The following is a 107888-nucleotide window of genomic DNA, read 5'->3' as shown; positions in this document are numbered from 1 at the left end:
AACAACGTAGTGAACCGAGATCCGATCTTCGGTCTCACCAACAAACGATAAACAGGAAGAAATATAAACTAGAAGAAGAATTAAAGCATTCCAAACAAACCACAAGATAAGATATACGTGGAAAAACCCCAATAAGGGTAAAAAACCACGGATGCAAACTTCCACTATGAAGAAAAACAAAGATTACAAGACAATATACTAACCTCTCCCTTGGAAGTACATAGAAAACCCTTTGCCCACACCTTAGAATTATTTCCCATACCCTAGAAAAGCCTTAGAGACACCTATTTATAGTTTAAACAACTTCCCTTTCGCACATCTGTGAAAACCGACTCAAAAATCCGCAGTTCGCATCAAATCCGGAAACGAATCTGCGTAACCTCGACTGGTCGAGCAGGCTGCTCGACCGGTCGAGCGGACCCCTCGACTAGTCGAGCATGGGCCACGACCGGTTGAGCACCTCGGAACCTAAAAACTGATGCTCGCTGAACTTTCAGTCGAACCAGTCCACAACTGGTCGAGTGGGCCACTCGACCGGTCGAGCAAGGTACTCGACTTGTCGAGCGGCCCCCAGATGTGGCTCCACATCTCAACAATTATTGGACAGTCAACCAATTCTTTGTTGCTTCACTCAGGTAAGTATACCTGAGCCTAAGCTATGTAACAATCCAAAGCCCATACACAACTTGTCCCTTGTGCTGTGGCCCACCGGAGTTTTTGTTTGAGTAACAGGAGGTGATGCATCTGGTGAACGGGTCAGATGTTGTGAATACACCACCTGGGCCCCACTTCTGTCTGGTACTGCTGTAGCTCACCGTGCTATCAGTGCCACTGGAGCACACCTCGTTATACAAATGTGATGTGTTGGTGAGAAAGAAATTAAGTCCTGAAAGTTTACATACAGGCTCTGCATGTGATAATTTTTCTTCCAAATCACAGAGCCTACCATTTTAGGATTACACTGACGAAATAAAGAGGCAAACATTCCCCATTTCTGCACTTAAGCAAGCAAATTAACTCACCAACAAATTCCATTTTATTCGGAATAACATGATAAATTCATCCAGCTTGTAAATTCCCACAACAAAGTCTGTATTATTTTTTTAATTTAATGTTCCAAATACATAGTTGATATTAATAATTAGATGACCTACAAGATGGAAAGGAAATTGAAAGTGCCATTTTCCCTGTAAACTAAGAATCACAAGAACTGCCCAATGAGGGATCTGTTCTGACCAACCGATTATTTGAAACTCTCTCAGCTCATTAATATTGATGTATAAGTTGCTTGTATCCATCCTTATTCTTTGAATAGTAGTCAATCTCTGCCTGCAATTCAATGGAAAATCACAATGTGAATATATCCACCTATTTTAAGTATTAATGCAATCCATGTCACATAATATATGTATGGAGTGGCCGCATCAGAGAAATGTTCGAGTGTTATATGAGCGTAACCCGAGGATACACGCACTACACTTGGGTTGTTTGTACAAGTAGGGTCCATGGTTCAGTGATCTCTCTGTCTTTTGGGCCCCACCAGAAATTGGACCAGCCCCAAAAATCTCCTTGATAAGTTACTACTAACCTTTGATTTTCTTTTTGCTAGCAAATAGAAGGCCAAGAACAAAAGTAAATCACAGTTCACATTCAACTGAAAAAGAAGGCCCAGGACCAGTAGCTAGGATCTCCAAATCTGGGAGATTTTTGGGGGCGTGGGTAAGGATTGTATAATTTCCCCGGACCACACAGATAATCTTAGATTAAGTTCTATGCCTCTTGCAATATCAAACATCAATTCACATTGAACCTGTTTAGACTAGATGATTCCTAGTTGACTTTGGATATCAATAATCCATACTTTAGTTCCAAAGACTGAGTGGTCCTAAATGTTTTCATAATAAAATTAGAAATGGCTAGCAAGCAAACTTAAAGGGCTGATTGAATGTGAAACAACCTATCACATACATTCCTTTCACTGTAGAAGTTGAGAGTGGCACGTCTGCACTATTATGACCTATCACATACATTCCTTTCACTGTAGAAGTTGAGAGTGGCACGTCTGCACTATTATGACAAGTGCTGCTTGCAATTCTTATCCCTAAGGGCCTGTTTGGAGTCGGGAGGAGTTGTGTTGCGACTAGCAATTCATGGCATGCTGTCAGGGCTAGTTGGCCGTGGACATGCTATTATGGACTAGTTGTTCTATCCCTTCTATGTCAAACACCCCAGAACATGAACAGGATAGATCATGGCACATGTGGGAAATTTTAAGATTAGCTGGTGGCACATTTCCACGTGCTTGTGCACATTTAACATGTCTGCACACTGACACATGCCACTTTTTAGTGCTTGAAGATTGATGGAAGCACATGCACGTGGGGATGCTTGAACTTGGACAGTTGCACATGGCACATTGGAACTGTCGCGCATGACACATGCATGTAGAAGTATTATCCTCATGTGCACCGAAACCGTGAAGTGTCATTGACAAGTAGTTCCACCTCTTTACCAAAGACACAATCCATTGTCTAAGTGTCATATATTCATGAATGCTTGTCCAAACATGCATTGATTTCTGTGCAGAATGGGGTTGACAAACCATCAACATGTGCGATTGCTTTGACTGTTTGTCACAGCACAACTTTGCCCAAATCCAAACACCCCCTAAAAGAAACACTATCGTTATAGCCTGCAATTTATACAGATATGTAACTGAAAGAAATTAATTTAGCATTGAGAAGATATGATGGTTGTGCATTTCAAACATATATTATCGACAAGCAGAAACCGTGAACACATTTTTCTGAGTTCATCAGAGATGCGACATGTTTGAAAGACAGATTTTGAAAGCACAATCACAATGTAGCTTACCTTACGAACACCTATTATAGCTGTCACAAGCTTTTGACCAATAAGATCTTTCATAAACTTGTCATTATCAAGAGCTTCTACAGATTCATGGAGTTCTTTTGGCAACCTTTGAAGCGGTGCACCATGACTAGAAGGATTTGTTTCTGTTTCATCAAGTAAACATATTAACATATTAGACTACACGAATACTTATTTTAACATGCTCTTCGCTAGTGAAATAAAAATTGAAGTTTTGACAGAAAAGCCTGTGAGAACTTCTCAAGGCCCAGATGATAATTATCGACAGAGGGTCTCATTTGAGACACAAGGCAATGGTTCTCTTGGTTTAGTTTCCTTTTTTCTTCTTTCTCCCTTTCTTTCTTTCTTTCTTTCGTTTTTTGGATAGGCAAGCTGGGCTCATACCTAAGAGGCTGAAACCTCAATGTTGAAACATGCCCTGATGGGCCTGAATGCAGCATGAAAAGCTTGGTCAGACCCTCATATATCCAATAAAAAATAAAAAATGAAAGAATGAAAATCTTCATTTCTCGGTGTGACCACATTGGTTAATTGATGCAATCGTAATCAGAGTAGAAAGTTACCATTCACCTTTACAGTTGAGAAAAAAATAATAATAACAAAATGGTGGGTGAAGAAAGGTTCCAATGTGTTTGTGTTGATGATAGGAAACACTCACATCCATGTATTAAACAAAGGCTGATTTGCAAACACAGAAAATGCTGGTAGGGGAACTAGTGTCATGTTAGGAAACACATTTCCCAAGAACAAGTGGAAAACGAATACTGTTTGGTTAGCCCTAAAAAACTAAACAACTCATTTTGCTCATGCATTTGACAACCGTAGAAGGGGGAACAGTTCCCTAGTACGAAATACATTTCATGGGAAACACAAACAAAATTACCATTTGGTTAGCACTAGTAAACATGTACAATATCTGCAAGCATTAGAACATGGTGGTAGAGTAACAATCATTGAAGTAGGAAAATGGAAAACGTGTTCTGTTTGAGACCCACAAGGAAACATGAGATTCGCAGTTCATGATTGTTAGGAAATATTTCATTCATTTTCCCTCCCTCCCTCCCTCTCTGTAGAATAATGGAAATTACATTAAACTAAAAGGAGAAAACAGCATTTGCAAACAGCAAGAAAGGGCGGGAAACCCCAGCCACAGCTAAGGAGCATATAAGATCATTGGCCCCCGAAAATTACATTAGTGAATGGCCCTTGGCACAAAACCAAACCCCTTGGCCCCATTCAGAAATACTGGATTATCTCTTACTATTCTTAAAGAGAGATAGGAAGTGGCAGTTGGCAATCTTTAGAGTTTCCCTCAAGAGCTGCCTGCCTGAGTTAAGCATATGGCCTGGGTCGGGCCCGAGAAGGCCACCAAAGGACTGGCCCTGGGGATCCAAGAGCAGGCCACTGATCCCAGCTTGACAAGTCACCCTGTTCCAATGGCTGCCAACTCTAAGCACCCACTTGGTGCCTTGAGATGTGGGCTTCATTTGCCTAATACTATATAGTAGCTGGTGCAAGAAAGGAAATAGCACAGAGGACACAAATTTGTACGGTTATTGGAATTTATAACATCATCAAGTATATTGACCATGTTAACAATCATGAACATCTTAGAGTGTCAAAAGGTTATAACTATCGTTATCATTAGAGTAACATTGGTTCCTTCAAATACATGCTGTGGAAGGGTTTTATGAACTAAATGTGCAATGCCACTTATTGAAAAGAGCTGGATAGCAGAAACCGTTATTAATCAAGGGAGCTTAAATATCAAATTCAACTAAGTGTAGAAGTGAGGATTTAAGACAATGCAATCTACGAAAACAGGATATAATTGATTTTCATCATTAGAAGAATTAAAAATCGTACCGACAGGTTCAGGCAACATTAGCTTTCTCCGGAGGCCATCGATCCCAGCAGCCATGATTGAAGCCAGACCTAGGTGTGGATTTGCACAACCATCAAAAGATTTAATTTCAAAGTTGCTCACGAGTTCAGCAGATATCCCAGGCGGGCATGCGGTCCGCAAAGGAGCTTCTCTGTTTTCTCTTCCCCAACAAAGGAAGGCTCCACTCCATGTATTTGGTTGAATCCGATCATAACTGCACTTCCATATATTAGTGTCATACAGATAGATGAGACAACTTCTGCAATGCCATCCTTCAATGGAAAATAAAATCAATCCAGAAGCATATTATACACAAGTTTTATTGGTCTAGTTGAATCTGAACAACTTCTGCGTACTTCACTTTCACCATCTCAAGGAATTCTAAAAAATAATCAACTAAGTGTCCAAGTACAAAAAGTTTTAATTACATTCTAGTCCATAAGTTTGGAAGAGAATGTGAGATGCTGCAGATGGAGATGTTGCTTACAGAGAGGGTAGACATACGGGAAGAAGAAACCAATCACCAAAAAAAAAAAACTCTGAGAACCATATTATAGCTTCAAGGGGCAAACACAAATAACTGCTGAAGTGATAGACAACTACAAAAGAAATGTGGTTTGCTCGAAAATGAATCTTGAGCATAAGAGGTTCTCTTTCATCTTTACTACGAAAGAGAGCTCATTTGAGTAAGAGAGTAAAAGGATGAGATTTAAGGTTTCAGTGGAGGAATAATTTTTTAGCAAATAAGATTTGTATAGAAAGGGCTTGTCAGGATTTAGATTCTGTGTATTATAGGGTTTAAGGGAAAAAATGAGATCTGGAAGGAAAAAATGATTCACAAAGATGAAACTCATGGTTTTCAACTTTCAAGTTCAGAAATAGTTCATGGAACAATGACATCAATTGTGCACAATGACGAGAATTCTTTCAAGAGATAGGTTTTGTTCCACTTCAATACCCATATCAATTTCTAAGAACCCCAAAAGCAAAATTTTGTATCCTCACTAAATCCTATTGTGTGCTGCATTGTTTACACTCATTGGAATGTCAAAGGACCAAACTGTCTTATTACATAATCAACACAAGAAAACAACTAAAAGGACTATTCCTGTAAAAAGGTCAACATAAGCTTGAAGTTAAATGAATATCCTTGAAACGATATCTTAATAACTTCCATAAGAACTGCGTTTTACATCAGACCTGCAAGCTTTTCTTTCAAAATGTATATACTGTTGGAGATATGACTAAAACGTGAGCATTCGACCTGAAATAACTTCCATAAGAACTGCGTTTTACATCAGACCTGCAAGGTTTTCTTTCAAAATGTATATACTGTTGGAGATACGACTAAAACGTTAGCCTTCGACCTGAATATAGTAGTTATTCCATCGGTGATGGATTATCAAGAGCAGAAGTAGTTGTAGAGGTTATGCTAGTTAGAGTATCATTGCTAGAGTAGTGAATAGTCTCAAGTTTCTGAAGCTAAAGCATGAGGATTGCCTAAAAAGTCAATATATCAACCACAGAGAATCCAGCGAGCCTGAAAAACTACAAACAAAAACCAGCAAACAGGAAAGGAAAATGAAGTTGTTAATCCACACACAGAAACCACTAGATCTTCTCAAAGAATATTTCAAATAGCTCAGTTCTTTCTTGGTCCTACAATTGATGAAAACATATATAGAAGAGAAAATCATATTTCTCCATTTAATACTGAAACAAGAGAGAATTGACTTGCATACAGGCTGGAAATATAAGGATGACATTGTAATGGCCACTACTAACTTTAGCATATAGAAACAGCATAATAACAAAATCAACCAGGAGAAAAGAACTAAAAGATCATTAATAAGCTAGATCAACAAAACATTGCCATTATACTCAGTTTTCCTCTAACTCATTTGCAAGACAGAAATATCGATGAAGCGACTGTCTGTTAAGTGTTTTCAGAATACCATTTTTTTTAAAAAAAATTATGGAAAACTAGTTACCTATTTGGAAGTGGAGCTGTAAATGCCATGATTGAAGAAAGGTGACATAGAACTCCTGCCATGAACTCCTCTCCAATTGTTGACATGCCATATTGAGTATCCAGTCCATCGGATGCCATAAAAACATTCTTTCCATTCTCCCATAAACTTAAATGCACATGAGATCCAGAGCCAATATCATCCAAAGAGTACCTGAGGTATGCAGCAGCAAAATTTGATACAACATAGTTAGGACTTAATTAGAATCATTTTTTTGTATCGTTATCATGTAATGTATCGCACCCTTGGGATACGGATACATATCGGTTATCGCATGGGATATATCAGTTGTATAATGTAATATTAGTGTTTCGAATAGCGTCCGCAGCATAGAGTAGCTACAATACTAAGTAGCATTAGAAAATAGTGTAAATCCCTTGTAACGTAAGCTACAGGGGTAGTAGTGTATGTGTAGCATTAGCGTACCCGTAACATATTTAGCGTTATAGTGTTTGCTACGTTTTTTTTTTTTTTTTTTTTAAATGATAATTGTATTTTGTATTTTGTACTTTCAACCTGTGGGATTTTACTTTTATTTTATTTTTCATATTGTGACTTGTGGTTTCAATTAGACACTATTAATTAAAGTAATTTACTTAGAAAGTTATTGATGTGATAATGATTTGATTTGGTGTATATATGCGGATTGGCTTTTGATAAATGATAATTAATAAGTTATTTGAACATGCTTATACTTGAAAAATAAATCATCTTTTAGGCACACACACAAATACATAATATATATATATATATATATATATATATATATATATATATATATATATATATATATATATATATATATATATATATATATTTACTTACTAATTACCATAATTTTCCCATTTTTAAATTAAAAAATATACGTATCGTGTAGCTTACACTACTTAGGTTACATGCTATAGAGGGTTGAACATTACGTGACAGGTTACTGCTATTTATAGCACTACATAATATATTGTTGTTGTTGGGAAACATGGGGAAACATGGGGAAATTGGTTGAATTTTTCAATGAAACTTCAGGGATTGTTAGAAAAGACATCAATGCACACTTAGAAATCAAAACATTACAAGAAACAAGTGCACATGCTAGGTTTCCTTTGTATAGGGTCCTAATCTATGCGTTGTCTGATTGAATTGACACAAGTATATTCAAAGTCAATTCTTGTAATTTACAAATGTAAGAAGAAATGTATGGAAATACAAACAATATATTCAAAAGAAAAAGAAGTAGAAAACTAGAAATATACCTGTGAATAATGTGTGTAGTTGTGGCTTAGACCCACATAGAGTTGTACATACATTAGGAGTGGAATTTTGGAAAAAAAAAAAAAAACAAAACAAAAACAAAACAAAACTCTGATATAGGGGCTAATTGACCGTTGATGGAAGTGGAATTTTGAAAAAGAATTATATATATATATATATATATATATATATATATATATATATATAAAACTAAAAACTCATTTTTTTTCTAAAAAAATCCCCAAATTACCAAGAATCACTAGATTAGGCTACATACATGTTTGATTTCGTATTTGGACACTAAGATTACATTCGATTTGGAGAATTTTGGGAAAACTCAAAATTTTCCCCAATTTTTTGCAAATCAGTCAATATTCCCCAAAATTCCAAAAATTAGAGCATATATGATGATGATGATTTCATTAAACAGTCCTAAATACTCTAAAATGGGGGCCAATTGACTGCTAATCAAAGTGGAATTTTGAAAAAAAATTCCAAAAAATTCCAAAATTACCAATAATCACTATATCGGGTTATATACATGCTTCATTTCATGTTTGGACAGTAAGATTGCAACCAATTTGGAATAATTTAGGAAAATTCTTTTTTTTCAATTTCTCAAATTGTCCTATCTTTTTCAAATCTCAAAATCAAAGCTCCAAATCCATAATTTTTCATGCATAACATGAAGAACGATGGATTTCTAATGTGATTTTATAGAAAATGATTGAAACTTGAAAATGCTCAATGGATCGAAAGCATCTCCAAATCGGCTTGAATATTGATTCCAACTCAAAATTTGTGTTTTTCTTCGAAGGGATTAAACGTAGATCTAATTAGAAGTGAAGAGGAATCAAAAAAAGGAGATTTAGAATGGTTTTATCTAATTTTCCAAAGAAAGCCCTGGACTTCCCATGTTTTTGTGTGATATTGGTCGATATCGACCGCTATCATCGATATCGAGAATTTTATAGAAGGGATTGGTCGTGATATCTTGCAATGTGATATTATGCGATACGAAGAATTTCAAATACTACCTTGGGATTTCGTATTGCCCAGGTCAGATGCATGATATATCATGGGATATATTAGCCAATATCATCAATACTGAAAACATTGATTAGAACTTGATATACTTCAATGTTTTGTCTTAGAGGGAAACTTTAGAAGCTAATGTTGAGCTATATGAAATTGTTAAACATAAGTTACAACTTACAAGTTGAGCACAAAGCAAGATAGTAGGATTTAAATAAGGCTTTAGTTGACACGGTCAAATCATATATGACCCAAAGTGTGGGTTTTCTTTTTCTTTTTTCCCCTTTTTTTGTTCCTTGGCCCAGGGTGTGGGCCCCCTCTTGTAGTTTTTGGTGCATGCCCTTTTAGAGGAAATAAAGAGTTCTAACCTTTAAAAAAAATCTAACTAAACCTAACAATTTTGCTGTAAAGAAAATACACTACAAGTCCACATAGTTCAAGTTTCCTAAACAAAGAGATCTTAAGAATAATTACAAATCTCAGAAATAAAGAAATTACTAAAACAAAGAAAATTGCAAACCAAGATGGAACATGGAGCCCATGATTGCAAGGCCCATCTCCTAATGGGTCATGATTAGGGATGACAGCTGGCCATTTTAGAAGATCACACATGATTGAGGGTCCATTGTATGTATGGCCAACGCCTATATGGCTGGTAGACCACAGTCCACCAAGAAGAAAGATGTTGAATATCCACTTAAGATCACATATGAAACACGGCCTGTGAGTGACTTGATCACAGGCCAATAAGTGATCAAAGGAGCAAAAATTTTATCCACTCGCATCTGAAATAAAACTAGTGGTGTACTGATGACTACATGACATGTTATGTATTCATGATTATCATTTCAACGATCGTATCACCCTCATCAGGTTCATTTTTGTATGTTGGATCCACGTCGATTTTAGGTCCTCGTCAAAGATTGAGCCTTTGTCGATATATAGAATTTTAGCGCGATCATCGAACGCATCTTCTTCATAGATCAGATCTCCATCAAGGTCTAGGTACCTAATGGATTCGTCTTAGTCGAAGATTTGTTGTTTATCAAGGTCTTGCTTCGCCATAGATCAATTCATTCTCATATTTGTGGTAAGCATTTTCTAGTTCTGAAACTTCTAGGCACATGATACATTGAGTCAACGAGTCAAGTTGTCTTCTCATAAGCTTCATCTCAATGCATTTTGCCAAAGACCTTGGTTATAGGTAGTGTTCGAAGTATTGGAATCGCTACAAGTTTCTCTGGCGGGAATACGGAAACAATATCGATATCGTTGATAATATCACTAATAATCAGAAATGTGAGGAAACATGGTGAAAACGGTGGAATTTTTAAGTTAAACTTCAAGAGACGCTAAAACACACATATTTACATATTTAGGAATAAAAAAAATTGCAAAATGAATGCATACATAATAAGTTTCCATTTAATGGGGTCCTAAAAGCATTTATTGTAAGAAATCAGTCCAACTATCCCATCAATCCCATCCAACCATCTAACCTCCCATCCAAACATCCATCGATATTTTAAAATATCGACAACACACGATATTTCCCTGAAAAATTGTCGACAACTGGAAAGGAAACAAAAGACCGTGGTCTTGATATCGCCCATGTCGCGATAACAATAATATCATGATATTATTGATATTATCATCGACAATTTAAACACTGCATACAACCATGAGCCCATAAAAAAATCAAAATAGATTTTTTTAATAAACATATTTTTTTTTTGTGATTCAATACATTGGTGATATTTTTGAAATATTTCCGATACATTGACGATACAAACGACACCTGGAATTTACACAGTCGAAACTATTGGTGATACTTACCAATACATCGTCGATACCTAGAATTTCCGATACAACCAGTGTTATCAGTATCGTTACCAGAATTATCGGTATCGGCGAGCTGGAGATAAATATAATATTGAGGATATTTTGATAATATCGGGGATAATCTGAACAATGGTTATAGGATCCTTCTAACTAGGTGCTCACTTTGAATCATGCTCCAAACTCATGCTCCCCCTCGCGCTTCCTAGCCATTTACGCTTGCTAACATTTTGAAACAAATGCTTCTTTGCATCAACAATTGCCAGACACATTGTGCAACTATTATCAAAGACTCAACTTATTGGAGTGCTTTGATTTCCTTGTTTCAATTGAAGGCAATTTGCTTGGTATACAATGCTTTCAGCGTAATCTCGTCCATGGCATCAACCACATGGGGTTATGAAGGTGTATGGATGATTGGGCGGTGATGGTCAGATTTTCAAAGAATGTCATTTGAGGAATTCGATTTCCTTGTTTTGATTGAAGGCGATTTGCTAGGTATACATAGCACTTTCAGCATCTCATCCATGGCCCTAAGAACGTGGGGCTATGAAGGTGTATGGATGATTGGGTGGTGATGGTCCAATGTTCAAAGGACCATTATAGATAGCTCATGGTTGGAGATCGGGTGAAGATGGGTTGAAGGTGTGAGGATTGAATGCAGATATTTTGGGTGCTTAGATGCTGAAACAAAACTTGGACGATGAGGAAGGTATAAGAGCTGATTATATGGACAGTAAAAATGAGAAATCTAGAATGTTTTATAGTTGAGAAAAAAGAAGCATATTAGGCTGGAAATCTGGATGGCCTATAGACTGGATGAGATTAAACTTTTTTTCTTTTCTTTTCTTTTTTCTTTTTCAGACAGTTCAGTTGGATGGAGTTGTGAGGGGTAGGTAGGCGGTTTTGACAATTTGATAGGCTTCAAGAGTGTTTTACAAACTCCCAAGTTTTGACAATTATTAACGAAGGGGTTGGGTGATTGTGCTGCTGGTAATTTTGGCTTGAGGAGGCTGGTGAAGGGCTGATACAATCTGACCATTTTGGGGTGCTGGATATAGTGGAGATCTAATGGGGATAACTGGAAAACAGAACCCAGGAGGGGGTGGAGTGATGAGATTGAAACGCAGAAAGGTTGGAGAAAAGAGTCATTCGTGGGAAAGGAGAGGAAAAAAGGAAGGTGGGGGAAACGGTTCTTGGAGCGATCACGTGGGGCATGATGTAGCTCTGATACCCACTAACGCAGTTCTGTTAGCGATGAATCCATGATGCACACAATTGGTATACACGGATATGAAAACGGCATTGTGAAGGGGATACACGTCCTTGTTTACTTGTGACTTGTGAGCAACTCCATGGTAGGCAGGCAAGGCTTGGTTATGGGTGTACTTGCGAGCTGAGCTTGGCAATGATCTACACAGTCACACATCCCATATACAACAGTTTGCAAGTAACTCAGTGAGAATCCATTGGATTCTTTCAGCACAACCACTGGAAAGGAGATGAAACTCACATTTGTAAAAACAAACACAAATAAAATCAACTATTCTCATTAAGGTCCAAAGAGTACATATTTATACATTTGAGAGGGGGAGAGAATACAAGGAACTAAATCTATCATAAACCTAACAATTCTACAAAAAGAGACTATCCACATATAGCTAAAGTTTCCTAGCCAAAGGGATCAAGGGTAACTCCAAATCTTCCAAAGAAAGAAATTGCTAAAACAAAGAACTTGCAAACTAAGCTGGAACGCGGGGCCCATTATTGCAGGGCCCACCTCTCAATGTGTCACAATGAGGGATAGCAGAGGCTGGTTTAGATGATCACACACAATTATGGGGTCCATTGTACAAAAGGCCGACATTTGTATGGGTGTTAGAGTGGGCCATGGGCCACCTAGATCAAAGATGGTGAAGATCCACTCATGATCACACATGAATCACAGCCATTGAGCACCTTGATCTTGGGCCAATCAATAATCAAAGGAGCAGAAAGTTCTGTCTCAGATTCTGCCTGCATCATGTATGCTCTTAATAATTTCCGACAATTAAAATAGAACTACAAGGTGTGCCATAGTCCAAGAATTGGAACATATCAAATGTAAGAAAATGCAATAAAAAATAGTCTCGTTTATCAAGCAATGCACCTGAAGAGATTAGTTTCGAAGGAAGAAGAAATGGAATTTCCTACCAACATTATGGTGGAAGCATGAGATGTGTGGTGCAATGCAGCCATTTCATTAACTTACTTGGGCACGAAAGTTGCCAATAAGCCATGCTTTCTAGCAACAGACCTAATAACCTCACGGGCAAAAATCAAGTTATCAGCAGCACGAGTACAAACTGTATACCCAAGTGCTATTTCATATTGGCCTTTCCCCGATTCTGCATGTAGCTGGAACAATCAGAAAATTATCAATAAAATCTTAAAAAATAACGGACCAATTTATTTGCATGTACCTTAAACTAGTAAAATCTTTTTTTTGTTGTGGGGGGGGGGGAGAATGAATTGGAGAAAAAGAAAAGAAAAGAAAGAGGAATAGATCTAGTAAACAATTACCACAGTACAAAATGGGAGTTGTAGACAACAAGCTACATGAAGAAGCTGCAGCTATAATTTATATAGAAAAATGATCTTTAAGATAGAACGTGTTCATTTGTTGTGCTTATAAAAAGTTGCCAACACTCTGTGAAGTCAGACATTGATGATATGTTTACTGACAAATGACAATACATAAGTGGTATAGCAATACACCACAAACTAATGAATCTCTTACCTACTTTAACAAATTTATAGCCATTATGGATAAAAGGGAACTTGCAAAGGCATATAACAACATCTGCAATAAGGATTCACAATACATTTGTATGATACTCATTTTAGAGAGCCAATATAGAAGATAGCCAAGTCATTGGTATAGGTGACATAGAGAGCATAATTAATAGATGTTTAGATATTACCTGAGCTTACTGTAAGAAATGTTCTTTTCTTTACGCTATTTGCAATAATAATGTTTTTATGTCATATACATTTCTGTATTACTAATTTAATTATAATAAATGATGTTCTTTTTGTCTTTAATAATTTACATTCTCTTGGAGTGATCAAAGCCCTTCTTTTGGCTTTTCTCTATCTTTGCATTCGATACCACTACAAAAACTAACCATGATGGTTGTTACAAAAACAATAATTATGTCAGGGGACTATGGTAGCTTGTGACCAATAAGCACACTTAGACAAAAACATAAATTCTCAACGATTGATAATTTATTTTCTAGTAAAGATTTGAATAAATAAAAGTCACCAACTATACAAGTTCTCCTAGCCTGTAAAAAACAACCTTCTTATCGGTAATGATCATGATGAGAAACAACATATAAGTACTAAAAATGTATGGAGTCTGGACTAATAGATTTCAGCTATTGCAGATTGCCAGCAGACAAAAAATGTGAATAATAAATTGGCAAAAGTCATTGGAACTAACAGGTATCCAACAGATTGTGCACCAAAGATCACCTACCATCCATTGACTATAAGAGCATGTCCTATTCACCTTTCCCACACAGATTTGAAAAATTCAGTGGGAATCAAAATTGATGGAAAACGGATCTTGTCCACCACTAATGAATACTAGGATATCTTGGCACATTCTTACTCATGTCAATTAGAAAGTATAGGCATGCTCATACTAAATGCATTCTTGTTGGAAGAGATTTATCTACCTGGTCTACAGAAATATCCATTGATTCTAGAGCAGCATTTACTTCCTGTAGAATTGAAGACGCAGCATCAAATCCTGAAGTAGAGCAGTAGGGGGTTGAGTCAAATGGAATCCACTCATCTCTCCCATCTCTGCATACATTCACTGTAGTAAGCATCATAATGCAAAAAACAAAACAGATTACAATATGAAATAACATTAAGGAACCATATTAAATAATACCTTAATACATTCTTTAAAAGATAAAATTCATTTTCAAAGCCTGCTTTCATTTCCTGCATGAAAAAAGGACTTGTAAATCTGCTAACAAAAGGAAGGCCTAAAGAGGAAAATGGATTTAATCCTCTAAATCTGTACCAAATTAAATTCATCCTTCAAGAATTTTGAAATCCTTCTCAGGGCTTCTCTTGGACAATATTCCCAAGCTTCACCAGGCTTTAGCTGCATGTCAGCCAAAACCATTTCCTCTCGGCATGCCCTATAAAGAAAAAGGTTCAGATAGTAGTTATCAACATCATTTACTATCACTCAAAAAGTTTATATAAACATGTGTATAGAATGATTTCAATGACCTATATAACGATGAATACGACTTATAGAAAAATTTATAGTGAGATTTGAATCAAGTATGAACCGTAAATTCTTTCTATTTTCGAATTGCATCCGCATGTAGGGGCAGATGAGGATGCAAGGCTTACTGATGCGGACATCAGTGGTGCACCCTTTAAAGTGTACCAGAGGAGGAGGCGTCGTCAACAGAGTATCGGAGCGGAGGAACTGATGGGGACATCATGCACACGCCCCCTCTACGCACGTATTCGAGGAGGAGGCAGGCCCCACTTTTGATTTGGATCGACGACGACATCTTTAGAGGGCCTCATAATTAGGGGGCTGCATTATGGAGTTTTGGAGTGGACCCGATCATCACATAGATTCTACCATCGGATCTCATGATTGTGGCCCACTACTTTAGATGATCTAGGATTTTGAATTTTGATTACTTTTGTTATTAGAAACTTCATGAACGGCTTTGATTGCTTAGATTAGTATTTATTTGCTTTAAGATTTGGTATTAGTGTGCACACATGGCGCAAGGGTAATTTTGTCTTTTTTTTTGTGTTACGATTTTCTTATAAATATAGTTATCCCATGTAGATATTGTAATGATGTTTATGAATAAAAATTCATGTGTTTTCTTCTTCTCTCTTTCTTTGGGTTGAAGAATCGAATTGGGTGCGAAGCCCTCCCTTCCTCGAAGGGCTAACTACCGTGGTGCGAAGCCACATCCGCTCCAAACCACCTCCATCTTCTTACGCACAAATTCCATCACCCTCAACACCGCTCCCATCATCAGATTCACCTCTGTTTGCATCCAAGTTTTCTCTTACAGCAGTGCACAAGCAGATTTCATATTCTGGCCCATTTGAGGGGCTGAAACTTCGGCGGAGTACTACGCACAAACCGTGCATCGGATCGACACGAAACTTGGTATGGAACATGTCCATCTCTGGATGATCCCAACCTAGGAGGCATTTCTCAATTTTGTGGGCCCCACGCGTGTGCGGACGATCCATCACGCATGTGCGTCTAGGTCCCCTGGCTGTCCAGTGTGCGCAACCTTCCCAGGTGGTCTCTTCCCTTCTATTTCCTTCTCTTTTGACTTTAAAAACTCCTCAATCCAAATCCCTAACCCTAAAAAGTTCCAAATCCCAATTATCCCCAATTTGCAAAGCCTAGATTTTTCCCCCAAATTGAAATTTAGTGAATCTCTTGAGTTGAGAACAATCCTTTGCAAGAATGGATGGTTCTTACACTCCTTTGGGCTTGTTTGGCTTATAATTTTATTTGATCCAGCCCTAAAGTTGTGTAGGCTTGGACCCCAATAGATTCCCCTTTTTGAATGTTTAATAGTATGTAGGATGTGGAATTTTGTGATTATTTAAAATTGGTATAATCTCAAGCTTGATCTCTTGCATTCCACATTTAATTTCATGTCCTACATCAAGAATTGATGTGGATAGACACTGGGTCCATCGAACACACTTTTTGATGCGCTACAAGTGTAGAAGCGGCATAACCACACCCTGACCACAGATCCATGGGTCGGATTTCACACCCTACCACACAGATGTTTTAGTTTTAGATATTTTTTGTTCTTTTTTCTTGTTTCAGGGACTTTATTGCACTTTCTTTATTTTTTTCATCTTTTTGTTATGTTTCTTGTTTCAAGGGCTTTTGTGCACTTTTGCTTTTTGCATGGCTTATATATACATTGTGAGAAACCCTATTTTAATTATTATTGAATGAATAGAAATTCATATCTTTTGTTCCTCTTTTATCAAAAGATTAGGTTTTCAGGATTGACCCTTGGGTGTTAAGGATTTCACCCGATTTCAGGTTTCCTTCTTTCTAGATCTTCAAGGTGCAGGAAAAGGTAAGAATCACCCACTTTCTTTTCTTTTAATTACAAAGGACCTATACTTTCTTCATCTCGAACCCTTCATTCTTCACCCCTTCCGTTCCTCTCTGGATATCCTCCTTTTTGTTTGAACGGAAAAGAGGAATGGTTAGTCAGTAGAATCAGATTCAAACTTGACCGTGGACTTTCTTATGATAAATCTGGGATATCCACATATCCTTAAGTTCTCCCTTTTTACTGTTTACGTGATTTTATGCTAAGGGGCATGATCCTGACAGAATAACCTCATCTTTGTGTTAAGATTTACCCAATCCCTGTAATTGGAAATGGTTAGTTGATTAATGTATTTATTTGAATATTCTTTAACCTAATTATACATGCATCTAGGATTAGGTCATCACATGTCTCTGCATCACTTACAGTCCATACTACCATATCATGAATGAAGAAAAAAAAAAACCTCGAAATTATTATATAAAAAAAAACTTCTATAATGTTAATATAAAATGATGGGAGAAGGTCAAAAACGAAAGAGAATAAGGCGGAGAGGTAAAAAAGTATCTATTGTATTGATTGCAGTCATACAACCAATGTACAAAAGAAGAAGAAAATGTGACGACCCTTGTTCCTTGAAGAAACCAACTACAAAAAAACAATTTGACTCATTCTTAAATTAATTACTGGTATTCCTAGTGATAAGCATCCTATATCACTTAAGAGTCCTCAGGTTGCATATCTTTGAAGAGGTGATTGGAAGTTCCTTAGCAGCCAGTTAAATTGGTCATTATGTCGTGGTTTGTTGAATATGTTAACAAATTGAGATTTACTGGGAAAAAACAACTGATTAACATCTTCTCACAGGAAAAAAAAAAAAAACAAAAAAACAAAAGAAAGAAAGAAAGAAGACTGTCAATCTCTATGCATTTTATTCAAGAATGAAACAATGGGCTGGCTACCATATATGTTGCATTGATACTGAGAAAAAAGCCAATAGAGGAAAGAAAGATGCACTTTGTTTCGATGTCATAGTGCGAGAGATCAGCTACTTGGTACACACCGAGACAAGATTGCACCTAAGAAACTCACAAGAACTCTTACAGGACCATGATAATCATAATTACCAGCCCAATCAACATCTCTATAGGAAATAATTCCAGACGAGGCTATGGAGAATGAGAGAGCTGAGATCTAGTGAGCCTTTGACATGCAATAAGTTGCTTAAAATAGTGGGCACATACATTAACTGAAAAATTAGTAAATTGCATAGAATGGGCCCATAGGGTAAGATATTGCAGACCTTCAAGAGCACTTGTGGCATGATGGATTATCAAATCCAGGCCATCAAAGTGAGATAACGTTTCAAGGTTCCATTTGGCTGAAGCTGGTGTGAATGACTAGGCCAAGTCATGTGTGGTGCTTTTCTATTAGAAATTATGATTAACGATTACTGTGATACACATATGATATCCAAGGATCGTGATAATAACCATATCATGTTCAAGGAGTATGCGGAGTCCACAATCAATTAGGTCATCCCATCAAAGTTGAATCTCATGATCTTGTGTTGCAGTCATGATAATAGATAATGTTTCCACCTTAGTTGCAGAAAGCATGAGGAGAAGGCGGCGGATATTTGGATGTGGGAGCCAGGAGGTGACGGTTTCAAAATGTTAGCATTAGCAAATGCTTAGGAAGTAGGAGAGGGAGTTTGAAGCTGTGAACTGAAACTAGAGTGGGCAAATCACCTAGGCGAGAAGGTTCTAGTGAGTGGGATTTACAAATAGCAGTAAAGAAAAGGAAATTAACTGATGCAAGACATGAAAATTAAATATGATATTCGAGATTTCAAGCTTAAGATCACGTTAGTTCAAAAACAATTACACAAATTCCATATCCCACATGTAAGTCCAAACATTCAATTAAGGGGAATCTATGCGGGTCCAGGCCTACACATGATAGGGCTGGATCAATAAAAATTATGAACCAAACGATACTCAAAGATAAGAAATAATCATCCACACATGCATAATAATCAGTCCCTAATCCAAGGGATTCAAAAATTCCAATTCGGAGAACCCTAGGGTAAGAAAAGGGGCATAAAATTGGAGATTTGAGTAATTTAAGGTTATGTTTAGGGATTTTGGGTGAAAGCGGAGTGAAAGAGAGAAGAGAGACGAACCAGAGAAGTACCACACGCGTGGACAACAACAATGGCCTAGACATACGTGCGTGTGATCCCGACCGCACGTGTGTGGGGCCCACTATTCAGAAAAAGGTCACCTTGGCCCTAGTCGGCTAGGAATGGACTCCAAAACTCCCAAATCTCAGCTCGATCTGATATACGGTTTGTGCGTATTGCTTCGCCGAAGTTTCAGCCCTCCTGTAGGGCCAGATTCTAAAATTCTGTTGTGGGGATGAGAATTGCTGCAATAGATGATTAATTAGAAGTGTAGATGATGGGGGTGAGATGAGAAGAAGGAATGGTAGAAGATGGGTAGTAGAGATGGCGATGGATGGGGACGACGACTCGGGATAGATGTGGCTTCGCACCACGGTAGTTAACCCTTCGTGGAAGGGAAGGCTTCACACCTAATTAGGCTTCACAACTCGGAGAGTAAGAAAACGCAGAATTTTTATTAATATTCAATGAATTAAAAATACAAGGTGCCCATTTATAAGAAAACCCTATACCCCAAAACTCGCACCATGTGCATACGTGAAGTAAACTAAAATAAAACTAAACAAAGAAATCCAAAGCATTCACAATGTTCTAAATAATAACAATAAGCAAAACCTAAAATATGACATCAATCAGAGTGGGCCACGATCATGTGATCCCATGATGATCTTTTCTTAACTATTAGGCCCACCCTTTGAACTAAAACTTCGTCTATCAGAGGCCCTCCGGACGTCTCATCAAACCGGATCGATGGTGGGGCCCTCCATCTCCTTGCGTACGGGGGGCGGCATGCGTGCACATGATGTCCTCATTAACTCTCCTGGGTTGAGAAGACTCCTGAACCACTCCAGGATGTCCGGATCAAGTCTCTAAAGCTCCTCCTCGGTGAGCCACATGCGGAGTGACTTCCATTTAACTAGGTACTTTGAAACCCGCCATCCGACGAAACTATCTCATGGTCCAGGATATTCTCTATTTCCTCTGGGTGTGTGAAGGCTAGGTATGAAAGACTGGGATGAAAGGTCGGGAAGAGGCCATAGATCAAGAGATAAATGTGGGAATCAGGATAGGTGGGCGAAGGGCCGACAAAGTATCAGTGGTCCCTGAAAAGCAACTAGATCCTCCACATTGAATGTGGAACTAATTCCCATGGAAGGTGGAAGATCTACCTCATATGCATTGAGACTGTTTCACTTTATAATTTTGAAGGGCCCAGCGCTATGCGCGTGTAACTTACGAATCGGCCCTGGAGGGTACCGCTCGGGCCTGATGCGGACCATCACAGAGTCCCGAATATTGAACTCTTTGAAATGTCTATATTGGTCTGTAGAAAATTTGTAATGTTCATTACTGGTAGTGATCTTTCGCCTGATTTCTTAATACAATGAATGTACGTGATACGCAAAAGACTCTGCAGACTCTGATGGCCTATGGGACAATGACATGGGGATAAGATCAATCGGCTTCCTAGGCTTGTAACCAGTAACGACTTCAAAAGGACTTAGACCTGTGAACCTATTGACAAAACTATTGTATGAAATCTCGGCTATGGGTAGTACGGCGTCCCGTGTCCTAGTATGCTCCCCCACTAAACATCAAAGTAAACTCCCTAGGCTCCTATTAACCACCTCAGTCTGGCCATCGGTCCAGAAGAAAATTGGAGCCTAGTATTCATCATGTGTCATAGTGTCTTCCAAAAGTAACTCATGAATCTCGCGTCACGGTCAGACACTATGGTTTTTGGTAACTCATGCAGTTTGACGACCTCACTAAAGAACAGCTTGGTAACATGAGATGCATCGAAGGTCTTAGAACAAGGAATGAAGTGGGTCATTTTAGAGAAACGGTCCACGATAACAAATATGGAATCATGCTTCCGAATAGTCTTGGGAAGTCCAAGCACGAAGTCCATACTGATGTCCTACCAAGGGATGAATGGGACTGGTAAATGTGTATATAATCCTGTATTCTGTTTCCTTTGCTTTGCTAGTTGACAAGTATGACATTGCCCTATAATTTTGGCCACGTTCCGCTTGAGGCTTGGCCAATGAAATCTATCCTCCACTAGGGCAATGGTCTTGTCACGACCGAAATGACCTGTGATTCCTCCTGAATGTAACTTCCAGACAAGAAAATCTCGAAGGGAGGTGCGTGGTATGCACAAGCAGTCACTTCTAAACAAATATCCGTCCAAAATCAAATACTCACTGTTAGCTCCTGACGAACTCTCTAATAAAGACGCATACACAACCTCAAAATCCGGACACTCAAAATACTCTTCTTTGACACGCTCAAGGCCCATAATTTCAACGCTCATGGAGTTGAGTAATGCGACTCGACGACTCAACGTGTCGGCAGGCTTATTCTCTACACTGGCATTGTGCTTAAGCACAAAAGTGTACTCTTGAAGGAATTGAACCCACTTGGCGTGCCTGGGGCTTAATTTCTTCTGAGAGTTCAAGTATCTCAAAGCCTCATGATCTGAGAACAAGACGAATTCCTGCGGTGACGATAATGTCGCTAATGGCGTAGTGATTGCACTACCGCGTAGAATTCCTTGTCATAGGTGGAATATCTTTGTTTCGCCTCATTCAGTTTCTCACTAAAAAAAGTGACAAGGTGCCCTTCCTGGCTAAGTACTCCTCCTATGCAGACTCCTGACGTGTCACATGTGACTTCAAAAGCTTTTGAAAAATCTGGAAGTCGCGTGACTGGAGCTTCGGTCATCTTGACCTTTATCTTCTTGAAGGCCTTCGAGGCAGTCTTTGTCCATTGAAACTCTCTTTTTCTTATGCAGTCCGTGATGGGAGCCATAATGGAACTGAAGCCTCGAATGAACCGCCTATAAAAGGTGGCTAAGCCATGAAAGCTGCGCACCTCATGAATATTGTGGGGTTCAAGCCAATCGACGATGGCCTTGACCTTCTCGGGATCTGCCGATACGCCCTCAGCTGACACAATAAAACCTAAGAAGATCACACTACTAGACAAGAATGCGCACTTCTTTAGGTTGGCGTACAACTTCTCGGCCCTAAGGATCTCACAAACTTGCCTCAAATGGTTGAGATGTTGCTCCTTGGTCATGCTATAAATCAAGATATCATCAAAGTATATGACCAGGAACTTTCCCATGAAAGGCCTCAACACTTGGGTTATCACACGCATGAAAGTGCTTGGGGCGTTAGTTAACCCAAAAGGCATAACTAGCCACTCATATAGCCCATCCTTCATCTTGAAGGCCATCTTCCACTCATCACCAAGGCGTATACGGATTTGGTGATACCCACTTTTGAGGTCAATTTTTGAGAAGATAGTAGCATTGGCCATCATATTTAGCATGTCATCAAGACACGGTATGGGAAACCGATACTTGATTGTAATTTTGTTGATGGCCCTACTATCAACACACATCCTCCATGTGTCATCCTTCTTAGGTGTAAGAAGGGCGGGTACAGCACACGGACTTATGCTCTCTCGAATGAAACCCTTCTCTAGGAGTTCATCAATCTACCTCTTCAACTTAGCGTGCTCCTTTGGGTTCATTCTGTAATGCGGGAGGTTTGTCACCCCAGGGATTAAATCAATGGCATGCTATATATCCCTCATAGGAGGAAGCTGATTCGGTAGATCATCAGGCATGAAACTCATGTACTACCTAAATAGCCTCAGTGGGTAACTCTACGCTAGTCTCTAGTACACACTCCCTAGCCACAAGGGCGTACACCATCGAGTCCGCCTCCGCTTCTTGCTCAAAATCTTTGGCATTCAAAATATTGAGCGGTTTGGACTTGGACTTTGACTCCTTCACTTCTTTTGGGCCGCTCACACCACTATGTGTGGTGGACTCCTTTCCAGTCGTATTCTTGGGTGGCAGAGGATTTAGCTTGACCTTCTTACCCTCAAACCAAAATGTACACACATTTGAGCGACCAAATATGGTAACATCCCTGTCATAGAGTCACGGCCTACCCAGAATGATATGGCCCACATTCATAGGAACAATATCACACCAAATTGTGTCTTTATATGATTCAAACTGAATAGGGACAAGACTTCGGTGTGAGACTGGAAGGGATATTTCATCGACCCAGGAGACTCTATAGGGCTGAGGATGGGCTTCCAGCTTCAAGCCCAAGCGACTCACAGTGCTAGTCGATGCTACATTGGCACAACTACCACTATCCACGATCATCTTACAGCTCTTTTCCCCACATTTTGCATAAGTGTAGAAGATCGTGTTGCGGTGCCAGTCATCAATGTTTTTAGCTTGAGCCAGAGCGCAACGCACAATTGCAAGGGTCACAGACTCTTGTGCTCCCTCTTCCTCATCACTAGGGGTTTCGACTGGCTCATATTCCTCCTCACTATCACTCTCTGGAGGCACTACTTCTACTTGCCCATCAATAAGGAGTACTTTGGTGCCCTCTCTCGTGCCGCACTGGTGAGCAAAATGACCAAACCCCTGACACCTAAAACACCTAGTGGCCCCGCTTCCTCGTGAACTAGATCCGACAATCTCTTTACCCTTATCATCCTTGGGTCTGGGCTGAACATTATGGGAAGGTTTGTTTTGGAATCCCGTGTTAGGTCTAGCCCCAGAAGGGTTAGCCTTAGCATTGGATTCGCGAAAGTCAAACCGTCTTCCCACAGATGCTTTAAGGTATTGCTCGACATCTAACACTACTAGGTACAATTGTTCAAAGTGTCTATATCTTTGGCGAGCAATTCTCTCCTGATATCAGGACGGAGGCCCGTTTTGAAACGAGCAAGGGTAAGTACTGGGTCCTCATCAACCTCACAGCGGGTCAAGTACTCTTCAAACTTCTTGATAAAGTCCACAACACTCATGGAACTCTGTCGAAGAGACTGCCACTCCTCAATCAATCGTAAGCAATAAGAGAAAGGGAGGTACTTTTCTTTAAGCGTTTCTTTCATCTCTACCCAATGGACTATTGAGAGTTCCCTCGCTCTTTCGTTCTTTTGCTCAATCGTCACCCAAAACCTCTTTGCTTGACCCACAAGCTTCATTTTGGCGAATCAGACTCGTCGAGCATCCGATATATCATACCACTCAAAACAGTGGTCCATATCCGCCAACCAATCTAGAAAGGCTTTAGGGTCTAAGTGGCCATCAAATGTAGGGCCATCTACCCTAACTCCGTTGAAGAGTTGAGCATCTGGGTCATATTGATCATGAGGTCCCTCACAGGGTGGGTGCACAGGTGCGCACCCATGACCAGCTCTTTAGCCGCCTCCATTTCTCCGTCTAACCTCTTGACCAACTGCCTGAGATTAGGCATCCTCCCTAGTGGTGGGGTTTGCCCTGAAGGAGGCCTTTATTTGTTCAAGGCGTCTATCTATGCATTGTTCCAAGTGTTTATTCAAGGACTTAACCTGCTGGGCTAACTTGGCCACTGTTTCTTGCAATTGTTCCATGTTTAGTGTGGGGTGCAAATCGAAACCACGACCCATACGTGTGGGCATACACTGACTTGCTCAACCTAAGGACCTGCTACGACAACTATATGCGTCTAAAAGAACTAAATGAACCTATGAGACTCTATATGAGGGAAACTACACAATGTTACTAAAATCCAGCAATACAATTGTCGAAATAAAGGACTAATAGAAAGTTACAGTAATGTGATTTGCTAACTCCCTGCTAACAGAAACTTCAACAACTAATATTAGGGACTACGACCTTCTAAACAGTTATATGTGATGAACTGGATGCATGAAGGACTTAAACAAACTAAACCCTAAATATGTGATGAATTCCCCTACAAGAACCCTAGTCTCTGATACCAAATTTAATGCAGGACATGAAAATTAAATATGATATGCGAGATTTCAGGCTTAAGATCACGTTAGTTCAAAAACAATTACATAAATTCCATATCCCACATGAAAGTCCAAACATTCAATTAAGGGGAATCTATGCAGGTCCAGGCCTACACATGATAGGGTTGGATCAATAAAACTTATGAACCAAACGATACTCAAAGATAAGAAATAATCATCCACACAGGCATAGTAATTAGTCCCTAATCCAAGGGATTCAAAAATTCCAATTCGGGGAACCCTAGGGTAAGAAAATGGGCATAAAATTGGAGATTTGAGTAATTTATGGTTATGTTTAGGGATTTTGGGTGAAAGCGGACTGAACGAGAGGAGAGAGACGATCCAGAGAAGTACCGCACGCGTGGACAACAACAATGGCCCAGACGCACGTGCATGTGATCCCGACCGCATGTGTGTGGGGCCCACTATTCAGAAAAAGGCCACCTTGGCCCTGGTCGGCCAGGGATGGAATCCAAAACCCCCAAATCTCAGCTCGATCCGATGTACAGTTTGTGCGTGGTGCTCCGCTAAAGTTTCAACCCTCCTGTAGGGCCAGATTCTGAAATTCTGCTGTGGGGAGGAGAATTGCTGCAATAGATGATTGATTCGAAGTGTAGATGATAGGGTGAGATGAGAAGGGATGGTAGAAGATGGGTAGTAGAGATGGCGATGGATGAGGGCGAATCGGAATAGATGTGGCTTCGCACCACGGTAATTAACCCTTCGATGAAGGGAGGGCTTCGCACCCAATTAGGCTTCACAACTCAGAGAGTAGGAAAACACAGAATTTTTATTAATCTTCAATGAATTAAAAGAACTACAAGGGGTGCCTATTTTTAAGAAAACCATATACCCCAAAACTCGCACTATGTGCGCAACCTATTACTTGGCGGTGAAGTAAACTAAAATAAAAATCAAACAAAGAAATTCAAAGTATTCACAATGTTCTAAATAATAAAAATAAGCAAAAACTAAAATATGACATCAATCCGACGAGTGGGCCACGATTATGAGATCCCATGATGGGCTTTTCTTGACTATCGGACCCACCCTTTTGAACTAAAACTTCGTCTTCTAGCTAGGAGGCCCTCCCTGGACGTCGTCATCGAACCAGATCGATGGTGGGGCCCTCCTGCGTACATACGTGCGTATGGGGGGTGGCGTGCGGCCGTATGTGCGCATGATGTCCTCATCATTAACAAGTAAAATATAAATGTTTAATACAAAGAACCCATATCTATCTATCAAGAAATTAACAAGGATTCAAGAACAAAGAACTCAACTCAGCTAAGTTGAGCTACTATTTAAAAAGAGCAAAGTTATTTGTACCATGGAAGCCTCCACTTGGTTGACAAATCAGGTTTTAGCCTAATCTCACCCACGGCAGTAAGATTAGTCCCTTCTGCTGGCCCATCACAAGTTGAACTCATTCCCATTGATGCAAAAGTCAATCCTACACCGTTATTCTTTACAACTTCATAGAAGCGCTTAGCTGGAACTACCTGAACAATAACAAAATAATTAAAAAGGCCCAAAATGCCACTATATTTCATGATTATCAACATAAACAGGTGTGGTAGAGAATGATATGTAGAATAAAATTTATATAAAAATAAGATTTCGGATGTTTATTACTTTTTAAAATCCATCCATTTATTCATTTTTGCGGCCTTGGACTACCTTCAAATGTGTCACACTTCAAAACCAATTTACAAAAAGATGATTATAGCCATAATAGAAACATTAGAAACTGAAACAATCATATTATAAATGGAGAGCAAAACTCACCCGACATCGGTGTTGCCCAGAAGCATCAACCCAAAGGATGCGAACAAAGACAACATCATTTGGTGGAGTAGTGCTTTTCAGTATCAATTCCATGTTGCAAGATAGAGATTCTTTTGTATCAGAACCAACAACGCGGTTCATCTTATAAAGACGATGTGCATTTTCTTTAAAGATATCTTCTATTGCCTCCACAGCTTCAGGAATTGTAAGGTCATCATCATCACATGCATCACATAGAACAGATAGGACAATTTCACGTGCTCTCTTTGCACCTATAGAATAATGAGAGCAGCACAACATTATATATGGTGAGCATGACCAACCAAAAGAGAACATGGCATATGTGCATAGATAAAGCAAATAAATAGAATGATAAAATAGGTAATATATGTGAGTGAAGTTTGGGCAAGAACTAAACCATGTTTTTGTTAATTAAGAATTGGAAAGATACTCCCATACATACATGAGATCATGACTGAAATTCCTTTTTGGGTAGAATAGAAACAAATAATGAGGAATTATAACAATGAATTGATCATATATCAACAGCATACATCATTGACAATACCCTAAAAGGGAAGCATTTTTTTTTTTCTTTTTGGTAAAAGCTCTCATATTTCTATGAGCGGGTTAGGGACAATGTTTCAAGAATATATTCAATTCCATGCTCATAGTAGGGCTTATCTAGCAATGGGTTTGTCAACTAGGCGACAGGTATTATGTGCACAGAGTTTCTCCTTTACTGGTCATGGTACATTATCAATTATACTGCAACCATTAACTAGTGTTTGTGGAGCCCTCTCTTCTACATGTTTCATTTTCTTTCTATTTATTCATCAGATTGCTTTGTAGCATTTCCAGATGTTTTCATGATAGAAATTTTCTTTTGCTGCATAGCATACTAAGGTGGTGTAGGAGTGCAAATAAGTCAGGTTGGGTCGAGTGGAGTTACAGTCCAACACATTGACAAACCAGGTCAGGTCTTCAGCCCCATACTGACCCATTAATATTTCAGTCGCATCTGGATCATATTGAATTTCAAATATTCTGGGTCAGGTCTTCTTTTTTTTTTGGAGGCGATAACAGATTTTAATTTTTTTTTTAATTTTAATGACAGTATAAAAAAAGGGGAGATAAGTTCCCAGTGGAAAAAGCATGCCGGCTCACTCCTTTGCCAATGCTTCGGCTTTGGAATTCACCTTCCTTCTAGAGAGGATAAATGAAATGTTTAGCCTAGAAGCGAGAGACCAGATTTCATTGAAAACAGATCATAACGTTCATAGTTTGGCACCTTCTTCTGTGCCAATTAGATGATATTACTAGATTCACCCTCAACAATAACCTCTATGGAGAACCTACAACTAAAGATTTGAAGGGCTTCTCTCACAAAGTCTCTAACGACTCACTTGGGTGCAGAGGGCCCAGAAAGATCATGCGAATGTTACCAATTTGCATCCCTTAGGAGTCAGGATGCCACAAGTCCGGAAGGACTGTGACTTCCAATCAGAACCTCCATCCAAATTAAATTTCCAAACACCTAATGGAGGCGGTAACCATGAGACCCTGGTTCTACACTTCAAGGAGACACTTCCCACAGCACGCCCAGTTCTTTCATTGTTCCATCTCAGAAATACCTCAAATTACCGAGGACAAGAGAGCCCAAGAGACAATTTTCGCTTCCATGTTTTATCTTAGTTTAGCGTCAGAGATAGAGACACTGTTGGAAGTTTGGTTGGTTACTTTTTTTCTCCAAATTTCCAAAACTAACGCAGAAGAGAGCACCCTCCTTGGCACCTTTACCTTTTACCCAGATGTTGAGAAATTCCTCAAAATTTTCTGCTGCCATCCACGGGATTCCAAACCTGCTTAACAAGATGTGCAACAATGGTCAGGCCACAGCAAAAAAGAGGAATAGTCCATGCTTTCCTCCTCCTTGCCACAAATCACACACCTATGTGGGAGGTGAGATTAACTCCTTGCCGGTCATCAAGGGTAAGAAATTTATCACCTACCGCCTTCTACCACATAAATGTAATTTAGCTCTTACTAAGTCACAAATGCAAAAAAAATAAAAAATAAAAAATAAAAAAAGAGTCACAAATGAGAACAAAAGACAAGGACCTATCAAGAGGGCTTCGAAGGACTTTGCTGAAAATAAAAAAAAAAACCCTCCAGAAGTGCTTCCTTTCCACACATTAGAATATTCTGTACTGACACTCTGACAGGAAAGAATACCAACTGAAGCTTTCTAAGTGCTCACTATATGCCCCTGCTTCGTCATCTTTCTTATTCCTATTGAAAATGAATTGTCAAACCATCTTAAGCCCAATCGGCTTTGAAACAATCTTTGATAAATGTTTTTGTTCAATACTATCCCAAAGAGATAAGGGGATTTCACCTCCGATGAGAATTCCCATAGCCATTCGTCCTTCCACAACCTCAGTCCCCCTTTCCTATCATGAACATTGTCACTTTAATTAAAATTTTCCCACACAATTTCCCTCATCTCCCGTGAAGAAAATGCCTTTCTGTATGTCAGCCTTTTTTTTTTCCGATTCATCCTAACTGAATCCCATACACCATTCAAACACAACCTTCCACCTCATACTGCTTTCTTTTTCTTCATTGAATCTCCACCACCACTTAGGCTCCATTTTCTCTCCTTCGACCACCCATGACGATTCCACTCCTTTTTGTGCTTTTGGACTTCCCTCCAATCTACAAGGTGAAATCACTTCTTTACAATCTTTTGTTGCCATAAGAAATCTCTTTGAATTTTTTTCCGTCTTCTTTGCCACCCATTGAGAGTTTTGAATAAGATAAACAGTATAGAATACTATCCTTTTTTTTTTCACACATGCACTCACAAACCCCACACACACCCGCGCACTCACACCACAATGGGTGCTCAAACCCATGACCTCATGTTGAAACTCTTGTGAGTCTACCACTGAGACCATTTAATTTCTACTCAAGTTTGGCATTTTCACAATCTCCCTGTCCCCATTGTGAGTACAAGACTTCCTGTTAAGCACTATATCACATGTTTTCTTTGGGTGGATTTTTAGATTTTGATAAATTGCCATAATCACCTCAGTTAAAGGAATTTAAAGGGCCGGGCCCAGATCAGAACATGATCCGGTTTGGGTCAAGAGACTCACAACTACTTCACATTTAAAAGTTGACTTCGAGGCAGGTCGGCTTGGTTTCACTTTGAGAAGATCTAGACCCATCCCATATGAAAATCAAGACTCTGCTTTAGACCCAAGCCCAACCAAATGGGTCAAAATTCAAATCCAACCGGTTCAGTATCAGGTCAGGTCTAATGCCTGATGGGTCAACCCAGTCCATATGCATACCTAATCCTAGGGCTCCATTTCAAGCTTTATTAGGTCAAAATGTTCGAGCCTATGAGAAAATCTTGATGACAGTTGCTTTCTTACATTTCCATCATAACAATTTCTACTTCCCATTCCCTTTACTACCCATCCTTCCAAACCTAGAACAATCCTGACAAGATGCAAATCATATCATCTCAACAGTTTAAAAAAAAAACATCACAATAAGTAATTGCAACCATGAAATGAAGGTTACTGCAACTACTGCATTACTGAAAAAGGAAAATCATCAGTATCAAGAAAAATCAATTTTCCATAATTCTATGAACAAGGGTTTGATATCCAGAAAAAGAAAAAAAAAAAAAAAAAGAAGAAGAAAACCATGATGAGTGATAATCAAAGAATGCTGTTTCAAGATGGACAAAATTGACCCTTCAAAAGACCTCTGTATCCTTTAGAACAAACACAGCCTCTAAAACAGTCCAACCATCCACTAGCCCGCTAAACTAGGAGAACTCAACAAAGCAAAGAGACTATTACTCTTATTATGTATGAACTGAGATAAGGACAGCCTGATAACGATTTAACTTGGTAAAGACTAGATATCGACAAGATATTTCTAAATAAACCAATGAATCTAGGGATCCCCATATTCCAATAAATGGATAATGATTGGATAGTTCCCATAAAAAAAACAAACAAACTGCCAGTTTTTCTGCAGAGCTGATGCAAATTTGTTCAAGAACAATAGGCTTGATTCCTAAATGCACAAGTGATTAATATCACAATTTTGAGCATACCTAAGTAGAAAGTTTCAGGAAATGCATAGCCATCAGAGCTGAACATCACCTGCAAATATTAGTATGTATAAGGATTGATAGGTATAAATAAACTGTTAAGGACAAAAAAGTGATTACTAGAATAAACAGCCACATCTATATCCATGATCCAAATTCAAATGGTAACATGACGCATAGAAATGGAAGAAGTTAAGAATATGTGCTCATAAAAGCATACAAGCTATTAGCAAGCAACGAGAAGCAAGTACAACTAAACAGTTTATTTAGTTTGCTAGATTCACATTCAGATAAATGAATATAAGAATAAGGTACTTGAGTACGTAGCAATCACAATGATTCAACCCAAAAACAAGTCAGCTATTATATATAACAAACCAAATCAGCAAGAAAAGCTTCAAAAATATAAGAGACGCATCCAATACAACAAGATTCAATGCACTCCCATGAAAGCAAATATAATGAATAGATCCAATGCTGTAACAAGTCAATACCTTTTTTATTGGAGCAAGCTCTAGAAGTTCTTTGACTGCAGAAATCATTCCATGAACACTAAGCTTTGGCACTGCCAACCCAAAGTCAAGGTAGACCTGATTGCCACAACATTGAACACTTTGTTAAGGCATATGGAATGTTAACCAAAAGTATCTACCCAAAACTCATACCTGTGAGTAAACAGAGGCTAGATATGATGCCTCCTTCGAAAATGGATAGGATGCATGTAGGATCACAATCTGGCACTTAGAAAATCGATTGTCCTCGAGAAGGGTGCGTAGATGAAGGGGATTAGAAAGCCTCAAATCCAAGTCCTTATCTCCAAAGCTGGCAGTTTAAATAATTAAAAAACACAATAGCTATGTTATCATGCTTGGAATATATTTCTAAACAATAACTACAAGAAAAATTTTTAAAAAAAAACTTCTTCTTTTTCTTGGTTTTTCAAGAATATATATTAAGCATTGCAATAAAGCTAAATTTTAACATCATGAATCTTGCATACAAGGAAAATTGCTAATGATGGTTCTGAAGGTTGTATGGAAGAAAAAGTATTTCTAATTTAGTGGAATGAAACACAAACAGATTAAGACTCAGACAATTCACATAAAAGAAAATAGAGATTGCACCTTCTAGAACACACTCAAGCTCCAAAGGGCAGACCAGCATTACAAACGTAGGCCCCACCCAAGCTAGAAAGTGCAGATCAAGCACTACAAGCTCACTTAAAAGATAAGAAAAACTTTCATATTAACCATTACAAACTTACTTCGAAGATGAGCAAAACTTTCTGATTAATCTAATGAGGGTATTTCGAACTAGCTACTTCTAATGAATGTCATAGTGATTAAAAATAAATAAATGTCATAACGATTTCAGAATTTGCTACTTCATTGTGCACCAAATCACAATTAATGTCTATGCATTTTATCTTTACACAAAACACAATGCTGGAATTTACTTGGACTTTCAATTTGATTATTGCAAAACATGATCAAAGGATCACTTGGAAATCATCCCACTGACATGGTAATTGTTAGAGCAAACACAAGCAGCCATGTTGCATCTTTTGTATGACCTCAGAAAAGGGAATTTTCTCTCCATGGGAATGATACTCTCACTAGATGGAACTTGATATGTCACAAATTTTTATATAAAGCTTCGAGATCAGGACTTTGTGCTCTAGTGTGTTGATACATTATAATCAGTTGGGCATGACACCAACTTCAACTTGTCCAACGAATTCTTGTTGGCATTGTCAAATTAGTATGAGTAGTGATCTCTGGCTAGTTAGTAGAGGCGGTAGGGACATTTCATGTGGGAGAGTGATCTAGGGTTTGCTGGTTGTCTTACCCTGTAAAATCTCGCCACCTTGAAAGTATCCAAGCTAACAAAAAAATTAGTATGAGTAGCAGTGACGATAATGTTTAATGCAAAGGGCAGAATAGCCTTCTATTGTATTTATTTTTATTCAATTATTCTTTAAGGATCGCTTAGTCACTGCACAAAACATGAGACATTTTACTCATTCTTATGTCTTATCAATATTTTAGTCATTTTCCCCTATCTTGTGAATCTTTTAGTTCGAATTGTATTGTGAACATTCAATCAAATCAAAAGGTATCTCATTATTCGTCAACTTCCCAAAGATTATCAATTCCCTAACCATGACTCAAATAGAGATAGACATATCAAATTTCAGAAAACTGCTTTTCTATTAAAATATTAGATCTAATTTTCTTGGCAAGAAAATGCTAGGCTTGAAATGTCAGATTGTTAGGATTCAGGGTAGAAGTTGTGGCCAAAGATTCACACCAGCTACCAACCTAGCACATGTTGCCCTTGAGTAATTTGCCTTTCCAAAACAAGACAATAAGCATCATATTTGTGGTCCTAAAAACCATTGAGGTAAAGACTAACTTAAAATATTAAGTATAATCCGTTGTAAAAAGGAATGATATAGAGTATTGTTAAGATGACCAACTGCACAACTTAAGGCAGTAGCTACCACATGTATAAAGGTACACTCCCATGGCTCACTGCAGTGAGTACCAAGGGAAGGCACCCCAATACCCTTCCTATGGGGCTTAGGCTCTACCTTCCAAGTTTGTCAAAACCATACGATTTAAATCAGATCATGTGCATATATGATGCAAAACATATCTCCAAATCACAAGTCCACATGAATAGTACAAATTATTGTATGAATTTATCGAAATAATCGACTGAATAAATGGTGCCAATCAAAATTTTTGTTTTGTATTCATCTTTTCTTCCTTGTTTACCCTTTTGCTTTTAAAACATGTAAAAGGCCCTCCCCTATTTAAAAAATCTTCATTTATGTCTTTTGAGAGAGACATGATTTGGGGATTTTGATATTCAAAAACCCAAAATGAAAATATTAAGATGTCTTTTTATTTAGTCAATGGAATCGATGCCACTTTTTCCAACGTGACTCTACACTCAAGAAAGGTACAAAAGAACAAATTTCATAAAGGACTCTTGCATGCTTCTTGAGGTAAAGTTCTTGAAAGAAAAAGAACGAAGGAAAGAGACAAGAATGATTAACGATCAGGATATGTATTATGATGAGGACATCCAACCGTTTAAAGTTTATCGTCGACAGAAGCGGGCCCCACAAGCATCACTATGGATAGGATGAGATTGAAGATCAAGAGAAGCTTGTTGCAGATTTTTTAAGTTTGTTAGTTTTATGTTAATTTCCTAATGTAGAAATTTATATTTTTAGAAGTTACTATTTTTAGAAATTTCTGTTTTCAGAAATTGCTATTTTTAGAAATTTTTTATTTTAGTTAATTTCCTGATTTTTAGAAAATTATAGTCTTAAGAAATTTCTATTTTGGATAGTTTCTTACTCAGGTTGTTTCTAAACTACGACTTTTATTAGTTTCCTATTTAGGTTGTTTCTAATCTAAGTAACAAGGGGTATTTTGGTATTTTCCTTTTATTTGCAAGTTATATTTAAAGGGAGTTGAGCCCTAAACATTGTAGTTGATTTTTTATTTGTATTTTTAGAAAAGAATAAAGTTACGAAGCTTTTCCACAACTGGGTGTGAGACCTTCATCTTCCTCCTACTCTTTATTCTTCTACTTTTTTCTCCGGTTAATCATTCTAACGTTCTTCTTATTTCTTCCTTCTTCTATCTAGTTTATTTGCAAAAATCTGGAATTCTATTTGTGAATTTCCTACTTCTTGGATTTATTCAAACGTCCCCAACTGATAATCCTATTTGATCTAACAGTTTGTTAAAGGATTAGATCATCACGTTGGATGATTGAATTGACCCTTGTGAGACATGAAAGTCCTATCTTTCGTAGGATCCACTTTTCAAATTTAAATCTTTAGTACTACATGATTGTAATGGATGACCATGATCATTGATGAGTTTTCTTTCAAATAATTATTATTTATGATGAATAACCACGCTGAAAATTGATTGTTTATTTTGTATTTTATCGTAAATTCTAATTCTGCACATCTAGGATAGATCATGTTGTCCTATGTCATATTTTTGGTATTAGAGCTTTGGATCTTGCATAGGATCGCTTAGTTTGATTTTCCATCACTCCATCATCTCATAGATCTAGCATGCATGATTTGTGTCCAATTTTAGGGTTTTTCTAGATTTAGAAAGTTTCCTAATTTAGAGACTTTTCTTTTTCAAAAAAATTTCAAATTTAGGATTTTAATTCCAAATTTAATAGTCTCTCAGGTTTGGCAAATTCCAATTTCGAAATTTACTATTTTTAGAAAGTTTCCATATTTGGAAAGTTTTCAAATTTAGAAATTCCTATTTTTGGAAAGTATTGATTTAAAAAGTGTCAGGTTTAAAAAAGTTCATTCATCATTCTTGAGTTAGGGTCATTATTTCCTTATTGAGTCTGCTAGCGTCTTGCCAAGGAAACCCATTTATGCCCACTCGCACTGGTAAAGGTTTTGGTCTTCACCCAGTCATGAACATGGAACAATTTTATGAGATGATCGAGAGGATCAACAATTGTTTGGCCGCCATCGAGGCACATAACAAAGAGTCTATGACCCAACTTACTACCTGTGTGGATAGAATAGAGCTATCTCTTTAGGAAAACTCCAATAATGGAGATGACCTGCAGTCCAACGCTAAGGACGTAATTGAGGACCAGGGAAGAAACCATGGTAGAGGTCGTGGAGTTCGTGATCGAGGGGATGGCCATGATTGGGTGCGTTAACCGCAACCTGTTAGGGAATTTCAAGATCGATATGACCCCGATGCTCAGGTTATGCGGAGTGTCAAAGTGGAAGCTCCAAGTTTTGATGGGCAACTTGACCCCAAAGTCTTCCTTGATTGGTTGGCAGACATGGATCACTACTTTGAGTGGTACCAAATGTCTGAGGACTGGCAAGTGCGACTCGCTTAGATGAAACTTGTGGGCCAAGTGAAATTATTTTGGACCAACACTGAGCGTAGGATCTCTAGGGTTGGGGGTAATCCAATAGCACATTGGATTGACATGAAAGAGCTTTTAAGGGAAAAATATCTTCCCTTGTAATATCTCTAAAAGCTCCTAGATTAGTGGCAAGCTTTACGCCAAGGATCTATGCCTGTCACGGATTACATCGGCAAATTTGAAGAATACATGATGCGGTGTAACGTCGAAGAGGACCCCACGGTGACTTTAGTTCATTTCAAGGTGGGCCTTCATCCAAAACTTCAAAGGAAACTTGTGACTTAAGAGATCAATGATTTGGATCATGCATATCAAGTGGTACAGGACTTGAAGACTTATTTGAAATCATCCACCACAAGACACTTTGATTCAAACTTAAGGCCGGGTTTTCAGAGAGCGAGGTCCAATGTATTGAGTCAACCAAAGGCGAAGGTTGTCACCCAACCTCAACCTAAGGATGACAAAGGAAAAGGAATCCTAGGAACAAACCCAAGTGATGTGAGTCAAGTCAAGGTTTTGAGTGTGGTGGTAGAGGGCATTATGTTTACAATTGCAAGGAGAGGAACAAAGGAAAAGCATTATTCATAGAGGAGTCCCATGAGGATGCGGAAGATGAGGGTGATTGTGAAGTGGAAGAATATTACCCTGATTCAGGTGCTAGCGATTGTGATGGTGATGACTATGACACTACACGACTAGCCTTAGTGAGATGTGCCCTAGCACAAGCAAAGAAGTGTGATGATTGGCACAGGAACACTATCTTCTACATGTACATCAAGAGTGGTGACAAGAACTGCAAAGTCATCATAGATAGTGGTAGCTATGTCAACGTAGTCTCAACTAGCACCGTCACTCGTTTGTGACTAAAGCTTGTCCCACACCTTAAACCATACAAGGTCTCATGGGAGGATACATCGTCTATGCCCGTGTCCTAGCAATGTCTTATTCTTGTTTAAATCGGTTCATACAAAGACATGTTGCGGTGTGATGTGTTACCTATATGGATGTCAGCCACATCATTTTAGGGAGACCGTGGTTGTTCAATCGGGATGTTACAATTTATGGTCGCTCTAATGTATGTACATTCATGCATGAGGGCAACAAAATTAAGATACACCCAGAGCCACCCAAGAGCACCAAGGACCAAGGAAAGATGCAAGAGCGAGTGAGTCAAAGGAAGTGAGGAAATCCAATTCTAAGTCTCTACATATTATGAAAAGCAAAAGAGTTTCAGAAAGATACCAAGGATGATTCGATGGTGTACGCCCTTGTGGCAAGAGAAGTTACACCTGAGGTAGCAGTAGAGTTTACCCCTTAGGTAGCTACGATCTTAGCGGAGTACAATGATGTATTTCCTAGTGATTTACCAGATGAGCTACCACCAATGCGGGGCATCCAGCATGCCATAGATCTTGTCCCAGGGTCTACCAAACCTTCCTCATTATAGGATGAACCCTTCCGAGCATGCGGAATTGAAGAGGCAGGTAGATGAACTGTTGCGCAAGGGGTTTATCCAGGAGAGTATGATCCAGGAGAGTATGAGCCTGTGTGTCATAACCACTCTTTTAATGCCAAAGAAAGACGGTGCGTGACGGATGTGTGTGGATAGCAGGACCATTAATAAAATCACCATCAAGTATAGGTTTCCCATACCAAGACTTGATGACATGCTTGACATGATGGCCAAGTCCACCATCTTCTCCAAGATAGATCTCAAGGGTGCTTATCATCAAATTCACATATGCTCAAGAGACAAGTGAAATACTACCTTCAAGACGAAGAATGGGTTGTATGACTGGTTGGTTATGCCCTTTGGTTAGACCAATGCACCTAGTACATTCATACGCACAATGGCCTAGGTATTGAGACCCTTTATGGGAAAGTTCTTAGTGGTCTATTTTAACGATATCTTGATATACAGTACCACTAAAGAGCTTCATCTCAACCACTTGAGACAGGTCTGTAGCGTTCTTAGGACGAAGAGGTTGTATGCTAACCTGAAGAAATGTTCATTCTTGTTAAACAAGGTTGTCTTCTTAGGGTTCATAATGTCGTCAGTAGGAATACAAGAAGACCTATAAAAGGTCAAGGCCATAGTTGATTGGCCTGAACCGCAGAACATTCATGATGTGTGAAGCTTTCACAGCTTAGCCACATTTTATCAACGGTTCATTCGAGGACTCGGTAACATCATGGCTCCCATTACAGATTGCATCAATAAATGGGAATTCATGTGGACCAAAGCCACAGCAAGGGCTTTTAAAGAGATTAAGGGCGAGATGATCAAGGCTCCCGTAATGCGTCTTCCAGACTTTTCCAAAGTCTTTGAAGTAGTGTGTGATGCTTCAGGCGTAGGTATAGGAGGAGTGTTGAGTCAAGAAGGACATCCAGTTGCCTATTTCAGTGAGAAGCTTAATTAGGCCAAACAACGATACTCCACCTATGACAGAATTCTACGCGGTTGTTTAGTCCTTGCACCATTGGCGTCATTACCTCTAATTGCAAGAATTTATCTTGTATTTGAATCAAAAGGCCTTAAGATATTTGAATTCCCAAAAGAAACTCAACCCGAGGCATGCGAAATGGGTAGCGTTTCTTCAGGAATATTCATTTCTATTGAAACAAAAAGACAAAACCAACAACAAAGTTGCCGATGCCCTTAGCAAAAGAGTGGAAATACTCAATTTTTTGAGTGTAGAAGTTGTCGAATTTGAGGAACTAAAAGATGAATACTCCATGTGTCCAGATTTTGGGGATATCTATGTGTCACTCTTAGATGATCAGCCTAGTTCAGGAAATTTTATGCTAAAGAACGGTTTCCTTTTCCGAGGAGATTGACTTTGTATTCCCCATACTTCCCTCCAAGATTTCTTAGTTTGGGAGCTTCATTCTAGAGGCATAGCTGGACATTTTGGTCGAGATAAGACCATCACCCTCGTAGAAGATAGATTCTATTGGCAAAGTCTCAAGCGAGACGTCACTAAAATTTTTGGGTAGTGTCATACATGTCAACTGGCAAAACAAAAGAAACAAAATACGGGATTGCACACGCCGTTGCCAGTGCCACATGCGTCGTGGCAAGACATTAGTATGGAATTCGTGCTTGGGTTACCCAAGACGATTAAAAGACATGATTCCATTTTCATAGTTGTGGACCGTTTCTCCAAAATGGCCCATTTTCTTCCTTGTTCTAAGACTTCAGATGTGTCACATGTTGCAAAAATCTTCTTTGACAAGATAGCGCGATTACATGGTTTACCCAAGACCACAGTGTTTGATAAAGATGTCAGATTCACTAGTTATTTTTGGAAGACATTATGGCACAAGATGGGTACAAAACTCCAGTTTTCAACTGCATATCATCCTCGGACAGATAGCCAAACGGAAGCTGTTACTCGTAATCTCAGAAAATTTTTACATTGTCTAGTGGGTGAAAACATCAAAACGTGGGATTTAGTTTTACCTGTAACAGAGTTTTCTTATAACAGTTCAGTTAATAGGTCTACAGATATGAGTCCATTTGAAATTGTTAGTGGTTACAAGCCTAGACTGCCAATAGATCTACTACCCATGGCAGTCACCCAACGTGCTTCGAAGTCAGCCGATGCATTTTCACAACACATTCATGAATTGCATGTGGAAATTAAAAAATGGATAAATAAAAGTAATGAATAATATAAACTTTTAGCAAATATGCATCGTAGACTTCAAGAATTTAATGAAGGAGACTACGCAATGGTTAGAATGAGGCTAGAGCAGTTCCCAAAAGGTGTCATTAAAAAGTTACAAGCACACAGTGCTGGACCATTTAAAATTCTGAAAAAGATCGGATCCAATGCATATATGGTAGATATTCCTCCTCACATGGGAATCAATTCCACATTCAATGTGGAGGACCTAATGCCTTGTTCGAGCCATCCCATTGATCCTAATTCATCTTTTACTAAATGGCCATTATCTGAATTTTCTCAACCAACACCGCCTATTCCGACTATACCTATAAAAAAGAGAATAGATTGAAGATATTGTGGATGAGCAAATTGTCTCTACTCGTGATGGTGGTTTTCAGTGTTATTTAGTCCGGTGGAAGAGTCGTCCTTCATCCGATTGCATGTTGTTGAGAGAAGAGGAGTTGCAAAGGTTAGATCTAGATTTGTTGGAGTGGCACAAGAGTTTATCTCGTCGGAGTCGAGTTCTTCAGGACCGAGGGGAATTGATGAGGACATCCAACTGTTTAAAGTTTATCGTCGACGGAAGCAGGCCCCACAAGCATCACTATGGAATATAGATAGGATGAGATTGAAGATTAAGAGAAGCTTGTTGCAGATTTATTTATTTATTTATTTATTTTGTTAGTTTTATGTTAATTTCCTATTGCAGAAATTTATATTTTTAGAAGTTCCTATTTTCAGAAATTTCTATTTTTAGAAATTTTTATTTTTAAAATTTTCTATTTTAGTTAATTTCCTTATTTTCAGAAAATTTCAGTCTTAAGAAATTTCTATTTTGGTTAGTCTTCTACTTAAGTTGTTTCTAAACTAAGACTTTTGTTAGTTTCCTGTTTAGGTTGTTTCTAATCTAAGTAACTAGGGGTATTTTGATATTTTCCTTGTACTTGCAAGTTATATTTAAAGGGAGTTAAGCCCTAAACATTGTAGTTGGTTTCATATATATATATATATATATATATAGAAAAGAATAAAGCTACGGAGCTTTTCCACAGTCAGGTGTGAGACCTTCCTCTTCCTCCTCCTACTCATTCTTATACTTTTTTTCTCCAATTAATCATTCTAATCTTTTTCTTATTTCTTCTTTCTTCCATCTAGTTTATTTGCAAAAATCTAGAATTCTATTTGTGAATTTCCTACTTATTGGATCTATCCAAACATCCCCAACTGATAATCCTATTTGATCTAACAGTTTGTTAAAGGATTAGATCATCACGTTGGATGGTTGAATTGACCCTTGTGAGACATGAAAACCATATCTTTCTTAGGATCCACTTTTCAAATTTAAATCTTTACTACCACATGATTGTAATGGATGGCCATGATCATTGATGAGTTTTCTTTTAGATAATTCTTATTTATGATGAATAACCATGCTGAAAATTGATTGTTTATTTTGTGTTTTATCTTAAATTCTAATTCCGCACATCTAAGGTGGATCATGCTATCTCACGTCATATTACCATATACATGTTCTCAATTGATAGTATCATCATATGTATTACTTTCTTGGCATATATATTAATGGGAAATGGATGGTTCATTTATTTTTATTTTCTTCCAATTTTTTAATGTTTCAATAAAATCAAAAAAACTGGCCCTCGATAGAGTGAAATGATGGAACAAGATTCATGTAGCCAACCCCAATTAGTAGAGATAAGGCTTAGATGATGAAGAATAAAATAAAAAAATAAAAAATAAAATAAAAAATAAAAAAAATAAAAAAAATCTTACAAGTTATGATATAATTTGCAATTCATTAGGATTCGACCCCTATTACAATTTACAAGGTTGCAATGCCCATAAACATGCTCTCAATTGATAATATCATCACATGCATCACTTTTCTTGATGTATATTGATGGGAAATGGATGATTCATGTTTTTTTTTTTTTTTTTTTTTTTAATGTTTTAATAAAATCCGAAAAAAATTGGCCCTTCATAGATTGGAATGACGGAATAGGATTTGTGTAGTTAGTTGGTATACAACTTAGGTAATGATGAATAAAATCAGCAAAATCTGATGATTTGCAATTTAATACAATTCGGCCTCTATCATCATTTTCAATATGACAACAATTTTGTCAACCAGGTACCCTTTAGCAACCCCCCAAAAAAAAAAATTGTCAAATAGCAACAGGCATTATGGGGTTCACAAGTCAAAAAGTGCCCCCAAGGCTCTCTTTATCACAACACACTACCAAGACATCCTATGAAAGTCTTTCACAATAGCAAGCCCCCCTCGCAGAACAGGGATTCATCTAACTCTCCTTTTTCTTTTCTTTTTTTTTCCTCTTTTTTTTTTTTTTTTTTTTTTTTTTTGAAGGATCCTCGCTGGCCTAATCAGGCCTACCACGTAAACTTACGTGAACTAGTGACTCGCCTTCATCCTATGGACACATACCGCATAAGCCAGCCCACTTCTCTTAAGGATTTGTGTTCAAAGAAAGAGTTCCACCATAGGGGGAAAGCCAATAACACTTCTCCTCCTATTGGTTAGAGTACTCAACCCTACGGTTAGAGCCAATACAAGCCTTCCATGTAGCAATCTCCTTCCCTTTTGAGGACCTTGAAATCCTAGCTCCACCATTGGAGCTCTACAGTAATCCCTCAAGGGGTTGCTTACAAGGGAATTCATTCCTATGTTCTATCCCTCTTTCTTCTATTTGATAGAGAGCCCACCCTCAAAAGAGTGTAGTCGTCCTTACTTCACATGTCCTCCCTTATTTCTCTACTTTAGTGGGGAGCTTCTTCTTTGTGTCTTTCTTCTTCTTTTTTCCTTCTCTTTCTCATCCAAGAGATCAAGAGGCCCCTTATCATAGGCCAAGGCTATCTTCCATTTGGCCCATAGCAACTAATGCTCTCCAGTCTCCCCTACATGGGTTAAAGGGAAGCCTATAGGATCTAGATCCCTTCCTTGAACATCCCCCTCAAGGGATAGTAGGAAGACCCCAACCATGGATATAAGAGGATGCCCACAAAGTCCCCTATCAATAAGATTTCCACTTGACTCAAAGAACCACCTTCAATTCCCCGTTACTCCATGCATGGATATGCATGCTTTGAGATAGGTGCAAGTGCAACTGACACCACTCCTCTAGAGATCTCACTGAGACTAACAAGTGCAACCCAGCATTGCTCCCTCCTGGTATAAGGAGTGTCATCAATAACATCCCTCAAGAACTTTGCTCAATGTTGAGTGCACCCGTACTCTACTTTTGAGTGTAACAAGTTGCGCTCTACTAAAACCTCTAAGCTCAACCCCAGAGTGACTCGCTCAGAATGCAACATCTTACACTATTGTTATTTTAGGTCTAACCTCAAGTTTCCATAGTACAACAAATTGCACTTGATCATGATTCATGGGCCAAAATTCTAATATGCAACATCTTGCACTTGTCTTCATACATGAGCCTAAACTTAAGCTCCCAAACTACAACCAATGTTCGAGTTATCAGTATCACGACAAGTCTCGCTAGCTAGGGATACGGAAACAATACCATTATTGTTGATAATATCATCGATAATCGGAAATGTGGGGAAACATGGGGAAAACAATGGAATTTTTTAGTGAAACTTCAGGATATGCTAAAATACACATATTTGCATATTTATGAATAAGAAAATTGCAAAAAGAATGCATACATAATAAGCTTCCATTTAATCGAGGGCCTCAAAGCATGTGTTGTTGTAAGAAATCAGTCCAATGATAACTAAAATGGGTTTATATCACTGTTTTAAATATCGACGATATCAGCTGATATATCCCACGATATATTATATCCCACCAGTGCGAAACGAAACGCACAAGTAGTGCGATATATCCCACATGTTCGATCTAGTGAGAATTTTTGAATTTTGATGCTCTTATTTTCTGTAATTCATGTTAAATTAGTGTCAAATTGTTACAAATTCATGATGGATTGGGAACTTCAATTTAGAGATTTGGAGGAGATGGGCCAAGTTGCGAAAATTTGAAAAAAAAATAATCAAAATTTCCCAATTTCTCGCAAATCGTTTGCAATCTTTGTGTTCAAACATCACATTAAAAATGTTTATAACCTAATCTAGTGATTCTTCTTTTGCTTTTGAATGTATTGCGTGTGTTTCCACACGTCTTCTTAAATTTATAAATTATATGAATAGACATTGAATATACTTGCATCAATTCAGTTAGATAACGCATAGATTAGGACCCCATACGAAGAAAACCTATTATGTGTACTTATTTTTTGTAATGTTTTGATTTATAAGTATGTATTGATGTCTTTTTTAACAATCACCAAAGTTTCATTGAAAAATTCAACCCATTTCCCAATGTTTCCCCATGTTTCCAACAACAACAATACATTACACGATACGACCGATATATCCCATGCGATAACCAATACGTATCCATATCCCAAGAATGCGATACGTAACGCGATACCAATATTTCAAACACTGCACACAACACTGTTCACTCACACACCCAATGCATACACTAAGCACACACAATGTAGCTTTCTTATAGATGGATGTATGGTACCTGAATTTGTGTTATACAAATCATGAATAGATCATGGATGGATGCATGTTTGAGTTCATTTACTTTTACACGTCCTAGTTGTTGTACGATACTTGCATTTGTATTATATAAACTAATGTTTTAAATATTGTTATCGCGTAATGTATCGCACCCTTGGGAAATGGATGCATATTGGTAATCACATGGGATATATCGGTTGTATCGCGTAATGTATCGTTGTTGTTAGGAAACATGGGAACATTAGGAAATTGGTCAATTTTTTCAAGGAAACTTCAAGGATTGTTGAAAAAGACATCAATACACACTTAGAAATCAAAACATTACAACAACAAAAATTGCACATAATAGGGGTTTCCTTTGTATGAGGTCCTAATACATGCACTATCCAACTGAACTCATGCAAGCATATTTAAAGTCTATTCATATAATTTATAAACGTAAGAAAACATGTATGAAAACACAAGCAATACATTCGAAAGCAAAAGAAGAATCACTAGATCAGGTTACATGTTTGATTGTGTTTGGATACAAAGAATGCAACTAATTTGAGAGAAATTGAGAAATTTTGATTTTTCCCAATTTTTCGCAAATTGCCCCATCTCCCCCAAATCTCGAAATCGAAGCTCCAAATCCATGATTTTTCATGGAAAACATGAAGAATCATAGATTTGTAACCATTTGACATTGATTTAAAGTGATTTACATTTTTTTTTTTTTAAAGGATAAAAAATCAAATATGCTCACCGGATTGAATAGGTGGGATATATCAGTACTACCTACGCATTTCATATCGCACATGTGGGATACAAGATATATTGTGGGATATATCGGCCGATATCATCGATATTTAAGACACTACATGTACCTAGCTTCCCACTTAATTTATTGTCCGTCAGCTCTCTTACGAAATCCTTGAATTATTCAATATTTCCCTATCACTGTGTGTTTCAGGATCTCCAGATGAAGCAGATGATTGGTGGGGGCCATGAACGTGGAGGATTTTTTTTTTATGATGCACCGGTGATAGCATCGAGTGCAATGTCCTTAGACAAGGAGTCATTGTTCTGATGGCACTGCCGGTTGTCAAAGGAAATATCAATCTACACAGCAGATTTACAGCTTTACAGATTTACAGATTTACAGCTTTACAGATTTACAGATTTACAGATTTACAGATTTACAGCAGATTTACAGCTAATATCTACAGCAGATTTACAACTAATAGCAGATTTACAGCTAATATCTACAGCTTTGACTGATATGACAGTTATACAGATTTATTCCTTCCTTAATTAGGATATATTAGCTGTACAGTATATTTAGATAGATGTATATATGGTAGGGGCTGAAGATCAGCTTGTATTTCTTCCCTGTAATAGCTTGTAATCTACCTATATAATGGGCAATTGTCAATAAAGAAGAGCAGACTTTTTCAAAAGGACTCTAAACTGTCATGGTATCAGAGCTATAGCTCTAAATTTCCATTTGTCTCGTGCTCTCAAGTTTCTTAGTCTCGGTTATTCTTGTTCTAGTTCTGTTGACCTCATGTCTTCCGATAAGTCTGATGTTTCTTTGATTCGTTTCAATGGCAAGAACTACTCTGCTTGGGCGTTTCATTTCAGGATTTTCGTCAAAGGTAAGGAGCTGTGGGGACATGTTGATGGCAGTAACCTAGCTCCTGACAAAGACAAAGACAAAGACCGACACGCCAAGTGGGAAGTCAAGGACGCACAAGTTATGGCATGGATTTTGGGATCCGTTGAACCCAACATCATCTTGAACCTTCGATCTTCTCAGACTGCAGCTCAGATGTGGACATACCTGAAGAAGGTCTACAGTCAACAAAACACTGCTCGTCGTTTCCAGCTTGAACATGAATTGGCCACTGTCCAACAGGATAGTCTTTCTATCTCTGATTTTTACTCTAGATTCACTAATCTTTGGGCTGAATACACTGATATAGTTTATGCTGACTTACCATCCTAAGGTCTTAGTTCTGTTCAATCTGTCCATGAAACTACTCAGAGGGATCAATTTCTAATGAAACTAAGGTCTGAATTTGAAGGCACCAGATCCAATCTTATGAACCGAGAATCTGTCCCCTCCTTGGATACATGCCTAAATGATCTTCTTCGCGAGGAACAGCGCCTTCTCACTCAAACCACCATGGAACAACGACGATCTACATCTGTTCCTGTAGCCTATGCAGCACAAGGCTGGCCACGAAGCAGGGATATGAGCACTGTTCAGTGCTTCTGTTGCAAGGGATTTGGTCATTATGCTGCAAAGCTGTAAATCTGTAAATCTGTAAATCTGTAAAGCTGTAAATCTGCTGTGTAGATTGATATTTCCTTTGACACCGGTTAGGGCATCCATCCTTGTCTAGGCTAAAACTTTTATTTCCATCCATATCTGTATCTAAATCTTTAGGTTGTGAAACGTGCAAGTTCTTCAAACATCATAGGGCTCTGTTCCCTCCTAGCTTATCTGAGAGGAAACCCACACATTTCGAGCTAGTTCCCTCCGATGTTTGGGATCCTACTCCTGTTACATCCCTTTTTAGACATAAATATTTTGTTACATTTATTGATGATTGCACTCGAATGACCTAAATTTATCTTCTTAAATCCAAGCATGAAGTGTTTGATATGTTTAAACTTTTTCACAACGAAGTGGTAAACCAAGTTCAATGCCCCTCGAAGTTTTAAATTCTAACAATGGGGGGAGTACATGTCGAATGCCTTTTTGTCCTTTTTGCAGGAGTGTGGTATCTTATCCCGTACATCGCGTCATCATTCTCCTCAACAAAATCGTGTGGCCGAGTGGAAGAACTGTCACCTTCTTAAAGTCACTCATGCCCTTTTACTGAGAATGAATCTTCTAAAATGATTCTGGGATGATGCCTTACTGCAATTTTCTTGATAAATTGAATTCCCTTTGGGACATTATCACACAAGTCCTCATTCAAAATTTTGCACCCGCATGACAAACCATTTCCGTTACCTCCTAAAGTTTTTGGGTGTACATGCTTTGTTTAGATTCTTGATGGAAGTAATGACAAGCTGAGTTCACGAGCCATAATGATGGGGACATCTCGTGCACACGCACGCCCCCCCTATGCACGTATGCAAGGAGGGCCCCACCATCGATCTGGATCGATGACGATGTCCAGTGAGGGCCTCCTAGTTAGAGGACTGTGTTTTGGTTCCTTAGAGTGGACCCGATCGTCATGTGGATCCCACCATTGGATCTCATGATCGTGGCCCACTACTCTAGATGATCTAGTACTTTGAGTTTTGCTTATTATTGCTATTAGGAATATCATGGATGGTTTAAATTGCTTTGATTAGTTGTCATTTTTGTTACTTCTTCTCTAAGTAATAAGGTGCACACATGGCGCGACTTTTGGGGTATAAGTTTTTCTTATAAATAAGCAACCCCTTGTAGGTTTTTTTTTTCATTGAAGATTATTAATAAAACTCTGCGTTTTCCTGCTTCTCTAATTCTTTGAGTTGTGGAAATCTAATTGGGTGCGAATCCCTCCCTTCTTCGAAGGGCTAACTACTGTGGTGCGAAGCCACACTCATCCCAATTCGCCCCCACCTCCTACCCTCTATATTCATCATCTCCCACAATCATCCCATCTCTAAATCCATCCCTTTTGCAATCAATCTTCCTTCTACAACAGATTTGCATAATCAGGCCCTACAGGAGGGCTGAAACTTCGGCAGAGCACCTTGCACAAACCAGATATCTGATCAGTGTGAAACTTGGCGTGAAGGTGGACCACCCCTGGCCGACCAGCACCTAGCTAGCTGATTTCAGATTCATGGGGCCCCACACATGCGCAGGCAAGATCCCACGCACGTGCCTCAGGCCCGGGCCGCTGTCCACACGTGTGGATCTCCTTGGGTTCGTTTTTCTACCCTATTTCACCCCTTTCTCACTTTATTTCCCTAACCCTAACCCTAGATAATCCTAAATCCCAAGTTCTATTCCACTTTTGCAAACCCTAGGCTTTCCCGATTTGAAACATGTGAATCCCTTGGATTAGGAATTAATCCTTTGTATGTGTGGATGAATTTACTCTCCTTTAAGCATTGTTTGGTCTATAATTTTTAATTGATCCAACCTTAACATGTGTAGGCTTGGACCCTCGTAGATTCCCCTTGTTGAATGTTTGATCTTATGTGGAATGTGGCATTATTGTGATTGCTTCTAAATTAGTATGATCTAAAGCCTGAAATCTTGCATATTGTATTTAATTTTCATGTCCTGCATCAAATTTGGTATCAGAGCTTAGGTTTTTCATAGGAGATTGCATTGTATGTTTATGGTTTAGTCTACTCACGTTTAATTTGCGTTAAATCTCATCATATAGGACTGTTTAGGGCCCATCATTCACATTAGGGGCTGCTGAATTTTCTGCTGTCAGAAAATCCCCAAATTTCTTGGCTGAATTTTCTGTTGACAGACTCTTTGGGCAGTTAGGTTGCTGGAATTTTAGTAACATTGTGTAGTTTCCCTCATATAGAGTCCAATAGGATCATTTAGTCTCATTTATGTGCATATAGTTGTGTTAGAGGGTCTTTGAGTTGAGTGAGTAGTTGTATGCCTACACATACTGGTTGTGGTTTTGGCTTGCACCCTACACTAAACATGGAGCAATTGCAAGAATCAATGAACAATATAACTGATGCAGGACATGGAAAATTAAATATGATATGCAAGATTGCAGGCTTAGATCACACCAATTCAGAAACAATCACACAACTTCCACATCCCACATGAAAATCCAAACATTCAATTAAAGGGGAATCTATGCTGGTCCAAGCCGACACAGGCTAGGACTGGACCAATAAAATTATAAACCAAACAATGTCAAAGGGAAATAAAATCAACTACTCATGCATAAAAATCAGTCCCTAATCCAAGGGATTCCCTAATTTCAATTCAAGGAACCCTAAGGTGATAAAAAGGGGCAAATCAATTAGGGATCATGTAATATAGGGTTAGGATTCATGAAAAAACGGCTATGAGAGGATAAAAGAAGATAAAAACCTGAACCAAAAGATGATCCCGCGTGTGGACAGCAACAATGGTCCAGATGGACGTGTGTGTGATCCCGGCCGCACGTGTGTGGGGCCCACTATTCAGAAAAAGGCCACCTTGGCCCTGGTCGGCCAGGGATGGACTCCAAAACCTCCAAATTTCAGCTCGATCCGATGTACGGTTTGTGCGTAGTGCTCCGCCAAAGTTTCAGCTCGCCTGCGGGCCGAAATCTGGAAACCTGCTGTAATGAAGAAATCTGATACAACAAAAGGACAAATTCGAAGTACGGAGGGTGAGGGAAGATGGAAAAAAAGGTGATGGAAGATGGGGGTGAATGGGGATCGATGTGGCTTCGCACCACGGTAGTTAGCCCTTCGAAAAGGGAGGGCTTCACACCCACTTTTGAATTCTTCCACAACTCACGAAGAGAGCAGAAAAATAAAGCAGGAATTTTTTTATTAACTTCAATGAATGAAAAGAACTACAAGGGGTGCCTATTTATAGGGAGAAATCCTATACTCAAAAACTCGCACCATGTGCGACACCTATTACTTGGCGATGAAGTAAACTAAAATAAAAACCAAACAAGAAAATCTAAAGCGTTCACGATGTTCTAAATAATAACAATAAGCAAAACTTAAAATATAAAACCAATCCGACGAGTGGGCCACGATCATGAGATCTCATGGTGGGCTTTTCTTGACTATCGGGCCACTTTTCTGAACCAAAACTTGTCTTCTAGCTAGGAGGCCCTCCCTGGACGTCGTCATCGAGCCAGATCGATGGTGGGGTCCTCCTTCTGCGTATGTACGTGCGTAGGGGTGGTGGTGTGCGGGCGTGCGTGTGCACGATGTCCTCATCAATAACCTAGCAGTTTGAGTCTTTGGGTAAGCGCTTGGAACAACATATTGACCAACGCTTTAAACAGCTTAATGTGCACGTTACCCATTTAGAGACCTCCGCCCGGGCAAACCCCACCGTTAGGGAAGATGCCCAATCTCAGGTAGGTGGTCAAGAGAATAGACCAAGGAATGGAGGTGGCCAAGGAATTGGTCATGGGCGCGTACCCGTGCACCCACACCGCGAGGAGCATCATGATCATTATGACTTAGATGCGCAACTCCTGAAGGGAGTTAGAATAGAGGCTCTGTTGAGGGTCAAATATTGCATATTAGACCCCAGTTAATACTTGATTTTACAAACATGATAATGTTTAACATCCTATTTTAACCGTGTTTGTGTTGCAAGGTGAATTTTGGAGCCTGGACTGAAAAAGGGTAATAAAAGCATGAATTTAACGCTTAGAAATCACCAAGGCAAGGGACTGACCCTAGGGGACCGAGATCGAAGAAATTACACGCCATAGATCCGAGAAAATTGGGCCACTCACGTTAAATGGGCCTGGAAATCATTCAGAATGAAAGATCATAGGGTTCCCACCATCCGTTCGGCTCGAAACTTTATATCTGGCCTGAGGACCATAAATTAACCGTACACGTCAAATTTCAACTATTGGATCCTTGTGGAAGTGGCCCAAAGGACAAATCAGCCCCTAAAATCCTGATTTGGGGCCCACCTGATATCTGGATATGCTTCAAATTCGGTCTCAACCCTTAAATGGGGTGACAAGACGGTTGGACGGAGCGGATATCGGATACACATCATGATGGACCCCACTTAAGGGAGCTCACGTGCACAGTGTACATGCTCCAGCCGCGCACCACAACTCAAGAAATCGGTCAATGGGCGCTGACCAATACTTCTTTAAAAAGAAACTCAAAATCGCCAGCGACGCACGCACGATCATCGTTTTTCAATAGTGGGGCCCACACATCATCCTTTCACAAGATCTGAACTGTCCATTGTGTCTCTGGGGTAGGGAAGACCCTCGCCTAGGTGGCCTTTTGGCCCCATGAAAACGTAAACACGTGAATCGTCAGAAAACGCAAGATGAATGGTGAGTTGGTTTGATACAGTGGACCGCACCAAAACTCGATAAAAACCACTCTTTCCAGACTGGTTTTTCGCCAGGAATCTAATGAACGAGTCAAATTTCTAAGAAAACAGCAATGCGGGGCCCACAGAACACGTCAGTGCGTTTTTCGTGCGTTTGCCTAAGGCTTACGCACGTACCGGGAAAACCAGATCTTCCGGGGAGTTGTGCGATCAAGGGTGTGATCAGATGACCGATCTGGAACGTCCAAACTCTGTCCAAGAAGGTCCTAACTCCATCCAAGAAGGCAGAACTGAAAATCTCGACGATCCTTCATCTCAGATTTAAATCAAATGCAAAGAGGTTATGCATTTTTCTTCTTGCGCAGAAACTATTGTTGCGTATGGTTTATGCATGCAAAGCTCCAGCCGACCTACTCTTTCCTATAAAAGAGGGAGAGAGAGAGCATGAAGGGATATCTAGGGACGTGGGCAGCCGTGGAGGCAATCCAGAGTGGAGGGAAGCAAGGAACGAGAGAGAGAAAGAGAGAGAGAGAGAGAGAGAGAGAGAGAAAGCGTGGCCTGCATAAAAGAGTTTTTCCTCCTTTTCTTTTATTATTTTGTTTTATTTTTCTTAAGAGTTTCTTAGCCTCATCATGTTGAGGATGGGCTAAACCTCTTAGCTAGGGCTAAGAGGTGAAGCTTGTAGCGTGATGGGAGACTTTTTGTTTATGCCTTTTGATTCCTGAACTGATTTTGATTTTAGTTTGATTATAAGGAATGTCTTTAGTTTTTAATGGTTTATTGTGACTTAAATTACAATGGATCTGCGATAGCTTTAAGCATGTTCTTTTCATTATCTTGATTATGAATTTAGGAGGCCCTGTTGTTCACCATCGTCTCCTAAGCATGGTTAGATGATGGAATCCTTCCTAATGTTCATAACTCTCTTAGATTGGTTGTGGATTGGTTAAATTTTGTTGTTTGCTTTGTCTCATGGGCATGGCTTGTAATGGAATCAATTCTAATTCTCATACCTCTTATCCATTGATAACTGGATCAAAGGAAGTTCAGATTGATTTTTAATGTTATATCCTCCAACTAGATGAAGATGGGACTCTAAATCCAGTTGTGTTTGTGAATCAAGCATAGATCTCCCTGATCTCTACAAGTGGATCATTGGCACCCTAGTTTCCCACCTTTAAATTTTACAAGTTTTAAGTAAGTAATTCACCACCATTCACTTAAAATTCTCCTGATTTAGATTAAATCTTCGCCTAGTTCTAGTTCTAGTTACTTTCAGATTACGTGCAAGGTTCAGTCCCTATGGATTATTACTACATCACAACCCTATACTTGGGGTGTGAACAGGCTCCTACGTTTTATGGCCTCTTGGACTCTTAAGGCTTTTCTAGATTGGTTGACGGATATGGACCACTATTTTGAGTGGTATGACATGTCAGATGCTCATCGAGTCCGATTCGTCAAGATGAAGCTTGTGGGCCAAGCAAAGAGGTTTTGGGCTACTGCGAAGCGAAAGAAATAAAGGTCGAGGGATCTCCCAATAGTCCATTGGGGAGAAATGAAAGAAACTCTTAAGGAAAAATACTTCCCTTTCTCTTATCACTTGAGGTTGGTTGAGGAATAGCAATCTCTTCGACAAGGTTCCATGGGTGTTGCTAAATACATTGAGAAGTTCGAAGAGTACTTGACCCGATGTGAAGTTGATAAGGACCCCATACTCACTCTTGCTCACTTTAAGACAAGCCTCCGCTTTGACATTAGGAGAGAGTTGCTCACCAAGGACATAGACACTCTTGAACAAATGTATCAAGTAGTGTTAGAGGTCGAGCAATACCTCAAAGCATCTGTGGGAAGGCGGTTTGAGTTTCGTGATTCTAGCGCTAAGGCCAACCCTTCTGGGGCTAAGCCCAACATTGGATATCAAAACAAGCCTTCCAGTGGTTCTAAGTTTAGGCCCAGGGATGATATGGGTAAAGAGGTTCTCGGGTCTAGTTCACGCAAAAGTGAGGCAACTAGGTGTTTTAGATGTCAGGGGTTTTGTCACTTTGCCCACCAGTGTGGCACGAAAGAGGGCACCAAGGTGTTCCTTATTGATGAGCAAGTAGAAGTAGTGCCCCAGAAAGTGACGACAAAGGCAAAGAATATAAGCCAGCAGAAACCCCTAGTGATGAGGAAGAGGGATCGCAAGAGTCTGCGACTCTCGCAGTTGTGCGTTGTGCCTTTGCTCAAGCCAAGAATACTGATGACTGGCGCCATAACACGATCTTCTATACTTTACGCGAAATGTATTGAAAAGAGTTGTAAGATGATCGTGGATAGTGATAGTTGTGCCAACGTGACATTAACTAGCATTGTGAGCCGTTTGGGCTTGAAGCTTGAAGCCTATCCTCAACCCTATAGAGTGTCTTGGGTTGATGAAACGTCCATTCCAGTCTCGCACTATTGTTTTGTCCCTATTCAGTTTAGATCATATAAAGACACACTTTGGTGTGATGTTGTTCCCATGGATGTTGGCCATATTATTCTGGGTAGGCCTTGGCTCTATGACAAGGATGTTACCATATTTGGTCATTCAAATGTGTGTACATTCTGGTTTGAGGGCAAGAAAGTCAAGCTAAATCCACTTCCACCTAAGACCACGACTGGAAAGGAGTCCACCACAAAGAGTGGTGTGAGCGGCTCGAAGGAATTGAAAGAGTCAAAGTCCAAGTCTAAGCCTCTCCATATTCTAAATGCCAAAGACTTTGAGCGAGAGACTAAGTCGGACTCGATGGTGTACGCCTTTGTGGCTAGGGAAAGTGCACTAGAGGCTAGTGTAGAGTTACCCACTGAAGCCATTTCGGTAGTGGATGAGTTCCTTGATGTCTTTCCTGAGTATCTACCGAATGAGCTTCCCCCTATGAGAGATATACAGCATGCCATTGATTTAGTCCCTGGGGCAACTCTACCAAACCTCCCTCATTATAGAATGAATCCAAAGGAGCATGCAGAGTTGAAAAGACAGATTGATGAACTCCTAGAAAAGGTTTTCATTCGAGAGAGCATGAGCCCGTGTGCCGTGCCCGCCTTTCTTACACCTAAGAAGGATGGCACATGGAGGATGTGTGTTGATAGCAGAGTCATCAATAAAATCACAATCAAGTATCGATTTCCCATACCGCGTCTTGATGACATGTTGGATATGATGGCCAATGCTACTATCTTCTCAAAAATTGACCTCAAAAGTGGTTATCACCAAATCTGTGTACGCCCTGGTGATGAGTGGAAGACAACCTTCAAGACGAAGCATGGGCTATACGAGTGGCTATTCATGCCTTTTAGGCTGACTAATGCCCCAAGTACTTTCATGGGTGTGATGACCCAAGTGCTGAGGCCCTTCATGGGGAAGTTCCTGGTCGTCTACTTTAATGATATCTTGATTTATAACATGACCAAGGAACAACACCTCAACCATTTGAGGCAAGTTTGTGAGACCCTTACAGCCGAGAAATTGTACGCCAACCTAAAGAAGTGTGCGTTTATGTCTAGTAGTGTTATCTTCTTAGGTTTTGTTGTGTCAACTGAGAGTGTGTCGGCGGATCCCGAGAAGGTCAAAGCCATTGTCAATTGGCCTGAACCCCGCAATATTCATGAGGTGCGCAGCTTCCACGGCTTGGCCACCTTATATAGGCGGTTCATTCAGGGCTTCGGTTCCATTATGGCTCCCATCACAGATTGCATTAAAAAGGGAGAGTTTCAATAGACGAAGGCAGCCTCAAAAGCAAGATAAAGGTTAGGATAACTGAAGCTCTAGTCACGCGACTTCCGAATTTTTCGAAAGTTTTCAAAAGTTGGCATAGGAGTACTTAGCCAGGAAGGGCACCCTGTCGCCTTTTTTAGTGAATGAGGCGAAGCAAAAATATTCCACCTATGACAAAGAATTCTATGCGGTAGTACAATCACTACGCCACTGGCGTCATTATCTCTTACCGCAAGAATTCGTCTTGTTCTCAGATCATAAGGCCTTGAGATATCTGAACTCTCAGAAGAAATTAAACCCCAGGCATGCAAAGTAGGTCCAATTCCTTCAAAAGTACACTTTTGTACTTAAGCACAAGGCCGGTGTAGAGAATAAGCCTGCCGATGCATTGAGTCGTTGAGTCACGTTACTCAATTCCATGAGTGTTGAAGTCACGAGCCTTGAGCGTGTCAAGGAGGATTATTCTGAGTGCCCAAATTTTGGAGCTGTATACGCGTCGTTGTTAGAGAGTCCGTCAGAGGCTAGCAGTGAGTACTTGATTTTAGACGGATATTTGTTTAGGAGTGATCACTTATGCATACCATGCACCTCCCTCCGCGATTTTCTTGTATGGGAGTTACATTTAGGAGGGGTAGCGGGTCATTTTGGTTGAGACAAGACCATTGCTCTAGTGGAGGATAAGTTCTATTGGCCAAGCCTCAAGCGAGACGTGGCCAAAATTATAGGGCAATGTCATACGTGTCAACTAGCATAACAGAAAAAACAAAATATAAGACTATACACACCTTTGCTATTTCCATTCATCCCTTGGCAGGACATCAGTATGGACTCCATGCTTGGGCTTCTCAAGACTATTCAAAAACATGATTCCATATTTGTTGTCGTGGACCATTTTTCTAAAACGACCTACTTCATTCCTTGTTCTAAGACCTCTGATGCATCTTATTTTACCAAGTTGTTCTTTAGTGAGGTCATCAAACTTCATGGGTTATAAAAAACCATAGTGTCTGACCATGACATGTGACTCATGAGTTATTTTTGGAAGACACTATGGCATATGATGAATACTACGCTCCAATTTTCTTCTGCCTACCACCCTCAGACCGATGGTCAGACTGAGGTGGTCAATAGAAGCCTAAGGAGTTTACTCAGATGTTTAGTGGGGGAACACACCAAGACGTGGGACACCGTACTACCTATAGCTGAGTTTACATTTAATAGTTCTGTCAATAGGTCCATAGGTTTAAGTCTTTTTGAAGTCGTTATGGTTATAAACCTAGGAAGCCTATTGATCTTGTCCTTATGTCACTGTCCTATAGGCCATCAAAGTCTACAAAGTCTTTTGCGTATCACATTCATTCATTGCATCAAGAAATCAGTCGAAAGATCACTACTAGTAATGAACATTACAAACTTTCTGCAGACCAGCATAAATGTTTTAAGGAATTCAATATAGGGGACTGTGATGGTCCGCATCAGGTCAGAGCAGTACCCTCATGGAGCCGTTCATAAATTATACGCGTGTAGCACTGAACCATTCAAAATTATACAACGAAACGGTCTCAATGCGTATGTGGTAGATTTTCCACCTACCATGGGAATTAGTTCCACATTCAATGTGGAGGATTTATTTGCTTTTCAGGGGACCCCTGATACATTGTCCAACCTTTCGCCTAACCATCCTGATTCCCCAAACCTTTCCTTTGATCCATGGCCTCTCCTCGACCCTTCTTCCCAGCCTCTACCTCTCATACTTACCCTTCCCACACCTAGAGAGGAGATAGAAGATATTTTGGATCATCAAATAGTATCAACGTTGGACGGCAGGTTTCAAAAGTACCTGGTTAAGTGAAAGTCACACCCAGCTTCAGATAGTACGTGGCTCACTGAGGAGGAGCTTCAACGAGTTGAGCCTGACATCTTGGAGCGGTTCACGAGTTTTGTTTCGCCATTGGCAAAATCTTTGCAGCCGGGGAGAGTTGATGGGGACATCTCGCGCACACGCACGCCCCCAGGCACGTATGTAAGGAGGAGAGCCCCACCATCGATCTGGATCGATGACAATGTCCAGGGAGGGCCTTCTAGTTAGACTATGTTTTGGTTCCTTGGAGTAGAACTGATTGTCATGTGGATCCCACTATTGGATCTCATGATCGTGGCCCACTACTTTAGATGATCTAGTACTTTGAGTTTTGCTTATTATTGTTATTAGGAATATCATGGACGACGCGACTTTTGGGGTATAAGTTTTTCTTATAAACAGGTAACCCCTTGTAGGTTTTTTTTATTGAAGATTGTTAATAAAATTCTGCGTTTTCTTGCTTCTCTAATTCTTTGAGTTGTATAAATCTAATTGGGTGCGAATCCCTCCCTTCTTTGAAGGACTAACTACCATGGTGCGAAGCCACACCCATCCCAATTCGCCCCCACCTCTTACCCTCTATATTCATCATCTCCTACAATCATCCTATCTCCAAATCCACCCCTTTTGCAGCCAATCTTCCTTCTACAACAAATTTGCAGAATCAGGCCCTGCAAGAGGGCTAAAACTTTGGCGGAGCACCGTGCACAAACCAAACATCCGATCGGCATGAAACTTGACGTGAAGGTGGACCACCCTTGGTCGACCAGCACCTAGCTGGCTGATTTCAGATTCATGGGGCCCCACACATGTGCGGGCAAGATCCCTCGCACGTGCGTCAGGCTCGGGCCGCTATCCACACGTGTGGATCTCCTTGGGTTCGTTTCTCTACCCTATTTCACCCCTTTCTCACTTTATTTCCCTAACCCTAACCCTAGATAATCCTAAATCTCAAGTTCTATTCCACTTTTGCAAATCCTAGGCTTTCCCGATTTGAAACATGTGAATCCCTTGGATTGGGAATTAATCATTTGCATGTGTGGATGAATTTACTCTCCTTTGAGCATTGTTTGGTCTATAATTTTTAATTGATCCAGCCCTAACATGTGTAGGTTTGGACCCTCGTAGATTCCCCTTGTTGAATGTTTGATCTTATGTGGGATGTGGCATTATTGTGATTATTTCTAAATTAGTATGATCTAAAGCCTAAAATCTTGCATATCGTATTTAATTTTCATGTCCTGCATCACATAAAGTGTGTTTTCTTAGGTTATTCTTGGACTCAAAAGGGGTATAAGTGTTATGATCCCCTGAACTATAAGAGTTATGTGTCAGCAGATGTCACCTTTTTTTAAGAGATTCCATACTTATCTACAGAAGGGAAAGTATTGAGCCATCCTCTCGATAATTAGGGAGAGATTATACAACCTGATTCCAACTCTATACCTCTTCCATTCTTATGTCTTAGTAGCGATAATGATGATTCGTCTCCTCTTATTTCAAAGCCTATTCTTGCATATCATCGACAAACTAAAGCCTCTATTGATCACCTTTCTACCATCCCATCCGCCTCGGCTAAAGGTTCAGCCATTCAGGTATGGGCTCTCTCCCTCAACCACATGTCAATCTTCCTATTACTTTATGTAAGCTTTCCCACTCAAACATAAGGCATCTCATTAGTAATTTTGTTTCGTATCAGCATCTTTCGCCTTCACTTCAGTCTTTTGCAACTTCTACATCCTCCTCCTCCACCCCACATAATGTAAAGGAAGCCATGAGCAACCATGATTGGACTAAGGCTATGATGGAAGAAATGCAGGCGCTAGAAAAGAATAACACCTGGAACTTGGTTTCCCTACCTGAGGGAAAATAGACGGTTGGATATCGATGGGTTTACACTGCCAAGGATCGCCTAGATGGTTCCATTGACCACTATAAAGCTTGGTTGGTTACAAAGGGTTTCTCTCAAGCACATGGCATGGACTACTTCAAGACATTCTCACTGGTGGCCAAACTCAACTCTGTCCGTGTAATTATCTCCTTGACAGTCAATCTGTCCAAGCCTTTGTTTCAACTAGATATAAAAAATGTGTTCTTGCATAGTGATCTTGTCAAGGAAGCCTATATGGATTAACCCCTAGATTATTCATTCCTCATGGCTCCCATAATCCGCTCTTGGTGCATCACTTAAAGAAATCAATTTATGGTTTAAACAGTCTCCACATGCTTGGTTTGATAAGTTCAGTTGTGCTCTTCTGGACTTTGGTTTTATTAGTAGCCAAGCTGATTATTCTCTATTTATGCGTCGTCGACCAGTAGGGATTATGGTTCCGATTGTCTATGTCAACAATATTGTGCTGTCTGGAGATGATACTGAAAGGATGGTGACAGTTAAATCCTTCCTCCAAACTCAATTTGAGATCAAAGATCTTGGAACTCTTCGATACTTCCTGGGGATTGAGGTTGCTCAATCAAAGTTGGGAGAAGTACTCTCTCACAGGAAATATGCACTTGATTTACTCTTAAAGACAGGGATGTTGGGATGCAAGCCCACCACCACACTTATGGACACTACTATGAAACTCATTCCTAATGATGGCACCCTTCTCTCTGATAAAGGGATGTATCGTCGGTTGGTTGGTACACTGATTTATCTCACTATTACTCGGCTTGATCTCTCTTATGCGGTAGGTGTTGCTAGTCAATTCATGCATACCCCTCGCACTAAGCATTTAATAGCAGTTTATTGAATTCTTTAATATTTGAAGTATGTTGTTGGTAAAGGATTGTTGTTTCAGTAGCATGGTCATCTTCGCCTCTCTGGCTACTCTAATGCTGACCGTGCTAGAAGTTTCCATGATTGACGGTCCACCTTCGGGTACTGCATGTTTGTCAGTGGCAATCTTGTTACATGGAAGAGCAAGAAGCAGTTAGTTGTTGCGCAATCTTCTGCTGGAGCCGAATATAAGGAAATGGCCCATGTAACTTGTGAAGTTGTGTGGCTTCAAACTCTCTTGCAAGAACTTGGATATGATCCTCTGAGTCTGATACCCTTGTACCACGACAATCAGGTTTCCATTCACATTGCCAGCAATCCCTTGTTTCATGAATGCACAAAGCACATTGAGATTGATTGTCACTTCATTCGCTAAAAGGTTAATAACAAGGAGATTATCACTCCCTTTGTTCGTTCCAAAGAACAATTGGCCGATGTACTTACCAAGTCTCTTAGTCAGAATATTCTTCTACAACTTACTAACAAGTTGGGCATGATCAACATTTATTCTCCAACTTGCGGGAGAGTATAGGAAAGCTAGATTGTGTGTACTTAGCAAGGTATGCAAAATCGGTTATGTATCGGCCGTCACGGCATATACGTAACGGTAACGGCTAGTACTGTTATGCGTTACAGGGTCGTAATAGTGAGGCCCCCATTTCTTCGACCCATAACGGCCATTACAGGGCCATAAAGGTTAGTGCGTAACGGTCAGAAAACGGCTACATTTTTTTTTTTGTTTTTAAAGTTCCGATTTTTCACATTTTTTTATACTTCTCTTCCAAATTCTTCTTAAACCATTCTATTGTAAATTCCGACCACTCTTAGCTTGAAATTGAGGATCAAAACAAGTTATTTTAAGGATTTTGTTGATTTGAAGCTTTGTGGGCTATTTTTTGAAAAATCTTCAAAAATAGGTATTTATACATTTTTTTTTTCAATGTATTTCTATTTTAATGGTTGAATATGATGTGTTAATGATAGTAGTATAGAGAATGCTAGTGTATTATATTTATAGTGTGTCCTTTTAGTGTAAGTGCATGTGCACACTTCCCTATTCCCCTGCAGTGTACTATATGTTTTTTTATAATAAAATATTATGTGTTAGGGCATGCAAGCCTAACACATATCATCTCTCCCAAACTCTCCTCCTCCTTCTCTCAATATTCTCACCTCTTCTTCACATTATCATCATCAAATCTTTTTCTACTTGGTATCAGAGCCAAGTTCAAGGCATTCCGCATCGAACAGGTTGAGAGGCGACACATCACCTTGCTGACGTCAGCGTTGTATGGACGCATGGGCTCTGTTTGAGCTAAAAGTTTAGGGGTTTGATAGATCTTGATTTTAGAAGATTTGTCATGATTTTTTCAGAATTTATTGGACCTCATTTCATGGTATTTTGGGCGAAATAGAGAAATTCGAAAATCGGTTCCAGATTCCGTTTTTCTTCGATCTACCTCAAATCGGTAAGCTTTTCTTCGGTTTCTTTGCTCAAGATGGACCGAAATCTTCCTCCCAAGCTATCCATGGTGGATTTTTTACTTAAGATCAATGTTTGAGAGGTTTTTAACCTCAAATGGGCGTGCGGCTGGGCCGTTTTTCACTCGGTCAGGCCCTATTTGACTGCGTTTCATGGTATTTTGGATGATTGACATTTGTTTGAGGTTTATCTCTTGTTATGTTGAAGGATTGAGTGAGATAGAGTTGTTTGAATCAATCTTTCTTGGCATAGGGGGTCTCTTGGCATAGGTTTATTTCTCTTGGACTCTATTATGGCTGACAAAGGGCCCTCATCTCTTGGCATAGGGTCTCTTGAATCTAACCTCTTGCAGATTACCTCCATTAAGTTGAATGGTGACAACTATCTTCAATGGGCACAATCTGTAAAAGTATTTTTAGGAGCCCGTGACAAGTTGTCGTATATTTTGGATGATTCCCCAAGCTCTACAGATGTTACCTACAAGTCTTGGACAAAGGAGAATTATCAAGTTATTGCATGGTTGTTGAATAGCATGGATTCCTCGATTAGCCACTCAGTGATGTTTTTATCCTCGGCTAAAGGCATTTGGGATACGCTTCATGATATGTTCTCGGAATCTCAGAATTTTTCACGGGTATTCCAACTTATTCAAGAAATTGGTCGGTTTCAACAAAACTCCAGATCCTTAAAAGACTACTATTCGATGCTTCGGGGTATGTGGGATGAGTTGGATATGTATCAGCCTCTTCCTTCCAAATGTAAAGAGGATCATGAACATGCTCATAAGCAACGGGATGATACTCGTATCATGCAGTTCCTCGCTGGGTTGAGTTCTGATTATCTTCACGTTCACGATCAGGTTGTTATGCAGGATCCTCTTCCCCCATTGACGACAGTCTATGCCATGTGTCAGCGTGCTATGATCTCTACTCTTCCTTCTCATTCATTTGTGCCACCCGAGCGTTCGGCACATCTTGTTGGCGATCAGTCCTCCCTTGGTCTTCGGGTACCATCCTTGAGCTCAGGGCGCATTTCTGGTTTTGGTGGTCGTGGTAGAGGCCGCGATCTAGATCGCAGTCGCGGCGGCCGTAGTCTTCGTGGTCGTGGTGGACGTGGACGAGGACGTGATGGTTCCCGCATTTGTTCACATTGCGGTGGAACTAATCACACTATTGATTATTGCTGGCAGCTACATGATCGTCCTACTTATGCCGCTGCTTCTGTTGCTACCACTGTTGCTTCCGAGACACGGTCTTCCACCCCGACAGCTGAGCAGTCTACTTCAGAGGAGTCTCCTATTATTTCTCGGGCGGCATATGATGCCCTTATGCGACTTCACATTCGGGATATTCCTGAGCCTTCTCACGCAACTTCGGCCCAGTCAGGTACCGCCCTTCTTGCGTCATCCTCTCCTACCTCCTGGGTCATTGACTCTGGAGCTTCCTCCCATATGACTGGTAAGTTGCAATTCTTTTCTTCTTATTCTTCTTCTTCTTCTCCCACTCAGTATGTCACAGTCGCAGATGGAACCCAATCTCCCATCTCTGGGATTGGTTCCATCCCTCTCTCTTCTTCCTTGTCTTTGTCCTCCGTATTGCATGTGCCTCGTTTTCCATTAAACTTATTTTCTGTTAGCTCTCTTACTAAATCACTCAATTGTTCCATCACCTTCTTTCCCTCTTATTGTTTGTTTCAGGACCTACAGACGAAGAGAGTGATTGGTGGGGGGCATGAGCGAGGAGGCATTTATCTTCTCGATGATACACCTGTTGCCGCTTCTAGTACCCTTTCTCTAGATCAAGAGTCCATGACTCGGTGGCATTGCCGCTTAGGCCACCCATCCATTGCTAGATTGAGACTTTTATTTCCCTCCTTACCTGTCACTAAACCATTATGCTGTGATATTTGTGAATTGTCTAAACATCATCGTGCTACGTTTCCTCCTATCTCTTCCGGGAGGAAATCTCAACCTTTTCTTTTGGTTCACTCGGATGTTTGGGGACCAGCTCCGGTTACCTCGACTTTTGGATTTAGATATTTTGTTACCTTTATTGATGATTATTCCCGCATGACTTGGATTTATCTTTTGAAATCTAAAAGTGAAGTATTTGATGCATTTAAAGTGTTTTATCATGAAGTGTGCACTCAATTTCATTGTTCCATCAAATCCCTCCATTCTGATAATGGGGGAGAATACATGTCTATTGTCTTTCTGTCCTTCTTGCAGGAACGTGGTATTTTATCTAGGACGTCATGTGCTCGCACTCCTCAACAAAATGGTATTGCAGAACGAAAGAATCGTCATCTTCTTGACGTTGCTCGCACCCTTCTACTTGGTATGCATTTACCCAAACATTTTTGGGGTGATGCTCTTTTAACTGCTACTTTTCTTATTAATCGTATACCCTCACGTATTCTGTCTTATAAATCTTCATTTACTATTTTGTATCCTCATGATAACCCATTTCCTCTACCACCTAAAGTTTTTGGTTGTACATGCTTTGTTCAAATTTTGGATGGGAGTAATGATAAACTTAGTCCCAGGGCGATTAAATGTGTCTTTATAGGGTATACTCGGAGTCAAAAAGGTTATAAATGCTTTGACCCATTGACTCGCAAGAAATATGTCTCTGCCGATGTCACCTTCTTTGAGGATCTTTCTTTTTTCTCCTCTCCAGGCAGATCCCTCTGTGATCCTCTTGCGCGTCAGGGGGAGTATAACTGTTATCCTCTTTCCACTAATGATCATGGGAAAACTCCTCTCCCCTCTATTCAGCATCCTGTTGGTGATATGGTTGAGCCTAAGCCTCTGCGGGTGTATCAGCGTCGAGATAAATCTTCACAAGCTCAGTCATCTACCCTTCCGCTTACTTTGGATGTTGGTTCAGGTGACTCTCCTAACTCGAGTTTAGATCTTCCCATTGCCTTACGCAAAGGGTCACGATCTTGTACTCAACACCCCATTAGTAATTTCGTTTCATATGATCATCTTTCACCGTCTTTTCAGTCGTTTGCAGCTTCCCTTTCATCACAGACTATTCCTAGATCGCTCTCACATGCTCTTCAGTCCTGATTGGACAAAGGCGATGATGGAAGAAATGTCTGCTCTTGAGAAGAATCATACTTGGGATCTTGTGCCACTTCCTGTAGGCCATAAGCCTGTTGGCTGTCGATGGGTTTATACAATCAAGTTTCTTCCAGATGGCTCAATTGATCGCTATAAAGCCCGTCTTGTTGCTAAAGGTTACACCCAGACTCATGGTGTGGATTACTTCGAGACATTTTCTCCAGTGGCTAAGCTTAATTCAATTCGTGTTGTGCTCTCCTTGGCCGTTAATTTATCATGGCCCTTGTTTCAGCTTGATGTTAAGAATGCATTTCTCCATGGGGATCTTACAGAGGAAGTTTACATGCATCAACCTCCTGGCTTTGTTGCTTCTCACAACCCTGCGCTTGTATGCCGATTGAAGAAGGCTCTTTATGGACTCAAACAATCCCCGTGTGTATGGTTCAAAAAATTTAGTCAGGCTCTCTTGGAGTTCAGCTTTGTTAGTAGTCATGTCGATCATTCTCTCTTTATATGTCGTCGATCGACGGGCATCATGGTTGTCATTGTGTATGTGGATGATATTGTTCTATTCGATAGTGATTCTGTTGGAATGTGGGAGGTCAAAGAATTTTTGAAGACCAAGTTTGAGATCAAGGATCTTAGTCCTCTTCGCTACTTCCTCGGAATTGAAGTTGGTCGCTCATCATCCGGGTTGATCTTGTCACAACGAAAATATGCGCTCGATCTTCTCATGGAGACCGGCATATTAGGGTGCAAGCCCGCTACCACCCCCATGGATACTTTGCAGAAGCTTCGACCAGATGATGGTGCTCTCCTTTCTGATCTCGGGATGTATCGACGACTTGTAGGCTGGCTTATTTACCTGACTATTACTCGCCCAGATCTCTCATTTGCAGTGGGGGTTGTTAGCCAATTCATGCAAGCTCCCTGTACTTCTCATCTCACGGCTGTCTACCGCATACTTCGGTATTTAAAATCAGCCCCGGTCTTGGCCTCTACTTTCAGTTGCATGGTCATCTTCATCTTTCTGGCTATTCCGATGCTGATTGTGCAGGTAGTACTTTTGATCGCCGCTCTACATCCGGCTTATGTACCTTCCTAGGTGGCAATCTTATAACCTGGAAGAGCAAAAAGCAGCCAGTTGTTGCCCGGTCCTCAGCTGAAGCTGAATATCGTGTTATGGCTCATGCGACATGTGAACTTGTGTGGCTTCGCAATCTTCTTGAAGAACTTGGCTATCCTCCTTTGGGTCCTATTCCTCTTCACTGTGACAATCAAGCGGCTATCCATATTGCTCGTAACCCAGTTTTCCACGAGCGAACCAAGCATATTGAGGTTGACTGTCACTTTATTCGGGAGAAAGTTGCTTCTAAGGAAATTGTCACTCCTTTTGTTCGATCTGGGGATCAACTTGTTGATGTTCTTACAAAATCCTTGAGTCGAGATGCTCTTCATCGTGTTCGTGACAAGTTGGGCATGATCAACATCTATGCTCCAACTTGAGGGGGAGTATAGAGAATGCTAGTGTATTATATTTATAGTGTGTCCTTTTAGTGTAAGTGCATGTGCACACTTCCCTATTCCCCTGCAGTGTACTATATGTTTTTTTATAATAAAATATTATGTGTTAGGGCATGCAAGCCTAACACATATCATCTCTCCCAAACTCTCCTCCTCCTTCTCTCTCAATATTCTCACCTCTTCTTCACATTATCCTCATCAAATCTTTTTCTACTAGTAGAACATAATAATGTGCATAAAACAGATTATGCTACTGATTTTTATTTTTATTTTAATTTTCGGACTATTTTTGGCCGATTTTTTAAAAATTACGAAAAATCATTTTTTTCAATGTATTTCTGTTTTAATGGTTGAATATGAAGTGTTAATGATAGTAGAACATATTAATGTGCATATAACAGATTATGCTACTAATTTTTATTTTTTATAATTTTTGGCCGATTTTTTTAAAATTACGAAAAATCATTTTTTTCAATGTATTTCTGTTTTAATGGTTGAATATGATGTGTCAATCATAGTAAAACATATTAATGTGCATTTAACAGATTATTCTACTGATTTTATATTTTTTTATTTTCGAACTATTTTAGGCCGATTTTTAAAAAATTATGAAAAATCATTTTTTTTCAATGTTTTTCTGTTTTAATGGTTGAATATGATGTGTTAATCATAGTAAAACATATTAATGTACATTTAACATATTATTTTAATGATTTTATATGTTTTTTTTTTTGGACTATTTTCTACCAATTTTTAAAAAATTACGAAAAATCATTTTTTTCAATGTATTTCTATTTTAATGGTTGAGTATGATGTGTTAATAATAGTAGAACATTTCAATGTACATTTAATAGATTATGCAACTAATTATATATTTTTTTGTATTTTTTTCGAATTAGTGACTTTATGTTTATATTTTCTTATTTTAGACAGGTTTTGGAGCTTCTTAGGGTTTAGAACATAATTTCTTCTTTATTGATAAGATTCAGAAGTTCGAAATTTATTTTGTTAATCTGTTTACATTAAGTTTCGAAATTTAAATTAATTCATTCATTCTCCCATAGAAACTGTATTTAAACTTAGAGAATCGAGTAGACTTTCACATAGGTCATATCTATCTAAGAAAATGTCTAGGTCTAGCTAACAAAGAAGTGAGGATATTAGATGGCAACATTGTCAGAGGGTAGGTCGTACTAGGAACCAAATGAAGTGCAACTATTGTGACAGACTCATAACTGGTGGAATTACGTGTCTCAAACAACATTTGGCACATCGAAAGGGTCAAGTTGCGGGATGTACTAGAATACCAAAAGAGATAATAATATTAATGTAGATCAGTTTGAATGAGTTGAAGGGTAAACATGCTGTTGGGCAGAAGAAGAAAGATGAGATTTGTTGGCGGCCCGACAAGAGGTGTTTGGTCATCAATATATGGGCGTTCGCAATGAAGATATTATTAATTCTAAGAAAGATTCAGATCGGGAAGTAACTATAGTTAGGAAAGAGATCTTGCATCTTGCTCGTGAAGAAGAAGAACGTCGACGCATGTTTGGCACGAGTGGGTCTACACGTGATACGGAGGGGGGGTGCAGCTGGAAGTGCGACTACATCTACAAGTGAGGATAGGGATAGAGGTAGGGGTGGGGGTAGGTTGGGTGGATTACAACGTATGTTTGGAAGTCGACAAGAGGCATATTCGATGATACCCCTGTACATTTGAATGAAGAAGTGAATGAGTCTAGAAGACCCTCTATTGATCCAATCATATTTAGGAAAGAATCAACTAAACAAAAGAATATAAAATAAATGTGGAGTAGAACTTCTATTGAGAAGCTAGGTAGGGTGATAGCAAAGTTATTTATACATGCCAGCATACATCCTAACGCGGCCAATTCTCCATACTGGCAAGTGGTAATTGATGCAACAGCAAAAGCAGGCGAACTAATTAAAGCTCCCACGATAAAGGAGATTAGGGGGAAATGGACAGATGCAGAATATGCGGATGTAAAAGCATACATGGCTACCTTTAAACTCATATGGTAGGCCAGAGGATGTACGATCATGTACGATGGTTGGACTGGCCCAACTAGACGCAACATGATCAACTTCATGGTGTACTACCACTTGGGAACTGTGTACCATAAGTCAATTGATGCCTCGGCCAAAAAAAATCTAATTATATTTTTTCCCTAATGGATAAAGTGGTGGATGAGATTGGAGAGGAGAATGTGGTGCAAATTGTGACAGATAACGAAGCAACATATAATGCTGCAAGACATAAGTTGATGATAAAGAGACCACATCTATTTTGCTCACTATGTGCTACCCATTGTATTGATCTTATATTGAAAGATGTTGGGAAGAAGAAGAGTGTTAGGGAAATGGTCGAAAGGACAAGACAAGTAACGACATTTATTTACAATATAATCAAGTAATCACAATAATAAGGAAGTTCACGAAGGGACGAGAGTTGTTGAGGCCTGCGGTGACTAAATTTGCAACAAACTTTATAGCCTTGGAGAGTTTATACCAGCATAGGGGAGAGTTGAGTAAGATGTTCACTTCCCGAGATTGGATCAACACAAAATATGGGAAGAAGACATTAAGGACACCGGTTGAAATTGTGAACACTATACGGGACAACAAATATTGAAAGAAGATCAAAAGGATCCTCAAGGTGATGGAGCCATTAATAAGAGTACTCCATCTTGTTGAAACCGATGAAGCACCCACAATGGGCCTCCTCTACAATGTCATGGATAAGACAAAGTTAGCAATTCAACGTGATTGTACAAGCTGGGAGTCTTATTAGAAGATGATCGATAAGAAATAGACAACATAACTCCATCACGATCTTCATGCAGTAGTGTAATGACCCGGAAAATTTCGTGCCAAGGCCCGAGTAGTACCTCTATATTTTCCTTAGAAATTATTTGTGGGTTAATTAGCGCTAAACTCGATTGCTTGTGAAATTAGCATCAATCACTTTAAATTTGAGTCGAGTTCCAATATATGCTATCAAGGAGGGGGCAGGTTCGGGCACTTCCCACTCTAGGTCCAACCCTAGGTTAGGTCTAGACCAAGGCCCATAGGGATACCCTCTTCAGCTGACTTCGAAGCATTGAAGAAGCAAATGGTAGAACTCCAGCAGATGATGCAACACATGCTTTCCATGCCTTATGCAACAATTCAAGTCCAAGGCGCTCAACCTATTGCAATTTGCAGGCAAGCCGTACTATATAGGGGCTTCATCCACCAGTGGTACCATGCCACGCAGGCACTCTAGCTCTAGTAGGTGCCATCTACTCATTTATCTTAGAAAGTCTTCGTCGGATTGCCATACTTCTTGAAAAAAAATGGAGACTCGGTCTTGTGTATGGCTAGAGATTCTAAAAGACTTCTCAGCTTGTGCCTCATCGCCTCTGTACTCGAAACAGATGCGTTGCACTACCCAGCATGTAACCTTGTCTCCCCTACCCCTCTTCTGGTTGCGCCATCACCAATCGCGGGTAACCCCCGGGCCAACCGCCCTTGACCTAAGAAGAATGATTATCCTTGTGACCAAACAAGGACCAGCCGATGAAGCCATTGCCACCTAGCCCACGTTAGAGGGGAAGATTAGCAAAGAGGGAAAAGACAGAGGAAGGGGTAGCAGCATCTTTCTCTTCGCTAGAACTTCCGGATTGGATAAGCATTCAGAACGGGCTCTGCATTCATTTCGTTGGCAGAAACAATCTAATCCATTTGGGTTCCCCAAGGTAGTTGTCTCTTCGCTGGCACCTATGGCCGACATTGGCTAGGAGTTGGAGTTCCGTTTTTATTCTCTCCTCAAGATGAGGTATTCATGTGGAACTCCAATTTCGTCCGGCTCTGGAACCGGAGGTGCCCCCGAGGAAGAACAACCACTCTCAACAACCAGAAGATTGAGATCACCCCCTAAATCCCCCTTCGCTAGTAGTAGGGGGACTTTCAACAACCATGATGACGTGACATTCATGCTTCTTTCAAGAGAAGCGTTTTGCATCACTCCTTTGATTTGCACCTTAAGGGGGTACATGAAGTCATACATACATGGGAAATGGTACCATGAGGTCGAGTTCTATGGGCCCCACCATGATCGATGTCGGACATCCACACCGTGCACTTGGTGAGTCCCCTCTAGGTGATGAGACATGACAAAAATCAGTCGTATCAGGAACTTGAGTGGGCCGTATCATTTGAAACCGTGTGAAATTGTGCCTAAAACACCTAAAACCACTTAGTGGGGCCCACCTGAGTTTTTGATATGGCTAAAACTTAGTGTGACCCCTAATCCAAGTGGGACAGACAATGAATTGTCAGATGTCTGAACCACATCTCAATGGACCTTGTAAACGATCATGAAGGTTTCAATAGGTAGGTATCTACTCTCACTTTATTGTCTTTGGTGTGGCCCACCTTAGTCATTGATTCGTGTAATTTTTAAGCCCATGGCAGGCCATGGAAGGGTACATCTGATTGATGGGCTGGATGTCCAACGTAGATCACGGTGGGGCCTTCCCATGAGGTCGACCTCATAAGACCTTGTCCCACGCCAACACCACAGCCGCCCCCCCCCCCCCCCCCCCCACAAACACACCCACACACACTTGATTCTAATGGACTTAACCTCTAGTCACTTGCAACAACGTATCATGTTTTGACACTCCTAAACATAGAGCACCTATATGCTTCTATTTGAGTCCATTCCCTGAACTCTGGCAAAGTGTTAGCTCTAGCACTCTCAATTCGGAGAGTTATCTCCCTCTCTTCCTCTGTAACTCTTCTGCGAAGATGCCTCACCCTCTACAACATCATCATGTCTACAATTCCCCTCCGAGGACTCCTTTGCAGACTGTCAACCCTGACACTCGTCCCTTCCAGATGCCACACATGCATCCTGAGTCACGCCAACAGGTTTCCATGAGAATCAACTCTAATGCTCTCTTATTGGAGTGGAATCCAGCCCCATTAATGGGAATCTTAAGTCCCTAATTACACATTCAAAGCATGTACCGCAAGACTCCTACAATACAGCCAAATCCCAATGTATATGACCCCTCTTAGCAAGATGCCATGATCAACATTTTTACCTATAGCACATCATGAACGCCAGAATTCCCATAGTCAGGCGGTCCTCACAAGTCAGGTCATAAGTCATGAAGAGTGTCTCACCAGGAGGCACCCCTAAAAGGATGCACATCACTATTATCCCTAAAAGGTATCCAACAGATACTTCTCTTGCAGTTGTGTTTAACACTCCTGCCGTGGACTATTGTCAGTTAGTCATGAATACCACCATTACCCACAATGAGGCCTACTGTGATCTATCAAGGATCCAGCATTTTATCACCAAATCATCTTTCTACATGATCCTCAACATAATGTACACACTGTACAGTGCTTCTACTGTAGGATGTCATTCAACTATCGCTTTCAATCAAGGATTTTCTTATAAGACGTAATAATGGCTTGTGGTCTGTTACAGCTGGTAATGTGAAGTCCACAATTAATAATAACTCCCAAAAGTAGAAAATCTGATCAGATTTGATTCTTCTCATTCCTTTGTAATAATCTGTTCTGAGAGTAGAAAAACACGGCTGAAATCTGACTTCCAAGTAATATCATTCACCATGCAGGTTCAACTCCAAGGACAAACAAGTGCGTATTAGAATCTACTGGATGAGTGCAATGGTTAGAGAAAAAAATTCAAAATACAGAGACTAGATTTACTATTAGAAAATTAAAATTATTACATATTTCCAGGTAAGCTAGATGCTAGAGAAGTACGGTGGTTGTATATACATGTTCGAACTAAAACAATATATAGCACAATATTACTTACCTATTATATATATATATAGTTATCATTTGATAACATATCTGTACAACCACGATATTAGATGTATCTTGTACCTAGAATTATAGTTTCCACAGAAAAGTTGTAGTTATTCAACATGAAATGGAATTTAAAATTTAAGTGCAGATGAAAGCAATAAAAGTTTTTTGTTACCCTGTGTGTATCTGCATAGGTAAGTCACAGCATAATGCGACTTCCAAACTACAGGTAAAGATATAATCAATTAAACCCTTATTCTGGATACGAACAGGCTTCTTGGCTGAAAAGAGAAATGAAAAAAAAAAAAAAAAACAGAGAGAGAGAGAGAGAGAGAGAAGTATCATTATGTCGAGGAAATTTCATCTGTATGTTATGCATATCAAACGTGTACTGAACTCACCTCTTAAGTCTTGAAGAAGACCTTCCTCTGCATCCTCCTTACTAACATGTGTATCAATTGCTAGACCGCTTCGGTACGCAGCAATGCTCTTCAATGCCACAATTTTATCAGCAAATGTAAATATATGCTAAGGAAAGACTGAAAAAGGAAAGATACCTTTCGCCAGCAGAAAATAGGCAACTTAATAAAAAAAGATTTGTACTAGGATTATCAAGGATATGATTTCAACTTTGTCGTGAAGATTTCAGTGAACATATCCAGTGTCCATTGTGACCCACTGGGTATCTCCTGCAAGATTTGAGTTGTCATACAGTTACAATTCAGAAAAAGAAATTTGAAGCTTAAGAAAAGTGCTATTTTCATTCACATGACTAGATCGTTTTGATGAAGGGTGGAAGGACATCATCATCTAAGCTTTACCCAAATTACTGGGAATAAGCTACACGAATCTTGTTCCACCATTGCACTCTATTGAGGACCATATATCTCAGTTAACTCTTTTTTTTTTTTCAAAGTGGGCAAAGCCACCAATAGTTTATTGAATAAACAGGTTGTACAGCCATTCGGGCATGCCCGGATACCAAAAAGAAATGCGGGCCTGCCTATCGTATGAGGAAGAAGCTACAGGATGGAAGGAGGGATGGAGAAAGGAGGTAGGTGATTAATGTAGGGGGGAGGCAGGGGCCAGCAGCAGCTGGGATTAGTGGCAGCAGGAAGAACTAAGCGGCGGCATGGGGGAGAAGCAGGACTAGACAGCATTGTCCTAGGATCAGCATCACCACTGTGGCCAGAAGCTCTCAGGCAGGCAGCAGAAGCGAAGAGGTCAGCAGCTGCAACAGCTCGGGACGCAGGGGCTGAAGGATCAGCAGCTGCAACAGCAAGGCCTGTTACTGGCCTGGAACAAGCCAGGCAGATAAAGCTTAGCCTATCCCTTTCTTCAGCCTACATTGTCGGATCTGGCCTATCCCAGATTTGTCAAGGGCCATGGCTCCTCTGATGGGCCTGGGAAGCTCAGTGTTGTTGAGGAAGAGCATGTCTGGAGCTCTGCTGCTGGTGATGTTGGCAAGTCCATCCGCCACAGAGTTACCTTCCCTGAAGTTGTGGCTGAATCTGAGGTTGAGGCATAGTGAGAGCTGGTGAATAATTTCTAGTTGGTACCAGAGTTTCCCGCCACAGCACGAAGAGTGAATAGAGACTGCTTCAAAGAGAGTGCGGGAGTCTGTTTCGACTATGACTGAGGAAAGCCCCATTTCCTTACATAGCCTAAGCCCATCTACCATCATTCTGGCTTCTGCTACCATGTTAGAGACGTGGCCGTAGTTGTTATGGAAAGCGAAGATCAAATTCCCTGCATGATCTCGGCAAATGCCTCCTCCACCTCCAGCCCCTGGGTTTCCCCGAGCAGATCCATCAACATTCAGTTTTTTCCAATTCTCGGTTGGTCTTATCCACCTAACAATCATGGCCTTGTCAGTTGGGAGATGGGGCGAAGATCATATTCTCAGTTAACTCATAGTTCAGGTAGATTAAGGATATGTCTAAGGGAGCGGTAACATATGTGAGGACCACTAGTGCAGTGAGAGGTGAGTTGCCAATTACTGTAGGTTTACACCAAAGGCCAGAATTGAGCCCATATATTTTTGAATTGGTTATGAATGAGTTCTTTACAAGAAGAGATCCCTGGGAGTATGTTGTTTGCGGATGACATAGTTTTGATTGATGAGACAAGCAAGAGGGTAAACACAAAGACAGAACTGTGGAGGATTCTTTAGAACCTAAAGGTTTTAAAATTGGTCACACTAAACAAGAGTACATGGAATGCAATTTTGCTAACAGTAGGAGTGGAAAGGAGGAATCAGTTAAGATTGCTGACCAAGTACCCCAAAATTACCATTTTCAGTATCTTGGGGTTGATAATTCATGAAAGTAGAGAGCTTTAGGTGGATGTTGCTCATAGAATTCAAGCTACATGGAAAAGTGCAGATGTGTCTCTGGAGTTCTCCGTGATCATCGTGCACCAATCAAACTCAAAGGGACATTTTATGGGATGACTGTAAAAAGGGTCATGCTTTTTGGGACAGAATGTTGGGCAGCTAAATAACAACATGTTGACAGGATGAATGGAGCTGGAATGAGGAAGTTGAGATGGATGAGTGGCAGGGTAGAATTAGAAATGAATGCATTCAAGGGAACTTACGTGTAGTACCAATGGGTGATAAGATGAGGGAAAGTAGACTTAGATGGTTTGGCCATGTGTAACAGAGTCAACTGTGCCAGTGAGAAAAATGGCGGTAGGACATCCATCTGAATTCAGTGATGGTATTGCAAAGTATCATTAGGTCATTCTCCACAACTAATCCAGAACATGTTCAACAAATGAAGCACATGTTATACTTCTCTCATCAGGAGAGAATTGGAGATATGTATCTCCTTGTCTATCTTTAAGCCTACTTCAGTCATCAGGTGGCATATCTGATTATCAAGGATATCGACTATGGGATAGTTAGGTGAAAGAACCAACAAAAATCAACAATAAACTCCCAAGGATCCTTCTTACCTTATCAAGGATATGGTGATGCCCACATCTAAGAGGCCTGAAATTCTAAGTAAGATTTGCTGGATTTTGGACACGGTTCTGAGTGGGATCAAATTCGTGCAATCTCAGTATTCAACACCCACCAATCCTATTAGTAGATAAATATCATATGTTAATAACTAATGTTTAGGTTTGAATTCCTTAATCATATGATGGTACGTTCATAGGGTATATATAGTATTTTGTGAACATGGAACATGAGGTGTTACCATGCTTACAGTAACAAAGCTGAACAGAAAAACTTTGCTTCCTATTCACAAACAATTAGATACTGAAAATGGGATTCCCTCTGCATAGAACTGTGAGAGCGATTCATCCATGATTCGGTCATGTATGAATCTGAATACATAAAGTTGATAATGTTTACCTTCAAACTGCTTAAATAAACTTATGTGCAAGCTACCTGATATAATAGGACATATTATACAATGCTCGATCAAGTGATTTGCTTGACCCAAGAAACATTACAGGTGCAGCCCAATTTTAGTGATCCACAATGTTCATATGGTGGCTCCTGTCCAGAATGGGAGATACTGTAAATTAACTCATCGAATGATCCTGTCTGATGGGACAACTTCTAAATTTAGACCACCAATTGCGCATTAGCAAGCAACAACTTGGATCGTTAGGATCATAAGGGAGAGATCAGATCATGCACCATCGCATGACGTGTCCAACCAGATGAACATCTTAAAGTACTAAAAATGGGCCCCACCTGTACAATTACTAAGTCAGACAAAACAAAAATGACAACTCTTTAGATCAAATATCATATAATACCTCACGTAACAAATATGTAAAAAATCCATGCACCTAGTTGCAACTAAGGAGATCTAAAGCATGACTCATGCTATTTAGAATTTGAGCCAACAGAAAATATAGTAAACTGAAGACATGGTATTAAGACAACAACTTAGCAAGTAACCTCCTTCTAAGAGCAAGCAGAAAAAGCTAATGTTAAAGAACCAGCTGGAACACTGTACTTGATCGAGAATCTTCTCAGCCAAATGTTCAATCCTTAATATTCTAGCCACAGCTGGTCCGAAACACCTGTGCCACTCAATGTCATACATCTTGTCAAACTCAATTCCATCATCAATAAAGACTGCAGATATCTTGGAGGCACGAAAGCATTTTGAGCCAATTGAAAGCAACCCAGATGATCTGCGGTGACTTTCAACCCCATTCAAGGTTGCCTCACAGCCGTACAATCTAGAAAGATCCCTCAAACTTCTCTGAAATTGACAAAATTTCTATGATTAGAATGAATTTCCTTGACCAAAATTTCAAGTAACAGAACAACATGACATCTTGATACATGAGCATATCTATTGATTAACAAATTCATGATCGTAAAATAAATGGCTTTGAAACCAAGTGCACTGAATGGCCATTACTGCAAATCGAATTTTACTATTTGAAATTGTTAACGGATGTAGATGCGGGCCATACCGCAGTCTTGGTTCTTAGTGATTCTCTTTTATATTTAGCTCTTTATGTTGGTTTCAGACTTGTTGAGAATATTGACATTGTTATTGAGGGTAGTTTTGTCATATTTGCTTTTTATTAACTAAATGTAAAGGGAAAGAGTGCGGGTGTCACTGTCAACCCTAATCCTCTCTACTCTCTTTTCCTATTTTTCTTCTCTCCTTTCTTTTCTTTTCTTTTCTTTTCTTTTCTCTCTAGTATACAAATCAACAAAAAAATAAAAACTTATGAACCATATAAAACCATAGACACACATGTGCATGAAAGCATTGGATGTTGATACTAATGAATGATGTAAAACAAAAAAAAGGGGGTACATATTTAAAGAATAAGAAAGAAAGAATTAAGAAATAAATGTACAGGATATGGGACAAAGCATATGTATTTCTACACTGTTATCCTCAGAAATTCTTTCAAAACATTGTAGAGTTGAGGCACCATAATTTGCAGACAATGGAATCTGCATGAAGTGTGGCTCATTATAAGTTGATTTTTGTATGGGTCTCGCCATGTTCAATGTGCCAAACGAATATGCTAAGCATCTAATAGTAATTATCATGATTTGAAAGGAAAAATACAGAGCTAAGTGGACACATAGTTAGGTTATAAGACACATCACAGTCACCAGAAATAAGTAAGAATTTCAAATAAATAGGCATGCACCAAGATATAAAATCTGTACTGACAAACCAGAACATATGGTTATAATAGAACGGATGAGTATCATTCCAAGAAAAGGAATACAAAGGGAAAAAAGCAAAAAATACAAAGTTCCAGTTCACCCTATCTATTTAGACATGTTAAAACAATAGCATAAGGCTCTAAATTTTGGACAAATCAGCAGCAGATACGGCTGAGATGGGTAACCAGCTATTCTACTTGCCATTGGAGCAGTGTGCTTATTGTCAGATTTGAACCCAAATTACATGTTTTCCCCCTGCTTGACATAACCATCTGCTGATTTAGCAGAAGTGTATTCTAGCAGATGTCTCCTTAAGCCAAAAACAACCATTATTCATTTGTTCTGCCAAACCGTATTACAATGCTTCATAAAGAGCCTCACTACACCTTTATAAACTTGCTAATTGTTAATGTACACAGTTTTGTGTGCTCTGCGGTGACTATATCCTGCAGTGCACTATAGCTTTTTTGTACTCTTGCAGTGCACCATATCTTTTGGTTCTTATTGTTTACTCTGTTTTTTTAAAATTAAAAAAAAAAAAAAAAAAAAAAAAACGTGATTAGGCCAGGAGTCTTTATTGTGATTGTGATTAAATTAGAACTTTTCTTTATTTTGATTAGATAAATAGTATTCGAAGTATCGGTATCACTCCGAGTTTCGCTGGCTGAGGATACGGAAACAATATTGATATCGTCGATAACCGAAAATGCAAGGAAACTTTGGGAGAATGGTGGAATTTTTCAGTGAAACTTCAGGAGATACTAAAATACACACATTTGCATATTTAGGAATAAAAATTACAAAAAGAATGCATACATAATAAGTTTCCAACTAATGGGGGCTTAAAAGCATATGCCGTCGTAAGAAATCGGTCCAACTATCCCATCCAACCATCCCCTTTATCCATCCAACCAACCATCTAAACATCTATCGATATTTTAGAATATCAACAACACATGATATTTCACCGAGACATCATCAACAACTGGAAAGGAAACAGAAGTTTGTGTTCTGGATATCACCCATGTTGCGATGACAATAATATCTCAATATTATCGATATTATCGTTGACAAATTGAACACTGCATACAACCGTGCGCCCATAAAAAATTCGAAATGGAAATTTTTTAATAAACAAATTTTTGGTGATATTGATACATTGGCGATATTATTGAAATATCGCCGATACATAGGCAATACAAGCGACACTTTGAATCTACACGGTCGAAAATATTGGAGATACATTGGCAATATCAATACATTGGCAAAACAAGCGACACTTGGTATTTGCACAATCGAAAAAATTGGTGATACATAGGTGATACTTAGCGATACATCACCGATACCTGGAATTTCTGATACTACCAGTATTATCGATATCCAATGTCATCAATATCGCCGAGCTAGAGATATGGATAATATTGGGGATACTTCAAACAATATTTAGATTAGGACTCTTATTCATGTAACCTTGATTAGATTTGAACTCTTATTCATGTAATCCTTATTAGATTAGAACTCTTATTCACGTAACCCTGATTTACTAATAATGAAAAGCAAGGAGAGAGGGAGCCCATACAAAACACTCACATCCTCCCTCACATAGTGTTTTAAATATCGACGATATCGGCCGATATATCCCACGATATTTCTTGTATCCCACCTGTGCGATATGAAACGTACAAGTAGTGGGATATATCCCACATGTTCGATCCGTTGAGCATTTTTAATTTTCGATCCTTTTTTCTGTAAATCATGGTAAATCAATGTCAAATTGTTACAAATCCATGTTTTTTCATGTTTTGCATGAAAAATCATGGATTGGGAGCTTCGATTTTGAGATTTGGAGGAGGACCAAATTGCAGAAAATTGAAAAAAAAAATCCCAATTTCTCACAAATCGATTGCAATCTTTGTGTCCAAACATAAAATCAAAGATGTATGTAACCTGATTTAGTGATTCTTCTTTTGCTTTTGAATGTATAGCTTGTGTTTCCACACGTCTTCTTATATTTATAAATTATATGAATAAACTTTGAATATACTTATATCAATTCAGTTAGACAACACATAGATTAGGACTCCATACAAAAAAAAAAAAAAAAAAAACCCTATTATGTGCACTTTTTTCGTAATGTTTTGATTCGTAAGTGTGTATTGATGTCTTTTTTAACAATCATTGAAATTTCATTGAAAAATTCGACCAATTTCCAATGTTTCCCCATGTTTCCAACAATAGCGATACATTACGCGATACAACTGATATATCCCATGCGATAACCGATACGTATCCGTATCCCAAGGGTGTGATACGTAACGTGATAACGATATTTTGAACACTGACCTCACGTTCTCTTCCCTTTCTCCCTTCTTCCTCTCCTTCCATCATTATTTTATGGTATCAGCGCTTCATTGATCCATTCCCCTTCTCTTTTTTCCCTTTTCATCACTTATTTCCCCTTCCCTTTTTCCCCCTTTCATCACTTGTTTCCCCTTCTACTATCCCCTTGAATCTCAAGTTTGACAGTCTACAAAAAGTGTACGTGCATCCACCCTGTAAGATGGTGAAAGAGGGAGAGTTTTCTCTATCACCATCCTACAAATGCAATCGTAATCCATTAGTGACTCATCTAGAAGGGATTTCACCACCAATAGTTATCTCTGGAAGTAGGGATCTCAGAACCCCACCATAGAAGTCTTGGTAAGCCTCAAACAAAACTAGAATTTAGTTTTAGTTGGTTTTTGACATCAAATCTACACAAAGATCTTTGTGTGTTGTTAGATCCTCACCGGAAAACCATTCCATCATCGTCGGAACTCATTTTTTGTTCCATAATTGCACCAGAAGCAACTCAGTGCCACCGAATCTTGTCAAAAATCCCTCCAAGTATTGATTCTAGCACCGGAACTACATCAGAAGCCATCCAACATTGTCGAATCATGATGGAAATACCTCCAGACCCTGATTCTGGCACCAAAACTACACAAGATACATTTCATCGCTGTCGGATCTTGCCGAAATCCATTTCTCCTATGCCAAAACTCATCCCCAACACCTGATCTGCAATAAGGGTTCTCTTGGACCACTGGATTTTTTGTTTAAAGCTCTTTCCTGGTCCAAATTTGAGCCCAAGGGCCTCTATTGTAGTCGAAAGTGCTTCGTGGGCCACCCATTGAGGCCTATTTAGAAGTTTATACCACTTTCTGACCTCTACACCACTCGTTACTACTAGCTCTAACAAGCAGGACCCCTTCACACACTGGTTCCACTCCACCAATCACCGATAGGTTATTTCGAACTAATGTTTATGTCTTCTTCTTCTTCCTTTTGTTAAATAGGGGAGAATAAACACACGCAAATTCCATCTGGACAAATGGATGGCCCTAGTCTTACAACCACTACAGTAAAACTAGAAGACATAAACTATTTGGAGTGATCCCAAGCAACCCGAACGTACATTGGAGAAAGAAAACGACTAGGATATATTACAGGAACAAAGAAACAACCTAATCCTAATGATCCCAGTTATGATGAATGCAAAAGTGAAAACTGGCTTGTGATTTCTTAGTTATTAAATTCCACACAACCCAAAATAAGTCGGGATCTCCATCTCTTGAAATCCGCAAAGAATATATGGAGTGAAGTAGCTAAAATGTACTCTCACCAAGAAGACTTAACCAACCTTTACCAACTTTGCACCGAGATTAAAATCTCAAACAAGGATGGAACTGTAGAAGAATGTATCGCTTACTTGAACAAAAAATGAGAAGAACCAAATAACTGTCAAACAACTATTCCAGACCTTGAAGATCTAAATAATAAAATAAGACAAGAATTTTTAAGTTTCTCATTGGCCTCTGTTCCCACTTCAAACCTCAGTGTATACAGATACTTGGGAGAGAATCTCTTCCTACACTCAAATCTGTATATAACAACATACATACAAAGACTAGATGACGAAATGCCTCTCAAGTCCTTCCAGAAAGGTCAACATTCAGTATAGACTAAAAGCAATAAAAGGCAAGGAATTTGATGTAGAGCGGGTCGCGGATAGTTACATGGCCAAGATGGATCAGAAAAGGCCCGGTCGACGACAGAAGTGATCCAGACCATCGAACCTTAAATCGGGCGTATCTTGCAATCCGGAATGAGTTATCTGAAGTAAAATATATGATTTTGGGGTAGAACGAGCTACTGAAGCCAACCAACCCAGCTACGCGGGGTTGCGCAGCCCAGAATTGCGAAAAACCCCTGGATCGATGGTCGTTTCCCCGTTTTAATTTCGTTTTTACTATAAATAGTAAGTTTTAGTTTGATTATAACTCTTCATCCGTCAGGCTTTAGGAGTTGCACCCAACGTGAAAAGAGCTTAGAATAATTAGGAGAACGGTTTGGTGAAGCCAAATAGGACACTTACTATTTTTGGCCGAAAACCTTGCGCACTAGTAGCATCACGACCGTCTATAAATAGTAAGTTTACTATTTATAGTAAGTCGCGGATTCTAAGAGTTTGAGTTGTAGTTTGATTCTAATTTCTTTCCCATTGCTTGGTACCCCTATTTAAAGGGTTGTGAACTCGTTTTTATTCATCAATTAATCAATTTCGAATTTATTAGAATTTATTTCTATTTTCTGCTTTCTTTCCTCGTGGATTCGAGAAGTCTCTGTGAGGAGTCTAGAGAAGCTCCGTGGATTCGGAGTAGTTATCCTCATCACGTTCATCCCTGCGTCAGAATTGGATGGGGAAACATGGACAAAGATAAGCTCAGATACACACATTGTGATGAAAGACGACATTTAAAAGAATATTATTGGATACTTCATCCCAATATTCAGCCAAAGAAAATCAGAACAAAGTCTTCCGCAATATTAGCACTATGAAGAATCCTCCACCCATAGTGATCAAGACCCAAGGGACAAAACTATCAATGAACTACAACTAGCAACTGGCAACTCTTCAAGCTCCCATTTCCATTGCAAACTAGATCAGGCAGTCATGTACTTCTACAACTGCAAATCACGTGTCTCGGACATCCTAGATCATTTATTCAGGGGCATCCAATTACATGACTGGTATGAGTGATTGATATATTTCAACCTCGCCAATTTCTAGAAAGACTAGATTGCCTTATAGTTCCCTCTTTGAAGCTCTAGGAAAGGGAACTTTCTGTCTTTCTAAATCCCTATTTATCTCCTTTTGTAGTTCATGTTCCCTCGTTTCCATCTAATCTTTTTCTTATTAGCTTCCTTACCAAACAACTGAATTGTTGTGTTATTTTTATCTATCCCATTGTGTTATCCAGGATCTAACAACGAAGAAGATGATTTGATGGTGGTCATGAAGATCGAGGCTTTATCTTCTCAACCAAGAAAAATTCAGTTATGCTCATGTTTCTACTTACCCTCTGGCATACCTGTCTGGGCCATTTATCTCTGAAATCATTATGTCATTTGTTTGTTGGAAAGTTCAATAAAAATGATTACTTGCCAAACTACTTTTTTTATGAGTAGCTTATCAAACTACTTTTCCTTTGAATAATACAAAGACATTGTATCCATTTCAACTTATTCATTCAAACATATGGGGACCTACTCCACTAGGTTAAATAGTTTGTTTTAAATAATTCCTAATATTTATTAATGATTTCTCATGACATACATGGGTTTATCTCCTAAAAAGTCATGACGAAGTTCCATTGATTATAAAGATATTTCATCAAATTATTTCTACCCAATACAACACCAAAATTAAAACATTTCAATTTGACAATACATGAAAATATTTATAATATAATTTACAAATATTCAGCATGGAATAGAATTTCAATACTCATGCCCTTATACACGGCAGAATGATGTGGTTGAACATAAAAATCGACCACTGCCAGAGAGCACCCGATTTCTTCTAATAAGCATGTCAGTACCAAAATGATACTGGAATGAAGCCATACTTCTTTTTACCTATATAATTAATCAAACTCCGATTGAAGTTCTAAAAGGAAACTACCTATTACTAGTTTCACAACCTCATGTCTCTATTTGTCCTACCGCCTAAAGTATTTGGATGCACTTGATTTGTCCACATCCTTGGACCATCTCACAACAAACTAGGACCACAATCAATAAAATACATTTTCTTAGGGTAATCAAACTTGTAGAATGGGTAGAAACATTACTGCCCTATTAATTGGAAAAGATACGTTTCTAAAAATGCCACATTCTTTGAAAATGTGCCTTATTTCAGTTCTCGAGACAGTACACAAACATTTTCTATTCCGCTTCCTCTCCCCATCATAGATGAATCTTATATTCAAGAGGTATCAAGTCCAACTCCAACTCCAACGAAAGAACTCAAGGTCTATTCTCAAAGGAAGAAAAATGCCACTCCCCGAGAACTACCATTCTTCGAAGTTGGAACCATACCAAATAGATCTCCGAATAGCAATTAGCAAAGAAACTCAATGATGCACATATCATTACATTGTAATGCAAGGGCATTTTCACACCGAGCTCGAGTGAGGTAGCTTGTGGGATGCGGGGACACACTCGGGGTGGGTGGCCCATGTGAGGCAGGTGGCTCGTGAGAGGCGGGTGGCTTGTGTGAGGTAGTACCACTGTTTTAAATATCGACGATGTCGGCCGATATATCCCACGATATATCTCGTATCCCACCAGTGCAATACGAAACGTACAAGCAGTGCGATATATCCCACATGTTCGATCTAGTGAGCATTTTCGAATTTTGATGCTCTTATTTTCTGTAAATCATGTTAAATTAGTGTCAAATTGTTATAAATTCTTGATTTTTCATGTTCTACATGAAAAATCATTGATTGGGAGCTTCAATTTTGAGATTTGAAGGAGATGGGCCGAGTTGTGAAAATTTGAAAAAAAAAAAAATCAAAATTTCTCAACTTCTTGCAAATTGTTTGCAATCTTAGTGTTCAAACATCACATCAAACATGTCTGTAACCAAATTTAGTGATTCTTCTTTTTCTTTTGAATGTATTCCTGCTTGTGTTTCCACACGTCTTTTTTACATTTATAAATTATATGAATAGACATTGAATATACTTGCATCAATTCAGTTAGACAATGCATAGATTAGGACCCTGTAGAAAGAAAACGTATTATGTGTACTTGTTTTTTGTAATGTTTTGATTTAGAAGTGTGTATTGATGTCTTTTTTAATAATCCCCAAAGTTTCATCTAAAGATTCAACCAATTTCCCAATGTTTCCCCATGTTTCCAACAACAACGATACATTACACAATACAAACGATATATCCCATGCGATAACCAATACGTATCCGTATCCCAAGAATGCGATACATAACGCGATATCGATATTTCGAACACTAGGCGATACGCATGTGATTTGGGGCCCACGAGGGGGGTTCGACCAAGGTCCTAACCCATGAGATGTGGGGCCTGGGCTATGAGATAAATGGATTAATTCACCATGCTCTATCAATTCGAGCTTTTAGAGCAAGCGGTTAATTGTCCTGCATCAAAGTAGTATCAAAGCGGGAGGTCTCGTGTTCGAGACTCCTCACTGAGGGGTGATTAATGCAGGGGCATTTTCACACCGGGCTCGAGTGGGGTAGTCCATGGCATACAGGGACACACTCGGGGTGGGTGGCCCGTGTGAGACGGGTGGCTCATGAGAGGCAGGCCCCACCTGTGTGAGGCGGGTGGCTCATGTGAGGCGGTACCCATGTGATTTGGGGCCCACAAGGGGGATTCGGCCGAGGTCCTAACCCATGAGATGTAGGGCCTGGGCTATGAGATAAATGGATTAATTCGCCATGCTCTATCGGTTCGAGCTTTTAGAGCAAGTGGTTAATTGTCCTGCATCACATTGGTAACTATGTTTTCTATAAAGACCTATCTCCTTCTTATCAATCCTATCTTTCATCTATATTGAATGCATCTCCCTAACAAGATTGCAGATGCCTTGGCCGATCCTAAATAGAAAGCAGCCATGGAAGAAGAGATGTCTACACTTGAAAAACAAAATACTTGGGAATTGGTAACTTTTCTAACAGGAACGCATGTTGTCAGGTGAAAATGTGTTTTCACAGTTAGGTACAATGTAAATGGATCCATTGATCAGTACAAAGCTACCCGGTTGTTAAGGGCTAAAACCAAAAGCTTGGAGAAGATTACAACGAAACTTTTGCTCTAGGGGCAAAATTAAACTCTATTTGCATTCTATTGTCTATAGCCATCAACTATATCTAGCCCTTGTATTAATCGGATGTCAAAAATGTGTTTCTACATAGGAATCTTCACGAAGAAATATACATGTCTTTGCCTCTCAGTTTTCGACCTAAGGGGGAGATAAGAAAAGTCTATCGCCTTCAGAAAGCATTATGCAACCTCAAACAATCGCCTCGTGCCTGGTTTGAAAAGCTTGGTAACACGATTCCTAACATCGGATTTAAGAGTACCTTTAACCATTTGTATGTTTATAAAACATATTGATGGCAATCAATAACTCTGGTCATTTATGTTGATAATATTGTTCTAACTGGTACTAGTACAATGACGACGGACAATGTTAAGAAATTCTTCGCCTTATCATTTGATATGAAAGATTTGGGGCTGCTGAAATACTTCTTGGAATTGAAGTTGCTTGCTCAAAACCTGAAATTTTCTTATCCCAACATAAGTATGTTTTAAATCTTCTTTTCGAGGTTGGTTTCTTGGGGCTCACCAAATGGACATACCTATTGAATTAAATCATAACTTACACAAGAAAAAATCAGATGAAATTGATAATAGGGAATGTGTCACGGACTAATGGGTCATTTAATTTATCTCAGTTTTACTCGTCCGAACATCTCATATTTTGTTGGAATTGTAAGTTAGTTTATGCAACAAAACTGATGTCATCATCTTGAAGTAGTCTATTGAATTCTTCAATACTTTAAAGCTTCTCCTTGACAAGGTCTTCTCTATTCATGGTTATTTGAATATCAGTGAGTTTTGTGATGCTGATTAGGCTAGTTCTTCCTCTGATCAGTGGTCTACTATAGGATATTGCGCGTTTGTAGGAGGAAATCTGGTTACTTGAAAAAGTAAGAAGCAATTTGTTGTTGCTCGCTTGTCTACTGAAGAAAAATATCGTGCTGTGGCTCAAGCAGCTTGTGAATTACTATGGGTGAAAACCATTCTTCAAGACATGAGATTTATAATATCTTCCCCAGTTCTACTACATTGCGATAATCAAGCACATTGTATCTGACCTGGTATTCCATGAACGTACAAACCAGATAGAGGATGACTGCAACTTCATTCGGGAGAAATTAGCTTCTACAAACTCCCTTTGTTCATTCAAAAGACTGGTTAGCAGATATCTTCAATAAAGCCACATCAATAGTGCGTCTCAAGAATATTAGCGCCAAGCTTGGCATAGATGATATTCACGCACCAACTTGAGGGGGAGTGTTAATGTGCACAGTTTCATGCACTCTTGCGGTGCAATATATCCTACAGCCCACTATAGCTTTGTGTGCTCTTGCACTGCACCATACCTTTTAGTTCTTATCTATTACTCTGATTTGTTAAATGTGATTACGCTGGGAGTGTTGCTCGTAACTGTGATTAGATTATAAATCTTCTTTACTCTGATTAGACTAGAAGTCTTATTCATGTAACCCTAATTAGATTAAAACTCTTATTCATATAACCCTAATTTACTATTAATTGAAACCAATGAGAGAGGAAGCCCATACAATAGACTCGCATCCTCTCTCACATTCTCCTCTTTTTCCCTTCTACCTCTGCTTCCATCATTATTTCCCAAATAATATTCCTAACATATGCAAACTAAAACTGACTCTAAAATATCAAACCTTGGGAAATATTAAATTCTAAATAAGCTAAGATAGAGATAATTGGGAACACATTATTTGTTGTTCAAAGTGCTATCTTATGAAGTTCCTGATTTTTCCTCTACTATTTTACTATATTTTGCTAAGTTCCCTCTGACGGGTTTTCCTTAGCTCGATTCATTAGCTATCCAACTAATGCACTTTGCATGTGGTTGTTGAGATGTTTAAGATTGCACAGTTGGTCATAGCTCCAGGCAATGATGAATCTAAGATATGGCACGTATTGGCATAGAACTCTAAATTATGGAGGAAAGTAGATAGTTTCTTTGGATCATCTTCCTCTTTCGATTCAGCTGCCAGAGGAATCTTCAAGTTTTCAGTGGATAGTTTCTTTTGATCATCTTCCTATTTTGATTCAGCTGCCAGAGGAATCTTCAAGTTTTCAGTGGATCTTTTCAGCAGTGCATGGCCCTTGCTCCTCTAGTCTGAATTATAGAGGAAAGTAGATAGTTTCTTTTGATCACCTTTCTCTTTCGATTCAGCTGCCAGAGGAATCTTCAAGTTTTCAGTGGATCTTTTCAGCAGTGCATGGCCCTTGCTCCTCCAGTCTGAGAGATCAGTTCTGGGTTTGGACTGCGTCAGCCAAAATGGGACTCTCCTCAGTCTGTCTGCAGCGACTTCAATGTTGTGCGATTTGTGCATGAAAATTCTTCCAAGGGGGTGTATTACTCGCAGTATGAAGTGTTTTGCTGATTGGATGGCCAAATACAAATTGGTGGATTTTCCATTGGGGGTGCAAAGTTCACTTAGTCTAATGATCAAGAAAATGTTACCCTGTCGCAGCTTGACAGTTTTTTCGTATCTGTAAATGGGTTAGAGAATTTTCCGTTGGTCAATCAAGTGGCTTGTCAAGGCCAATATCTGATCACTATCCTATTGTGTTGCAGGTGACTGCTGAGAATTAGGGCCCAAAACCTTTTAGATTTGAACTTGCTTGGTTGGAAATCCATGGCTTTGACCAGCTTGTTACTGATTGGTAGGCATCCTCACTAGTGGAAGGTTTTGCAGGATTCAGGATTCATCGAAAATTGAAGCTTCTGAAGGAAAAGATTAAAATTTAGAAGAAAGTGCTTGGTACTTGGGAGGCTGATTTTGATAAAATGGCCAAGGAGATTCACGACTTAGACTTATGGGAGGAGGTCGGTGCTTCATGGGAGAGGATAGAAATAAGAGATTAGCTTTGTATTTGCACTATGCTAACCGCTCAAAAGAAGGGGAAATTAAGTGGTGACAGAGATCAAGAGCGTTTTGGCTTAAAGAATGGGACAGACACTCACTTTTTCATAGCATAGCGAGTGCTTGGGCTTGTGGATATAGGATTAGTAGTTTGGTTGTGGACGGTGTGAGGACCACGGAAAAAGGGCAGAAATGAGATTCTAGTGTTAAATTTTATGAGAAATTCTTATCTGGTGATTAGTGGATCAGGCCAAGACTTGATAATTTAGATTTTCATAAATTGTCGAGTGAGGATGCTTCTTTCCTTGAATCTCCAGTTGCAAAGGAAGAAGTGAAAGCAACCCTAGATTCGATGTTTGGGGACAAGGTTCCTGGCCCTAATAGCTTTCTGATGCAGGACATGAAAATTAAATATGATATACGAGATTTCAGGCTTAAGATCACGTTAGTTCAGAAATAATTACACAAATTCCATATCCCATATGAAAGTCCAAACATTCAATTAAGGGGAATCTATGCGGGTCCAGGCCTACACATGATAGGGCTGGATCAATAGAAATTATGAATCAAACAATACTCAAAGATAAGAAATAACCATCCACACATGCATGACAATCAATCCCTAATCCAAGGAATTCACCAATTTCAAATCAAGGAACCCTAGAGTGAGAAAAGATAAAAATTGGGGATTTAGGGCAATCTAGGGTCAGGGTTTATAAAATTAGGAATGAAAAGAGAAAAACATGTCCCAGAAATAGCCCCCGCGTGCAGACGGTGCCCCGGGTCTGACGCACATGCACAGGTAGGCTAGCCGCACGTGCGACGAAGGCTCGCCTTCCCAAATTGGCTTCTTGGCCCTGGTTGGCCAGGCTTGGGCTGCAAAACCTCCAAATCTCACATCAATCCGAGCTACGGTCTAGGCGTGGTGCTCCGTCGAAGTTTCAGCCCTCCTGTGGGCTAGATTCTGAAAACTGGCTGTAGAGGGATGAACAGCTGCAAAACAAACGAATTTGGCGCGAATATGGTTGTGGAAGGGATGAAATAAGATAGAGGGCGGATGGGGATAAACGTGGCTTCACACCACGGTAGTTAACCCTTCAAAAAGGGAGGGCTTCGCACCCACTTTAATTTTTCCACAACTCAAAAACTCAGAGAGCAGAAAAAACCACGCAGGAATTTTTATTCAACTTCAATAAATCAAAAAAACTACAAGGGGTGTCTATTTATAGTAAAAACCTTATACCCTAAAAACTCGCACCATGTGCGCAACTTATTACTTGGCGATAAAGTAAACTAAAATAAAAACTAAACAAAGAAATCTAAAGCGTTCACGATGTTCTAAATAATAACAATAAGCAAAACCTAAAATATGAAATCAATCCGACGAGTGGGCTACAATCATGAGATCCCACGATGGACTTTTCTTGGCTATTGGGTCCACTCTCTTGAACCAAAACTTCGTCTTCTAACTAGGAGACCCTCCCTAGACGTCGTCATCAATCCTGATCGACGATGGGGCCCTCCTTCTGGTGTACGTGCGTAGGGGGCCTGGCGTGCGTGCGCATGTGCACAGAATGTCCCCATCACTTTCCCAGTGTGTTTCTTTAAAAAAAAAAAAAAATAGCCTTTGATTAAAAGAGGTATGATAGATTTCATTTCAAAGTTCTTCGAGCGTGGTAGTCTCCCAAACAAGCTTGCGGCATCATTTATTGCTCTTATTCCTAAAATTGATGGCGCAGAGCAATTGAAAGATTTTATGTCCATAAGCCTTATCGAAGGCCCTTATAAAATTCTTGCCAATGTCCTTGCTCTAAGATTCCAGAGAGTTCTTTCGAAGGTTATTGCTGAAAATCAAGGAGCTTTTGTTGTGGGGAGACAGATCTAGGATAGAGCCCCCTTATCACCCATAACTGCATTGACTCAATAAATAGAGAGTGGAAAAGTGGACTAATGTGCAAGTTAGACATTGAAAAGACCTACGATTATGTGGATCGAGAGCTCTTGGATTACATGTTGGATAGTCTAGGTTAAGAGTTGGATTCAATCATGTGTTCAATCCGCCTCCTTTTCTATTTTGGTAAATTGGTCTCGAAAAGACTTCTTCAAGGCATCCAGGGGTCTTAGACAAGGGGATCCTCTTTCTCCTTACCTTTTTTGTTGTAATAGGGGGGGCGCTTAGCAAGATGCTCCACAAAGGGGAGAAGAATGGTTTGATTAGTGGGTTCAAGGTTGCAGCTGGCAGTTTTCAAATAAGCCACCTCCAATGCACGGATGACACTTTATTATTTTGCTATGCGGATGTGGTTTTTGTAGACAACCTTCCAAAAATTACAATTTGCAATGAGGTAGTCTTGGGGTTAATGATCAATGTGGCAAAAAGTGAAATGTTGGGAGTGCATGTGTATGATGACGATTTATCACATCTTAAGAGTATCTTTGGATGTAGGAAGGGGGTGTTTCATTCGATGTATCTAGGCCTTCCCCTTTGTATTGGAGAGCCTACAAATCATCTTTGAGATGTGGTTATTGAAAGAATTGGGAGAAAGCTTTTGAGTTGAAAGTGCCGCTATCTATCCGTAAGAAGCCGGTTGACACTAATCAAAGTGGCCTTTTCTGATATGCCATGTACTTCATGTCTATTTTCAAATGCCCTAAGTTGGTGTTAATCGGGGTAAAAATTTCTAGAAGGGGGCCAAAAATGAAAGAAGGTTCCATCTTCTCAAATGGGATGAGGTTTGCAAGCCGATTCATGTAAGAGGTGCTGGTAAAAAGTCTTGAGTACATGAACTTATCAGTTCTTGGGAAATGGCATTGGAGATTTGGATCCAAACTGGAGAGATTATGGAGGGAGATTATTGTGAGGAAGTATAGGTTCACAAGAGGGTGGCTAGTATGTGAAAAGTTCTTCTATATTCCACGCCTTCGATCTTTGGAAGGCGATAGCGTCGATAGAGCACTTGTTTCGAAGAGGGGTGGCTTTTTCGCTTAGGAATGGGCATCATATCCGGTTTTGTGTTGATGTTTTGTATGGAGATTAGGCATTTCAAGATCTTTTTCCAAAATTGGCTTCTCGCACGCTGGATCAGTTCATTCTAGTAGCCCGATGTCACTCTATTTGCAGCAATTCTGTCATTTGGAACCCTCCTTGCCAAAGGAATATGGAAAATAAAGAGATTACAAATTAGTTTACTGGACTGCCTAATGAGTATAGTTCCTTCACCTCAACATGAGGACTCAATGATTTGGGTTGCTCATAGTTCAGGTAGATTATCAGTTCATTCTTTGTGTAGCTTGATTAATGTGGTGCCTCGTTATCTCGGCCCTAATCCTTTTCATCAATGGTTTTACGGAGCCCCCCTAGAGTTACAGACTTCGTATGGCTACTTAGGAGAAAGAAAGTTCTTAGTATGGATAATCTTCAAAGGAGATCATTGATCCTCCCTAACATTGTCTCATGTGTATGAAGAATCTGAAGACTATTGATCATCTATTCATGTATTACCCTTTTGCTCACAAAGTTTGGGTTTCTTTTCTCGTTATTTTGCATACTAATTGGGTCATGACGGAAATGGTGGAAGACCTCTAGTGGGCTTGGCATGTGGGTAAAATGGGGAAGCTAGGGAAAGTTGTGTTGACGTAGGGAAGGAGGTGAGGTTGAGCACCGTCTTCCTTAAGGGGATAATTGTTCCGAATCCACGGAACTTATTTGGACTCCTCACAGAGACTTCTCGTATCCACAAGAAAAAAAAAAAAAACAAGCAAAATAGAAATAAATTCTATAAAATTCGTAATTTGATTGATGAATTTAATTAAACGAGTTCACAACCCTTTAAATAGGGATATTAAGCCATGGGAGAAGTTTCGGAATCAAACTACAACTAAAACTCCTAGAAATCATGACTTAATGTAAGTAGTAAACTTACTATTTATAGGCAGTCGTGATGTCTACTAGTGCGCATGGTTTTCGGCCAAAAATAGTAGGCGTCCTATTTGGCCGAACCATGATGTTCTCCTAATTATTCTAAGCACTTTTCATGTTGGACGCAACTCCTCAAGCCCAACAGATGAAGAGTTATACTCAAACTAAAACTTAATATAAATAGTAAAAACAAAAAATAAAACGGGATTTCGACCGTCGATCTGATGGTATTTTGCAAATTCAGCATGGGCAACCCGGCATAGTAGGGTTGGGTGGCTAAAGTAGCTCGTCCCACCCCAAAATCATATATGGTACATCTGATAGCTCATTCCGGTTTATGAGATACGTCTGTTTTGAGTTCTGACAGTGTGGATCACTTCCGCTTCCAATCGGCCCTCTTCCGGTCCATCTTGGCCATTAAACTGTCCGCGACCCACTCTACATCAGTCCCCTCCACTTCAAAAGAACTCGCCCTCGAGTTCTTGTCCTGTTTTGGTTCATGATACTCAGTCAGGTCCGCAACGTTGAAAGTACGCAAGATCTCCTTGTCGTTCGGAAGATCAACAATGTACGCGTTGTCATTGATCTTTTGAAGGATCGGTACCGGCCCAATCTTCTTGTTTTTCAAATTGCTATGTCCCGGTCAGAAATCTCTCCTTGCGTAGATGGACCATAATTTGGTCGCCCACCTCGAACACCTTTTGTCACCGATGTTTGTCAGCTTGCTCCTTGTACTTGTCATTCGAGGCGTGTAACTTGGCTTCGACCTCCGCATGAATGCCCATGATTTTGTCTGCCATATGTTCCACTACAATGCTCATGCCTAGAAGCTTGGGTAAAGGGACCAAGTCAAGTGTGTGGCGAGGTACTCGGCTGTAAATAACCTAGAATGGAGACTTCCCTGTCGAACGGTTCACCATGTTATTGAATGCAAACTCCGCTTGAGACAAGGCTAAATCCCACTGCTTCGGCTTTTCTCCTAAAATACATCGAAGGAGGTTCCCCAATGTGTGATTCACAACTTCAGTTTGCCCATCAGTCTGTGGGTGGTAGGCAGTAGGCACTGCTGAACTGAAGTCGTGTACCGAACCGGTTCCACAAAGTTCGCCAGAAATGGCTAATGAACGTCCTATCGCGGTCCGAAGTGATAATCTTGAGGGCCCAGTGTAGTCGCAAGACCTCTTTGAAGAATAAATTTGCCACATGCATTGCGTCGAGGGTCTTCTTGGATAGTATGAAGTGTGTCATCTTCAAGAAACAATCCACCACCACGAACACTGAATCCATGTCACGATGTGTTCGTAGGAGACCCAACACGAAGTCCATCGATAGGTCCTCCCAAGGGTCGTCGGGTACAGGTAACGGTGTGTAGAGGTCCGTATTCTGAGAATGACCCTTGAAGACCTGGCGAACATGACAGTGCTACACCACTTTACCCACATCACGTACTAACTGTGGCCAGTAGTATCGTTCTTTAACAAGTGCTTGCGTCTTGTCCCATCTAAGTGTCCACTAAGGCCACCTCCATGTAGCTCTTGAATGATCTGCTCCCTCAACGTGCTTTTGGGAATGCACAATGGATTCCCTTTGAAAAGGAACCCATCTTGCATATGTAGGTCACTGAGGTGACTTCTCGACATCTAACCCATGCGTCCTTGAAATCGTTGTCGTCGACATATATGTGCTTGAGGCGCTTGAACCCGACGACCTCACTACTCATAATGACTAATAAAGTTGTAAGGCGACTCAGTGCATCAACCACTTTGTTCTGCTGCCCAGACTTATGTTTCAGCACAAATGTGAATTCCTGCAAAAATGAAACCTACCTAGCATGCACACGATGCATGTTAGCTTGGCTATTAATGAGAATTTAAGAGCTTCATGGTCTGTATAAAGGATAAACTCCCTTTGAATCAAGTAATGTCGCCAATGTTGCAATGCTTGGACCACTGCGTATAATTCAAGCTCATATGTTGACCACTTTTTGCGTGCATCGCTAAGTTTTTCACTATAAAAGGCCACCAGCCGACCTTCTTGAGACAAGACTGCCTCAATTCCGAGCATCACACTCAACTTCGAATAACTTGTCAAAGTTGGGAAGTACAAGAACCGGGGTTGTAACGCCCTGAAAATCGAGGGTCAAGCAGAAGCTCAATTCCCGAGTTCCAACGCATCACTTATGCAACATAGATAATGATGATAAAATATTGTCCGTATTAGTGCATTAAACATGAATGAGATTATACCAAATCAGCATATCATACTCCAGAGACAATTAGATTTCGCAAGCGGAAGATTGTAATAAGTATATAAAGCATATAAGTGATTGTAAGTCCTCAAAGTATGAACGTCACCAGGTTAAATAATTACATGTATAATTCCAAAATTTACAAAATGACAAGGTGTAATGTTCAAGTAGTCCGTAACCATGTAGCCCCGTCGACGCAACTCTAGGTCTACATAGACCCACTAGAAAGTTGCATGTAGGAGAACTCTTCGTCGTCATAGAAGGCAGGCTCTGTCTCGTAAGCCTCGCCGTCATTTGAAACTACAACAGAGTCTGGTTGGTGTTTTAAAACACCGTCCCAGAGTAGGAGTGAGTGATCAACTCAGTGGAGCTATAAGGCAAAGGTTAACATGTTATCAATTCAATCAAGCAATAATGATAAAGCAGTACAACAATCATGCCTTAAGTACTCTTGTTAATGCAAGGATGGAATGCAATAATGATGTATGCCCTTGCCTGCACTCCCTCTGCGACATCATCTCACGGTCGCGCATGCAACACTCCTGCTGTACTTAACTCCAACGCCAAAGGCACATGCAATGCGGTGCATATGCGTGATTAGCCAAGTTCTTAATTAGACTTATTCATACAGCATGTTTGGAAAGCTAAGGTACCTCCCTTTATATCATTGACCCAAACAATGATCCATCTAGGGTTGTCAATCCTAGTTAATCACATACGATAGGCAAGTTCGCGAGTTTACACTATAGGTTGCTACGGGAGGCTCGTCATCTCAGCTTAGGCTTAAATCATATTCGAGGTCACCACGAGAGGCTCGTCACCTGATCGTAGGCCTATTTTATACTCGAGGTCACTATGGGAAAGGCTCGTCACCTTAGCGTAGGCCGACAGCTCGAATACAGTGTCTCATACCACTGTATTCGGCTCACGAGTTTAGGTTGCTCACTGGTCACTACGGGGAGGCTAATCACCCCAGCGTAGGTCGACAGCTCGACCACGGTGTCCCATACCACCATGCCCGGCTCATGAGTCTTGGCGGATCATGGTACCAAGGTTAAATGGGCTTTTCACTGGTAAGTTGGTACCTTAGATTCAAGCAGTAGCGTCCATACATGGTGAACATACATTAGGCTAATCGGGTTATTGGACAAGCTCGACTGGTACAAGCGCACGTTGAATTAATCGACATGGAGCGCATATGCACTCTTTGTGGCCTAACCACTGTCGATAATCACCGTACAACTCGGATTCATCGAACGTGTCCGTAGTGGCTAAACTAATTCAGTCACTCGATCGGAAGTCGTTACCGATTGCCTGGACTACATCGTAGCCCCAATCACACTCCAAAACAATTGCATTCACATGTGATAGTCAAAGACAGCATGTGACAACCAACCTAAATAAAAATCTCATTTGAGCATTTCAACAAACACATAGTGCACATGTTATTATACATAGGCATTTCATCTATAAATCACGTAGTAGTAAGATAGGTTACATAAAGGAAATTGTAACTATAAATAAGGGAACTGAGAATCCTATCTCAACACCCTTATTAAATACATTTTAACGAGCATTTTCTCATTCAGACATTTTATCAAACACTTAAACTACACATATCACATACATGTAATAAATTAGTTAAAACATATATTATAGCAAATCCTTTCACAAGGGAGTTGCCACACGTACAACAATCATGTATTCCCAAACAACAATCATGGCAAGCACAAATCATAATTTCATATTCATACAAACATTTAAACAAACACATGGAATGCATTATTTTCAACATACTTCATATATAGTAATACGCGGAAAACATCGCATCTAAGCGTATGGGATAGCATTATAAATCATTAACTGACATTGAAAGCCTTGAAAACCATAACCTAAACGTTTGTAGTCCGCACCTTCCGTCAGTAAACTCGTATCGAACTCAGTTCGAACATTATGCCTTCGTCTACGGCACAACGGCTACCTGAATCACGAAATAGATTAGCTATTCGTCGATTCTTCTCCTTGGATACCTAAAACAGATTAGGGTTAGGGTTTCTTACCCGAAAACGAAATCGAAATCGCCGGTATAGAGATGTAGGCAGGATGATTTGGCACGTAGAGCGGCGAAAACGAATCCCAGCAACTATCTCTCACTCTCTCTCTCTTCTCCTCACTCTTTCCTTCTCTTTCTCTCTTCTCTCTCTTAGGGTTTTGAAATTCGTATGGAATGAGAGAGGGTTGGGTTAAGGCCCTTATATAGGCCCAGAACTAATGTCAATGGCTCCAGGGCCATGGTATACTTAGGTTATAGCCAAAAGTCGTCCGTTTCGGGCCAACGGAGCTCATCTGGAGGTCCATTTCCTGCATACGGTCCGGTGAAAGTTCCCTAACAATGGATCTATGCCAGGTTAAAGTTTCGGTCCGATCGGGTTTGTAGATCGACCGCGGAGGACCAGTTTTAATTTAACGGTCATCGTCTCTCGATCAGGGCCACAAGTGCACTGACATGTGTAGGGAAATTTTCCTGATCCGAGGGTGTAATTGGATCAGAATCTAACGGTCTGAAACTTTAAATTTGGCCTGCAAGTGAACGGCCCAAATCACTTAAGTTTGAGTTCATTTTCTAAAAATATTCGCGTTCTCACACACTTCCCTCCGGGCTCAAGTTGTGTGTTTCTGGATACTATTTAGACTTGATTCCCGAGATGATAGTCAAGCCCAATAAGGCGGTCATAACCGTATAATGTCGCGGTAATCGGACTTTCGACGCGCGGTCCAGGTCCAATACGGAGTTTCAATGTGCTCCCGAAAGCAACTGGGTTTTGAGATTGATCCTAGGTTTTTAGGTAATGTAGAGTTAGCGATTTTACTAGTTTTGGGTCTTGCGGTTCGTATAGAAAGCAGTTCAAACTAATCTACTAATTAACTCAGTTTAGTACTTAATTAATTTTCGTCTAATTTCTAAAGGATTCGGTCCTTAGTGATTTCTGCCTGAGGTGGTACTCGAGTCTTTGTACGGATTTTTCCGAGACGTTACAGGGGTTTTGAACAACTTGTCTTTAATTTCAGCAAAGCTCCTGTCAGCTCCATCAGTCCACTAAAATTGTCCCTTCATGCAGTCTGTAATTGGAGATACAATGGTGCTAAAATTCTTCACGAACCAACGATAGAATGTCGTCAACCCGTGAAAACTTCGCATCTCATGAATGTTTGTTGGGACCAGCCATTCCCTGATGGCTTTCACCTTTTCCTCATCCACTCGAATGCTCGTGGATGTCACAACAAAGCCTAAAAACAACAGGCTATCAGTCAAAAAGCTACACTTTTTTAAATGGAGATACAACTTGCTTTCAGTGAGCACTTAAAGGACCTGTCTAAGGTGTTCTATATGGCTTACTTCGTCCTAACTGTATGTTAAGATGTCATTGAAGTAGACCACGACAAACCGCCCAATGAATGGCTTCAGAACTTGGTTCATCAGCCTCATGAATGTACTAGGCGCGTTCGAAAAACCGAAGGGCTTGACCATCCATTCATACAACCCTTCCTTGGTCTTAAAGGTCGTCTTCCACTCATTACCCGGCCATATTCGAATCTGATGGTAGCCACTCCTTAGGTCCAATTTTGAGAATATTTTTGCACCCTCAAGTATGTCCAACATATCATCCAACCGTGATATAGGAAACCTGTATTTTATGTTGATTTTGTTGATGGCCTGGCTATCGACACACATGCGCCAACTCCCATCTTTCTTAAGAGTTAATAGAGCCGGTACGGCGCATGGGCTCATGCTTTCTCGAATAGGACCCTTATGGATCAGTTCCTCCACTTTTCCCTGCAGAATCTCGCACTCGTTCAGACTTATCCGATAGTGAGGACAATTGGGTAAGCTGGACCCAAGGACAAGGTCAATATGGTGCTGGATATCTCACACGGGAGGTAATCCATCGGGAAGGTCATCGGGCCAAATTTCTTTGAATTCATGCAACAAGAGCTTTAGTCTTTTAGGGATGATAGTAAGTTCGAGTTCTTCCCCTTTTAGAATTAATGCATAGGCCTGTACTGTTTCTTTAGATTCATTCACGAAGTCCCGTATGGTTAAGGGAGAATGGCTTTCCACCGTAGAAGTTTTGGGTGGCTCCTCTGGATCCATATGGGCTAATATGGTTTTCTGGCCATCCTTAACGAAAATATACACATTATCTCGCCCTTTATGAGTGGCGTCACGATCAGATTGCCAAGGTCGACCGAGTAGCATGTGACAAGCCTCTATATCAACTATATCACATACTACTTCGTCTTTATAATGTTTGTCAATTGAAAAGGATATGGTGCACTATTCTATTACCTTCGCTTCGTTGATCTTCTTGATCCAACCGATCATATATGGGGAGATATGGCGCTCTGTCTTTAATTGCAATTTTTCCACCATGACCTTGGAGACGTTGCTCTCGCTGCTCCCACTATAAATGATTACGTCACAAACTTTTCGATTCATCGTACACCTAGTTCGGAAGATGTTATGCCGCTGTGGGTGTACTTTTTTCTTTGGCGCATACAATAGCAGCCTCACGACAAGCGACTCGCCGTGATCCTACTGAACCCAACCTACCTCATCTGCCTCATCCTCTGTGGCGTGCTCCTGTTCCTCAACATCTGGGTCTTCATCAGTGTTTTCAGCACTATTGTCATTGATGGCGAGGTTCGCTACTTGTCATTGGGGACAAGTATTTAATAGGTGACCCAGTTGGCCACAATGATAGCAATTGTTGGGTCTTGGCCGAGCATAGGGGTTTGGGATCCTGCTCGGACCAGCAACAGTCGATACCCCCCGTTGGGGTCTAGCTTGCCCACTCCCCTGATCTCGGGTCATGAGTGTAGGAGGTTGAGTGCACACGCTCCTACGGGCTCTTTCCCTCTGGGCTATGTAGCTCCCTGGGACGGACCCATCGCGGCAACCCTGGCGGTAGGATAGGTCGGTGTGTTGCGGCGTTCAAGTTGTGCTTTTGCTTGGGTAGCCAATTTGATTGCATCATTCATCATCCAAACGGCCTGCATCTGGACCTGATCCTAGATAGTTATACGTAATCCACAGTTGAATCGGGCGACTTGTTGCGATTCAGTCTCAACCAAATCGTTACACGTCATCAAGCAGTAGAATTCTCCTGTGTAATCTCTCATCAACCGACTACCCTGCTTACAATTTTGGTATTGTTGGAATAGTACTTGATCGTAGTCGGTAAAGAGGAATTGCGCTCATAGAAGCTACTTCATCGGCTGCCATGTGCGGATTGGTGCTTTCATGTCTCGTCTGTACGAGTTGTAGTTGCCCCCACCAAGCTGAAGCTCCACCCTTCAAGTTGTAGAACACAAGTTTGACCTTCTTCGTTTCAGGAATCTCCATATAGTCGAAGAATCACTCAACTTCAGAAAAGTTAATCGAGGAAATCCTCAATGTGAAGTTGGCCATTGAAGCAAGGGATATCGACCTTCATCCTGAACTCTCGATCTGACCGATCTGCTCGATCACCATCTTGCCAGGGATGTTGGAGGATCCTGTCATCAACCTCCTCGTCACTGGATGCCCCTTTCTCAAGGATGATCCTTTGGTTTACCACTGGCACCATCCTGTGATTAGGGAGATTACGAGTTCCAACAACTGCTGGGGGCGGATCACCACCATAAACACAAAGCTACCCTAGGGCCTCCGTTATGCGATCCGTCATGCGATCGATGGAAGCCTGCTGTGCTTTCATGGCTTGCCGATTCTCTTGCTGTGCTACTTCGAAAGCTGCCGCCATTAAAGGATAATTCTCTAGAGTACCATCCATGGGATTGTTGCCTGACCCGTCATTAGAAGCCATAAATCTGAGGAAAAGCCTCACTCCGATACCAAACTGACGCAGGGAAGGACATGAGGTCAAGCGCCATCTTCCTCAAGGAGATCACTGACAGAGCTTCATGGAGCTTCTCCGAACTCCTCACAGAGAATTCTTGAATCCTCGAGAAAAAACCAAAAAAACATTCTATAAAATTCATAATTTGATTGATGAATAAAATAAATGAGCTCACGGCCATTTAAATAGAGATATTAAGCCATGGGATAAGTTTGGGAACCAAACTAGAAATCACGACTTACTATGTAGACAGTTGTGATGTCTACTAGTTTGCATAGTTTCGGACAAAAATAGTGTCCTATTTGGCCGAACCATGATGTTCTCCTAATTATTCTAAGTACTTTTCATGTTGGGGGCAACTCCTAAAGCACAACGGATGAAGAGTTATACTCAACTAAAACTTAATATAAATAGTAAAAACGAAAATAAAACGGGATTTCAATCGTCGATTTGATGGTATTTTGCAAATTCGACATGAGCAACCCGGCATAGTGGGGTTGGGTGGCTAAAGTAGCTCGTCCTACCCCAAAATCATATATGGTACGTCTGATAGCTCATTCCAGTTTGTGAGATACATCCGTTTTGAGTTCTGACGGTCTGGTTCACTTCCGCTTGTGATCGGCCTCTTCTAGTCCATCTTAGCCATGAAACTGTCCACAGCCCGCTCTACATCATGTGTGGAGGCTCATCATTATACCTTTGTTTTGGTCCATTTGGAGGGAGTGGAATAATCAATGCTTTCGAAATGACCGCTCCTCGGTGGAAGAGATCATTAGCGGTCAAGGGGCTTGTTTTCAGTTGGACTCCTTGTGTTAATGCAGCAAAGGCTGCTAACCTGTTGTATTTTCTTTTTTGAAGTTTAGTTTTGGGTTGTATTCTTTTCCATTTTTCAGCAAGTGTCTCCGTAAAATTTTAGTTTTCTCAAACAAAAAATAATAATAATAATAATTAAATAATTAAATAATTAAAAAAATGTGAGGCCAACCTTCAATAGCCCATCCCTCTCAAAAAGAAAGAAAAAAATATATTTATACTTTGATTGAATAATCCTAACCATTTTATCAATGGCCTAAAGTATGGGACGACACATTAATTATACATTATACTTGGACAGGTCTTATCATTATCTAGACCATCCACCATGTGCAATAACCTTTGGTGGCTCATCCCTTTAGATTGGATGATCCTAACCTCATGATCAATCGCTTGGAGAATGGACAGTTCATATTGATTATACATTAATGGACCCAATCGTTATTCTAGATCACCCATCATGTGTGGCGCACCTTCAATGGCACATCCCTATTATCAATGGTTTGGGAATGGACAATCCATATTGACTATACTAGAAAAGGTCTAATTATTGATATGGACCATCCAATATGTGTGGCCCATCTTTGATGGCCCATTCTTATCAAAAAATACTATGCTTGGATGATCCTAGTCATTTGATCAATGGCTTGAAGAATGGATGGTCCATCTTGATTACAATAGAAAAGGCCTGATCATTGAACCAAAAATGTCCATCATGTGCATCCTACCTTTGATGGCCAATCCCTCTCAAAAATAATTTTAATTGAATGATCATAACCATCTGATCAATGGTTTGACATTGGATAGGCTATATTTGTTGAGCTAGAAAGGTCCAATCATTGATCAAGACTGTTTGTCCAATTTGCTCCTCTCACCTTTAACGGTCCATCCTTATAAAAAGCACTTAGATTAGATGATTTTAACCATCTAATCAATGACTTAGAGAATGGATGCTTCACATGGATTATATTAAAAAGGTGCGATCACTAATATGGACCATGCATCAGGTGCAGCCTACCTTTGATGGCCCATCATTGGCGAAAATCACTTTGAATGTATCATCCTAACCATATGATCAATGGTTTAGAGATTAGACAGCCTATATTAATTGTACTATAAAAGGTCCAATCATTGATCTCGACCATACAATAAATCCAACACACCTTTGATGTTCCAACCTTTTCAAAAGTCACTTTAGTTGGATGGTCCTAACCATATGATAAATAGTTAGAAGAATGGATGTTCTTTATACATTATACTACATAGGGTCCAGACCACCCATCATGTGCATCCCTCCTTCAATAGTCCATCACCATAAAAAATCACTTCAATAGGTTCATTTCGAAGAAATCTTTCTTTGTTTTTTACTTTCCATCCAGAAGCCACAAATAGAGGGAAGTCTAATTTTCTTCATCCAAATACTTTCCAAGCTCCCAAATAAACCCTAAATTATAGAGGTTTTGCTAGCCATGTGTGTGTGGGGTGCCTAAATAAGCATAAGTGGGTCCGGTCCCATGTGGAAAAATAAGGATTGCCCACCCATCTTGACAGGAAAAGGACCAGAGACCCTAGAGAAATGAAAAAATAAAAAATAAAAATTCCATCGGACCACATTCAACATATACTAGATGGACTAGACGGGCTGGGCTTCTTCGCATGGTCACCTTCGGGGAGGAAGCCACCTTACAAACGGCTCAGATTCATTTTAAACTAGTAGAAAACCGAAATGGCAATTATGTAATTTCTTACGTTCCACAAGGGCTATTTGATCAGTCATGCTTTCCACGAACAGACCCAGTAACTGTTCGATACGGACTATTCCAGGATCAACCCAACAACTAACTGTTCGATATAGACTACTCCAGGATCAACCCAACAATTAACAGAAACAGACACCACTGAGTCACCGTTACCGAGTCAAGATAGCCTTTAAGACAACCGAGTCACCGTTGCCAAGTCCTGCCCCCGCCCGTCCCCGGCTGGGAACGGGCAGGAGCTTTGAGTGGCCACTGTGATGTATAGGTCTTATACACACCGTCCATCCTTTTTTTTTCCCTATCATTTTAGGTTTATAAACCCGAAAATGAGGCAAATCCAAGGTTCAAGTTGGGCTCAAGTTGACCACACCACAAGAAGCAGCGACAATGACTCTCACCGTTGAAACTTTTCTGGGGCCCACCGTAACGTTTATTTGCCATCCAACCTATTCGTAAAGTTAGGTCAAATATGTACTAAGTGAAAACACAAATATCAGCTCCATCCAAAACTTCCATGGCCCCTGGAAGTTTTCAACGGTAAGAGTTTAATCCCCGTTGTGTAATCCACTTAAGCCTTTGATTTGACTCATTTTTGGGGTCATATGATAGGAAAAAATAGATGGACGTTGTGGATAAGAACTACACATCAAAGTGGCTACTCAAAGCTCCTGCCGTTCCCGACTAGAGACCGGCGTGGGTAGGACGCAATCCGCGTTCGTAAAGAGAAGGTCCACAGAACGTGTCCTTTGCAGAAAAGGACACGTATGAACTACATTAGCAATACACGGATTAGAAAAGGAATTGCGTACGGCGGCTTCAGAAAGCGAATCGCCGAAAACGCTTCCGTGACTTTTTCTCGGCTTACTTTGGCTGACGTGGATGGAACGACTTCATTTGGATGATATCCACCCCGTCAATCACGTGCCCCACGGAAACAGTTGACCAGGTAAGTCTCACCGTTAAAATCGTTCAAATTGCGTGTGGGATCTACCATGCATCCAATTCACTCATCTGACGCGCTACACCATGATGAATAAAATCTCAGACAATCAGGATATTCGGAGACTCATGTGGGCCGCACTACGTGAATTTAAGAGTTTTAGGCATGATTTCACACCGTTCACTATGGTATGGACCACCTGAGTCTTGGATTTGACTGACTTCTACGATCAATGGTGAAAATGAGACGGCGCACCCGATGCTCGGAATGGATCTTGTGCATGACTGTCCCGTACGTCGTGATCAGCTAGCGCAAGTCAGGCCGTCCACGCAAGCCAGGTATCTTGAATGATCCAGACTCAAGGGGTACGTAAATGGACGGTCAGGAAGAGAAATAGAGCAGCAGCCCACACTCAAAGAGAGAATTTCCAAAGATAAGAGGGTTTATTTTTCGATGGGCCCAGCAGAGGTACAGCCATCATATAAATCGGGGTGGGCGCACGATAAGAACGGTAGTGGCAGAGGGCGCAGGATAAGAGGAAAGAGGAAGGGTAGATACCTTGAAGGAGAGAGTGTGGGGTGCGAAGGATAGGGCGTCACCCTCGGCTTCGGAGAAGCACCTGAGAAAGGGAAAACTGGAATCGAGATCAACGATATTGTGCGCGTGGGCGTCCACGATCTCCACTCTCTCTACAGCCTTTTTCAGTTCTCCATATTTCTCCATTCGTTCCTCGCTCTCTCTGTTCGTGAATACTTGTGTTTTGACCTTTTTCTACTGCTTGTATTACAAATGGAGGAGAGAGGAGAGAGAGGGGCAGAGGGCGTACCAAATAACCGTGGACGCAAAACTGTTCTTTATTCACTTGTTACCACGGAACCAGCGATGTGATGTAGGTGGTACCTGACCGTGGGGCCCACCTCAATATATGAGTTGTAAATCTACGCCGTCCATCCGTTTTGACAACTCATTTTATGGCATGAACCCAAATATGAAGCACATAAAAATATCAGGTGGACCACACCACAGTAAAGCGTGGTGAATAACTATTAAAACTTATGGTGAGCTATAAAAGCTCCAGGTCATGCTGATATTTGTGTTTTCCCTTCGTCCAAGCCTGCGTGACATTATCGATAGGGTGGATGGGAAACAGACATTACCGTAGACCTTAGGAAGTTTTTAACAGTGGGCTTTCAATTACTACTGTTACATGTGGTATGGTTCACCAGAGATTTGCATCTGCTTTGTTTTTTTTTTTTTTGGGATCATATCATAAAATAAGTTTTTTTTTAAATTTTTAAAAAAAAAAAAACGGATGGACGGTGTAGATAAACAACCCACACAGAGAAAATGACCACTGTAGACAAAACCTTTTACCCAGCGGTTTTTATGAAAGAATACAAACTTAAGTGACCAACTTAGACTAGCACGTGCGGACAGCGACTTTGAGGACGAAACTACCCCTCCTTTTCACTGCGAAGACGAGCGCTGACGCTCCTCCAACTGACAGTTGTACGAACGGCTTAAAAGAGATCAAAGTTACATGGCCCCACAGCTATGTATTTATTATATCCACAACGTTCATCCATATTTCGAGATCATTTCGGAGCATTATCCAAAAAAAGGAAAATCATATCCAATGATCAACTGGGCCACACCACACAGAGCAGCGGAAAATTGATTTTCATCGTTAAAACTTTTGTAGGGCCCACCATAACATTTATTTTCCATCCAATCTATTCATAAGGCCACAAAGACCTGGATGAAGAGGAAAAACGATTTTCGTAATGATCCAAAACTTGTGGGGCCCCTAAAAGGGTTTCAACGGTAGACGTTCAAGTAGAATGGTAATGGTGTGTGGACAGGGATACGGATATAGCTACGGTTATAATCCGTAGCTATACCAGTAAGTCGGCATTCCACTGCAAGTTGCTGTCCCTATCGGCGATTAATCGTGAACCTCGCGATTCCACCCCCCGATCTATGGCTACGGATTATAACCGTAGCTATAGCCTTATCCCAACACACTTTCTTTCTTTTTTTTTTCTTTTTTTTTTTACATGGAGAATTTTATTCTACCTACATTTTTTTTCTAACACATATTTATATAAATATGTAAATATAAGCATATAAAAAAAATCTCTTTTTTTTCATTTCTTTCTTTATTCATATAATAAGAATATTTTCTAAACCAAAATTAGTTACTGACGTACCATATATAATTTTAGGGCTGAAAGTTGGGCGGGCTCAACCCGACCAACCTGTGACCGACCCGACATTGGGTTGGGCTTGGTCAAGATGTATCGTGTTTGGTCTTGGGGTTGGGCTATACAAACAGCAACTCAATAAAACTTGGGTTGGGCTTGGATTGAAGTCTTGGGAATTGCCAGGAAATGCATGGAAATGACCGTGAAATGAAGGAAAATGACCATGAAATGCATGTAAATGACTATGAAATGTATGGAAATGACCGTGAAATGAAATGGAATCGCTAGGATTGACCGTGAAATGCATGGAAATGACCATGAAGTGAAAGGAAATGACCGTGAAATGCATGAAAATGACCGTAAAATGAAACGGAATCGCCGGGATTGATCGTGAAATGCATGGAAATGACTGTGAAATGAAACGAAATCGCGGGATTGACCGTGAAATGCATGGAAATGACCGTGAAATGAAATGAAATCGCCGGGATTGCCCGTGAAATACATGGAAATGACCGTGAAGTGAAGGAAATTGACCGTGAAATGCATGGAAATGACCGTGAAGTGAAGGAAATTGACCGTGAAATGCATGGAAATGACCGTGAAGTGAAGGAAATTGACCGTGAAATGCATGGAAATGACCGTGAATCAAAACGGAATTGCCAGGATTGACCGTGAAATGAAATGGAATCGTCGGGATTGATCGTGAAATGCATGGAAATGATCGTGAAGTGAAGGGAAATGATCGTGAAATGCATGGAAATGACCGTGAAATGAAACGGAATCACCAGGATTGACCATGAAATGTATGGAAATGACCGTGAAATGAAACGGAATCGCCGGGATTAACCATGAAATGCATGGAAATGACCATGAAATGAAACGGAATCGCCGGGATTGCCCGTGAAATGCATGAAAATCACCATGAAGTAACAAACTGGAAATTGAGCGGGCCAAACTGAAAATTGAGCGGGCAAACATGGAAATGAGCAGGACAAATTAGAAAAACATGAAATTGAGCGGGCGAAACATGAAAATTAAGCGGGATAAATTGAAAATTGAGCGGGCCAAAGAAATTGAGCGAGGCAAACTAAAATTTGAGCGAAAAAAGAAATTGAGCGGGACAAACTAGAAATTGAAGCGAGCCAAACCAAAATTGTGGGCGATCTTGCAAATGAGGGGGCCAAACTGGAAAATGAGCGGGACAAACTGAAAATTGAGCGGGCAAACATGGAAATGAGCGGGACAAACTAGAATTTCTGCGGGCCAAACTGAAAATTGAGCGGGACAAACTGAAATTTGAGCGGGACAAACTGAAAATTGAGCAAGACAAACTGGAAATTGAGCGGGCCAAACTAAAAATTGAGCGGGACAAACTGGAAAATGAGCGGGCCAAACTGGAAATTGAGTGGGATAAACTGAAAATTGAGCGAGACAAACTGGAAACTGAGCAGGCAAACATGGAAATAAGCGGGACAAACTAAAAATTGAGCGGGACAAACTGGAAATTGAGCGGGCCAAACTGGAAATTGAACGAGACAAACTGGAAAATGAGTGGGCCATCCACCTCCAGAGCCATGAACAGACCTGAACAATGAGAGAAGACTTCGTGCCACGAGCGAGACCACAAACAGGTGAGATCCAACCCTCGACCCAAAAACCTAGACTATTGAAACCCTTTTTTCACAATTGCTAATAGAATACGTCTATTGTAGAGATCCTTACGCCCTGTGTCGAACTCCTACTTCGAAACCGCCGACAAGTTTAAACCCTATGTTACCATTTTATCGGCCCCTGAGGGCCCAGATAATGATCACGGGTTGCGATCTATGCCTAAGAACTTGTTGTGCTATTTATTTGAAATGATTTTCAAATGATATGTTTTATGAAATGCATTGTAGTCCATGTGTTCGATGAAATGCCTGATTCATTCTTGCTCATTTCTGCTCACTAATGCCTATAGTTCCTATTTTACATGCTATGTGTTCACTCAATCATTTATGCAATCCAAGTTGCTCAATCTAGAAGCTGGTATTTGAAATTGCAAAACTATTGTCATAGATTTGTAAACGATGAAATTTTCCATGAATATAGATTTGTAAACGATGAAACATGCCAATCCATTCGTATCAGCTTCTTTCCTGAAAAATGCCCCCTTTAAGTTTCCTTACCTAGACTGGCAACAAATTTTCCATGAATATAGATTTGTAAACGATGAAATTTTTTCAAGAAAATCTTGCTGAAAGATAATCATGGGAAACAATTTTTCATTTCTTATTGTTTTCAAGATATGGAGTTTCCCAAAAAACTCCATTTTCTTCAAAAAAAAAAAAATCCACAAA

General features: G+C 39.9%; 1 protein-coding gene across 1 annotated transcript; it reads right to left on the bottom strand.

Moving 5' to 3' along the window:
- Positions 1–1075: 1075 nt before the first annotated feature.
- On the bottom strand, positions 1076–104119 carry LOC131225673 (protein fluG). The gene is made up of 18 exons (XM_058221241.1): positions 103904–104119; positions 75510–75761; positions 72151–72218; positions 71931–72046; positions 71705–71810; positions 31681–31837; positions 31510–31605; positions 31019–31067; positions 26881–27152; positions 26422–26594; positions 15011–15131; positions 14876–14928; positions 14655–14784; positions 13181–13326; positions 6769–6960; positions 4759–4991; positions 2875–3017; positions 1076–1329 (listed from the first exon to the last, which is right to left on the bottom strand). Exons 1-18 carry the CDS (start codon positions 104066–104068, stop codon positions 1267–1269), a joined length of 2535 nt encoding a protein of 844 aa, XP_058077224.1. The 5' UTR covers positions 104069–104119; the 3' UTR covers positions 1076–1266.
- Between the last annotated feature and the right edge of the window lie 3769 nt (positions 104120–107888).

The sequence above is a fragment of the Magnolia sinica genome, chromosome 14 (genome assembly GCF_029962835.1).
Source record: "Magnolia sinica isolate HGM2019 chromosome 14, MsV1, whole genome shotgun sequence".
NCBI lineage: Eukaryota > Viridiplantae > Streptophyta > Magnoliopsida > Magnoliales > Magnoliaceae > Magnolia > Magnolia sinica.
Note: the sequence above shows the minus strand (reverse complement) of the source record. Positions and strands in the feature narration are given on the sequence as shown.

Bases quoted from the DNA above. Each gene is read 5' to 3' on its own strand.
- LOC131225673 (XM_058221241.1), bottom strand. From the start codon at position 104,068: ATGGAGAAATATGGAGAACTGAAAAAGGCTGTAGAGAGAGTGGAGATC. The intron at 75,762-103,903 runs GTATCTACCCTT...TGTCAATTTCAG, and splicing joins CCCACACTCTCTCCTTCAAG to AGAAGTTTGAGGGATCTTTC. The intron at 27,153-31,018 runs GTATGCTCAAAA...ATTATTCTATAG, and splicing joins TCCTGAAACTTTCTACTTAG to GTGCAAAGAGAGCACGTGAA.